The sequence below is a fragment of the Hyperolius riggenbachi genome, chromosome 1, assembly GCF_040937935.1.
Source record: "Hyperolius riggenbachi isolate aHypRig1 chromosome 1, aHypRig1.pri, whole genome shotgun sequence".
NCBI classification, from domain to species: domain Eukaryota; kingdom Metazoa; phylum Chordata; class Amphibia; order Anura; family Hyperoliidae; genus Hyperolius; species Hyperolius riggenbachi.
In genome coordinates, this window is record NC_090646.1 from 594,675,758 (window position 1) to 594,800,454 (window position 124,697).

At 45.8% G+C, this 124,697-nt stretch overlaps 1 protein-coding gene across 1 annotated transcript; it reads right to left on the reverse strand.

Annotated features, from left to right (window-relative positions):
• Nucleotides 1-28,148: 28,148 nt before the first annotated feature.
• Nucleotides 28,149-85,094, reverse strand: LOC137558578 (granzyme A-like). Its single transcript, XM_068271752.1, has 5 exons — nucleotides 85,017-85,094; nucleotides 79,671-79,824; nucleotides 50,753-50,891; nucleotides 41,266-41,532; nucleotides 28,149-28,527 (listed from the first exon to the last, which is right to left on the reverse strand). The coding sequence occupies exons 1-5, from the start codon at nucleotides 85,069-85,071 to the stop codon at nucleotides 28,372-28,374; spliced, it is 771 nt and encodes a 256-aa protein (XP_068127853.1). The 5' UTR covers nucleotides 85,072-85,094; the 3' UTR covers nucleotides 28,149-28,371.
• Nucleotides 85,095-124,697: the final 39,603 nt, after the last annotated feature.

Consider the following 124,697-nt stretch of genomic DNA (forward strand, 5'->3'; position numbering starts at 1 on the left):
AAAGTTCGCCTGCCCATTGAAGTCTATTGTGGTTCACATGGTTCGTGCGAATGCGAACTTTTGCGGAAGTTCGCGTTCGAGATTTGCGAACCTAAAATCGGAGGTTTAAGCCATCTTTAAACACATGTGCCCACTTATAGTGTTATTGAATTGTGTGCTACATAAAAGCACATTTTTTCCACTACTGCTTTAGGGCCTCTGTCATCCTACTAATATAATAAATGGGAAAGTTCGGATGTTTGGATGTTTGGATGTTTGGATGTTTGTTACTCGATCACGCAAAAACGGCTGAACGGATTTGAATGAAATTTGGCACACACATAGTAGATTACCTGGAATAAAGTATAGGGTACTTTTTATTCCCATAACCAAAAAGAGACAAATACAAATTTCACTGGAAAATGTAAACTGCAGCCATTCTTACACTGTTACACTGGAGGTGTGTTTAGCTTCTAAGGGTAGAATGGTTAATTTGCATATATTTAGCAGTGATGCACTGGGAGACATCTCAAGCTCACTCCAACCGGAATTATCGCAAATTCTTTCTGTTTTAAGAAAGCAAACTTTTGTTTTTCTTAACATCTTAGTAAGGGGGCTTTTAGGACCATTGTAGTACCTTACACACTTCAATGAGTTCTGGGTCACCATGAGCTTGCTGGTTGGTCTGTACCTCTCGGTGTTACAAGCCCTACAGAATAGAGCCAAATTAATCCATGCCATGCACTGATGAGGATCAAACAATCCAAATCAGGCTGTGCATCCCCACTCGGCCTTTTGGCCAGGACCAAGTGAGTTGGTGCTTGCTTGTTTTTGGCCAGAGGGTTTAGTGTGGGGTCTTCTTTTGGGGGCCCCAGGAAGATCAGAGAGGCAAAGGCAGCCTGGTGTGCTGTGAAAATGGCAGATTTTAAAAAGCTGCTGAGAAATTCGCGGAGGATTCGGGTCCAAAAGAATCATCAGAAGGAGATCGGGATGAGAATGGTGGCTGTTGATGTCGTGACGGAGATTCTTGGTGTCCAGGTAATGGATATTTATATGATGCAAGATTTTGTAGATATGGGCCAATACGTTATTTCCTTTTTTTTTTGGAGGAACGCTGCCTGGCTGTTTTTGAAAATTGGAAGATGGTGAAGGCTGAGGGGCGATATCCTGTATTGGAGAAGATTGATGTGGATTTACTGTTTGATGCAAGGGTTAAATACCTAACTGTTCACCTGTTTAATCCTTTCTTGGAGACTCATGTTATTAGGTCTTTCTTGAAGCAATATTGCAGTGAGATAGGGAATACTGTGAAGGTGAAGAATTTGTATGCCATGTATCGCAGTAAATTGAAGTTTGAGGTGAAGTTGAAGCCAGATCTGGATGGTTATGGTGGTACTGTACACCCCCTGCAGCTTTTACAGTGGCGGGTGAAAGGTGCACCATAAGTTACCAGGGGCAGCCAAAGTACTGCCGTTATTGCTATATGTACGGGCACATGAGGGAGCATTGCCCTAACAAGGATACCTGCAGGTTCTGCAGGCAGAGGGGTCACCAGGCTTATCAATGTTCAGCCCCCCGTATGTGTAATCTTTGTGGGGCGGCTGAACATCTAGCCAAGGACTGCTCGCTGAATAGGGGGAGGAGTCTCTTCTCCTATGCTGAGGCTGCGGAGGAGGGGAGGAGTTGGTTTGGGAAGTGGGGTGAGCGTTCTGTATCTACCGATGTTACTACTGTAATTGCAGAGGATATGGAGGTGTCTGAGCAGGGGGCTGAGGAGGGTGTGGGTGTGGCTGAGCTGGCTGCAGAGCCTGTGGAGTTGCGTGACAGTGTTGTGGGGAGTGGAGTGACTGTTGGGGTGATTGGTGAGGGGACGAGTGATTTAGCTGCTGATTTCAGTGTGGCTGAAGTGAGTGAGGAAAGCAAGATGGCGCCTGAGGAGTCTGGAGATGGCTGGGGGCGTGGCCAAGGCCCGTATGTTCTGGTAATTGATTCTGTGGCTGTAGAGCGAGTGGAGGGTCCTGTGCATGGTGAGGATGTTGGGGTGAGAGGGGCGAGTGGTGGAGAGAAAGGTGTGGTGGATAAAACTGTGTCTGACAGTGTGGAAGTCTCTGTGAAGCCGAGTGGAGATGGCGGGGGGCGTGGCCTGGAGCGAGAGGCATTTCCTGATATGCAAAGTGGTGGGCATAGTGATGTGACGGTCTCAGATGCTGGTGTGAGCAGTGTGGAGGCATCTGGTGAGGGGATGGCTGCCCAGAAAGCCGGTGAAGATGACATGGTGGTAGGTGCTGAGGAGTCTGTAGAGAAAGCCAAGATTGAAGTGCAGCAGGTGAGTTGGAGTGCTGGGACTCATAGTTCCACGGAGGAAAAGGGGTTGGAGCTAGGTGTCAGTCAGAGTAGGCAGGAGAAAGGGGAAGTGAGTGATAGTGATCAGCAGGGGGCAGGAGAGGGCTGCTCTGGTGTAATGAAGGAATCTGTGCAGATGGAGGAGGTGATTCCGTTCTCTAGCAGTCTGGGAGGTCCATCAAATTGGGGAGAGATTGTAGAGTTGGTAGAAGCTCAGTGTGTTGAGGCGGAGGTGGGTTTTATGGAGTCGCAGAGAGATTTGGAGGTGAGTGATTCTAGTGAGCAGGAGGGGTGACAAAAAGTGGGAGGGAGTCAGCTGACTCCGGGACAGATAGGGAAAGTGAGAGAGCAGGATCAGAAGGTGGAGACTAAAGTAAAGAAAATGAAGGTGGGGGAGGGGAGTGAGGTTTTCTCCTAATCCCTTTGAGGTGCTGTCTTCACCAGAAAGTAAATTGGAAATACAGCAATCACCTGTGTCTGAAAGTCCAGCAGCAAGCCCGGCTAGTTATCACAATTGTGTTTGAAGTGTAGAGGCATATTCTCATTGTCTGTCTAACAGTGCACAGCCAGAGCACACTGACACCGAGCCACACATGTGCCACTTATAGTGATATCGTTGTGTGCCACATAAAAGCACAAGCACATTTTTTTCACTACTGTTTCAGGGCCTCTGTTATTATCACTAAATTGTGTTTGAAGTGTTGCTGCATATTCTCAGTGTCTGTCTGATAGTGCACAGAGCACACTGGCACTGACAGCCACACTTGTGTCCACTTATAGTAATATCTAATTAGTGGCGTAGCTAAGGAGCTATGGGCCCCAGTGCAAGTTTTACATGGGGCCCCCTTAACCCCCCTGACGGTCTATTAAAAACCGCCAGGGGGCAGGAGAGCCGTTTTCTTTTTTGTTTTTTTTAAAATCATGTAGAGAGCCCTGATAGCCGCTGTGCAGCGGCATCCCCTTGCCCTCTTTGATCGCCTCTGGTGATCTCCGATCAGGAAATCCCGTTCAAAGAACGGGATTTCCTGGAGGGCTTCCCCCGTCGCCATGGCGACGGGCGGCATGACGTCACCGACGTCATAGACGTCGTGACGTCATTGGGAGACCCGATCTACCCCTTATGGCTGCCTGGCATTGATTGGCCAGGCAGCGCACAGGGTCTGGGGGGGGGGGTGTCACGGCGCGGCGGGCAATCGGCGCAGAGCGGCGGCGATCAGAGGGCACACGCAGCTAGCAAAGTGCTAGCTGCGTGCTGCAAATTTTTTTTTATCAAAATCGGCCCAGCAGGGCTTGAGAAATCCCCCTGCGCGGCATAGCCCGTGCTCAGCATGGGCTTACCGCCAGGGAGGTTAAGCACTCTATACATGACAATTGATACGGCGCACCAAAATCTGCCAAGAACAATTACAGACAGGGGCGCCTCTAGCCATGTTGTCACTCCAGGCAGGAAAATCTGTGGCGCCCCCCCCCCACCCAAATGGCGCCCTTCCATGAAAATAATCATAATGCGGCAGCGCTTCATCAGAAAATTCGCAATGCGGGCAGTGTTTCACCAGAAAATACACGTTATGTAAGGCTGCAGAAGTGAGCTTACGGGCTGTGGGCCAGTGAACGGACGTGGCGTCTATTTGACGCCGCAAGCCTGTTCACCACCTGGGGACACAACATCTAGGGGGGGGGGGGTTGATTGCAGTCCTCCCTGCACAGCACTTATGCCCGCCTGGTCGGCCTGGCACCCTCTACAATAGGTCAGGAAGAGGCACAAAGGGGGACAGAAGGAGTCACAGGGGGACTAAAGGAGACACATGGGGACAGAAGGAGGCACATGGGGACAGAGGAAGGTGCAGGGGACAGAGGTGGCACATGGGGACTGAAGAGGCACATGGAGACAGAAGGAAGCACAAAGGGAAACAGAAGGAGGCACAGGAGGACAGAAGGAGGCAGAGTGGGACTAAAGGAGGAACAGGGGGGCAGAGGTAGCACAAGGGGACAAATAAAGACAAAGGGGAAATAAGGAGGCACATGGGGACAGAAGGAGGCACAAAGGGCACAGAAGGAGGCAGAGATGGCACAAAGGAGGAAAGAAGGATGCACAAGGCACAGACGTGTCAGCTGCATGCAACTTACGCTAAGTACAGCAGAAGCAAGTAATAGAACAGCCACAGGGGTGTGGCTTAATCTTGGGTGGGGTTTAATTTGGGGGTGGGGCTTAATTCTGCAACATGGCGCCCCCCAGGACCAATGGCACTCCAGGCAATGGCCTGTACTGCCTATGCCTAGAGGCGCCCCTGATTACAGTGTCAGAGGTGCAAAAAGGGGATGGGGAACAGTTTGTTAATGATTACTACTATTAAAAGCATCTATAGAAGTGATTATTATCAGCACAGGGCCAATAAAGAGCTAATACTGCAGTTGAGGGAGGGCCCCACAGGGCCCAGATGCGGTCGCAACCTCTGCACCCCCTATTGCTACGCCACTGTATCTAATTGTGTGCAACTTAAAAGTACAAGCACAGTTTTACCACTAGTGCTCCAGGGCCTCTGTTATTATCACTGTATTGTGTTTAAACTGTTGCGTATCTCGGTGTGTGACATTACATAGCCCATTGACAACCAGAGCCATTTACACTACTGCTATTGTTGCTGCCATATTCAGTGGCAGGCACCTCCAATGCATTACTTTCCACTTGGTGACGGCACAGTACCCCAATTTAAAAAAAATGCCAGGCAGAGGCAGAGGCAGGCCACCCCACAAGTGTCCTCAAGGTCATGCTGCTGTGATTTCTTGCGGCCCTGGAAGAATGCACAGTGTTCAGAAGGCACGTACCCTCAACCCCAAAAATTCTGAGGACGTGGTTTACTGGCTTACACAGCGCACCACATCTTCTACAGCTTCCGCACGGAACCTCATTGATGCACTGTCCTCCTCCTGCTCTGCTTCTGGCACTCTGCAACAACTTACCACCACTACCACTAGAACCAGAGCTGCTCCACTTGATATGTCAGAGGAGTTATTCACACATGATGCATTTAGTTATACATTTGGGGTCAGCCAGCCAACACACCCTTCAATGCCCGCTGTTGCCACCACCCGTATGCCGACATTCCAAAGCTCACCAGTGTGACATTTTTGTTTGTTTGTGTGCTTCTGATACCAGCAATGCCATCTGCAACCTCTGCCAAAAGAAACTTTGTGGGAAGCCCAACACCCAACTAGGGACAACTGTTTTGCAAAGGCACCTGATCGCAAAACACAAACACCAATGGTACGCACACATTAATAAAAGCAGAAGACAAATGTAATAACTTTAGAAATACAGTATTTTTTAAATAAATTTGAAAAATATGCTTTAAGAAAAACAAAAGAAAATAATAGGTTGTACAGGGAGACAGTCTGCTTGCTACCCTCATAAAGTTCTACAATTAACTTCCCATCCCATCCAGACCTCTGGTACACGTGACACGATGCGGCGCAACGCTAGTCCGTTTACCTGAGCATAACGCACGAACATAATAAAATTTTGTTGTAAATTACATTGACATTTTTTTTCCCCAAAAAACCCCCCAAAACTCTTTTATAAATAACAATGCCCAAGCTGGTCCGTTCAGTTGAGAGCACGTGCAGCACCGGCACACCTAAGGGCCTTACCGACCTGTTACCGCCCAATCTCGCATGGTTGCATAACTAGTTAGCATAGTGGAGCTCCAGGGCCTCTGTTATCATTGTATTGTGTTTGCACTATTGCACAGCTCTGTGTCTGTGTAATACTACACAGACAGGACCAGGGATGAGCAGAAACTACGCCAGTGCGAATTTACACGCCATATTTCGCATCTACGCACCGTATTTCGTAGGCGAAGTTTCAAAACTACACTTAGCGAAGTAACGATATGCGTAGTTTACACCCGCTACGCGTAGTTAACAAGTGTATTGCGAAGTAAACTACGAATGCGGTAACCGCGTATATTTTTCCGTGTACAATTTACGCTTATTATTGTTGTTCTATGCGTACAAAATAACAGCATTTAAAGGGGTATTAATGCGGAAATGGTTCCGTATAATGGCATAAGCGTCTGCATACACTACGCTTCGCACTACGTGTAATTGCGTATTTTAACCACTTCACCACTGAGGGGTTTTACCCCCTGAGCACCAGAGCAATTTTCACCTTTTAGCGCTCCTTCCATTCATTCGTCTATAACTTTATCATTACTTATCGCAATGAAATGAACTATATCTTGTTTTTTCCGCCACCAATTAGGCTTTCTTTAGGTGGGACATTATGCCAAGAATTATTTTTTTCTAAATGTGTTTTAATGGGAAAATAGGAAAAATGTGGGGAAAAAAATAATTATTTTTCAGTTTTCAGCCATTATAGTTTATAAATAATGCATGCTACTATAATTAAAACCCATGAAATGTATTTGCCCTTTTGTCCCGGTTATAAAACCATTTAAATTATGTCCCTATCACAATGTTTGGCGCCAATATTTTATTTGGAAATAAAGGTGCATTTTTTTCATTTTTGCGTCCATCCCTAATTACAAGCCCATAGTTTATAAAGTAACAGTGTTATACCCTCTTGACATAAATATTTAAAAAGTTCAGTCCCTAAGGTAACTATTTATGTATTTTTTTTAATTGTAAATTTTTTAATTTTTTTTAATTACAAAAAAAAAAAAAAAAATGGGGAGTGTGGGAGGTAATGAGTTAATTTTATGTGTAAAAGTCATTTATTTGTATGTGAAAAATGTGTAGGGTGTAGTTTACTATTTGGCCACAAGATGGCCACAGTAACTTTTTGTTTTAATGCGACCTCCAAGCTTCCTTCCGGAAGCTTGGAGGAAGTATAAGGAGGCTGGACACGTGAGTTTTTTCTCACAATGATCGCGCTGCCCATAGGAGAGCAGCGGATCATTGCGGGGCTTAGATCATCGAACGGGAATGGATTTTCCCGTTCATTGATCTCTGGGCGAGCGGGCGGCGGCGTGTTTACTAGCGGGGGGCGGCGTGTTTACGAGTGGGAGCGCGGACAGCGTCGGGAACGTGGAAAGTACGTATTTCTCCATCCCTGGTTGTTAAAGGATGGAAAAAGGGGCGGAGAAATACGTACACGCGGGGGTAAAGTGGTTAACACATAGTCTATAAAATGCATACGTAGCGAATATTTGATTTTGGAGTCGTAGTTTGGCAAAGCGTAATTGCGTAAAACTTCACGTAGTTCCAGCATATCGAAGTTGGCTGACTACGACCATTCCTGGACAGGACACTGTCGCTGACGCACAGGTGTGGCCCCTTCTAGTGTGATATAATTGTGTGCCACAGCCCACATTACACAAGCAACAGACTACTACCACTGCAGCAGGGCCTCTGTTACCACTGTGTTGTGTTTTGCACTATTGCATAGCTCTGTGTCTGTGTGATACTCTACAGATAGAACACTGTCACTGAGGGGCTGGGAGGAGGAGGAGAACTTTTGTGACCTCAGTGAGGAAAAGGTGCTGGCTATCTCGGCATTTATCCTTGTTCAAATGGGGTCTTTCAGGGTGCTGTCCTGCCTGTTGAGGGAGGGACCCCCGTATAAAAATGGTTAAAGAAGAACGCCCTGTACTGGGTGGCAATGCTACTGGACCCCCGCTATAAGCACAAAGTGGCAGAACTGTTACGGAGGTCTCACCACTTTAAAGAGGAACTCCAGTGAAAATAATGTAGTAAAAAAGTGCTTCATTTTTTACCATAATTATGTATAAATGATTTAGTCAGTGTTTGCTCATTGTAAAATCTTTCCTCTCCCAGATTCACATTCTGACATTTATTACATGGTGACATTGTTACTGTGGGCAGGTTATTTAGCTGTTTCTAGCTGCTCTGTCTGTTACAGACAGCTAATAACAGCTATTTCCTGTCTCTGAACATTGTTACATTGTGGCAGTTTGCCAGCAGTACCGCGGTATTCAGAGCCTCTTGTGGGAGGGGTTTCAGCACAAAATCAGTCACACAGCGCCCCCTGATGGTCTGTTTGTGAAAATCATTGTCTTTCTCATGTAAAATGGGGTATCAGCTACTGATTGGGAAAAAGTTCAATTCTTGGTTGGAGTTTCTCTTTAAAAACCCCTAGCTCCTCTTGATGTTTGTATGCACCTCTTAGTAAGCATACTGTGATGCCCAAGCCCGGTTGAGTGGGTTACTCCCACTCAACACATTAACTGTTGTTTGATTTATTTTGTTTTATTATACCACCTGCCAAAAAATAAATACATTCTAAAATAAAAGATTATTTAAAGAGTAACTGTTAGCCCCCAAAATGAAATTTAAATCTCTATTGCAATGTTTTATTTAGTACTAGCTGATTGCCCGGCGTTGCCCGGGTATGTATTTAGCTGGTGTCGACTCCACCCACTTTATCTAACCCTAACACACAATGACTCAATGACCTAGTTTGTGAGCTTTGCATTGTTTGGCATCAATAATTTGCATTGAAATGAAACAAATCTGATTGGCTGTGGCTCCACCCTCTTTTCTGAATTTGAACCCCAGTCACCCAATGACCAACTGTAACAGGTTTTAAGCTTGTGTCCTTAACAGTGCAAGAATGGTAGCAATTGAATATTCCCCTTGAAAAGCAATAAATGAATTTGGATTGGCCTTTGTAGGATCCACCCTCTTTTATGAATATTAATCACAGTCACCCAGTGACCAACTGTGCAAAGTTTGAGAACCCTGCCATTAACAGTGCAAGAATGGCTGCAGTTTACATTTTCCCAGTGAAATTTGTATTTGTCTCCGCCCACTGATGACCCAGCATTGTCGGGTATGTATTTGGCTGGTGTTGGCTATGCCCACTTTTTCTAACAGTAACAGACAATTACTTAATTACTCAATGACCAAATCTGATAGCTTTGCAGTCTTTGGCATCAATAATTTGCATTGAAATGAAACAAATCTGATGGGCTGTTTGTGTCTCCACCCCTTTTCTGAATTTGAATCCCAGTCACCCAATAAATAACTATACCCAGTTTGGTGCTCGTGCCATTAACAGTGCAAAAATGGCAGTAATGAAATATTTCCCTTGAAAATCAATAGGTGAATTTTTATTGGCTTTTGTAGGCTCAATCCCCTTTTATGAATAATAGCTGATGAATCGGCGTTGCCCGGGTATGTATTTGGCTGGTGTTAGCTACGGCCACTTTTTCTAACCCTAACACACAAATACTCAATGATCAAGTTTGTGAGCTTTGGGGTCTTTGTCATCAATAATTTGTATAGTCCCATAGAAATTAAACAAATCAGATTGGCTGTTTGTGGCTCTGCCCGTCTCCGGCATTTGAACCCCAGTCACCCAAAGACCAACTGTAGCGGGTGAATTTTTATTGGCTATTATAGGCTCCACACACTTCCCATAATATTAATCTCAGTCACCCAGTGACCATCTGGACAAAGTTTGAGAACCCTTGCCAGTAACAGTGTAAGAATGGCTGTAGTTTACATTTTCCAGGTAAAATTTGTATTTGGCTCCACCCACTTTTTGTAACCTTGACACACAGTCACTCAATGACCAAGTTTGTGAGCTTTGGTGTCCTTGGCATCAATTTGTAATTTACCAGTGAGATGAAACAAATCGGATTGGCTGTTTGGAGCGCCACCCCTTTTCTGAATTTGAACCCCAGTGACCCAATGACTGTACCAGGTTTGAGGCTCGTGCCATTAACAGTGCAAGAATGGCAGCAATTTAAATATTCTCCTTGAAAATCAACAGGTGAATTTTGATTTTCTTTTTAGGCTCCACCCACTTTTCTGAATAATAATCCCAGTCACCCAGTGACAAAGTTTTAAGCTTTCGGGTTTCTGCCATCAAAATTGTGTGAATGGAAGCAGATTATCCAGTAAAATAATCTGATTGGCTGTTTGTGGCTTCACCCCTTTAGTGGATTTGAACCCCAGCCACTTCATGACCGACTGTAGCCGGTTTGAGGCTTCTGCCATTATTAGTGTAAGAGTGGCAGCAGTTTCAATATTTCCCTTGAAAATCAATAGGTGAATTTTTGATTGGCTTTTGTAGTTTTCACCCACTTTCCTGAATATTAATACCATTCATCCATTGACCAACTGTGTCACGTTTGAGAGCCCTGCCAATAACAGAATGGCTGAAATCAATCTAACAAATTGGATTGGCTGTTTGTGGCTCCACTCCCTTTAGTATATTTGGACCCCAGTCACCTATCAGGCAAGAGGCCTCTGCCATTAGTGTAAGAATGGTAGCAATGTAAATATTCTCCTTGAAAATCAATAGGTGAAATTTGATTGGCTGTTGTTGGCTCCACCCACATTTCTGAATATTAATACCAGTCACCCAGTGGCCCTCTATGCCAAGTTTGGGAACCCCGCCATTAACAGTGTAAGAATGGCTGCAATATATATTCTCCCCTGGAAAAAATTTAGTTGTTGGCTCCGCCCACTTTTTTTAACCTTGACATACAGTCACTCAATGACCAAGTTTATGAGCTTTGGGCTTTTGGTATCAATAATTTGTATATTCCCATTGAAATAAAAAAAAAATCTGATTGGCTGTTTGTGGCTCCGCCCCCTTTCAGAATTTGAACCCCAGTCACCCAGTGACTAACAGTACCAGGTTTGAAGCATTTGCTATTAACTGTGTAATGCTGGGTACACACGTTGCGATTTCCCGCTCAACCCGCGGGATCGATTGGATCGATTCGATTATTTCCAACATGTTTAATCGGGTTTTGATGGATACAGCCGTCGATTTTGCATACTTAATATGCAAAATCGACGGCTGTATCCATCGAAACCCAATCGAACATGTTGGAAATAATTGAATCGATTCCGTGGATCGAGCGGGAAATAGCAACGTGTGTACCCAGCATAAGAATGGCAGCAATGTAAATATTCCTTTTGAAAATCAACAGGTGAATTTTAATTGGCTGTTGTAGGCGCCACCCATTCTCTTCAATATTCATCCCATTTACCCAGTGACCATCTGTGCACAGTTTGAGAACCCTGCCAGTAACAGTGTAAGAATGGCTGCAGTTTATATTTTCCTATTATTTTTGTCTCCGCCCACTTTTTGTAACCTTGACACACAGTCACTCAATGACCAAGTTTGTGAGCTTTCAGGTTCCTGGCATCAAAAATGTGTGAATGGAAGCAGTTTATCCACCAAGAAAGTCTGATTGGCTGTTTGTGGTCCTGCCCCTTTAGTGAATTTGGACCCCAGTCACCCAATGACCGACTGTAGCAAGTTTGAAGCCTCTGCCATTAACAGTGTAAGAATGACAGCAGTTTTAATATTCTACTTAAAAATCAATAGGTGACTTTTGATTGGCTGTTGTAGGCTCCACCCATTTTCCTGAATATTAATCTGATTCTCCCAGTGACCAAGTGTGCCAAGTTTAAAAAACCCTGTGAATAACAGTGTAAGAATGGCTGCAGTTTACATTTTTCCATTTAAAATGAATGTCTGAAATTTCATTGGCTGTTTTATGCTCCGCCCACTTTTCCTGGATTTGTAACCTCGGTCACCAAGTGACCAACTGTGCCAAGTGTGGGGACTCTGGCTTGATTACTGTGAGTATGGCAGCCTTTTACATTTTTTCCATTGACTTGAATGGGTGAAATCTGATTGTCTGTTTGCAGTTCAACCCAGGTGTGCAGGGGGGACGCAAGACCCCCAGAACATATCATCCCAGGTAGTAAGGGATCTGTATACTAAGTTTCATTCAAATCGGTCAAGCCGTTTTCACGTGATCGCGGCACATACACACACACATACACACACACACACACACACATACACACACACATACATCCGATTTTATATATATAGATTTAAGTGAGCCAAAAAGCCAATGCAGAACTTAAAAATCAATCTAATTTTTTTACTATGTAGCCTTTTCCCCAAGCTCCGGACGCAAAGCCGCATATCAGATACTGCTGAGCATGCAGAGCATGCCTATGTCTGCCCGACCCCCCTCTCCCCCCCAGGACCAGGTGCCGATATATTCTCACCCCAAACAGCTGACCGCTCTGACACGGAGAGAGAGCGGGAGCACTTCCAGCGCCGCCATCGCAGAGCAGCCGCCGCCGAGTCACATGTGAGAGAATCACATGTGAGAGAGATGCACGGTGGCGGCTGCTCTGCGGTGGCGGCGCTGGAAGTGCTCCCGCTCTCTCTCCGTGTCAGAGCGGTCAGCTGTTTGGGGTGAGAATATATCGGCACCTGGTCCTGGGGGGGAGAGGGGGGTCGGGCAGACATAGGCATGCTCTGCATGCTCAGCAGTATCTGATATACGGCTTTGCGTCCGGAGCTTGGGGAAAAGGCTACATAGTAAAAAAATTAGATTGATTTTTAAGTTCTGCATTGGCTTTTTGGCTCACTTAAATACTAAATAAAACATTGCAATAGAGATTTAAATTTCATTTTGGGGGCTAACAGTTACTCTTTAAATCTAAATCAGTTGTGTAACAGATCTAGTGTATGATCCCTGGGCTGAACAATAAAAACAAAAGGGAAGGCTATTCAAAGCAAGGTGGCAATTGTTCCCAATACTTAATGAAAGAAGAGCTTATCACACAGCTGAATGGAAGGCTCATGGTGAAGGAACTGCCCGGACAGGAAAGCCAGCATGTGGGCATATTTGCAGGGTGCTGGAACTCGGATGGTCCCAGGCCAGTTCCAGTACATGTGGCACAATTTGAAAGTCAACCTTTGTAGATGGTCAGGGCTGAGGTTTGCAGTGTTCATGAATGCCAAATCCTTGCCTGGCATGGTGGGAGAGCAGGAAGAAATCTAACTAGTCGAGGTTGGTGATAGTGTGGTCCACCGTGTTACTGGGAGCAGGAGTGACAAATGCTCTGGAACTGGAGCAGTACAGGTTGGTGCGGATCCTTTTCTGCACTACAATAACAATCATGCGAGGGGAATCATCTTACAAGTACCAAAGCAGGTCTGTAAATGTGGGATCTCATAATTCTGCACTGTGCTGAGCTGTCCATCTGACACTCCATCTTGGTACACCACAATCTTCTCTGTCAGCGCATGATTTACCTCGTAGTATTTCTGGAGAATGGCCACAACTTACAGCTTCAAGCAGGGCCGGGCCGAGGCATAGGCTGGAGAGGCTCCAGCCTCAGGGCGCAGTCTAGGAGGCTGCACAGAATTCATTCAGCTGTCATTCCTAATTGTGTTTGAAGCAGAAAGAAATAAGAAAAGGGGATACCTGGCAGTGACTGCAAGCCATATAACTAGATATTAAGGTGTTGGGGAGGTTTTGGGCCCTGTGGCACCTCAGTGTGTGACGGCTGGGGTGGCAGGGATGGAGGGGCGCACTTGGTGGTGTCTCAGCCTTGGGTGCTGGAGAACCTTGTCCCGGCTCTGGCTTCAAGCCATCCATAATCTCTTGATGTGGAAGCTGAAAGACTACATGGGAGTAGCAGCGGGTCAGGCAAGAATTTATGCTGGCCACAAAGTCTGTCAATGAACGGGAACTCTGGCCGGCATCATGGTAGATCCATTCCGATCAAAAACAGATTTTTCAGTGGAATATCCACTCCCCACAGCTCTCCTCCAAGCTTGCAATTTATCTGCAGCAAAATTTTCTGTGCGAAGCTTCTCAGTTTTGTTGGAATAGAAGATTGTTTTTACATTTACATCTTGAGAAAGCGCAGGTTTTTGTACAGAGCACAACTACTTTATGGCACTGTACAGGTCGTCTCTGGTTCCTGATATTATGATTAGGAGCAGCTGCACCCTTGCCTCCCCTTATACTAGTGACTTTTGCGGTCTGCTGCCAGCCTGCCACCCACTGAACACACCAATGGCAACTGGCAGCAAGCCTGCATGGCTCTGAAGTGGAGCTGGTGCCACCACCACCACGAATAGCCATCAGACCTGCTGCCAGCCTGACACCAGTGCTTACTTACCATTTCAGAAAAAAAAGTAGAATTTTATAAAAAAAAAATTTAATTTTCATTTTGTCAAAAACAAAAATTGGATTTTTTAATTTATCATAAATAACTTTGTTAAACAAGGTAAACTAAGAAAAAAAAAGAGGGTGCCGGGTAATGCATAGATGCCACCAGTGGCGTACCTAGGGCATTTGACACCCGGTGCTGGGTATTATAAGACCCCCCTACCCCCCCCCCCCCCCAAAAAAAATGGAAAGGAAAGGGGCGAGTGCGGCGAACTATGCATGCCAGGGCAGGTAATGCCAGGTATAGGTGTAATTAAGTTGCCTCCAGTATAGACAGCTAGTATAGTTGCCCGCAGTATAGCTGCCCCAGTATAGGTAGGTATTATAGTTGCCTCCAGTATAGGTAATATAGTTGGCCACAGTATAATGGCCCCAGTGTAGGTAGCTATTATAGGTGCCCATAGTACCGCTAATATAGTTGCCCCAGTATAGATAATATAGCTTCCCCCAGTGTAGCTGGCATAGTTGCCCCCAATATAGCTAGCATAGATGCCCCCAGTGTAGCTAGCATAGCTGCCCCCAGTGTAGATAGCAGAGCTTCCCCCAGTGTAGCTAGCATAGTTGCCCCCAGTGTAGCTAGCATAGTTGCCCCCAGTGTAGCTAGCATAGTTGCCCCCAGTGTAGCTAGCATAACTGCCCCCAGTGTAGCTAGCATAGATGCCCCCAGTGTAGCTAGCATAGCTGCCCCCAGTGTAGCTAGCATAGTTTCCCCCTGTGTAGCTAGCATAGTTGCCCCCAGTGTAGCTAGCATAGTTGCCCCCAGTGTAGCTAGCATAGTTGCCCCCAGTGTACTAGTTACCATAGTTGCCCCAGTGTAGCTAGCATAGTTGCCCCCAGTGTAGCTAATATAGCTGCCTCCAGTGTAGGTGTAGTATAGATGCCCCCAGTGTAGCTAGCAGCATAGTTGCCCCCAGTGTAGCTAGCAATGCTGTCCCCAGTGTAGCTAGCATAGGTGCCCCAGTGTAGCTAGCATAGGTACCCCCAGTGTAGCTAGCATAGATGTCCCCAGTGTAGCTAGCATAGATGCCCCCAGTGTAACTAGGATAGATGCCCCGGGTGTAGCTAGAATGGATGCCCCCATTGTAGCTAGCAGCATAGTTGCCCCCAGTGTAGCTAGCAGCATAGTTGCCGCCAGTGTAGCTAGCATAGTTGCCCCAGCGTAGCTAGCATAGTTTCCCCCAATGTAGCTAGCATAGATGCTCCCAGTGTAGCTAGCATAGATGCCCCCAGTGTAGCTAGCATAGTTGCCCCCAGTGTAGCTAGCATAGTTGCCCCCAGTGTAGCTAGCATAGTTGCCCCAGTGTAGCTAGCATAGCTGCCCCCAGTGTAGCTAGCATAGTTGCCCCCCGTGAAGCTAGCATAGATGCCCCCAGTGTAGCTAGCAGCATAGTTGCCCCCAGTGTAGCTAGTATAGCTGCCCCCAGTGTAGCAAGCATAGTTGCCCCCAGTGTAGCTAGCATAGTTGCCCCCATTGTGGCTAGCATAGCTGCCCCCAGTGTAGCTAGCATAGCTGCCCCCAGTGTAGCTAGCATAGTTGCCCCCAGTGTAGCTAGCATAGTTGCCCCCAGTGTAGCAAGCATAGTTGCCCCAGTGTAGCTAGCATAGTTGCCCCCATTGTGGCTAGCATAGCTGCCCCCAGTGTAGCTAGCATAGCTGCCCCCAGTGTAGCTAGCATAGCTGCCCCCAGTGTAGCTAGCATAGTTGCCCCCAGTGTAGCTAGTATAGCTGACCCCAGTGTAGGTGTAGTATAATAGATGGCCCCAGTGTAGCTAGCAGCATAGTTGCCCCCAGTGTAGCTAGTATAGCTTCCCCAGTGTAGCTAGCATAGTTGCCCCCAGTGTAGCTAGCATGGTTGCCCCCAGTGTAGCTAGCATAGTTGCCCCCAGTGTAGCTAGCATAGCTGCCCCCAGTGTAGCTAGCATAGTTGCCCCCAGTGTAGCTAGCATAGCTGCCCCCAGTGTAGCTAGCATAGTTGTCCCCAGTGTAGCTAGTAAAGCTGCCCCCACTGTAGGTGTAGTATAGATAATATAGCTTCCCCCAGTGTAGCTAACATAGTTGCCGCCAGTGTAACTAGCATAGTTGCCCCCAGTGTAGCTAGCATAGTTGCCCCCAGTGTAGCTAGCATAGCTGTCCCCAGTGTAGCTAGCATAGCTGTCCCCAGTGTAGCTAGCATAGCTGCCCCCAGTGTAGCTAGCATAGCTGCCCCCAGTGTAGCTAGCATAGTGTCCCCCTGTGTAGCTAGCATAGTTGCCCCCAGTGTAGCTAGCATAGTTGCCCCAGTGTAGCTAGCATAGTTGCCCCCAGTGTCGCTAGTATAGCTGCCCCCAGTGTGGGTGTAGTATAGATGCCCCTAGTGTAGCTAGCAGCATAGTTGCCCCCAGTGTAGCTAGCATAGCTGTCCCCAGTGTAGCTAGCATAGGTGCCCCAGTATAGCTAGCATAGGTACCCCCAGTGTAGCTAGCATAGATGTCCCCAGTGTAGCTAGCATAGATGTCCCCAGTGTAGCTAGCATAGATGCCCCCAGTGTAACTAGGATAGATGCCCCCAGTGTAGCTAGCATAGATGCCCCCAGTGTAGCTAGCAGCATAGTTGCCCCCAGTGTAGATAGCATAGCTTCCCCCAGTGTTGCTAGCATAGCTTCCCCCAGTGTAGCTAGCATAGTTGCCCCCAGTGTAGCTAGCATAGTTGCCCCCAGTGTAGCTAGCATAGTTGCCCCCAGTGTAGCTAGCATAGTTGCCCCCAGTGTAGCTAGCATAGTTGCCCCAGTGTAGCTAGCATAGCTGTCCCCAGTGTAGATAGCATAGATGCCCCCAGTGTAGCTAGCATAGATGTCCCCAGTGTAGCTAGCATAGATGCCCCCAGTGTAGCTAGCAGCATAGTTGCCCCCAGTGTAGCTAGTATAGCTGCCCCCAGTGTAGCTAGCATAGTTGCCCCCAGTGTAGCTAGCATAGTTGCCCCCAGTGTAGCAAGCATAGTTGTCCCCAGTGTATCAAGCATAGTTGCCCCCAGTGTAGCTAGCATAGTTGCCCCCAGTGTACTAGCTACCATAGTTGCCCCAGTGTAGCTAGCATAGTTGCCCCCAGTGTAGCTAGTATAGCTGCCTCCAGTGTAGGTGTAGTATAGATGCCCCCAGTGTAGCTAGCAGCATAGTTGCTCCCAGTGTAGCTAGCATAGCTGTCCCCAGTGTAGCTAGCATAAGTGCCCCAGTGTAGCTAGCATAGGTACCCCCAGTGTAGCTAGCATAGATGTCCCCAGTGTAGCTAGCATAGATGCCCCCAGTGTAACTAGGATAGATGCCCCCAGTGTAGCTAGAATAGATGCCCCCAGTGTAGCTAGCAGCATAGTTGCCCCCAGTGTAGCTAGCAGCATAGTTGCCGCCAGTGTAGCTAGCATAGTTGCCCCAGCGTAGCTAGAATAGTTTCCACCAATGTAGCTAGCATAGATGCTCCCAGAGTAGCTAGCATAGATGCCCCAGTGTAGCTAGCAGCATAGTTGCCCCCAGTGTAGCTAGCATAGCTTCCCCAGTGTAGCTAGCATAGCTGCCCCCAGTGTAGCTAGCATAGTTGCCCCCAGTGTAGCTAGCATAGTTGCCCCCAGTGTAGCTAGCATAGTTGCCCCAGTGTAGCTAGCATAGCTGCCCCCAGTGTAGCTAGCATAGATGCCCCCAGTGTAGCTAGCATAGTTGCCCCCAGTGAAGCTAGCATAGATGCCCCCAGTGTAGCTAGCAGCATAGTTGCCCCCAGTGTAGCTAGTATAGCTGCCCCCAGTGTAGCTAGCATAGTTGCCCCCAGTGTAGCTAGTATAGCTGACCCAAGTGTAGGTGTAGTATAGATGGCTCCAGTGTAGCTAGCAGCATAGTTGCCCCCAGTGTAGCTAGTATAGCTTCCCCAGTGTAGCTAGCATAGTTGCCCCCAGTGTAGCTAGCATAGTTGCCCCCAGTGTAGCTAGCATAGTTACCCCCAGTGTAGCTAGCATAGCTGCCCCCAGTGTAGCTAGCATAGTTGCCCCCAGTGTAGCTAGCATAGCTGCCCCCAGTGTAGCTAGCATAGTTGTCCCCAGTGTAGCTAGTAAAGCTGCCCCCACTGTAGATGTAGTATAGATAATATAGCTTCCCCCAGTGTAGCTAACATAGTTGCCCCCAGTGTAACTTGCATAGTTGCCCCCAGTGTAGCTAGCATAGTTGCCCCCAGTGTAGCTAGCATAGCTGTCCCCAGTGTAGCTAGCATAGCTGCCCCCAGTGTAGCTAGCATAGCTGCCCCCAGTGTAGCTAGCATAGTGTCCCCCTGTGTAGCTAGCATAGTTGCCCCCAGTGTAGCTAGCATAGTTGCCCCCCAGTGTAGCTAGCATAGTTGCCCCCAGTGTAGCTAGCATAGTTGCCCCAGTGTAGCTAGCATAGTTGCCCCCAGTGTAGCTAGTATAGCTGCCCCCAGTGTAGGTGTAGTATAGATGCCCCTAGTGTAGCTAGCAGCATAGTTGCCCCCAGTGTAGCTAGCATAGCTGTCCCCAGTGTAGCTAGCATAGGTGCCCCAGTATAGCTAGCATAGGTACCCCCAGTGTAGCTAGCATAGATGTCCCCAGTGTAGCTAGCATAGATGTCCCCAGTGTAGCTAGCATAGATGCCCCCAGTGTAACTAGGATAGATGCCCCCAGTGTAGCTAGCATAGATGCCCCCAGTGTAGCTAGCAGCATAGTTGCCCCCAGTGTAGCTAGCAGCATAGTAGCCGCCAGTGTAGCTAGCATAGTTGCCCCAGCGTAGCTAGCATAGTTTCCCCCAATGTAGCTAGCTTAGATGCTCCCAGTGTAGTTAGCATAGATGCCCCCAGTGTAGCTAGCAGCATAGTTGCCCCCAGTGTAGCTAGCATAGCTTCCCCCAGTGTAGCTAGCATAGTTGCCCCCAGTGTAGCTAGCATAGTTGCCCCCAGTGTAGCTAGCATAGTTGCCCCCAGTGTAGCTAGCATAGTTGCCCCCAGTGTAGCTAGCATAGTTGCCCCAGTGTAGCCAGTGTAGCTAGCAGCATAGTTGCCCACAGTGTAGCTAGTATAGCTGCCCCCAGTGTAGCTAGCATAGTTGCCCCCAGTGTAGCTAGCATAGTTGCCCCCAGTGTAGCAAGCATAGTTGTCCCCAGTGTATCTAGCATAGTTGCCCTCATTGTGGCTAGCATAGCTGCCCCCAGTGTAGCTAGCATAGCTGCCCCCAGTGTAGCTAGCATAGGTGCCCCCAGTGTAGCTAGCATAGTTGCCCCCAGTGTAGCAAGCATAGTTGCCCCCAGTGTAGCTAGCATAGTTGTCCCCATTGTGGCTAGCATAGCTGCCCCCAGTGTAGCTAGCATAGCTGCCACCAGTGTAGCTAGCATAGTTGCCCCCAGTGTAGCTAGCATAGTTGCCCCCAGTGTAGCTAGTATAGCTGCCCCCAGTGTAGGTGTAGTATAGATGCCCCCAGTGTAGCTAGCAGCATAGTTGCCCCCAGTGTAGCTAGCATAGCTGTCCCCAGTGTAGCTAGCATAGGTGCCCCAGTATAGCTAGCATAGGTACCCCCAGTGTAGCTAGCATAGATGTCCCCAGTGTAGCTAGCATAGATGTCCCCAGTGTAGCTAGCATAGATGCCCCCAGTGTAACTAGGATAGATGCCCCCAGTGTAGCTAGCATAGATGCCCCCAGTGTAGCTAGCAGCATAGTTGCCCCCAGTGTAGCTAGCAGCATAGTAGCCGCCAGTGTAGCTAGCATAGTTGCCCCAGCGTAGCTAGCATAGTTTCCCCCAATGTAGCTAGCTTAGATGCTCCCAGTGTAGTTAGCATAGATGCCCCCAGTGTAGCTAGCAGCATAGTTGCCCCCAGTGTAGCTAGCATAGCTTCCCCCAGTGTAGCTAGCATAGTTGCCCCCAGTGTAGCTAGTATAGCTGCCCCCAGTGTAGCTAGCATAGTTGCCCCCAGTGTACCTAGCATAGTTGCCCCCAGTGTAGCAAGCATAGTTGTCCCCAGTGTATCTAGCATAGTTGCCCTCATTGTGGCTAGCATAGCTGCCCCCAGTGTAGCTAGCATAGCTGCCCCCAGTGTAGCTAGCATAGGTGCCCCCAGTGTAGCTAGCATAGTTGCCCCCAGTGTAGCAAGCATAGTTGCCCCCAGTGTAGCTAGCATAGTTGTCCCCATTGTGGCTAGCATAGCTGCCCCCAGTGTAGCTAGCATAGCTGCCACCAGTGTAGCTAGCATAGTTGCCCCCAGTGTAGCTAGCATAGTTGCCCCCAGTGTAGCTAGTATAGCTGCCCCCAGTGTAGGTGTAGTATAGATGCCCCCAGTGTAGCTAGCAGCATAGTTGCCCCCAATGTAGCTAGTATAGCTTCCCCAGTGTAGCTAGCATAGTTGCCCCCAGTGTAGCTAGCATAGTTGCCCCCAGTGTAGCTAGCATAGCTGTCCCCAGTGTAGCTAGCATAGTTGCCCCCAGTGTAGCTAGTATAGCTGCCCCCACTGTAGGTGTAGTATTGATGCCCCCAGTGTAGCTAGCAGCATAGTTGCCCCCAGTGTAGCTAGTATAGCTTCCACAGTGTAGCTAGCATAGTTGAGAAACAGGAGAAACAATTTAGACATTGGCATTGTATATATTTTTTTATTTTAATTTATTTACTTCAAGCCCTGTTCACTTCATTAAGTGTAGCTAGCATAGTTGCCCCCAGTGTAGCTAGCATATTTGCCCCCAGTGTAGCTAGCATAGTTGCCCCAGTGTAGCTAGCATAGTTGCCCCAGTGTAGCTAGCATAGATGCCCCCAGTGTAGCTAGCATAGTTGCCCCCAGTATAGTTAGCATAGTTGCCCCCAGTGTAGTTAGCATAGTTACCCCCAGTGTAGCTAGCATAGGTGCCCCCAGTGTAGCTAGCATAGATGCCCCCAGTGTAGCTAGCAACATAGTTGCCACCCAGTGTAGCTAATATAGCTGCTGCTGCCCCCAGTGTAGGCAGTATAGCTGCATCAGGAAGGAGGGGAAGCAGCGCTAGAAGGAGGGGCAGCATGGACAGCGGTGGGGAGGGGGGCCAGAACCCCCCCTCCCTCACCTTGGTCCCCTCCTTCTGCTCTGTCCACCTCCAGAATACCGGCAGCAAGAAGGCTCAGCAGCACGGCGGGCGGGGGCGGAGGATTACAACTCACCTTCTGACTTCCGCGTTCCAAGCGCTGGACCTATGCGTCCTCGTCGTCACAGGTCTCCGCCTTCAGTGCCGCCCACTGTGCTTCCGCCAATCAGGAATCACAGTGGGCGGCATTGAAGGCGGAGACCTGTGACGACGAGGACGCAGTGTTCAGCGTTAAAGTAGCCTGCATTTCATTGCTTGCAATCCTCCACTGCATGGCTCTGCATTGGAGTTGGTGGTAGCACCACCACCACCATGAATATCAGGCAGGCCTGCTGCCAGCCTGCCACCCCACTGAACACCAATGGCAACTGGCAGCAAGCCTTCACTGCGTGACTCCGCAGTGGAGTTGGTGATACCACCACCCCACCACAAATGGCTGGCAGGCCTGCTGCCAGCCTGCCACCTGCTGATTCAAACATTTTATGAAAATTATTATTGAAATTATATGAATATTACCTGAAAACTTTGTAATTTTTATAAATACATTTAATTTTTTGTTTTTTAATTTGTTATAAATAATGTTTCTATACATAAACAAAAACTTTCAAAATATTTTTTTTTTCTCAATAACTTTCACAAATAAGCTCAAGAAAAAATAGAATAGAAATTCAGCTGTACACTGAGCCAGTCTGCCTCAGTTGAGCGCGCAAGCAGCACCACACACACACCTAAAGGCCTTACAGACCTGTTAGCGTTTAATCTCGGTAAACACTGCGTTTAGTCTGTCAATGTGAAGCAGGCATAACCCTCACATTACCCTGGACATTTAACCTCTTGAGGAGCGCAGTGCTAAACCCCCCTAGTGACCAGGCCATTTTTAGTAAAATAGGCCACTGCAGCTTTAAGGCTAAACTGCAGGGCCGCACAACACAGCACACAAGTGATCCCACCCCCCTTTTCTCCCCACCAACAGAGCTCTCTGTTGGTGGGGTCTGATCGGCGATCGCTCCCCCCATGTTTATTTTTTTTTAAATAAATATTATTGTTACTTTAAAAAAAAAAAAAGCTGTTTCTTTAAAAATCTTCAACAAACACAATTGCTAACTTCCAGCCAGAGCAATATCCTGCATCTATCTGGCCAGCAGACGCCAGTCAGCCAATCAGGTGCACTGTCATACACCCTTTGCCTGCTGTACCATACCTAGCAGGAATTACATAGATTAGCATTCAGGTGGGAGGCTTCGGTTGGACGCAATCGTGTCGCATGGTGGTTTGGGGGCCCCAGTGAGTGTGAGAGACCTGGGGCCCCTGGGCTGTCATGTGGACCAGTGTTTGTGATTTTAAATTTATTTTTTGCAGCTTCTAGGATGCGGTTGACAGGTGAGTGGTTAGGGAGGGGACCGTGTGGGAGATGTGCCTACACGGGGCGTCCCTGTAAACGACGCAATTCATGATTGCGTCCAACCGAAGCCTCCCACCTGAATGCTAATCTATGTAATTCCTGCTAGGTATGGTACAGCAGGCAAAGGCAGACGCGTATCTGGAGCCGTGCAGATGGGGCTCCTGCTATAGGCGCCCTTGTGACTCACCTCCCAGGGGGCGCATCAATCAGTAAATCACCCCTCCCTCCCAACCAAACCTGTTGCCTTATAGTACATTCCTAAGAGGGAGAGGACTCTGTCCCGTCCACCTCCCTCCTGCCAGCTACTGTCGTAGCCCCAGCAACGCTGCTCACAACCCTCTCCTGAGTCCTGATTGGTCTCATGCCTGTGCCGCAGGGGCTTATGGGGCTGGAAGAGGAGAGGAATGTGTGTGTAGCAGCCAGCCACGAGGTGACACAAGACACAGAGCAGAATGGACGGAGTGAGTGGACACACTGCAGAGGACGGCAGGCAGGGAGAGAGATCATCACGCTGGTTAGTGGTCTTAGGATGATCTCCTGCAGCAGCGTTTATAAAAGCAAAGGACCTGTGAATTGTCTCACCTCACCAGCATCTGTGTACTGTGAGCCTCAGGAGAGCTGCTATATCAGCATTGTCAGATTTACAGCCTGAGCCTACACTGCCCACATTGCTCTCAGCAGGCTCACTGTACACAGCAGCAGGTCAGAAGATTCACAGGTCCTTTGCTTTTATCAGCCCTGCTGCAGGAGATCATTCTGATAAGAGCAATGACTAGATAAGGAAATAGATGCTGGGGTAGGGGGAGGGCACTGAACATTCTAATGCTGGGTACACACTTGTGATTTCCTGATCGATCGACTATTTCCGACATGTTCAATCGATACAGCCGTCGATTTTGTATGCTTAACATGCAAAATCGACTGCTGTATTGATTGAAACCAGATCGAACATGTCGGAAATAATCGATCAATCCCACGGATCGAGTGGGAAATCACAACGTGTGTACCCAGCATTAGGTCAACTCACTGTCTGCACTCACTGCTCTTCAGTCCAAGTCACAGCCTGAATACTCACCAGCACAACATAGGAAGATGTATCCAGTGAAGTCCCCCGATGACAAGCGTTCCCCAATCCACCTTCCTGCGGGCAATGTTACACAAGCAACGTTACAAAGTCAAGCGCTTGCGGTACTTTCGCAGAGTCGTCAGGGATCTTAAAGAGACACTATAACTTGAAAAAATCCCTCTGGGATACTTACCCAGAAGGGGAAGCCTCTGGATCCTAATGAGGATTCCCCGTCCTCCTGTGTTCCAGCGCTGGCTCTCCTGAAACCACTACCGACAGCCTGTGGCGGTTGTGGCGCAAGCGTAGTAGCGCCTGCAATATGTACCTTTCCCTGCTTCAGTGCAGATGCAGTAGTGGCTTTCTAGATGAAAAAAGCCAAGCCCAATCAGGGCTAATCTACTGCGCAGGCAACGGGGGGGGGGGGGGGGGGGGGGGCGCAACTTCAGTGTTTGCCATAGGCGCTATTTTACTCAGATACGCCCCTGGGCAAAGGGTGTATGACAGTGCACCTGATTGGCTGACTGGTGTCTGCTGGCCAGATAGATGCAGGATATTGCTCTGGCTGGAAGTTAGCAATTGTGTTTGTTGCAGTTGGCATTCAGTTTAGAGGTGGTGGGGTGAGTTCCCTGGAGGTGAGAGGTCCAGGACTTCCCTCTAGGTGTCGCATGGTGGTTTGGGGGCCCCAGTGAGTGTGAGAGACCTGGGGCCCCTGGGCTGTCATGTGGACCAGTGTTTGTGATTTTAAATTTATTTTTTGCAGCTTCTAGGATGCGGTTGACAGGTGAGTGGTTAGGGAGGGGACCGTGTGGGAGATGTGCCTACACGGGGCGTCCCTGTAAACGACGCAATTCACGATTGCGTCCAACCGAAGCCTCCCACCTGAATGCTAATCTATGTAATTCCTGCTAGGTATGGTACAGCAGGCAAAGGGTGTATGACAGTGCACCTGATTGGCTGACTGGCGTCTGCTAGCCAGATAGATGCAGGATATTGCTCTGGCTGGAAGTTAGCAATTGTGTTTGTTGCAGTTGGCATTCAGTTTAGAGGTGGTGGGGTGAGTTCCCTGGAGGTAAGAGGTCCAGGGCTTGCCCGCACTTCCCTCTAGGTGTCGCATGGTGGTTTGGGGGCCCCAGTGAGTATGAGAGACCTGGGGCCCCTGGGCTGTCATGTGGACCAGTGTTTGTGTCTTTAAAAATCTTCCCTCCCTCCCCCCCTCCCTCCCCACAGGCAGCCAGCCAATTATGGCGATAGGCTGTCATAGACTTCTGCCTATGAGAGCTGATAATCTCTTGTCCCCCAGGGGGACAGCGTCCCCAGTACAGCACTGCTGCCGATCGCAGCGCTGTACATGGAAATAGACCGCGATCACGCCGTCTAACAGTCTCCCGAGCGGAGCTCCGCCCCCCCCAAGCAGGAGATGCGCACTCAGCCTGCGCGCGATCTCCTGCAAAAGAGAGCCCCAGGACTTTACGCCAATCGGCGTTAGGCGGTCCTGGGGCTGCCGCCGTGTCCACACCCTTCGGCGTGACGCGGTCGGCAATAGGTTGAAAGCAGCCCTTTATTCCTCAAATGTTGGAACGTACTATGATTTCTGCCCTTTAAGGATTAAAACCTGACTCTGCATCAACTACATAATTTTTGGTGGGCCATTTGGCATGGATCCCCCTCCAGCATGCCTCTGTCCAGGTGTTAGACCCTTTGAAACAAGTTTTTCCTCAGTTTTGTAGTTTGTGAAATTTGCCTGCCCATTGAAGTCTATGGAGGTTCACACAACCTCAAGCTTTCTCAGAAGTTCGCGCTCGCCGTTCGTGAACGAGAAATTTGATGTTCGTGAGATCGTGACATCTCTAGCACTGAGATATATAGCTATAACCAGGGGCATAGCTACCAGAGAGCAGCCCCTTCAGGGGGCCCAAAGGTGTGGGAGGGCCCTTACTACTGGCCTTCCATTCCTCTTATACTATACTTCAGATCAGGTGGTCTTTGGGGTACACATGTTGTGGGTGTGCAGATCCGGATGGCTACACTTGTTTTATGACCCTTGTATGATGGACCCCACTGTTGTGAGGATCACAGAGGGAAGGCAAGAGAAGGATTGTGAACATTAAAGAGGCCTATCAATGTTTTCTGGGGGCCCTATGATTTGTAGTTATGCTCCTGGGTAATGCAGCCTCTATGTGATGACATTTTAACCCTTATTTTATGAGAAATTCATATACAAAGGTTTTATATGAATTAGGTTGAAGAGAACTTGAGAGGGAAAGAGAGAGGATAGAGAGAGAAAGAAAAGAGAGAGATCAGGGTGAGGGAGGAGGATGAAAGAGAGATAGGGGAGAGAGAGTATGAGATAAGAGGAGATGGGGCAAGGGCGTAACTACAAATCATGGGGCCCCAGCAAAACATTGATGGGGGATCCCAAATATTCACACCATTACCCAGTCCTAAATATGTTGGCCCTAACAGCCTGGGGGCCCATCTTGCAAGGGTCATAAAACGTGTGGACATCGTAATCTTCACACATTAAACAAGTATGGCCATAAAAACACCTAATGTGAAGGATGGACCCCTTTATCGGAGGGAGTGAAGTAGTATTCGCCCCCCCCTTTACAGCTCTGGGCCCCCCTGTGGTCGCAGGGGCTGCTCCCCTGTAGTTACGCCTCTGGATGGGGGAAAGGGAGTAAGAGAGAAGGAGAGAAGGAGGAAACCGACGGACTGGGGGAGAGTGAGGCAAACATTTATATGTGCTGCGCGTTTATTTAGCCTCAAGATACTGACCATAGTAGAATATGTTATGTTATGTTACGGATATTCATTGCTGATATTCTACTATTGACCTACATTATCGTATCCTCACACTAACCTCCCCTATCTATGCCTAACACTGACCCATACCATACCTACACCTAACACTAATCTACCCCCTACCTTTTCTTAACCTTTAACACCATTAATAAATATAGATAACCACAGTCAATCCCAATACCCAGAGTTCGGCTACACAGTAGTCAAACTCCACCCTTGCTATGGATGTCCCCACCGCTACTTGGAGTAGCCAAACTCCATCTTTGCTGTTCCCGCTGCTGGCCAGAGTTTGGCTACACAGTACCTGAACTGAACTCTTGCTACTGAACTCTGGCACCTCTGGTAATTTTAAAAAAATAACATTGGTGCCTATGGTGGTGCCCAATTTCTGGGCCACAAATAGTGCCAGAATGATCTGCTTTGGATACAGACAGAGTGAGGGAGGGGGAAGGAGGAAAAAGACCTAGGCAAACGCAAACGCCGGGGGGGGGGGGGGGGATTACAGCTGCCCAGAATCCCCCCTCAGACCAGGGCCGGTGCAATGTCTGGGGACAGGCACAAGTTGAGACACCAGAATATCTGCATGTATCTGCCAGCTCACAGCATTTCCCTACTTTCTTTCCCTGCTACAGTTGACTTTGTATGTAGCAGTAGCAGCAGTGTGTGTACAGAGCATGGGGCAGCTCTGGGGAACTTAACAGAGTCAGGTATGAGCACAACCCTGTGCCCTGTTGTGTGAATGCTTCACTTTCCTCTTCACTACCAATGTTCGCTGTCCTCATTTTTATCTTTATCCAAACTGCTCCTGATCCCGTTGTCGATTGGGAGCAGATCGGACATTTAGGAAATAATTGTCAGATCCTGTCAGTCGGACGGGAAATGACATTATGTGTACTCAGCATGATGTCCTACCATAGTATTTATACTGTATTGTGCATGGCTGAGGGACTCCTTTCAGTAACACCCCCCCCCCCCCCCCCTTGAAAAACCTTGGTTTGCCCCTGAAAGAGGTAAGAAGAGAGAGAGAAAGTGAGGGGAATAAGAGAAGAGATACAGTATACACATCTGCAAGTGCCACTATTATGTTCCTGATATAACAAATTCCACCATTATATTTCCATGTATAAATGCCACCATGGCACCCCCTTTTATGTGTCACAAGTGCAGGCATCCTGCTATACATCATCCCCACTGTAAACATTCCAATCTTGCAGTATGTGGGCCCACATCCCCGGTGCTTTGCTAGTATCTGGACCTACTTGGGGGAGTTCTTTTGCTAGGTATGACCACCTAAATAGTAAATTAGAATGAGGCAGAAGCCTGGCATGAACTGCAATGCCCTTGTTATCTTCTGTGCCCATGTCTAGTTATGCTGTAGCCAGGTGAGGGGGAGATGGATGCCCATTGCTTGCTGTGGATTACTGGCCTCGTAAATCTTTCACTTACTGAATGGTTACTTTATTTTCCTATAAAAATAATAAAAAAACCAAGCACAGGCACAAGGTGACTTACATGAATAAAACACTTTATTCCTTTGCACATAATGCTAGAAAAAGCAAAGCACACAATTGCATTTAAATTGCATTTATGTATTTATTTCTTTATTCAATTGTTGCTGCGATCTGTTTTTCCTCCTCCTCTTCCTAGAAAGCTGATTACATTGTATTTGTGGTAGCAAATAAGCGCACAAGCAAGCAATGAAAGCAAACAATTGGCAAAAGCTGCTCATTTTCATTTCTTTTTCATTTGTCTTTTAATCCAGTTGACATTATCTTCATTGAGGTAAGCATATACTGCCGGTAATATAGGATGTGCACACGTTTCTGGGCCAAAAGAAACAACTCCTCGGAGCTCCCCGTCGCAAATCAAAGGTCCTCCAGAGTCACCCTTAAAATTGGGAAAAAGAAAGAAAAATCAAATCTACTGTATATTGATGATTGTACTGATTGATGGCCATATGTTTGCAGCCAGTAATATGTTTTCTGTTTAAATTGTAATAATACAGTATAAAGTAAAAGGCTCCCATAACAAAAAGACAACATACATACATGATTTATAAATTAAACCAACATAAAGAGGTCTTAAAGCACACCTGAACTGAGAGGTAGTGCTGCTCGGATACCCCTTTTCAAAATCCGAATTGAATTCGGATCCGATACCCAGATATCCGGATCCGAATCGGATATCCGAATCTGAACTTTTTGATATCCGAGTAGAATCGAATATCCAAACCCAATATCCGGATAGAAAACCAGAAGTTGCCTTTAAAATGCTTCCAAAACTTTTTTTTAAGGTAAAAAAAAATCTCTCTCTCTCTCTCTCTCTCTCTCTCTCTCTCTCTCTCTCTCCTGAATTTTGTCATTTAAGGCCTTTATTCGGCTATCAGAATTAACTATGCGACCGGATTTCATATAGAAATCTGAGTTTGCTCGGATAGTGCTATTCGGATTTACACAGATATCCGGAATCCAATCCAAAGTTTGGATAGTAAAAAAAAGTTTGGATTATCTGGGTGGTTCGGATACCCGAATATTGGATGAGCACCACTGCTGAGAGTGTTATGGAGGCTGACATATTTTTTTCCTTTTAAACAATGCAGATTAAGTGGTGATCGTAATTGCCAATAATTTCCAAAAAATTAAAGACTGGTTTTAGTTGTTACGGCTACAATCTATGTGCATACATACATTTAAACAAGTTAAAAAAAATGTATGTTTGTATGTATATATGTACAGTATATATATGATCAGATGTGTGCATGTATGTACTGTATGTGCCGCGATCACTCAAAAACGTCTTGACCGATTTCAACGAAAATTGGTATACAGATCCCTTACTACCTGGGATGATATGTTCAGGGGGTCTTGCGTCCCCCCTGCACACCTGGGTTGAGCTGCAAACAGCCAATCAGATTTCACCCATTCAAGTCAATGGAAAAATGTAAAAGGCTGCCATACTCACAGTAATCAAGCCAGAGTCCCCATACTTGGCACAGTTGGTCACTTGGTGACCGAGGTTACAAATCCAGGAAAAGTGGGTGGAGCATAAAGCAGCCAATCAAATTGCAGTCATTCATTTTTAATGAGAAAATAAAAACTTCAGCCATTCTTAGACTGTTAATTGCAGGGTTTTCAAACTTGGCACACTTGGTCGCTGGGTGACTGGGATTAATATTCAGTAAAGTAGGTGGAGCCTACAACAGCCAATCAAAATTCACCTATTGGTTTTCAAGCAGAATATTTAAACTGCTGCCATTCTTACACTGTTAATGGCAGAGGCTTCAAACTTGCTACAGTCGGACATTAAGTGATAGGGTTCAAATTTGCTAAAGGGGGCAAAGCCACAAACAGCCAATCAGATTTCTTTGGTGGATAAACTGCTTCCATTCTCACTTTAAATGCTGCAAGGATCCCGTAAGCTCACAAACTTGGTCATTGAATGACTGTGTGTCAAGGTTACAAAAAGTGAGCGGTGCCAAAAACAAATTTCACTGAGGAAATGTAAACTGCAGCCATTCTTACACTGTTAGGATCCATTCACACTATAAATCGCAATTGTTTTGCGTGGGTGATTTTACCTTGCGACTAGCACGGTAAAATCACTGCTCACACTTCCGAGATTCAGAGGGATCGTGGTCAGTGCTTTATAAGCACTGTACCGCAATCGATTCTGAATCGTGGCAAAATGCTGCATATAACATGCTTTGCGATTGGCGCTAATCGCAAAACGCCTGTGATCGGGGGCCAATTTGCGATCACTGCCATAGAGTAAAATAGCACTAGTGCTTTAAAAAGTGCTTGCACTTTGGCAATTAGTGGGAATCGCCCGCTAATTGCCGTAGTATGAACATGGCAGGGTTCTCAAACTTTGCCAGTTGGTCACTGAGTGACTGGGATTAATATTCAGGGAAGTGGGTGGAGCCTAAAATAGCCAATCAAAAGTCACCTGTTGATTTTCAAGGAGAGTATTTACATTGCTGCCATTTTTACATGGTTAATAGCAGATGCTTCAAACCTGGTACAGTAGGTTACTGGGTGACTGGGGTTTAAATTATAAAAGGGGATAGAGCCACAAAAAGCCAATCAGATTTGTTTAATATCTATGGGAATATACAAATGAATTATACCAAGGACCCAAAAGCTCATAAACTTGGTCATTGAGTGGCTGCATGTCAAGATCAGAAAAAGTAAAAGAAGCCAACAACTATTTTTTTTACACGGGAAAATGTAAACTGCAGCCATTCTTACACTGTTAATGGCAGGGTTCTCAAACTTGACACAGTTGGTCACTGGGTGACTGGGATAAGTATTCAGAAAAGCAGGTGGAGCCTACAACAGCCAATCAAAATTCACTGATTGATGTTGAAGGGGAATATTTAAATTGCTGCCACTTTCATTGGGTGACTGGGGTTTAAATTCAGGGAAAGGGGTGGAGGCACAAACAGCCAATCAGATTTGTTTCATTTCAATGGGAAAATACAAATGATTGATGTCAAGGACCCCAAAGCTCACAAACTTAGTCATTGAGTGTTTGTGTGCTAAGATTAGAAAAAGTGGGCAGAGCCAACAGCCACCAAGCACATACCCGGGCAACGCCAGGTCATCAGCTATTATATCTATCTATCTATCTATCTATCTATCTATCTATCTATCTATCTATCTATCTATCTATCTACCTATCTGTCATTACATATAATATGTAGATAGCTAGATAGATCTATATAAGACTTATTTTTATTATGTGTAATTAAACATATACCATATACAGTATATCTGACTGTGCATGCTGTATGTGGGCAGCTAATTTTGTATATTTGTATATACATGTCCATAACCATAATCTATGTTTACATATGTTATACTGTATATAGATAGATATATTTATGTTTAAGTGTGGGAATTGCTTTGGTCATAAATAAAGAATTATCTAATTGGTTTAGTGGTCAATTTTAGTGTATATGTCAATTTTATCAGGGAGCTCATAAGTTGAAAGTGTCTCATCACACCCTCACACATATCCAATCAATCCAAAACGACTTAAACCAAACTCAACCTTTTCATGGATGATTCCAGAATTTATTGTTGCATTCACAACAGCTGTTACATAACAGCAAAAAACACTGCTTTTTTGCTGCTATGTATCTACGGTTGAGAATGCAACAATAAATTCTGGAATCATCCATGAAAAGGTGGAGTTTGGTTGGAGTCATTTTGGATTGATTGGTCCTAAATCAATACACACATGAGAGATCTCACACTGGTGAGAAGCCCTATTCACGTGCTGAGTATGGGAAATGTTTTGGGATTAAATCAAACCTTGGCATGCATAAGAAATCTCACACTGGTGAGAAGCTCTATTCATGTTCTGAGTGTGGGAAATGTTTTTCCCAGAAATCAGGCCTTGTAAAACCAGGGCCGGATTTGTACTTTCCAGCGCCCTAGGCCGGCTGTCACCAACCGCCCCCCCCATTCTGTCCAACTCTGACTAGTTTGAACGGGTCCCCTCTGTTTTGCTGCTTTGCCCCGTTCAACAAAGAAGCAGTGCATGCTCTGTCCACTCCATGTAATTTTGCGCTCCTGTCTGCATGTACAGCAGCCGATAGTGTTCTGGGCTTGCATACTTCAGAAATGATGCTGATGTTTGAGCACTCAGCAGCACTTGTCAAGTACACATACCCATAACACTCCCTCGGCTCCTGTGCACATGCATACAGGAGTGCAAAATCACAAGGAGCCCCAGTGGACAGCACTGCTTCTTTGTCCTCTGTGCTACTTGCTGCCGTCAGAGGCACAAATAGGGAACAGTGCAGCACAATGCAGAGAAGCCTATCCAAACCAGAGAACAGGTAAGTAGAAGGATCCGACACTACACACACTGGCATAGATTTAGTGTAATGCTAGGTACACACGATGCAATGTTCTGACAGATTTACTGTCAGGTCGATTATTTCCATCATGTCTGATCTACTTTCAATTTTTCGATCTATTTGCTGTTCACTTCTATGAAAAATCATTCAGAAAATTGATTGGAAAGCAGATCGGACATGTTGGAAATAGTCGATCTGACAGTAAATCTGTGAGAAAATTGCATCATGTGTACCCAGCATAAGCTCAGGTGTACTTCACACAGTGACAATTTAGCACTTAAGACAGATTTTAAAATCAGTCAGCAGGAAGTTTTGTAAAAAAATAACACTTTTTGGCTAACCAAAAGAAAAACAGTGAGCCTTTGGTTAATGAGCAGTCTTCAGACTTTGTTACTGTATACAAGATGTGCACACAGCTATACATAGAGAAGCATTGATTGTTTTGTAAATATAAATAAATGTAACACAGTTGTCATTTTGTTTCAAAACATCCTGCTTTCACTGATGGTCAACACAGTACTTTGCTGGCAAAAAAAAAAGCCAGGAAAGAGTTAAACTGTACAAAGACTGTTGTTGTCATCTCTAGGAGGAAAAAAAAAAGCCATAAATTTTACAGATCTGAGGTCTTTAACAGCACTGACCTACTAGTAATAAATTAACATCAGTCAGGGAGGGGGAGAGCTGGTAATTGCTGCCTGTGAATGCGTGCTGAATGAGAAAAACTAATCGGAACTTAAGAGTTCTGCTACTTGAGCCCATATATTTTTCTTCTCACAGCAGATTGTTTGTCCCCTCTCATCATACAGGTGACAGCAGATGCTGACTGCCATAACACACACTTTGCACAAGTAAGAGAGATACAGGGATCTCTGGAATTCAGGCAGACCAGAGCAAAGCAGGAGTGGTGATTTACTTTGGCATGTGACCTCTTATCTCTCCAAGTCCTGCGCCCTGCTAATTTTTATCGCCCTAGGCCATGGCCTCTGTGACCTTTCCAGAAATCCGGGCCTGTGTAAAACATGAGAGATCACACACTAGTGAGAAGCCCTATCCATTTGGTGAGTGTGGGAAATGTTTTGTTTGAAAGTCACATCTTGTCAAACCAAAGAGATCTCAAATTAGTGAGAAACTTTACTCATGTGCTGAAATGATTTGCAGAGAAAACAGAGTTTGTTTCATATAAGGAGATCCTAGAGCTTGTTTCACATAAGGAGGAGCCATATTCATGTGCTGAGTGTGGGATATGTTTTGTTTCTGAAATCAGACTTTGTCAAACATAAGAGATGATGTCACACTGGTGAGAAACTCTATTCATTTGCTGAGTGTGGGAAATGTTTTACACAGAAAACAGAGCTTGCTTTTATTATTTATTTGCATGCATTTATTTCTTCCTGTGATACAATGAGTGCAGCCATGTTTTGCTTGTCATCATCAACACAGGCAAATCTCCACCCCTCAGCCTGTGATAACTCCACTCCCATGTCCGCCCCCTTGCCTCTGAAATCACTGTATATGCTATATGGGGGTGGAGTGGGATATATATATATATATATATATATATATATATATATATATATATATATATATATATATATATATATATATATATATATATATATATACAGTATATACGTATATATACTGTATATATATCTATATATATGAAAACGGATGTATATGTGTATGTGTGTGTGTATGTGTGCATTTGTGTAAAATGGCTTGACCGATTTGAACGAAACTTGGTATACAGATCCCTTACTACCTGGGATGATCTGGGGGTCTCGCGGCCCCCCTGCACACCTGGGCGGAGCTACAAACTCCCAATCAGATTTCACCCATTGATGTCAATGGAAAAAATGTAAAAGGCTGCCATTCTCACAGTAATCAAGCCAGAGTCCCCACATTTGGCACAGTTGATCACTTGGTGACTGAAGTTACAAATCCAGGAAAAGTGTGCGGAGCATAAAACAGCCAATCAAATTTCAGCCATTCATTTTTAATGGGAAAATGTAAACTGCAGCCATTCAGACTGTTAATCGCAGGATTCTCAAACTTGGCACACTTGGACACTAGGTGAATGAAATTAAGATTCAGGAAAGTGGGTGGAGCCTACAATAGCCAATTAAAATTCACCTATTGTTTTTTAGGGGGAATATTTAAACTGCTGCCATTCTTACGCTGTTAATGGCAGAGGTTTCAAACTTGCTACAGTCGGTCATTGGGTGACTGGGGTCCAAATTCACTAAAGGGGCGGGGCCACAAACTAGTGTTGGGCGAACACCTGGATGTTCGGGTTCGGGCCGAACAGGCCGAACATGGGCCAGATGTTCGGCATGTTCGGCCCGAACCCCGAACTCAATGGAAGTCAATGGGACCCCCGAACATGCCCATTTTGGGGGCCCTATGGGGTCGCAGGCATAAGGGGGGAGCATGCCCCGATCGCGGGGGGGGGGGGGGTCGGAAATTCCCCCCACCCCCTCCGCTAGCGCTCCCCCTCTGCCCGCTTCCCCATAAAAAAAAGTTTAATGCAAGTTAAATAGTACCGGTGGCTGGCAGTGGAGTGAGGAGGAGGAGTCCGAGTAGGAGAGTGACGCGTTGAGGCCGGGCAGCGGGCGGTTCAGCGGTAGTACCCTTGTGGTACTTCCGCCCTTTCTCTGACCTCACGTCCTCTGCATACGAGGGTACGCGTCACGCGTACCCTCGTATGCGTCATCACGTAGAGGACGTGAGGTCAGAGAAAAGGCGGAAGTACCACAAGGGTACTACCGCTGAACCACCCGCTGCCCGGCCTCAACGCGTCACTCTCCTACTCGGACTCCTCCTCCTCACTCCACTGCCAGCCACCGGTACTATTTAACTTGCATTAAACTTTTTTTATGGGGAAGCGGGCAGAGGGGGGAGCGCTAGCGGAGGGGGTGGGGGGAATTTCCGACCCCCCCCCCCCCCCGCGATTGGGGCATGCTCCCCCCTTATGCCTGCGACCCCATAGGGGGGCCGTATTCGGCCGAACAGGGGCCGTATTCGGCTGAACAGGGGCCCTGTTCGGCCGGCCATTGAGCAGTACGGGCGAACCCGAACAGTTTGGCCGAACACCATTAAGTGTTCGGCCGAACTCGAACATCACCCGAACAGGGTGATGTTCTGCAGAACCCGAATAGTGGCGAACACTGTTCGCCCAACACTACCACAAACAGCCAATCAGATTTCCTTTGTGGATAAACTGCTTCTATTCACACATTTTTAATGCCAGTAACCTGAAAGCTCACACACTTGGTCATTGAGTGTGTGTCAAAGTTTAAAAAAGTGGACGGAGCCAAAAACAAATTTCAATAGGAAAATATAAACTGCAGCCATTCTTACACTGTTAATGGCAGGGTTGTCAAACTTTGCACAGTTGGTCACTGGGAAACTTTGCACAGTTGGTCACAGGAAAATGGGTGGAGCCTACAAAATTCACCTGTTGATTTTCAAGAGGAATATTTAAATTGCTGCCATTCTTACACTGTTAACAGCAGATGCCTCAAACCTGGTACTGTCGGTCACTGGGTAACTGGGGGTTCAAATACAGAAAGGGGGCAGAACCACAAACAGCCAATCAGATTTGTTTAATTTCAATGGGAATATACAAATTGATACCAAGGACCCCAAAGCTCATAAACTTGGTAATTGACTGATTGTATGTCAAGGTTAGAAAGGTGGGCGGTGCCAAAAACTACATTTTTTACATGGGACATTATAAACTGCAGCCATTCTTACACTGTTAAAGGCAGGGTTCTCAAACTTGACACATTTGGCCACTGGGTGACTGGAATTGATTGATTTTCAAGGGAAATATTTACATTGCTGCCCTTCATACACTATTAAAGGCCTCAATTCTGGTACAGTCAGTCACTGGGAGACTGGGGTTTAAATTCAGAAAAGGGGGCGGGCCACAAACAGCCAATCAGATTTGTTTAATTTCAGTGGGAAATTGCAACTTATTGATGCCAGGGACCCCAGAGCTCATAACATTTGTCATTGAGTGACTGTATGTCAAGGTTAGAAATAGTGGGTGGAGCCAAAAACAACAAACTTTTTACATGGGAAAATATAAACTGCAGCCATTCTTACACTGTTAATGGCAGGGTTCTCAAACTTGACACAGTTGGTCACTGGGTGACTGGGATTGATATTCATAAATGTGGGTGGAGCCTACAACAGCCAATCAAAATTCAACTATTGATTTTCAAGGTGAATATTTACATTGCTACCATTCTTACACTGTTAATGTCAGAGGCCTCAAACCTAAAACAGTCATTGGGTGACTGGGGTCCAAATTCACTAAAGGGGTTGGAGCCATAAACAGCCAATCAGATTTGTTAGATTGATTTCAGCCATTCTGTTATTGGCAGGGTTCTCAAACTTGACACAGTTGGTCACTGGATAACTGACATTAATACTCATGGAAGTGGGTGGAGCCTACAACAGCCAATCAAAACTCACCTATTGATTTTCAAGGGGAATATTGAAACTACTGCCATTCTTACACTGTTAATGGCAGAGGCCTCAAACCTGTTACAGTCGGTCATTGAGTGACTGGGGTTCAAATTCACTAAAGGGGCGAAACCACAAACAGACAATCAGATTTCTTTGCTGGATTCCATTCACACCATTTTGATGCCAGGAACCCGAAAGCTCAAAACTTGGTCATTGTGTGTCAAGATTACAAAAAGTGGGTGGAGTCAAAAACTAATTTCCCTGGGAAAATGTAAACTGCCGCCCTTCTTCACTGTTAATGGCAGGGTTCTCAAACTTTGCACAGTTGGTTACTGGGTGACTGGGATTAATATTCAGAAAAGTGGGTTGAGCCTAAAAAAACTAATCAAAATTCACCAGTTGTTTTTCAAGGGGAATATTGAAATTGCTGCCATTCTGGCACAAGCCTCAAACCTGGTACAGTTGGTCATTGGGTCACTGGGGTTCAAATTCAGAAAAGGGGGCGGAGTCACAGCCAATCAGATTTGTTTCATTTCACTGGGAAAATACAAATTATTGATGTCAAGGACCCCAAAGCTCATAAAATTGGTCATTGAGTGACTGTGTGTCCAGGTTACAAAAAAGTGGGCGGGGCCAAAAATGAATTTTACTGGGAAAATATAAACTGTAGCAATTTTTACACCAGGGGAGAGTGGGATCTGGAGGCCATGTGACCATGTAAGTGAATAACGCTTAAGAGGAGAAAGGGAGGAGAGGATTAATCCTTCACACAATATTGTGATACCACCTTCATAGGGACCTTTAAAGTTTAGCATTGTTAGAATGTGTTTTGGCAGTTGGGATGGAGAATGCCTATGTGTTTGGATTTATTTTTATTATGGATTCTATGGTAGGTGAAGAGTTGTGATTGTGGGATGTTGGATTGTCTCTGGAGTTCTGCAAAGGATTTGAGTCTCGTTTTATGAAAAAATCTTGTTAAGAGTAATTAAATCTATATTTTGCCAAGGCCCTTATACCACCTGTCCATGTATTACTTAATACTGGCATGATATTTAGTTTTATTATTCAAACTATATTAGGACCAGGTTCTGTCCTTTCTCCACACTTGGCTTTGTTACACACAGGATTTAATTTCATTCCTTATCCATGTAGGTATCAGATTACGCAAATTCTGTGTGTTGCAATATAGCAGATTGTCTCAAATTGGGGGACATCTGACATCCCAACTTTTAAAAAGTCAATTAATGCTATACATATTAAACTTAATTTTGAATGGACTATGCATACTACGATGCCACATAATAATTGAGATATACAGTATGTTCCTGCTATCCAAGATAATAAATACACATAAAGCTAAGACATCACTGATGTTATGACTGGGCTGAAGAGAGGTGCATTGGGAATTTTTGAGCTTTACTTCAATAATATTTGGGAGGAAGTTTACACTAGAAATAGGCCCTCCCCCTACGATATTCTGTTCAAAAACCTTACTAGTAATCAGTGATTTGAATGGGGTCCTTTCCATTGTGCTGCTCAACCCTCTATTCAACAAAAAAGCAGCGCATGCTCTGTAATTCCGCGCTTTTGCCAGAATGTGCACAGCAGCCAATACTGTTCTGAGCATGCATCCTTCAGAAATTACCCTCGTGTATGAGTGTACTTGTCAAGTACACATACCCATAACACTTGCCTTCTGTGCACATCCAGACAGGAGTGCCAAAATATAAGGAGCGCGAGTGGACAGAGCATGTACTGCTTCTTTGTCAGTCAGAGCCACAGTCAGGTGACAATGCAGCGCCATAGAGAGAAGCCCACCCAAAACAGAGAACAGGTAAGTAACAAATAACATCTTGTTAGTATACAGGAAGAAGGCGGCTGAGTAGCAGAAAGCTTTTTCTTTTAAGTTACCCATAATAGCCAATAAATGATAAAATTCTGATTGAAAACTTTCTGCCTTCACTAAGGGCTAACACGGTGCAATACTCTACTGCTACAGGTAATTAGAAGAATCCTAAAATACATACAATGGCATAGATGTAGGTGTCCTTTAAACAGTGACAATGTAGTGCTTAAAACAGAAAGACAGATCCTAAAATGAGTCAGGAAAGAGTTAACTGAAGCGGAGATCACTGCTGCAATAAACATCCCTGTCCATAAACATCCTTAAACAGTCATAAATTTAGGATAGATAAGAGAAAGTCTTTAACAGGAGTCATTCTGAAAGCTGTAGACGAAAGGGAGAAGTAACTAGCAGAGCTGGAATTCCTCTGTAGCAGTAGAGTATTGTATCGTGTAAACTTCTTGAAATTTCTCTGAAAGTGTGCATTAAAACTGAATGCAGTTCTGTCTGCTTTACTGTAAACTGGCACTTTTCACACAGCAGCATGTATGTCGCCCTTCTTATCTTATCTGATTTTATCACCCTAGGCCATGGCCTTTGTGGCCTTCCCAGAAATCCGGCCCTGACAAGAGTGGTGCTGCAGAAAGTCTATAATCAGCACCACAGTGTGGTCAGAGTTTCTGACAGTGGTCACTTTGTAGTTAGTCAGGTGTGGTTACACCCGGTCAGTGGGCACTGCAGGCTCAGGAAACAAGGAAATGACACTCGTTTGGGGTTAGAAAGTCATGTCAAGTAAGAGCAAAGATAATTTGAGGTTTCATGTTGGGTTCTGTTTATCTAAAGGCTAAGAAAAGATCTGGGTTAGAACTTAGCAGCAGCTAAGACTCAGTGAGCAATCTAGACTGTATCCAGGGCTGATCATTCCTGATCTGTCACGATTATGGATGGTGATTTTGAATGTACCCATGATTGCATTTGAAAACAGCCAGTAATTCCGTGTTATGAGCTGTAATTTCAAGCTGTAACTGTGACCAGGGAAATGAAATTTTTAGGCCAATCACAGAACCCGCAGCTGAGGTCCTAGCAACCAATCAGAAGAGGGGAGCTTCTGCCGTCCCCTCCCCTATATAAAGCGGCGGCCATCTTAGATCTCCCTCCTTGCTTGGCATCTTTCACACTGAGAGCATCTCCAGTGTTATTTGTCTTAAAGCAAGTTTGTTTACTGTGTCACTGTTCCTAACCCCTGCTGTTGGTGAAAGGAGGTCCTGAAGTGGCTAGGATCCCTGCCTCAACCTCACTCAAGTCTACCTTGCCAATCCATTACCAGAAGTTTTATATATGTGTAGGAAATCCTACTAGGTTCACTTCCATGTAAAATATAAAACACAAAAAGTAAAAAAAGGCTCAGATTTCAGATGTAAAAAAATTGGTGTTGCTTACAAATAATATTTGGAGGTGTCTGTGATGAAAACTGTGCAGTTGGAATTGTGAGGAGGCCCCAACTGCGGCTGCATGACTGCTTCCTATTCATGCTGTGGTACCACCGCTAGGTTCCATGGCCTACACTGTTTCTTCCCCACACTACTGCTGTTGCTCTCGTGTCCAAAATAGCTCTGCTGGTTGTTGTTTTTTGTAACTATTATTTGGAGGTGTCTGTGATGAAAACTGTGCAGTCCGAGTTGTGGGGAGACCCCAACTACGCGTGCAAGACCGCTTCCCAGAACCTCATGGTGTTATTGTTGAAAGTAATTACAGCTGTGTTCCCACCGCCACATGCTAATACTAATGCTAATGTGTTCCAGTCACATGCTAATACTCTTCCTGCTGCATTTCACCCCCGCTATCTGTGCTCCCACCGCCAGGGTGTACAGCCTATGCTACTGCTGCCACACATTAATGCTGTTGCTATTGGGTCTAAAATAGCTCTGCTCTTGTAAAATAAAAACAAAAAGACAATGGAGCTGTCTGTGATGAAAACTGTGCAGTCCATGTTGTGGGGAGACCCCAACTGCGGCTGCATGACCACTTCCTAGAACCTCATGGTGTTATAGTTGTGTATTTTACAGCTATGTTCCCACCACAAGGGTAGACAGCCTACACTGCTGCTGCCACACACTATTCTTCCTGCTGCTGCTGCTGTATTTCCCTCCTGCTGTCTGTGTTCCTACCACCAGGGTACACTGCAGCCTACACTGCTGCTGCCACACGCTACTGCTGCTGTTACTACTTTGTACAAAATAGCTCTCTTGTTGAAAAAAAAAATATGAGTTGTTTGGGATATTTTATCAGCTATCAAAATTAAAAGTGAGCTATTATTCTGCTTTAAAGAAAGATATTTGCCTGAATATGCAGCTAAACAAAATAAAAACAGACTATGATAATATTGTGCAAATCTTGTTTTAGCAATATTCCCAAATGAACCAAAGTATTATATACTTACAAAGCAAGTATCTTTTCTTCCATAGACATCCAGCGTGCACATCATATTTTCTGTGATGACACGAGGACTCCATATTTCACCACATCGCTCTCTACTTATAACAGGCAGACTGACTTCCATTAGCTTCTCTGAAGTGCCGTCTTCTTCGTTATTACTGGTCGCGCCCCATCCTGCTGATTCACAAATGGTCCCATCTTTAACATCACTGAATGTTGTTGGCAGATCCAGAGGCTCCACGGCTTTGCTTAACGTTGCTTTGCCAGATAGCTGAAAGAAGAAGTATTAAAGACCTGGTTTAGGCAACAAGTCAAATCACTCCGATAACTCTCAATCTATCCATTTAAACATCACAGTTATGGAAAAGTTAGAACTTGCTTAGGTCCCAAAGTATACATTCTATTTTGGAGTTATAGTAGTTCATGTGCTGCACTAGCCTGGAACTAGTTTTAATGAAAATATATTAGTTATATTCAAACATTGCTGTCATTTTGGAGGTCAATTCAATAAAATGTATTAGTGTGCTAAAGCTCATCTCCATGTTTGAGCAAGTTTGCCTTTTCCTCCTACCCTCCAACAAACTCAAAGCTTATCCCTAGGCTCCCTCTTTTATTCAGAAGGTGGGTTGCAGTGCAACTGCAGTGGTCCAGCTTCATACAAGAGTCACCATAGAGGCAAAAGGGAGGCATTGCTTGAGGGCCCCAGAGCCTATAGGGGCCCCCAGGTGCCCTCCCCCTCAACTTAACTGAGCTCCCTGGGGCCCCTGCTGAGTCTTTGGCAGAATAGTCCCTCACCTGTGCCTGCAGGCACACTCCTCTGTCAGTGTGTGGCTCATCACCCTCCCATCATCATCCACCACTGGCTGCATATTCTCTGTGACCTGCGGGCTGCAGCGTGTTATTACATATTAACATAGAGGAGAGGTGGCACTGCAGGGATGAAGATAGGAGGGCATGGAGCCACAGACTGACAAGGAGTGTGACCGCCAGCAGACACTACTCTGCCAAAGACTCAGTTGTGGCCCTGGGGAGCACGGTTAAATTAGGAGGTGAATGGGGTAAAGGGGTCAGCAGCCAGCTCAGGGGCCCCGGGGGTAATTTTGACTGCAACAATGGGTCCCTAATGCCATTTTTTGGTCAAGGGAGAGGTGTCTGTTGGGGGGGGCTCCTTGGTTAATTTATCCCAGGGGCCCCATTGCTACTAGAATTGGCCCTGATTTAAAGGGAGACATGGCTGGGACAACTACACTACCAGTATAGTGAAATATGGGGTAAGGGGAGTGTGACGAGCTGCATTAGAGTTATGGTGATGTGACAGTGAAATGGAGATTCTTGGGAAAAAATGCAGAGGGTCCTCGTACCAGATATACTCCCCTTCGTTCTTCTTCTTCTCTCTCTCTCTCTCTCTCTCTTCTCATTCTTTTCTTTTATCTCTTCCTTTCTCAACTTTTTTATTTATTTATTTTTCTTCATATCTCTTATATCTTTCCTTTTCTTTCCTTGCTGTGCTTTCACTATAGCTCCCTTGTACTTTGCAGTGGTGATGACATTGTTGGTGATGGTTTCAGTTTTTGAATTGCATACCTGATTTCTTTGTGGTCAGATACAGAGATATGTTTACACTAGAGACTTATAGTTCTCTGTCTCACTCTACCAGTTTAGTGTAATTCTACTTTCTGCTGTGTACTTATGGTGACTTTTGTACTATATCATTCTGTTTATTCTAGCTGGCAACACTTCTTTATTACCCCTGTATGCAGATTATATATGCTTTGTTTTACTTGTTTGACAAAGCTTGAAATGCTAAAAAAAATGCCAAGGGTCTTGGGGTACAGGGGGTGTAAAGTGTGGCAGCACTAATTGATGCCAAAGGGGCTTGGTTGGACATGATTTTGCCCCAAGGATTGTCTGGATAAATGGTAAGGTCATGTGACTTGAAAGACATTTGGAGGAGAAATTCAGGGTGCAAATTTAGTGACAGTCCAGGGTGAAGGCAGGTGGAGAGGAGACAGAAGTAAGCCTCCACAAATGCAGAGCATGCAATGGAGTAAAAGGTGTTAACTCAACTATTCAATGGTGTGCTCTGTCACCATGGCTACCCACAGCGTCCGTGTTCCTGTGATTTCCTGTGACCAGCCCTGGGAATGTTTACCCTGAAATTTGTGTTAAGGTGCCCATACATTAGCCGATGTATGGGTAGAGATGGCCCGAACTGTTCTGCCGGCGAATAGTTCGCGGCAAACAAGGGATGTTCGTGTTCGCCCCATCAGGCGAATACATAGGGGGGTTTCATTTGCCCCCTATACATTGTATTGGAGCCAAACTTTGACTCCTCACCCCAGAGTCAGCAGACACATGGCAGCTAGAGATGCTCAAATCCGATATTGGATGAAATCCGTATAGTTGTTATCCGGATTTAATCCTGTTAAATCAAATCACCTGTGCAGGGTGGGCAGGGGGGTTAATCTTACCTATCTGACATCTTCTTAGGTCCGTCTCTCAGCGCCTCCCACGATGTGTTCTAATCCAGCGTCACGTGACTATAGACTTCCTCCTTCAACCCGGAAGGAGGAAGTGTTTGTAATCACGTGATGCTGGATTGGAATGCATCGCGGCAGGCGCCGAGGGACTGTCCTAAGAAGACATCAGATAGGTAAGATTACCCCCTCGCCCACCCCGCACAGGTGATTTGATTTAACAGGATGAAATCCGGATAACAACTATCTGGATTTCATCCAATATCGGATTTGAGCATCTCTACTGGCAGCCAATGAGCTATCCCTCCCACCTGGACCCCCTCGCCCCCCCTCCTTCCCCCATATCGCAAAGCTAGCACAGAACCATTTTGCAGTCATTGTCTGGCTTCTGTGCTAGGCAGATCAGGGAGAGTGTGCTGCTGACAGGGAGAGCATTAGATAGGCCTGTGTGCTGTGTCCTCAGTGCAGATTCTTGCTGCTACCACATTGTCCTGAACAGTTAAGCTCTTTTTAGGGTTGGTAAATTGTTTTTCTTGATATTGTATTGCTGCTCGGTGTCCAGTGCTCAAGTTAACTGTTGGAGACAGGTCTGCTGGTCCTGGTAGTGCACCAACCATAACACAATTATCCTTCCCCACCACTACTGCATCTAGTCAGTGTTTAAGCAACAATGGGGCCATAGGGCAAAATAAACCTGGGGGGGCCCCCAACAGATACCCCGGAACAAAAATCGGCATTAAGGGACCTTTTTTGCAGCTGGTATAGTCAGGGTGTGAAGCCCCAATCGGTCGGAGCTCCACATTCTGGCTATCGCAGCCAACATGGGGGACAAGGGGTTAAAAAGTTTCAGGAGGGGGGACCCCACATAATTAAAAAAAAAAAAATTCCCACACTCTAAACATACAAAAAAAATTGGGAAAATCGGAAAAAATGCCATGGATCTTCATACAGCCATATTGCGGCTGTATAGCGATCCCTGGCCAAAGCTCTGCGGCTGCGTATGGACCCCCTGGAAACCCCGTCAGGAAATTTATTGCGCTTTCGTTTGATACATATAAAATTACACTATCGTTAGGTTTGCTACTAAAAGTGACATTTACCGCATTTAAAAGTATACTTTTTTCCTTCGAAACTTTAAAATCGATTTTCTCAAAAACTATAAGGTCTTTTTGAAAAATAGTTTTTCCTCTTATTCCCAATAATCTCCTTAACATATCCTGCACATTTAGGGTTTCTAGAATTTAAGGTGGATTTGCTATTAACCGTTAAAGTCGTCGGGTTTTAAAATGTGTATTTTGTTTACTTTGAAACTTTAAAATCGATTTTCTCAAAAACTATAAGGTCTTTTTTAAAAAATGTTTTCCTCTTGTAGCCACTGGGGGCCCCTACAGGCTGTGGGGCCCTGGGGCAACTGCCTCCTTTGATTCTATGGTAGCGCCGGCCCTGCATCTAGTATTTACTACTGCCCCCTGTATAAGGCCTCAGTGCAGAATCAGTGTTATTTTGGTCACTTATCTGTCAATGAACTACCTCAGCCTGACAATAGAGGCTGGAAAATAATGATTGCCTGCACTCCCATGAATGTGCACACAAGCACAACGGCCACTACACACTACTACACAAAGACTGCCACCAAGAGGTGTCAACAAGCAAAAACAATTATTTGCTCACCTGTCATTATCACTAAAGCTTTGTGGTTGTTTGCAGTGCGTTTAAGGTGGCATTTCGTCTGTCAGTGTGAACCTTACCTAAACCATACACTACCTTATCGTCGTGTGCACACGCCAGACATTTTAAAGCACTTAATTCCACAAATGTAGGAATGTACTGGGATTTCTGCCCTTTAGAGTTTAAAACGTGACTCTGCGTCAACTACATAATTTTGGTGAGACTTTTGCCATGGATCCCCCTCTGACATGCCACGGTCCAGGTGTTAAGCCCCTTGAAACAACTTTTCCATAACTTTTGTGGCCAGAAACAGTCCCTTTAGGTTTTAAAATTCTCCTGCCCATTGAAGTCTATGGTGGTTTGCCAGATTCGCCTGTTCGCAAACTGGGTGCGAGCTATGGGGAAAGGGTTGGATGTTGGGAGAAGTAGAGGTCAGTGTGGGTGCTGCAGGAAGGGAAAGTCATTGGGGGTGCTGGAGGAGGGAGAGGTCAGTTTAGGTGCTGGAGGAGGTCACTATGGGTGCTGCTGGGGACAGGAAGAGTGCTGCTGGGGGAGGGAGAAGTCAGTGTAAGTGCTGGAGGAGGGAGGGTTAGTGTGGTGCTGGGGGAGGCAGGATCACGGCAGTGCTAATGCTGGGGAGGGAGTGGTCAGTATGGTTCCTAGGTGGAGGGAGAGGTCCCTGTGAGTGCAAGGTTGAGGGAGAGGTCACTATGGATGCTGGGGAGGAACAGGTCAATGCCGTCAGAGAGACATTATCTTACCTGCTCCCACAGAGCTGTGGGGATGTATTCCTGTACTACTAGTACTAGTATATTACTCCAAAGGGTCCCAGATGGGGAGGAGCTTCCTGCGGGTTTGGGCGGGGCTTCCAGTCAGAAGGGGTGTCGATTAGCATGGCCAGAGGCAGAGCTTCTTTTTTACAGCCAAGGGGCCCTTTTTATGCAAATTTAAAGAGGGGGGGGGGGGTGTTGGGCACCCAGAGCCCCCCCCCCCCCCTCATGTGCCTGTGCTCTAGTGCACCTTGTGTACTGTGAAGCATGGCAGGGGGTCAATCATGCTTTGGGGCTGTTTTGCTTCTGCATGTACAGGGAAGCTTCAGCGTGTGCAAGGTACCATGAACTCTCTTCAGTACCAGGAGATATTGGATGAAAAAAAAAACGCAGCTATCCCGCGGCTAAACGGGGGTCCCTTCACCCCCAACCCCCCCCCCGCAAAATCAATGGTCAAATTGGTTGTAGATTTTGCTGCTGCTGGAGGCAGGGCTAACGGCTGCAGCCCTGCCTCACAACGCATCTATCAGCGGCGCATCGCCGCCTCTCCCTCGCCCCTCTCAGTGAAGGAAGACTGAGAGGGGCGGGGGAGAGGTGGAGATACGCGCTGACAGACGTGCGTGGGGCAGGGCTGCGGCGGTTAGCCGTGCCCCAATGCGGAAGCGCTCCCCCGCTGCACGTAGGGGATTTGGGGGTGAAGGGACCCCCGTTAAGCTGCGGGATAGCGGCGTTTTAGCAGGGGCACACATGCCCCTGCTATCTATGAGGTCTGAAGCGAGATTTATTCTCGCTTCAGACTCTCTTTAAATCCGATTGAGAACCTCTGGTGGGACTTAAAGAAAGCAGTTGCAGCGCGCAAGCCTAAGAATGTGACTGAACTGGAGGCTTTTGCCCATGAAGATACCCGTAGATCGCTGCAAGACACTTGTGTCAAGCTATGCTTCACTTTTAAAAGCTGTTATAACTGGAAAAGGATGTTGTACTAAGTACTAAGAATGAATGTCACTTGGGTGTTGAATAAAACTGATAATGATGTAAGCACAGAAAAGACATTTGTGGTTATTTCATTATCAAGGTTATGTTATATTTGATTGACTTACAAGTGCCTCTTCGATTTTATTGTAAACAAGATGACTGAAATTATCAAAATCAATGTCAAACTGGCCAAAACACTCAATTTCAATAGGGGTTGAATAATTTTGAACACAACTGTATAACTACAAAATAATAGCACTGACTGACTAGAGTACATATATATTGTGAAGCGCACAATGTATAAATGTAGCTCTCAGAATCTCACTAGCTAGGCAAAGAACCAACGAACTGATTAGTATCAAGGCCAGTGAGTGACTGAGTGCTCTAGCCTTAAATACACATTGATACCTCCAGAGAACCACTCCCAAAATTGACAGCACTTCCCACATGGTGATGTCACCTAGTGACATCACCGCTGACCTCACCTAAATCTGCTACTAAGCCTATAAGGCTTGTCTGAACTCGCGCTCGTCCAATTGGCCATACTGCGCACGTGTGCACCAGAATTCACCGCCGCAGGGGAGCCGGGGATACCGCGGGAGGATGCCAGCGCAGAAGTCTCGCCGCTCGCCTGGACAACGCCAGAGACGCCGCTGGACCTGCTGCTGGAAGGTAAGGATGTTACAGGGGTAGTGAAATAAACAGCCATGCATACTTTTAAAGACCTTGGGCTCGATTCACAAAGCGGTGATAACCCAGTTAAAGACTTTAGGCGTGATTACCATTTTATCATGCCTAAACTCAGTTTAGGCATGATAAGTTTAGACATGATAAGTTTAGATAAGTTTAGATCGCAAAGTCCCGTGCGCAAAGCAGCGCCATTAAACTCTATGCGACGTTTCGCGCACCAGACTTTGCTAGAGTAAAACTTTTGATCAGCTGTGCACTGCGGTGCTAACCCAGTTGGTGCTATAGTTATCATGCCTAAACTAGTAGTGCTCGGATACCTCTTTTTGATATCTGGGTTGTTCCAGATCCAGATAGTAAAAAATCTGGATAAATCCAGATATCTGGATACCTCTTTTTGATATCTGGGTTGTTCCAGATCCAGATAGTAAAAAATCTGGATAAATCCAGATATCTGGATTTGAACCGAAATGGCTGTAAATTAACATCAAGATGTTCCAGACAGCGGTCGTGCAGCCCACATTGTGTCCAATGCACAACTGGGACATCACAGTTTTCAGCCCAGACATCTCAAAACAATTAAAGTTTTTTTTTTAAACAAAATACAGCTATTGTATTGGCATAATAGCTGTCGGAAGTGGCAGACTGGCAGCAGAAGATTTGTTCTGTGTGCTGGGTAGAGATCTCTGTTGTAGAGCTGGTGGTAGCCTGCTCATCCACCATCAGCTCCATCACAGGCTCGGCGTCTTTCTCCTCCAATGTGTGCCCCCTAACAGTTGGGCGTCCAGTGCGTCCACGGCCAGTGGCTAGCAGCAGAATGGACACTGACACTGACGGTGGCGGCAATGCTTCTCCTCTTGCCCTTGCTTTTCATGATGCCCCTCCCCCGGCTGCCAGTGCCAGCAGACATAGTACAACTTTATATATGTAAATGAAGTGGGGTACTTGTATTTTATTCAAATCAGTAGTACTAGTAGATAGTAGCAGTAGTAGAACTTCAACTAATGAAGTGACAGCAGAGTAGCACACACTGACACACTAACTGTCTGTCTATCTGTCACACTGTAACAGCACTGCAATTAAAGTAAGCTAACGCAACACAAATGAACTATATATAACTGGTAGTAGTAGACTAGCTGTAGTAGTACTAGTAGAACTTCAACTGACGGAGTGACAGAAGCACACACTAACTGTCTATCTGTCACACACTGATTGACTCGAACAGCAGCACTGCATCTAAATGAAGCTTTCATCTAAATGAAGCTAACACAGTAGTAGTACTCTCTCTAACAACTAACTACACACAATATGAGACTAGTAGTAGTACAGTAATCTAATCCCTAATAACCTACAAGCTATACTGTAGCTAAGGCTGGCAGCAGGCCAAGCCTGTGCACACAGCAGGCCCTAACCTAGCCTAGCAGCTGCAGCACCGAGTCTGACTGTCAGACTGACTAAAATCAAAATACAAGCTAGCTAACTAAAAAACAATAAAATACTGGTGTAGCACAGGTGTTTAGGAGAAAAACGCTAGGTTTAACTCAGTAATACAGCATTTGCTTAGCCAACAGCACCGGAGATGTCTCTCAGTGAGCAGTCACAAGCAAGGACAAGATTCTCATCAAGTCGCCTGCCTTATATACTGGAGGGGCTGGCCAGAGTTCCCCTCTATGATTGGTTGCTAGGCCTTCGGCTGGGAGCCCTCTGATTGGCTCAATGACGTCATGGACGTCATCTTCGTGGTTACACTATCCAGATCCAGGTACCCGAACTAAGTATCTGGACTGATTTCCGGATACCTAATAGGTATCTGAGTTAGCTCGGATAGTGCATTCCAGATTTATCCAGGTATCTGGAATCTGTATCCAAGTTCGGATACCAGAAAAAAGTTCGGATATCTGGATAGTTCGGGTATCTGGAATCTGGATGAGCATCACTGCCTAAACTTATCATGCCTAAACTGAGTTTAGGCGTGATAAGGGGCATTTCACCAGCGTGCTAACAGTTTGCATCGCTTTGTGAATCAGGCCCCTTGAGATCAAAAAATTGTTTGCAGGGTTCCTTCAGGGTAAAAAGGTTGTGAGAGGCTAATCTAGTGGTTGATGACTAAAAGGTGATGCTGACTGCCACTTGCATCCACTATTTAGGAAAATGAGAGGGAAATTATTTGTATAAAAATTTGGAACATAGTGTGATCGAAGTGGATGGTCGATCGGCGGCCATGTCGCTAGATATATGGATACCTTTAATTTCATGCCAACTTCAAGATTTCTAATCAGATAAGGATACCTTTGCTCACTGTAAACACAGAGATCCCAGGGCAGTGGCAGTTTTAGTAGAGGTATTGAGAACTTGTGCGGTAAGTGTCTGGACTAGTAGCAGGAAAAAAAGGGTGCCGTTAGCTAATGGATGATTTGTGCACCGCCATAGACTCTAATGCATTTCTTGCTAATATGGCGAAAAGGGCGTGAGATAAATATCTTTTTCAACATTACAACATTAACGTTTTTGACATCTGTTATCGTTTTAGAAACTTGCAAGGTTATAGTTTTTGTCATGTTATTTAGTTTGTATGTACAGATTTTGCGTTTCTACAGTATGTGTGCTGGGGTGTTTGTGCAGGGGGAGTGGTTAGGGTAAGGCTTAAGGTAAGGCTTAGGGTAAGGTGAGGGTTCTGTGTGAGAGAATGGTTAGGGTTAAGCTGTATTCTTGAATTATGTAACAGTAAAAGTACATATATTTTCATTTTGATTTCCCTTCTGTTTTAAAACGGTATTTATGGTTGTTACGATATGTATCGTTACTGAGATTTCGTTATTCACCTGCACCAATTTGCTATCCAGCTGTGCCCTTTTTTCTGCACGCTCTTTTTTTCATGCACACGTCTGGGCTCATTTGAGCATATTGTACATACCTTTACAAGCTGGATATCGTTATCATGTGTTCCTTCTCTATAGTGATATGTACGCCACTTTAACACCTTTAACTGCTGTGCATATTCATCTTCTTCTGCCCAGGAGTGGAGCCCCAATTCAATTATTGTGGAAGAATTACTAAATAAATAAATAAATAAATAAAGCAATGTAAATTAATGTCTTTAACCAGTTGTCAGAGCGGCAACAGTATATTTATGCCCCTTGAGGGTTCATCTTAGCACACATGTGTCTTTTGACGGAGCTAAAATTAGTGACTGAGCGCCGCTATAACGGTACTGCACATTAACCTCCTGAGCGATAATCCCGAGCTGAGCTCGGGGTATATCACGCAGGAGGATTTCTCAGGCCCTGGTGGGCCGATTTGCATAATTTTTTTTTGTTACACGCAGCTAGCACTTTGCTAGCTGCGTGTAACTTCCGATCGCCGCTGCTCGCCGCCGATCCGCCGCCGCTCGCCGTGCAGCTCCCCCCCCCCTCCCCGACCCCTTGCGCAGCCTGGCCAATCAGTGCCAGGCAGCGCTGAGGGGTGGATCGGGACTCCCTCCGACGTCACGACATCCATGACGTCGGTGACGTCATCCCGCCCCGTCGCCATGGCGACCGGGGAAGCCCAGCAGGAAATCCCGTTCTGAACGGGATTTCCTGCTTACTCTGATCGCCGAAGGCGATCGGAGTGGGTGGGGGGATGCCGCTGCGCTGCGGCTATGATTTAAAAAATAAAAAATTTAAAAAAATAGTGCTGCGCCACCTCCTGGCCCTGGGCGATATAATTGTATCGCCCAGAGGGTTAAGCCTTGTGCACCCCCATTTCCTGCATCGTTCAACCATGTCTCAGACAAAAGACCCTGTCCTTTTTGAGAAAATCAATTTTAAAATTTCAAAAGAAAAGTGTTTTTTGGGTTTTTTTTTTTTTTTTTGCTATAATAAATCTTATTTTACAGAGTTTAGAAAAAATTCCTTTGCATTTTTTTAAATAAATTTTATTTTTTTTATTTTTTTTTATAACAAATTTTTTCCACTATTAACATATATTAGGTCCAAGGTAATTAAAAAACAAGCATCTACTTATCTGCTCATCATCACCATCAGCCCCTGGCAGCCATCCTGTACCCTCGCTGCAGCTCCGCTCCCAGCCGGTGGCCTGGGCAGTGACAGAGGGGCCTGACAAGCAGTGACAGCAGGAAGTGATGTGTAATGACAGCAGGTGGTGATGAGCAGTGACAGAGGGGCTTGACAAGCAGTGACAGCCGGTGGTGATGAGCAGTGACAGCAGGTGGGGATGAGCAGTGACTGCAGGTGGTGCTGAGCAGCGACAGTGGGGCCTGACAAGCAGTGACAACAAGAGGTGATGAGCAGTGACAGCAGGAGGTGATGAGCAGTGACAGGAGGTGGGGATGAGCAGTGACAGCAGGTGGGGATGAGCAGTGACAGCAGGAGGTGATGAGCAGTGACAGCAGGTGGGGGTTAGCAGTGACAGCAGGTGGTGATGAGCAGTGACAGCAGGTGGTGATGAGCAGTGACAGCAGGTGGTGATGAGCAGTGACAGCAGGAGGTGATGAGCAGTGACAGCAGGTGGGGATGAGCAGTGACAGCAGGTAGTGATGAGCAGTGACAGCAGGTGGTGATGAGCAGTGACAGCAGGTGGTGATGAGCAGCGACAGTGGGGCCTGACAAGCAGTGACAACAAGAGGTGATGAGCAGTGACAGCAGGTGGTGATGAGCAGTGACAGCAGGTGAGGATGAGCAGTGACAGCAGGAGGTGATGAGCAGTGACAGCAGGTGGTAATGAGCAGTGACAGAGGGGCTTGACAAGCAGTGACAGCCGGTGGTGATGTGTAGTGACAGCAGGTGGGGATGAGCAGTGACAGCAGGTGGTGATGAGCAGTGACAGAGGGGCCTGACAAGCAGTGACAGCAGGTGGTGATGAGCAGTGACAGCAGGTGGTGATGAGCAGTGACAGGTGGTGATGAGCAGTGACAGCAGGTGGCGATGAGCAGTGACAGCAAGTGGTGATGTGTAGTGGCAGCAGGTGGCGATGAGCAGCGACAGCGGGGCCTGACAAGCAGTGACAGTAGGAGGTGATGAGTAGTGACAGAAGGTGGGGATAAGCAGTGACAGCAGGTGGTGATGAGCAGTGACAGAAGGAGGTGATGTGTAGTGACAGCAGGTGGGGATGAGCAGTGACAGCAGGTGGTTATGTGTAGTGATAACAGGTGGTGATGAGCAGTGACAGCGGCTGGTGATGAGCAGTGACAGCAGGTGGTTATGTGTAGTGATAACAGGTGGTGATGAGCAGTGACAGCGGCTGGTGATGAGCAGTGACAGCAGGTGGTGATGAGTAGTGACAGCAGGTGGGGATGAGCAGTGACAGCAGGTGGTTATGTGTAGTGATAACAGGTGGTGATGAGCAGAGACAGCGGGGCCTGACAAGCAGTGACAGCAGGTGGTGATGTGTAGTGACAGCAGGTGGGGATAAGCAGTGACAGCAGGTGGTGATGAGCAGCGACATCAGGTGGTGATGAGCAGTGACAGCAGGTGGTGATGAGCAGTGACAGCAGGTGCTGATGAGCAGCGACAGCAGGAAATGATGAGCAGTGACAGCAGGTGGTGATGAGCAGTGACGGCAGGAGGTGATGTGTAGTGACAGCAGGTGGTGATGAGCAGTGACAGCGGGGCCTGACAAGCAGTGACAGCAGGTGGTTATGTGTAGTGATAACAGGTGGTGATGAGCAGTGACAGCGGGTGGTGATGAGCAGGGACAGCAGGTGGTGATGAGCAGCGATAGCGGGGCCTGACAAGCAGTGACAGCCGGTGGTGATATGTAGTGACAGCAGGAGGTGATGAGCAGTGACAGCAGGTGGGGATGAGCAGTGACAGAGGGGCCTGAAAAGCAGTGACAGCAGGAGGTGATGAGCAGTGACAGCAGGAGGTGATGTGTAGTGACAGCAGGTGGTGATGAGCAGTGACAGCAGGAAGTGATGAGCAGTGACAGCAGGAGGTGATGAGCAGTGACATCAGGTGGTGATGAGCAGCGACAGTGGAGCCTGACAAGCAGTGACAGCAGGTGGTGATGAGCAGTGACAGCGGGTGGTGATGAGCAGTGACATCAGGTGGTGATGAGCAGCGACAGTGGGGCCTGACAAGCAGTGACAGCAGGTGGTGATGAGTAGTGACAGCAGGTGGTGATGAGCAGTGACAGCAGGTGGGGATGAGCAGTGACAGTAGGTGGTGATGAGCAGTGACAGCAGGTGGGGATGAGCAGTGACAGAGGGACCTGACAAGCAGTGACAGCAGGGGGGGATGAGCAGTGACAGAGGGACCTGACAAGCAGTGACAGCAGGTGGGGATGAGCAGTGACAGCAGGTGGGGATGAGCAGTGACAGAGGGACCTGACAAACAGTGACAGCAGGTGGGGATGCGCAGTGACAGCGGGTGGCAATGAGCAGTGACAGCAGCTGGGGATGTGTAGTGACAGCAGGTGGGGATGAGCAGTGACAGTAGGTGGTGATGAGCAGTGACAGCAGGTGGGGATGAGCAGTGACAGAGGGGCCTGACAAGCAGTGACAGCAGGTGGGGATGAGCAGTGACAGCCGGTGGGGATGTGTAGTGACAGCAGGAGGTGATGAGCAGTGACAGCAGGTGGGGATGAGCAGTGACAGCAGGAGGTGATGAGCAGTGACATCAGGTGGTGATGAGCAGTGACAGAGGGGCCTGAAAAGCAGTGACAGCAGGAGGTGATGAGCAGTGATAGCTGGAGGTGATGAGCAGTGACAGCAGGTGGTGATGTGTAGTCACAGCAGATTGTGATGAACAATGACAGCAGGAGGTGATGAGCAGTGACAGCAGGAGGTGATGAGCAGTGACATCAGGTGGTGACAGTGGTGCTCAGCAGAGCCCGAATATTCGAGTAGCTCGAATATTCGAGCTCTTTTTCAGCTATTCGAGCTCGGTATTCGAGCTCCGAATAGCTGGAGCTATTCGAATGAGCTATTCGAGTGAACTCGAATAGCCCATTCACTATTCGAGCTATTCGAGCTAACAGCGCTATTCGAGCTCGAATACCGAGCTCGAATAGCGTCATAGCCCAGATTGATGTCCTTAGAGCCAATCAGAGGGCTCCCAGGCCCTCTGACGGCAGCCAATCACAGAGGGGGACCCTGGCCAGCCCCTACCCTATAAATAGCGGCCGCCATGTTAGGTGTTTCCGTCCTTGCCTGACTTTGTACAGAGAGAGATCTGCTCCTTTGTGCGTTGGCTTAGCAAGTGCTCTATAGTGGTCAACTACCTAGCGTTTTTGCTCACATACACCTGCTCTATACACCTATATTGTTGTTAGCTAGATAGACTATGGCCTCAATTAACTAAACTTATCTCCTGTCTTTAATAACTCTTCTAGAGTTGTTACCATGGTGATAAGGCATGTAGTATTCAGGAAACATTTTACCTCAGGCAAGCCTAAAATTAACTCTTCTGTCTTTAAATTAACTCTCCAATCCTTAAAATAACTCCAGAGTTAAAGACAGGCTGTTAATTAGCTGCATGTGAAAATAACTACAGAGGAGGTAAATTAACTACAGAGGAGGTAAATTAACTACAGAGGAGGTAAATTAACTACAGGAGAGGTAACTTAAGGAATGAAGAGGTAAGATAACTCTCTCACGTGTGGAGGTAAGTTTTCTCTTGCCTTATTATCTCTAGCATGATCTTAGTGAATTGAGGCCATTGTATTTTAGTTAGTAGCTTTTGTGTTACATAGAGACAGCTGCTGCAGGCTTACAGCTTTAGGCCTCAGGGCCTGCCTGTGTGGGCAGCTGTTCTCTCCTGTCCTCTGTTAGTTTATTTCTCATCTATACCAGTATTTCTGCTGTCCTTTAGTACTGAGTGATTGTATTTTGTATTGTAGTTATATACTGTAACTGTACTAGGACACTCACTGTCACTGTTTGTTCATAGCTCCTGCGTGTGCGTGCACTCACTGTCTGTAGTGTACACACACTCTATTTCCTTGTGATTACTACTGATTATTGTAACTGCTAGTTGTACTTCCTGACTGTTACTACTTACTTACTGTACTACACTCACTCAGTCACTGTTCATAGGCTAGCTCCTGCGCGTGTTTGCGCGTGCGTGCAGTCACTGTCTGTAGTGTACACACACTCTATTTCCTTGTGATTACTACTGATTATTGTAACTGCTAGTTGTACTTCCTGACTGTTACTACTTACTTACTGTAGTAGGGACACTCACTCAGTCACTGTTCATAGGCTAGCTCCTGCACGTGTGTGCGCGTGCGTGCACTCACTGTCTGTAGTGTACACACACTCTATTTCCTTGTGATTACTACTGATTATTGTAACTGCTAGGTGTACTTCGTGACTGTTACTACTTACTTACTGTACTAGACACTCACTCAGTCACTGTTCATAGGCTAGCTCCTGCGCGTGTTTGCGCGTGCGTGCACTCACTGTCTGTAGTGTACACACACTCTATTTCCTTGTGATTACTACTGATTATTGTAACTGCTAGTTGTACTTCCTGACTGTTACTACTTACTTACTGTACTATACACTCACACAGTCACTGTTCATAGGCTAGCTCCTGCGCGTGTTTGCGCGTGCGTGCACTCACTGTCTGTAGTGTACACACACTCTATTTCCTTGTGATTACTACTGATTATTGTAACTGCTAGTTGTACTTCGTGACTGTTACTACTTACTTACTGTACTAGACACTCACTCAGTCACTGTTCATAGGCTAGCTCCTGCGCGTGTTTGCGCGTGCGTGCACTCACTGTCTGTAGTGTACACACACTCTATTTCCTTGTGATTACTACTGATTAGTGTATTTTCTAGTTAGTGTACTAGGGGACACACTCACTGTTCACTGTTCACACTTACTGATTACCGATTTTTGTATTTTGTATTTGTACTGTAATAATCACTTAGCGATCTAATCACTTAGTGATTAGTGTCACCTCACCCAACAACCCACTCCATTAAAGTACCCCACTTTTCACCCGCAGTTTTAAAAAACTTTTGTGTTTGCGCCGAAAACATCTAAGATGTCTGGAAGTGGCAGCCAGCGCGGTTTGGGCAAGGGGAAGGGCAGCAAGGGAATCAGGAGGAGATGGAGCAGCATTGTGGCAAGCCGCGGCCGCGCCACCATGCACAGTTCCGCAGCAGCAGCAGCAGCGTCAGTGGCTAACATTCCTCCTATAGCCACTGGCCGTGGACGCCTTGGGCGCCGCCCAGCAGGAGCATCTGCAACTCACGCTGCAGAGACACACAGCAGCAGCATGTAGCACCTGCTCCTATTTTCCTCCATCCGGGTCGGAAACGTCCCATTGAGGAAAAGGATGCAGACACTGTGGTGCAACTGATGACGGAGGATGAGCAGCCCGCCATCAGCTCTGCATCCGAGGCCTCCACCCTCACCACCACCACCACCACCCCTGTTCGCAGCAGCCGCCCAGCAGGGCCTGGGGAGGAGGCCAGTTCACCGTCAGTCGCCGACCTGTCACTCAGCACTCTTTTGACCCCAGGCATGATGCGTCAATTGTCTGCTGTTGTTGGCGATTTGGAGGAGGAGATGCTGATGGGCACTTTGGGGGATGAGGGATTGGACAGCAAGACTGTGGCGACAGTCAAGCAGCCCATCCATGCATCAGGAGAGGAGTTTGGGGGGTCATCATCCCAGCAGGACATGTTTTAGGAAGGGGAGGATGATGATGACACGGTGACAGACAGAGACTGGGTGCCACCAGCTCCAGGGGATGTCGTCATCAGCAGCTCTGAGGAGGAGGAGGAGGATGCGCTTGTGGGCCTTGCAAGGAGGCGCATCATTGCAAGCATTGGCAGCAGTAGGCAGGTCCCACAGCCTGCTGGTGTCTCAGGCTCAGCAGCAGCAGCATCTGCCAGTACCACCACCAGCCGCACCCAAGCCCCCGCCCCCCCCCCCCCCCCCAACCACCACAGGGAGACAGGCAGCAGCGGTTCCATGCCGTAGGGGGTTGTTTTTGTCACCAATCTGGCGCTTTTTCACCATGCCCACTGTGGACAGCAAGTACGCCACTTGCAACCACTGTCAGCGGAAGTTGAGCAGAGGTGCAGACCCCTTAAAGTTCAGCACCAGCTCGCTCATCAACCACCTTGCTGCGAAACATTTCCACCAGCATGAGGAGTTCCAGAGGCTGAAGGCATCTGGTGCTGGCAGTGGCACCACACCCATCACTGCACAGCCTTCAGCAGCAGCAGCAGCAGCAACAGCAGCCACCCGCCCTCCTGCTCCTCCAGCAGCACCAGCAGGAGTGCGGAAACGCACTGCTCCTCCCACCTCTGCAACTCCTGCCGCCGACACTGAGGCCTGTTCTGGCAGCCAGTCCTCAGTAGCCTCCTCTGCTGTGTCTGCTGATTCCCGTGCCAGCAAAAGGCCACGCCAGAGCCTTTTGAGCGAGTCCTTCCAGGGGGTGGTTAGGGCTTTGCCTCCCAGCAGCCGTCGCGTGCGGCAGCTAAACGGCTTGCTGGCACAGGCCATGTGCTTCCAACTCCTGCCGTACACGCTCGTGCAGGAGGGGAGCGACATGCGTGCGCTGCTTGCTTGTGCAGCCCCAGACTGGCAGCTCCCCAGCAGACACTTCTTCGCCCGCAAGGCCATTCCTGCACTGCACCGCTTTGTGATGGCCAATGTGGAGCGAGGGCTGGAGCACGCGGTTGGTGAAAGGGTCCACGTCACCATAGACTCCTGGAGCAGCCGCTTCGGGACAGGCCGCTACCTGTCCTTCACTGTCCACTGGGTCAGCTTGGTGGAAGGGGGTGAGGATGGGAGAGCAGCAGCGGGCACAGCAGCAGCAGCAACACAGTTGGTGGTGCCACCCCGCAGGGTCAGGGGAACTGCAGCAGGTTCCTCCGATCCTCTGCCATCCTCCGGCACACCTGGCCAAGCCCCCCGCCTCAGCAGCATCGTGAAGGCACGCCACTGCCAAGCGCTGCTGCACTTGGTCAGCCTTGGGAAGACCAAGCTGACGGCAACCCATGTGTTTGCCAAACTCCAGGAGCAGGAGAGGATTTGGCTGACCCCCAGAGGCCTCAGAGTCGGAGAGGTGGTGGCCGACAATGGGGCCAATCTGGTTGCCGCAATAGACAGGGGAAACCTGACCCACATGCCCTGTCTTGCCCACGTGCTGAACCTGGTGGTGCAGAAGTTCTTGCGCACCTACCAGGGGATGGGCGAACTGCTGGAAACGGCAAGGAACGTTGTGCGTCACTTCCGGCGCTCGGCTGCAGCCTGTGCGAGCCTGGAAGACGTGCAAAAGGAGCTGGAGCTGCCACGCCATCGGCTGATCCTTGACGTTCCGACTCGCTGGAACTCCACCCTGGCGATGTTGGAGCGTCTGGTTGAACAGAAGCACGCTGTCAACCAGTACCTTGCCCTGGCCACTGTTTCCGCCGCTCAGAGAAGGGACAAGACCAGCAACATCCCGTCCATCGTCCCCGATGATGACTGGAGGCACATGCAGCAGGTGTGCTTAGTGCTGGCTCCCTTTCTGCAGGCCACTAACATGGTGAGCAGGGACCATGCTATGGTCTGCGAGTGGGTGCCCCTGGTTTGTCTGCTGAACAGGGCCCTCGATGCTTTGCTGGAACAGGGAGCGGCAGCCTTGGACCAGCAGGAGCGGCAAGCAGTTGCACAGTCCACCTCTGAGGGGGAGGAGGAGGAGGACTTGGTGGAGGTCCCTGACCTTGCTGCTGATGAGGGGGATCAGCACAGTGCAGCTGAGTTGGTGCGGGGGTGGAAAGAGGATGAGGCTGAGGAGGGAGAGGAGGAGGATGAGGACAGCACTGCCGCCGATGTGCCAGCACACGTGGCCTGCCTCTTCCCAATGGCAGCGCACATGCTGACGTGCCTGCGCAAGGACCCCAGGGTGATCCAGATGAAGCAGAGGGAGGACATCTGGATCAGCATGATGTTGGACCCACGCCTCAAGGAGAAGTTGAGCCAGTTCCTGCCGCCTGCAGGAGGAGACCCAGCGCAACAAATAAGGAGCTTGCAGCAGGCCCTTGTTGAGCGCTTGGAGGAAGCCTTCCCCCAGCCTTCCACCCCCACTGTCCAGCCAGCACAGAGGCAGCAGCAGGTGCCTGCATCCAGCAGCAAGCGCCCCACAGACCTGCTGTCTCTCAGCAACGAGCTCTACAGGACTGTAGAAGCTCCAGCAGCAGTGACTAGAGAGGAGGTGCATGCAGCAGCATCCTCCTCCGGTCACAGCCAGCGCCTGACCCGCATGGTGGCTGACTACATGGGGTCCTACAGCGGGCTTGAAAGCGATGCCCCTGTTGATCCCATGGAGTATTGGGTCAAGCGCCTGGAGATCTGGAGCGAGCTGGCGCAGTACGCCCTGGAAGTGCTGTCCTGTCCCCCTTCCAGCGTGCTGTCCGAGCGCTGCTTCAGTGCAGCTGGTGGCGTAGTCACCGAGAAACGCTCTATAGAAGAAGATATAGAAGAAGAAGATATAGAAGAAGAAGATATAGAAGAAGAAGAAGAAGATATAGAAGATAAAAAAAGAAGAAGAAGAAGAAGTATATACAGTACTGAACAAAATTCTGGACACAACTTCTCTTTCCACCTTTTTTTTTTAAAGGAACATCCCCACATAATCACTTGCTGTTGTTACTTGGAAATAAAGATGTTTCTTGCATTATTCACCCTCAAAACAAGTGTTGGAAGCTATTTAAGGCCAATTCGAATAGTCAGCTCGAATAATGAGCTCGAATACCAACTCGAATAGTGAGCTCGAAGTCCGAGGTCGAATTGAATAGTAAAAAATATTCGAGTCGAATATTCGACTGAATTCGAATAATTTACTATTCGAATTCGACCAAACTCGAATAATAAAAAGGGGTATCCGAGCATCACTAGGTGGTGATGAGCAGCGACAGCGGGGCCTGACAAGCAGTGACAGCAGGTGGTGATGAGTAGTGACAGCAGGTGGTGATGAGCAGTGACAGCAGGTGGGGATGAGCAGTGACAGAGGGGCCTGACAAAGCCGTGACCATACCTCCCAACATTTTAAAATTAGAAATCGGGACACAGGCCACACCCCTAACCACACCCCCAAACAACCCCCCTAACCACACCCCCAAGTCACGCCTACCATAGCGTTTTTTTTTTTTTTTTTTTTACTATTGATGCCCTTATATTTTTTAATAAATATATCCCTCATATACCCTGCCCGTGGGTAGGGTTAACTGTAATGTAGTTATACCAGCTAATGTAGTTACATAAAAAAAATATGAAGTAAAGGCACATAATGACAGACAGCGTTTCCCCAGTAAATGCACATACATAATGAGAGCCAGCTTTTCACCAGTAACTGCACATAATAAGAGACAGCTTTTCACCAGTAAATGCACATAATAAGAGACAGCTTTTCACCAGTAAATGCACATAATAAGAGACAGCTTTTCACCAGTAAATGCACATAATAAGAGACAGCTTTTCACCAGTAAATGCACATAATAAGAGACAGCTTTTCACCAGTTAATGCACATAATAAGAGACAGCTTTTCACCAGTAAATGCACATAATAAGAGACAGCTTTTCATAAGTAAATGCACATAATAAGAGACAGCTTTTCACCAGTTAATGCACACAAGAGACAGCTTTTCACCAGTAAATGCATATAATAAGAGACAGCTTTTCAGCACTAAATGCACATAAGAGACAGCTTTTAACCAGTAAATGCACCAAAGAGACAGCTTTTCACCAGTAAATGCACATAAGAGACAGCTTTTCACCAGTAAATGCACATAATACGAGACAGCTTTTCACCAGTAAATGCACATAATAAGAGACAGCTTTTCACCAGTAAATGCACATAATAAGAGACAGCTTTTCACCAGTAAATGCACATAATAAGAGACAGCTTTTCACCAGTTAATGCACATAATAAGAGACAGCTTTTCACCAGTAAATGCACATAATAAGAGACAGCTTTTCATAAGTAAATGCACATAATAAGAGACAGCTTTTCACCAGTTAATGCACACAAGAGACAGCTTTTCACCAGTAAATGCATATAATAAGAGACAGCTTTTCAGCACTAAATGCACATAAGAGACAGCTTTTAACCAGTAAATGCACCAAAGAGACAGCTTTTCACCAGTAAATGCACATAAGAGACAGCTTTTCACCAGTAAATGCACATAATACGAGACAGCTGTTCACCAGTAAATGCACATAAGAGACAGCTTTTCACCAGTAAATGCACATAATGACAAACAGCCAGTTGTCCCCAGTATATGTAGCCAGGGATATATGTGCCCAGTATATGTAGCCAGAGGTATATGTCCCCAGTATGTATAGGTGTGTATAGGGGCCCAGTATATGTAGCCAGGGGGTATAGGTGCCCAGTATATGTAGCCAGGGGATATAGATGCCCAGTATATGTAGCCAGGGTGTATAGGTGCCCAGTATATTTAGCCAGGGTGTATAGGTGCCCAGTTTATGTAGCCAGGGTGTATAGGTGCCCAGTATATGTAGCCAGGGGGTATAGGTGCCTAGTATATGTAGCCAGGGGGTATAGGTGCCCAGTATATGTAGCCAGGGTGTATAGGTGCCCAGTGTATGTAGCCAGGGTGTATAGGTGCCCAGTATATGTAGCCAGGGGGTATAGGTGCCCAGTATATGTAGCCAGGGTGTATAGGTGCCCAGTATATGTAGCCAGGGTGTATAGGTGCCCAGTATATGTAGCCAGGGTGTATAGGTGCCCAGTATATGTAGCCAGGGTGTATAGTCCCGCCCGCTGCCAAACGCCACCGCACAGTATCGGAGGAGAGAGCGAGGGAGGGAGAGCACCCTAAGGTGAGAGAAGGGGGGGAGATGGCCCCCTTCTCCACCGCTGCTCACCGCTCTCCCTCCACTGCACTGCTCTCCTCCTGCTACGGGCAGCTGTCAACATTGACAGCCGCCCGGGACCTGGGGGGCTCATAGCGGAATAGCGGGAGAGCCCCCCCAAATCGGGAGAATCCCGACGAAAACGGGACGGTTGGGGACTATGTGGGATGAGCAGTGACAGCAGGAGGTGATGAGCAGTGACAGCAGGTGGGGATGAGCAGTGACAGAGGGACCTGACAAGCAGTGACAGCAGGTGGGGATGAGAAGTGACAGCAGGTGGGGATGAGCAGTGACAGCAGGTGGGGATGAGCAGTAACAGAGAGACCTGACAAGCAGTGACAGCAGGTGGGAATGAGCAGTGACAGCGGGTGGCAATGAGCAGTGACAGCAGGTGGTGATGTGTAGTGACAGCAGGTGGGGATGAGCAGTGACAGAGGGGCCTGACAAGCAGTGACAGCAGGTGGGGATGAGCAGTGACAGCAGGTGGGGATGAGCAGTGACAGCGGGTGGCAATGAGCAGTGACAGCAGGTGGTGATGAGCAGTGACAGTAGGTGGTGATGAGCAGTGACAGCACGTGGGGATGAGCAGTGACAGCAGGTGGGGATGAGCAGTGACAGCAGGTGGGGATGAGCAGTGACAGCGGGTGGCAATGAGCAGTGACAGCAGGTGGTGATGAGCAGTGACAGCAGGTGGGGATGAGCAGTGACAGCGGGTGGCAATGAGCAGTGACAGCAGGTGGTGATGAGCAGTGACAGTAGGTGGTGATGAGCAGTGACAGCACGTGGGGATGAGCAGTGACAGCAGGTGGGGATGAGCAGTGACAGCGGGTGGAAATGAGCAGTGACAGCAGGTGGTGATGTGTAGTGACAGCAGGTGGGGATGAGCAGTGACAGCAGGTGGGATGAGCAATGATAGCTTGGCCTGACAAGCAGTGACAGCAGGATGTATTGAGTAGTGACAGCTGCTCATGGACAAGTAGGGACAAGAGATGGTGATGAGTAGTAACAGCTGACGTGGATCAACAGTAACAACAGGTTGTGATAATATGAAAATATGTGGAAATAATGTATAGAATGTTTAAGGTATAAAATGCATTTTCCCCCTAAAATGTATGTTGGATGCATTTATGGCAGCTCGGGCTCTGTCTACTGAGTGTTATGATCCCCAAAAATAATGATTAGTCAATTGGCTCTTTTTTAAATTAGCTTTATACCATGGGATGGCCATTAGGCTGGGAGTATAATAATAGGTATTAATCTAAATGATAAAAATAATTATCAATGAATAGGGCTCTGACAGTCATAAAGAATGACAGACCTACAGAACTGAGGCATAAATTGTGACTAAACTTTTAGAATATGATTTATTTAAGGTCCCTATCCAGTAGTGATATTCATTGACATTTGTGGCAGATCTAAATAGAGTAATCAAATCTAGCAACCATTTCAAGCCAATTTACTTGTGATTGATTTTATGAGGTACTAGCTGAAGAAGACCCGGCGTTGCCTAGGTATGTATTTGGTTGTTTTTGGTTCCGACTACTTTTTCGAACATAAACACACAGTAACTAGAGATGGCTCGAACCTCTGATTTTAGGTTTGCGAACCTCGAACAAGGACTTCTGAAAAAGTTCACGTTCGCGCAAACTTTGCGAACCGCAATAGACTTCAATGGGCAGGCGAACTTTCAAAACTTCAAACATTAATTCTGGCCAGAAAAGTGATGGGAAAGATGTTTCAAGGGGTCTAACACCTGGAGGGGGGCATGGCGGAGTGGGATACACGCCAAAATTCCCGAGAAAAATTACAAATGTGACGCACAGCAGCGTTTTAAGGGCAGAAATCACATTGCAATGCAAAAATTGGAGGCATAAAGTGCTTTAAAACATCTTGCATGTGTATACATCAAACAGGTAGTGTAATTAGTTTACTGCTTCACACTGACAGACCAAACTCACTGTGTAATGCACCGCAAACAGCTGTTTTGTAGTGACGGCCGTGCTGGATTGGTGCGCACCATGGCGAGAGTTCAGGCCATGGCGGTTTTCAAGCCCATATCGTCGCCGGGCTGAGGTAGCTCAATGACAGAACAGCAGTGATTGTCCAGCTGATCAAATTTGGTCTGTCCACAATGAAGCAACAACCTTATTATCTTGGGTATGCCCCCCAACACACTCATATAGCCGGCGCTCATTGCTTCATTGTGATACGCAAGCTCCTTCACCGCTGCAAGGTAACGATGACAAAGGGGAATTGACACATGTACATGCCTTTTGTTTTGTTGTTGCATCCACAGTGCAGCCAGAAAAATTAGGCAAGCACCAGAAAAAAGTATTATTGATTTATTTAGCAGCCGCTGCTAGCAGCAGCCTTAAAAATTCAGGAATCCACCTGGAGTCCTGGACCCTGTTGGTGGTGTCTGAGAAGGCAGTCAAGCGTTCTGCAGGCAGAGATGCTGTGTAGGGCCTGGGGACTGGCTTAATCTTGGGGCAGGCAGTCACACAGCGTGCAGGCAGAGATGCTGTGTGTGGGGACTGACTTAGTCTTTGGGCAGGCCTGACTGTGCTTTGCAGACCACGTGGTAAGATGGACCCTTGACGCAATGCTGTGTGCCAGAGATGACACCACTTGCCTTTTTACATCACGGTACAGTTTATGTATCGCCTTTTTTGAGAAATAATTGCGGCCTGGTATCTTTCACTGCGGTGTGTGGCTTTGCTTTTGTGTGCTGCTTTTCCTCAGGTAGTCATCCCATTGCAGTTTGTACTTTGTCATCATGTGCCTTCGTAAGGAAGTTGTCCCTACACGGGTCTTGGTCTTTCCACGGCTCAATTTATGGAGGCAGAGAGTACAGATGGCATTGCTCTCAAAAAAGTCTAGAACCAGCCCTGTATATATAGATATATATAGATAATGATTGAATCTATGTCAGAGCAATAGTTATAGATTGGGCAAGCTGAGGGCAGCTGAGGGATCAACCGCTACATAGTATTAAGCTGCAAAGTTTAGTACAATGGTAGCTGGGGCAGCAGTTTGACTTATATTTCATCAGATTTCTGTGCCAAGGTGTATTTGTAACGTTTGCGGAATCGTTTTCGTGGTCAGTGCACAAGATGCGCACTGACACAACGAAAACCCTCCACACATGTATAATTAGGTGAACCCAGGCAAGGTGCAATGCACCAGCAGAGGACAATTTCCACCGGCAGATGGCGCTGTGGAGTGCAGACGAGCACAGCCTCTGCACAGCCACAAATTCCAGATGGGAATTGTACAGATCTAAGACAAATGCGGGGCTGAACAGCCCTTAAAGAGAAAGAGCACAGATACAGGATGAATGCGTGTTCCCCAAACTAGTCGCCATCCAGCGACGGCAAACACACATCAGCAGAAACAAAAGCAAGAACGCAATCGCAGAGAATGGCGATTGCCAAGAGACACCAGACAGAAAAGGGCTTAGCATGAGAGGAGCAAAGGTACAGCAAACGACAATGAGAAAATAACGAAAACAACAAACGCTAACTAAACGCGAACACCGCACTCATTCGAAACAGCGAACGCGTTTACAGCGCGATCTCCGCACGTTAAGCGCAACAGAGACAAGCACGCCTAACTAACCACCGACATACAAACACGAAACAAAGAACGCGAGCGCTTGCTTAACGGTTACCTCACCGAGCCTACAGCAAGCGTTCGTATCAGACAAGACAGACAAACGGAAAACAGGAATAAGAGAGGAAAGATCCACTGCTCTTTCCGTCAGAGCGAGTGCGATCCGGGTTCAGGAACAGGCTAGGAAAGATCCACTGCTCTTTCCGTCAGAGCTAGTGCGATCTGGGTTCAGGAATAGGATAGGGAAGATACACTTCTCTTTCCGCCAGAGCGAGTGTGATCCGGGTACAGGAACACAGATCAGAAGGATCCACAGCCGCTACCGCCAGGGGCTAGTGCGATCCAAGCAAGACAGACAGATGAGATAGCAGGTAGCAACCGCTGCTCCAGCTATACTCCAAGAAAGCAGATCAGAAGGATCCACAGCCACTACCGCTAGGGGCTAGTGCGATCCAAGCAAGACAGACAGATGAGATAGCAGGTAGCAACCGCTGCTGCAGCTATACTCCAAGAACGCAGATCAGAAGGATCCACAGCCGCTACCGCTAGGGGCTAGTGCGATCCAAGCTAGACAGATGAACAGAAGGGGCTACCAGTAGCAACCGCTACTCTGGTTAGCACCCCCAGACAGACAGAACGATTTCCTGATGGCCACCATTGGCGACAGGACAATCGCAACAGAGAGGCAATACAGACAAACAGATAGCAACCTAACTGCACTAGGGAAACTGCCTAGTGCAGTCCCAAGAATTACTCTAAGATAACTTTGACAAGAAATAGCATGGCCAGGCTGACACTCTAGGAGTGTTTCGACAAACCCTGAAGGGATGACCAGCAAAGGACTCTGGGAAAACACAGATTTTTATACTGCCAGCCTACAAAGGAGGCAGCTAGGTGATTTGCAATGCATAACCAATGTATGCAAATTCCTCAGTAGTAGAGCAGATCAGAAACTTGCAAAGGAAAGACAGGTCTCTCTTCCAGAGACCTGCAGCCCACAGACTAGAGGAATGGTCAAACAGCTGTCTGCCTGTGCAGCCAGCTGAGTGGATCATTACAGTATTATACTCAACACTTGCTCCGGCACCCAAAGCCCCTCTCCCCCACCTCCACCCTGTCTGCACGCTCCTGCTCATGACACTCGATCCTGTCCCACTGCCTGGAGCTGTCTCTCTCTCTCTTCTCTCCTCCTTCCCTCCATGCAGTAGACACTGCACCTGTGGCTGCTTAGAGGAAGAGAGGCGCGGAGCAGAGCTTTCCCTGTCTATTGGCCGGCAGCCACCAGGGGGCAGAGGGGAGACTTAAGTGTGGTAGCACACTGCCGCATGTGTAGGAAGCTGGCTGACAGTAGTGTGGGACAGACAGAAATGAGTGAAGAATTAGTAGCAGCTGCATCTTTTGATTGGAACAGCGCTCGAGGCGACTGCCTGTACTGCCTATGGCAAGAGGCGCCCCTGTGTCTGTTAATAGACCAACAGGGAGCCTTGGAGCCAAATGCTTTGACTCTGGCTATACTTAGTGTAGCTAGAGCTCCATCCTCCAACCTGCACGGCTCCCACTCTCCTCCCTGCCCACTGCACCTATAGCAATCACCCACGCCATGACCCTGGAGCACCAATAGCGTCCTCCTGTGCGGATGCTATACCGCCAGCTCCCGCTGTCCCCCCTGCCTCCCACACCTGTCACCTACACCCATGCTGGCACCCAGTGCAACTATGGGTGCACTGGGTGCCAGCATGGGTGAGGGTGATAGGTGTGAGAGAGGCAGGGAGGACAGCAGGAGCCGGTGGCAAAGCGTCCACAGAGGATGCGCTGTCAGCTATACTCAGTATAGCTGAGAGCAAAGCATCTTTAAAGAGGACCCAAATTAAAAGACAAGATTTCAGAAATAAAATCTATTTTATAACTTATAATAATAAATAGCGGGGGGCGTGGCCGGAGGCTCATGGGGTGAGGACGTGCTAGAGATCAGCTCCCGCTCCTACATCCACACTATTCTATCCTGCCGCAGTAATCCGTGAGAATTAACACCCGGACCGGTTCGGCTCAGCTCCGTGAACCCTTGGGATCAGTTCAGATCCATTCACCATGACCAGAAGGGGCTCGGAAGCGGCGGCTAAGCTCCGCAAGTTTCGCCACGAGGAAGAACAAGATGGCGACGACCCCTCAGAAGATGAGACAGCACCTCCTACGCTCAAGCAGATTATGCAAGGGATATCTGCCTGTCAGCAAAGCCTTACCAGCATTACGACCAAACTTGAGGAGGTGAGATCGGATGTCTCCCTCCTCCGGGCAGACATGCAGTCTCTCCGGGGCAAAGTCACAGAAACAGAGGGCCGTTTAAGCCGGTTGGAGGATCAGATGGGGCCTTTGAAAAAAGATACTGTGCAGACCCAGCATGAGGTAAGATCACTTAAAGATCGGCACGAAGACTTGGAAAATCGTAACCGCCGGTCAAATATCCGTATAGTGGGCTTGCCAGAGAAGGCGGAGGGTTCTTCACCCGAGAACTTTGCGGAGAAACTATTAATACAGTTATTTGACAGAGCTACGTTCTCCACAGCCTTCATTGTAGAAAGGGCGCACAGGGTCTCTCCTAAAATCTCAATCCCTGGAGCTGCTCCGCGTACATTTATACTAAAGCTTCTGAACTACAGGGACAGAGACGCGGTATTGAGGGCTGCTAGAGCAATGGGAGATGTAAAATATGAAAATGCCAGATTGTCATTTTATCCGGATTTTTCCATAGATCTGCAGAAACAGCGTGCAACCTTCTTCAATGCTAAAAAGAAACTTAAAGATGCTGGTTTTACATATGCTATGCTCTACCCCTCTAAACTCCGGGTAATTGCAGATGACCAAACACATTTTTTCACTAAACCCGAAGCTGTGATGAGCTGGCTGGAAGCGCGCTCAAAAGCCCGTAAATCTCCATCTCGGCAAGAGGGTGACAAGGATGAGTGAGCACAGGGCGTTTATTGCTGCTTAGAACTGGACATTATCCATGCAAACGCAACCACAGGAGCCTCCAGCGTTATTGGATTTCTGAGGACAGCAGGAATGCAGCAGGCAAGGAATTAGCTTCGATTTACCCTCTCTTCCCTTGCACATGCCAAACAGTATACCTTGCAATCCACTTTAATTGTGCCTGTTGTGCCTGACTGATACTAACCAAGCGCATTATAAACTGCACCACTGGCTGCAGAACGCTATGTTTGCAGAGATTTAGTGGCGCTATAAGTGAGGACTCTGGCGCATAAAGACTATGGGTTAGATTTCAGGATCTACGCAGCTTTTATACTTACACTTTTTTCCTTTGCCCCCCTCTTTTCCTCCTCCATCCCTCTCACTCTGCCTCCTTATCCGCTTATTCCTGTTATATACCTGTCCAGGCGCGGAGCTAGGGGGGGTCGGGGTAGGACAAGTGCCCCGGGGCGCCTGGTCCCCAAGGGCGCCCTCCGCCTGGCTGAGCTGCGGGTTTTTTGTTTTTTTTTCCGGCGGGTGAGGGGAGCAGCGCAGAGAAGAGAGAGAGCTGTGCGGACGGTGGGGAAGGGGGGCCATATCCCCCCTCCTTCCCTCACCTTAGGTGCTCTCTCCCTCCCTCGCTGTCCCCTCCAATGTCCGGGTGGCTGGGCTGGCAGCGGCGGGCGGAACTCACCTCCGTCTCGCTCCAGCGCCGGGCGGAAGTTCGGGTGCGCAGCCGCTGCTCTGGTCTGGACCAGACCAGAGTAGTGGCAGATCCATCCGGCGCTGCGACGAGACGGAGGTAAGTTCCGCCCGCCGCTGCCAGCCACCCGGACATTGGAGGGGACAGCGAGGAAGGGAGAGCAGCTCTTCTCTGCGCTGCTCCCCTCCTGCTGGGGAGGGGGACACCTGACCTGGCTACCTACTCTGGGCACATATACCCCTGCCTACATATACTGGACATATATCCCTGGCTACCTACTCTGGGCACATATACCCCTGGCTACCTACTCTGGGCACATATACCCCTGGCTACCTACTCTGGGCACATATACCCCTGGCTACCTACTCTGGGCACATATACCCCTGGCTACCTACTCTGGGCACATATACCCCTGGCTACCTACTCTGGGCACATATACCCCTGGCTACCTACTCTGGGCACATATACCCCTGGCTACCTACTCTGGGCACATATACCCCTGGCTACCTACTCTGGGCATATATACCCCTGGCTACCTACTCTGGGCACATATACCCCTGGCTACCTACTCTGGGCACATTTACCCCTGCCTACATATACTGGGCATATACCCCTGGCTACCTACTCTGGGTACATATACCCCTGGCTACCTACTCTGGGCACATATACCCCTGGCTACCTACTCTGGGCACATATACCCCTGGTTACCTACTCTGGGCACATATACCCCTGGCTACCTACTCTGGGCACATATACCCCTGGCTACCTACTCTTGGCACATATACCCCTGCCTACATATACTGGGCATATACCCCTGGCTACCTACTCTGGGCACATATACCCCTGGCTACCTACTCTGGGCACATATACCCCTGGCTACCTACTCTGGGCACATATACCCCTGGCTACCTACTCTTGGCACATATACCCCTGCCTACATATACTGGGCATATACCCCTGGCTACCTACTCTGGGCACATATACCCCTGGCTACCTACTCTGGGCACATATACCCCTGGCTACCTACTCTGGGCACATATACCCCTGGCTACCTACTCTGGGCACATATACCCCTGGCTACCTACTCTGTGCACATATACCCCTGGCTACCTACTCTGGGCACATATACCCCTGGCTACCTACTCTGGGCACATATACCCCTGGCTACCTACTCTGGGCATATATACCCCTGGCTACCTACTCTGGGCACATATACCCCTGGCTACCTACTCTGGGCATATATACCCCTGGCTACCTACTCTGGGCACATATACCCCTGGCTACCTACTCTGGGCACATATACCCCTGCCTACATATACTGGGCATATACCCCTGGCTACCTACTCTGGGCACATATACCCCTGGCTTCCTACTCTGGGCACATATACCCCTGGCTACCTACTCAGGGCACATATACCCCTGCCTACATATACTGGGCATATACCCCTGGCTACCTACTCTGGGCACATATACCCCTGGCTACCTACTCAGGGCACATATACCCCTGGCTACCTACTCTGGGCACATATTCCCCTGGCTACCTACTCTGGGCACATACCCCTGGCTACCTACTCTGGGCACATATACCCCTGCCTACATATACTGGGCATATACTCCTGGCTACCTACTCTGAGCACATATACCCCTGCCTACATATACTGGGCACATATAACCCTAACTACATATACTGGGTACATATACCCCTGGCTACATATACTGGGCATATATACCCCTGGCTACATATACTGGGCATATATACCCCTGGCTACATATACTGGGCACATATACCTCTGGCTACATATACTGGGGACACATACCCCTGCCTACATATACTGGGCACATATACCCCTGGCTACCTGTTCTGTGGACATCTCTACCCGTGGCTACCTGTTCTGGGGACATCTATACTGCTGGCCACCTATTCTGGGGACACCTATAGACCTGGGGCTACCTATTTTTGGGGAAGCACTGCTGTCAGATTGAGTGTATTTTGGGGAACTGCTGCCAGGTGAGAGGTGTCTACCATATTAAGGGGACATTCTGCCTATTTATGTGAAATGCTGTCTATTTATGTGCCTCATGACTGCTGAATTTGTCTTGTTGGGGGCCTCATGGTTACTGAATTTGTCTTGTTGGGGGCCTCATGATTTGTTGGGGGCCTCAAGATCGCTGAATTTGTCTTGTTAGGGGCCTCATGATTGCTGAATTTGTCTTGTTAGGGGCCTCATAATTGCTGAATTTGTCTTGTTGGGGGCCTCATGATTGCTGAGTTGGTCATGTTGGGGGCCTCATGATTGCTGAGTTGGTCATGTTGGGGGCCTCATGATTGCTGAGTTGGTCATGTTGGGGGCCTCATGTTTACTCATGATTGCGGAATTTGTCTTGATGGGGGGGCTCATGATTGCTGAATTTGTCTTGGAACATGCTGGAAGGTACATACTGAGGGAGGGTGGGTAAGCGTGAGCCTGCTAACCTCCATGTACATTTGAAGGGGCGTGACCAAATGTGGAGCACCCATAATCACGCTCACATTTGGTCACGACCCTTCACCTTAGGGGGCGCATTAATAGTCTTTGTCCCCGGGCGCTGAAAACCCTAGCTACGCCTCTGTACCTGTCTCACATACAACTTTATAAAGTAAAATAAGAAATGTTCCCTGATTTTACTAAAATATAACGGAACTGGGATGCAATATAAAACTGTGTATACGTAACTCTCGTTAGGAGCGGGATGGCACGGAGATCGGAGCTGGCTGGAGGTTTTGCTATCTCCCTTCTCCCTGCCGTCTCAAAGCCAAAGCGTATAGATTGATCTAGGCTGCTCGCCGGTTGAGCGATCGGCCTGATCGTAACCACTTTGTTTTCGCCCCACTAAGGGCTTTTCTGGGTTACCCACAGCAGATAGCGGCAGTTTGTCGTCCTGCTGTGTATGAGTGTTCGTTGTTCGGGTACAAGGACTTGCCGAGTTAAATGGTAAGTCAGGGTGGGTTTCGGGTTCTTGGGGTATGTTACTTTTTACTGTTACACGTACATACTCATAGGATATTTATGATAACTCTCACCGTTCAAAACCGAGGTTTACAGTCAATAAACTTACATAGACAAGGGGATTTCAATGCAGACGTACAGGCACATAGTGAGTTCAGTCTAGATGTCACGTAGCACAACACAGGTACAATCGCTTAGGTTTATGAGCTGGAATGTTAGAGGCTTGAATGATTCCAGGAAGCGCCACATAGTTCTTAACTACATAGCCAGGCACAAACCAGATGTGATAGCATTGCAGGAGACTCATCTTTCAGGAGATAAAGTGATGGCTCTGCGCAGAGGCTGGATTGGATGGTCATATCATTCAACATACTCTCAGTACTCCAGAGGGGTGTCTCTTTTGTTTAAAAAGTCCTTACAATTTCAACTCCTTAATGCTAAAACAGACCATTATGGCAGGTATGTATTTGTTTGCTGCAGGATAAATGGTGAGCCTCTGTTAATAATGAATATTTATATTCCCCCACCCTACAGTGCTGTTGTAATTAAGGAGGGGTTGCAGTATGCATCTAAATTTTTCTGTAAATATACAGTATGGATGGGCGACTTCAACGCTGTATGTAACCCCTCACTAGATAAACACCCCTCCAAGTCAGGAAACACTACCTCTTTTGCAAACCTTATGGCTGAAGTCCACCTAACGGACGTTTGGCGCCATTTTAATCCCTCGCAGCAACTATTTACATGCTACTCTGCCTCTTTTAAAGCAGCCTCTCGCATAGACCTTTTTTTTACGTCGCCTGATCTCCTTAAATATGTCTCTGATATTGGGGCCCTGCCGCGCCTAGTGTCGGACCATTCCCCCATTACTATGGCGATTGCGTGGGGTAATAAACCACCATTTCAGTTCTGGAAACTTAATGCTTTTTGGCTAGATCTGGTCACTGACCAAGACCACATAGCTAATCATATTGAAAACTATAAATTTGACCACAGGGATGAAGACAATCAACTTCTAAAATGGGAAACCTTCAAGGCTTTCCTCAGGGGGGAACTTATTAGTGCAATCTCCAACTGTAAATCAGACTCTAAACACAAAGAAAGAGAGCTTATAGCATTGGCTGAAACAGCTAGAAAGCACTATATCACCAACCCCTCGACTGAATTGCTGGATGAATTTCGAGCAGCTGAGAGAAAACATAAACAGTTAATAGAGGAAATCACTCAAAGCAAATTGTTTTTTAACAAGCAAAACTTTTACGAACAGGGGGAGAAGGCGGGCACGCTCCTTGCCAAAATAAGCAAAGCATACACCTCCCCACCTGTAATTACTCACATAAAAGACCTGAACGGTACTCAAGTAACAGGTTGTGAAGATATAAACAAAACCTTTTATGAATACTATTCAGCCCTGTATGCCAGCCATACCACTACAAACCAGACAGACTCGGAGATCTTTCTATCGGAAATTACATTACCTAGGCTTACTCCTGACCAAGCTAATGCCCTAGACACCCCAATTTCACTAGATGAGATCTGTATGGCCATTGCTGGTTTCCCATCTAAAAAAGCATCTGGTCTGGATGGTCTCCCCATTGAAGTCTACAAAAAATATATGGATAACATTACACCCCTCCTTTTAGAAATGTACAACTCCGCATTTGAAACGGGCGAACTACCACCATCACTGATGGAGGCGTTAATTATTATACTCCCTAAATATGGCAAGGCCCCGCTGCTATGCGACTCGTACCGTCCGATCTCTCTTTTGACTGCGGATATTACAATATTAGCAAAAATACTCGCCAACAGACTCAACACAGTTATTCTTTCACTGATACACCCCGATCAAACGGGCTTCATGCCTGGGAAAAATACTGCTATGAATATTCGCCGCTTATTGATAAACATCCAAGCTAGACACATCAATATGGGGAAAAGAGTGGTAGCTTCACTCGATATGGCAAAAGCCTTCGACACTGTCGAGTGGCCATATCTCAATGCGGTCCTTGCCAGGTTTGGCTTTGGAGACACTTTTTGCAAGTGGGTTCAATTTCTCTACCATCACCCCAAGGCAAGGGTATGTACGAATGGATGGATCTCCGAGTCTTTTTCACTGGGCAGGGGTACTAGACAGGGCTGCCCGCTCTCCCCCTTACTATATGCTTTAGCAGTGAAACCCCTCGCCTGCCGCATAAGAGCACACCCTTCAATACATGGCTTCTGTACACCGCACACAGAAGAGAAAATTAGCCTCTATGCGGATGATACCATTCTTTATTTAGCAGACTCTGCTGAATCGTTGCACAACGCTCTAGACACCATTACAGAATCAGGGCATTATTCAGGTCTTCTACTGAATAAGGCCAAATCAGTACTCCTACACTTAGATTCCCCTCCAGCTACGTCCCAGTTGTCGGACCTCCCGCTGCTCGCCGTTCAGTCCTTCAAATACCTTGGTGTTCAGATCCATTCAGACCCTAGGTTATATCTACAAGCTGAGGTCTATCCACTTATACCCTTTGTACAGGCAAAGTGCAGGGCCTGGTCCAAATTATACTTAACGGTCGTCGGCCCTGTTAACTTGGTCAAAATGATACTTTTACCTAAGATGTTATATGTTCTACATCATTCGCCGGTATACATTCCCATGTCCTTTTTTAAACGGCTTAGAACCATAATAATTTCTTTTATTTGGAATTACAAACGGGCCAAAATTAAATACACTATACTTATAAACCCAAATGGTCAGGGAGGTCTGGCGCTGCCCTCTTTGCAGCATTATTACTTAGCATCCCAACTGCAACACATCTCATCCTGGTTCTCCACTGGGAACCTATATAACCCTGAAGCACTGGGATATAGCTCTGATCTGTTTAAAGATTGTGTTGCCCACGATCTCCTCAGAGAGGAGATACCTGCTAGTAAGATGCCTAATACAATTCTTACGCAGGCATTAATGATTTGGCGCCGTGCCGGAGGCCTATATAAATCCTTTAGCTTCGATGCTCACACGCCCCTTTGGCATAACCAACACCTGAAGGAATTTACCTCTGTACCGGACCCTCACCTATGGGCTAAAATGGGTATAATCTACTTAGGCCAAATAGTAGAACACGGGAAACTTATCCCCTTCGCTAAACTGGTGGACCAATGCCCTGCACTTTCACCTTACTATTTCCGTTTTCTGCAATTGAAGCACGCATTTTACAGTCAGTTTAAGAAGGACCCCGTACATATTGAGCCAGACTTAGTACTTAACACAATAGCAGATGGGCCTAAAAAACACTTAATAGGAACTTTATATAAAGAAATGATAGAGCGCTCTGCCTACGACAGAACCTTAGGCTCTAAAGAAAAATGGGGGGCCACAGGTAGGACTCTAGATACGAAGGACTGTGTAGACGCTCTGGAAGCAGTTAAGAGAGTATCTCTCAATGTTAAAGACCGGGCCACTCAACTCTATATACTCCATCAGGCCTACTTGACCCCTAGTAGAATGATAAAATACAACCCCTTAGCAACAAATGTCTGCCCAAAGTGCGGATATAGTGCTCCTACATTTTACCACCTTATTTGGGAATGCCCCCCGGTGGCAGATTTTTGGACCCAAACTGTAAATTTCCTACATGACCGTATGGGCTGCCCAACTACCCTCAACCCCCTTTTATGCATCTTGGGTATAATCGATGAGGAAGAAATAAGAGCATGTACCAAAATGTTAATGAGAGAGACGCTATTTGCCGCTCAGCAAGAAATTGCTTTGCACTGGCTGTCAACTAACACCCCCCCCCCCCCCGCTCTCTTGCTGGATTCAACGTCTAGATAAAGGCCTTCCCTTCAAAAAATTGGTTTATACACACAGAAACAGAATAAAGCAATTCCACCTAATCTGGGATGTCTGGAAAAATAGAAAATGAGCTCCAAATATGAAACCTTTATACAAGCCTAAAATTACACTATATAAGCTCGTATGTACCCTCTCTTTTTATTCTTAATTGTTGGTCTATACACGCACCTAGACAGTGGCGATGTGGTACAATATGAGCAATGGTTTGTTCCCCTTTGAATGTTCCATCTCTTACATTATTTAACCTATGTGATTGTTCTTTAAATAAGTGCTCCTCTGGAGCAATGTGTGCCTCCCTTTATAACACAATCTGTTATGCATGTAACTGCATAGACCCAACTTTACCACATTTGTACCCCCATACAAAGACTGCTTCTCAAATGTAACCTCTGGTTTCACTGTACGATATGTGTCCTTTTTGTTTTGTTTGAATAAACTTTTTTCTGGTTAAAAAAAAAATAATAATAATAAATAGCAGCCTTTTTTCAGCTGCATGATGACAAATATAAAATATTTTACATTTATTGGAGGAACCCCTCCCTTCCTTTCATATTGCCGGGACAGAATATGGCAGACTGGTGGAGGAGATAAAAAATAAAAACAAAACACAGGCTGCTACTGATGATGTCACAGGGGAGGTGATCTCAGCTTGTGTGAGATTTCACATAGATTATGCTCCTGTGAGGGAGGGTAGCTGATGACAAACACACCCATGATCTAACACACCCTCCAACTAAGCTCAGAAGTAATGGCTGCCACCTGTATAACCCTAGTTATGAAAAGAGAAGGGTGAAAAGCATGCACTGAAATGCTCATAGGCTTGAAGGAGTGTTTATTTATCTTTGTATGTGTCAGAGAGGTGCAACTAAATATTTTGAATTAAAAAAATGTTTGGTTTGGGTCAGCTTTAAATTGCCATCCAAGGCTCCCCATTGGTTCCCTATTGACCAATGGGGATCCTCCTGATCCCCACTGGTCTGTTAAGGAACCAATGGGGACCCTTGGAGGGAAATTTATTGTGCGGTGATCTTCAATCAAGGTAACAGAAGAGCGCAAGATAGAGGATACTGTCGTGGGACCTTTTCCCAAGGATATTGGCGCGGGAACTTTTTTTAAAGGTACTTGTAAGTATTTCTGGTTATTTAAGACCAAAAAAGGGCTTTTTTTTGTTCTTGTGTTTTTCTTTTATTTAACCCTTTGTGGAAATGGGTATGGGGTACTTGTACCTCTATACTAATTTCTCCTGGGAGGGGGGGCGGGCATCTGGGGTCCCCTTCTTAAAGGTGACTCCCAGATGCCACCATGAACCCCCCAAAAGGGAGTCGTCTTGGGGCACCGGAGGTGGGGAAGAACACCTTGTCCATAGATTGGACTCTAGGGCTCGGGGAGGGGGGGGGGGGTGGAAAGGAAGGCTTGGCTGCCCCTCTCCCCCGGGGCCCCCCCATACCAAGGACCATGCGGGCTGGTATAGCTCAGGGTGTGAAGCCCCAGTTGGCCAGGGCTCCCCATTCTGGCTATCCCAGCCTGCATGGGGGACAAGTAGTTAAATAAGCTGGGTAGGGGGGACCCCACCAATTTTTTTTTAAATTTCCCACACTCTGCACATAAAAAAATAAAATAATAGGAAAAGAATATTTTTTTCCCACTACCTTTTAAACATATGCTGCAAATTTGGTGTTTCTAGGATGTAAGGGAGCTTTGCTATTAACTGCTAAAGTCGGCAGGTTTTGTTTCATTAACGAACTATCATTTATCGTATTTACACGTATACTTTTTTCCTTTGAAATTTTAAAATGGATATCTGGCACATTTGGTGTTTATACCATGTAAGGGGCTTTGCTATTAACCGCTAAAGTTGGCAGATTTTCTGGTGATAATCACGGTGGAATAACGGCTGAATTCGTGATTGCGTGCCGTGATCGATTCCCAACCACGGATTCGGATCACGATGTCGGTAGTGATGATCGTAATCAACAAATTAGGATTTTGCGTAATTTTTCGCAATTATGCTTATACGTAATTACGATTTGAAAATTCAATTGATTTCATGAAGTCATTCGTCCTTTCGCATAAAATTTAGTGAAATTTTGTGTAATTTCTTGCCAAATTTATCAGTGAATAGCAAAGCCCCCATACATGCTATTGACACCAAAATTTCTACATATGTAAAGGAGAATCATGGGTGGGTACATATAAAAAAAAATTAAAATTGCAAGTCAAAAATGATTTTTAAACTTAGAAAAATGACAGTTTAAAAAGCATTTTTCTCGGCATATTCAAAATCGAGTTTCTCAAAAACTACAAGGTCTTTTTGAAAAATTATTTTTGTGACTCATACCCACTATTCTGCTTAACATATGTAGCAATTTTGGTGTCAATAGCATGTATGAGGGCTTTGCTATTAACCTCTATATTCTGAACAAAAATTATGCGAAATTTTGAAATACTACTATTACATATGAAGTTAATTACGATTTTCTCTGAAATTTTGCATTACGATTGCATAAATTAAACATTTTGCGTAATTGTGAATTTCTATGCAAAATTTTGCATGTGCGAAATATCGGCCCACCACTGGATGTTGGACAGTGAAAAAAATGCTTGTGAATCATGGCTATGCCGTGACCACAGATTGTATCCAAGCACCACTGGGGCAATGTAAAACTTGCACACAACTTCTTAGCACGCCACTGTGCCTTGGTGACTCCTTCCCACTAGTGGGAGTTACACTGGCCATACTAATTATTATCCAACCATATTCGTTCTAAACAGAACACCTGTGAACGGCATAGACTTAGCAGAAAAAGGCAGTTGCAACTTAAATAACACTGTGCACTTTTATAAATCAGCCCTCAAAGTGTAGTAAAAACCTCAGCAATCCAAATACTCACATAGTACAATGAGCGGCAGTCAGCACCCAGCTCAAATCAATCAAGGTGCCGCCACACAGTTCTCCTCCATAATCTCCTTCAGTATAAATAAAAGCCATGTATGGCCTTGAATGAGGTATGGCCTCCTTTCCTCCGACGATTTTCATGCACACATCTGAAAATAATTTACATAGAAGGAAATATAAAAAGCCTGTAATGTGGAACAATAGAAAGAAACATGTAATGTAAAGTATACCTGAAATGTTTGAGAGAAAAGGACCAATCAGAGAACGCAAGTTTTTTCTGTGAAAAGCAGATTACCATGGTAAATTTAGACCACAAGAGTCTTGCGATTGGCCTAAAATGTATGTGGTATTCCGATTACCATGGTAACATTCTGCATTCCATGGGCTCAATTCTCTAACCAGTGCTAACTCAGTTAGCACGTGGTAAAGCTTTGCACGTGCAAACTAGGGTGCTAAGTAGTTTGCACGGGCAAAACTGTTACTGTACGTAGGCTAGCACGTGTAAAGTTTAGCGCGCGTAAAGTTTTGTGCACTGCTTCGTGTGGAAAGTATACTTATTATGCTACTTAGCACGCGAAGTGGCTGATTTTGCACATGAAGCGGTGCGCACAAAACTTTGCGCAAACTCTTACGCGGGAATTAGCACGTGAAGAAGCAGTTTGCACGTGATAAGCGGCTTTTCACTGGCGTGCAACACTTAGCACGCTTTTGTGAATCAAGCCCCATGATTGGTCCAATACTTCCAAATCAGCTCAGAAGTAGCCAAATCAGAGAATTCAAAAAATGACCAAAAAGACACCTTGGAATTTGGCATTAGCAGAAATCAGAATTTCCTCAGAATTGGAAAACGGCATTTCCAACCATTCCTAGTCCCAGAGTAGTAAGGGGGACATTTATCAAGAGTGTCTGAGACAAAATATTGGTAGGTTTTTAGAAATCCATGCAGAACTGTCTCAGGCATCTTAAAAAATCATTAGATAGTCCTTCTAAAACTGTTGTAACATAGGAGGAGCTAGGAAGGTCTCTCAGACAGTGCAGTGTGTGAGGGAAATTGCTTTGCTGAGGTAACCAATACATCTGCTGTATTGATAGCAGCAGGCTCTGAGGAGGAATTAGCAGGGGGGAGGAGCACCTCACAAATCATGCCTAGCATGCACTGCTGCACTGTGTTCTGTAGAACTGCTATCAAGCACTTCCTAAACTGTGGCAGTTTTGGGATGGATATGCACTTTTCTTAACTGTAGTGCAGCTCTAGAAATTAATGCTAAACTGCCACTATTACCTAGGATTTAAGAAAGTTGCTATTATCATGCAGAACTGTTCTCCCTGCTGGTTAGAACAGATAAGGAAGAAAAAACTTTCGCTAATACATTGATAAATCTTCCCTAGACATCCTTACTGGGCATGTGCAAGTCTGATCCACGCATGTCCAGTAGTTACTCAGGGACATGAGTAGTTCTGATGAGCTGTTCATTGGAGGACAGAGCTGAAATGATGGGCCAGGTAAAGGAACAGGGAGGCTCTATACTATCCAGAACCTTTCCTTTAAAGAGAATCTGTATTGTTAAAATCGCACAAAAGTAAACATACCAGTGCGTTATGGGACATCTCCTATTACCCTCTGTCACAATTTTGCCGCTCCTCGCCGCATTAAAAGTGGTTAAAAACAGTTTTAAAAAGTTTGTTTATAAACAAACAAAATGGCCACCAAAACAGGAAGTAGGTTGATGTACAGTATGTCCACACATAGAAAATACATCCATACACAAGCAGGCTGTATACACCCTTCCTTTTGAATCTCAAGAGATCATTTGTGTGTTTCTTTCCCCCTGCATCTCTCATGCACTGAAGTTTCAGGCTGTTCGTTTCTTCCTGCAAACAGCTCTGCATGTGTTTGTAATTCCTCAGTATGTGAAAGCCCAGCCAGCTCAGAGGACGATTTATCCAGCTTGTAAAAGGTAAGAGAAAAGCTGCCCTAATCTAAATAATACACAGGCAGTGTGCATAGATGGGTCTGGAAGGGGGAGTTCATAGCAGAACCACAACACTGAAGAACTTGGCAGCCTTCCAGACACAGGCCGACAAGTCTGACAGGGGAAAGATACATTGATTTATTACAAAGACTGTGATAGTAGAAAGTGCTGCACTAAGCCAGAACACATTAGAATAGCTTTTGGAACTTGTAGGATGATAAAAAACAGGATGCAATTTTTGTTACGGAGTCTCTTTAATAAATAAAGTATCAAACATGAAGTGATTCTCTTTTAAATTCTCCATACTGGAATACTGCATAAAGTGATTTGCTGCAAGCCTACATACTACATGGCTGAGCCCTATAAGGGGAAACATGAAGCACTGTCCAGTGATAAACAGAAACAATAGATCCAGTTCAGTTTTTATCCAAGTTTTCTCCTAGTTGATTTCACATCTCATCAATAAAATGCCTTTTAAATGGAGTCTGTAGTGAAAATAAAAAATCAAAAACAGATACTCGACTAAGGCGAGGGAAGGCTCTGGGTCCTATAGAGCTTTCCCAGTCTCCTTATGGCCCTCGTGTCCCCCACAGGCTCCCCTGTTAGCAGACTGCTCTCTTCCGCATTGGGCTGGCTTCGAGCTTACGAAGACAGACTGCTCTGTACAGTAGTGATGATCGTAATCTGCTAATTACAATTATGCTAAACTACGCGTAAATGTTTGCAATTACGCATACACATAATTACAAATTCGTAGTTCAATTGACTTAATGTAAATATTCGTAATTACGCAGGAATTTACGTATAAATTTGTGCTGACTTTGGTGGTGAATAGCAAAGCTCCCATACATGCTACTGCTACCAAAATTGCTACATATTATAAGGAGAATATTGGATACAAGTCAAAAAAATTTTTCAAAAAGACCTTGGAGTTTTTGTGAAAAGGGATTTTGAAAATGAAAAGAAAAATGGTTTTTAAACCGAGAAAAATGACATTTTGTTTTGTATTTTTAAAATCGATTTTCTCAAAAACTACAGTCTTTTTGAACAATTCCTTTTTTGTAACTTGTACCCACGATTCTTCTTAACATATATAGCAATTTTGGCAGCAATGGTATGTATGGGTGCTTTGCTATTCACCGCCAAAGTCAGCACAAAATTACGCGTAAATTATGTGTAAATTCATGCGTAATTAGGATTGGTAACAATTAACTATGAAATTGCTTACACTATTCCCATATATGCATATTATAATGCGTAATTACGCATGTACGTATTTTCTGCTCATCACTACTGTACAGCACATGCACGAGCGCCCTCTCTCACGCACTCATGCATGCGCAGTACAGAGCTGATGGTCTTTGGGAGCCCACATGTTTCAGAAGACTTCCAAAGTCTCCTGGGGCAGGAGATTGAAACAGAGGAGCCTGCGGGGATACAAGGACACCATGAGGAGAATGGGAAGGACCCAGAGCCTTCCCTCTCCTTGGGTGATCATCTGTTTTTATATTTTTATTTTAAATTCAGACTTGCTTTAAGCCTCCAGTAGTGTTGGGCGAACAGTGTTCGCCACTGTTCGGGTTCTGCAGAACATCACCCTGTTCGGGTGATGTTCGAGTTCGGCCGAACACCTGATGGTGTTCGGCCTTTTAAGTTCGGGTTCGCCCCGAACTTCTGTATGCCCCCGAACAGGGCCGAACAGGCCGCAATACGGCCCCCCTATGGGGTCGCAGGCATAAGGGGGGAGCATGCCCCGATCGCGGGGGGGGGTCGGAAATTCCCCCCACCCCCTCCGCTAGCGCTCCCCCCTCTGCCCGCTTCCCCATAAAAAAAGTTTAAATCAAGTTCAATAGTAGTGTACCTGGGCTGGTGGCATTGGCTGGCAGTGGAGTGAGGAGGAGGAGGAGTCCGAGTAGCAGAGTGACGTTGAGGCCGGGCAGCGGGCGGTTCAGCGCTAGTACCCTTGTGGTACTTCCGCCCTTTCTCTGACCTCACGTCCTCTGCATACGAGGGTACGCATCACGCGTACCCTCGTATGCGTCATCACGCAGAGGACGTGAGGTCAGAGAAAGGGCGGAAGTACCACAAGGGTACTAGCGCTGAACCGCCCGCTGCCCGGCCTCAACGTCACTCTGCTATTCGGACTCCTCCTCCTCCTCACTCCACTGCCAGCCAATGCCACCAGCCCAGGTACTATTGAACTTGATTTAAACTTTTTGTATGGGGAAGCGGGCAGAGGGGGGAGCGCTAGCGGAGGGGGTGGGGGGAATTTCCGACCCCCCCCGCGACCGGGGCATGCTCCCCCCTTATGCCTGCGACCCCATAGGGCCCCCAAAATGGGCATGTTCGGGGGTCCCATTGACTCCCATTGAGTTCGGCGTTCGGGCCGAACATGCCGAACATCTGGCCCATGTTCGGCCTGTTCGGCCCGAACCCGAACATCCAGGTGTTCGCCCAACACTAGCCTCCAGCAAAGTGCAAAGTGCTGAAAACGTATTTTAAACAGGAGGTAAAAATTATCTACTAGGAAAAAAACTTTAGGAGAAACATTTAATTGAATAAGAGCCTTAAGTTGTCTGATGAATATTAGTTTCTGCTGAGGTACAAAGACTGTATGGTTAGAATATGGCATCAACTTGTTTGGTATACAGCATCAGCGACAGTTCATGGACCCGACCTACCTTTTAACATACAGGGCCATATGCAATTCACTTTTTCAGCAGTTCTGAGCCTGCGCAGTAAAGCCTGGAGGACGTACGATGACGTCAGCGCCGCCGTGAGGCGCATTTTGGAACGCGGAAGGAGCCCGACCTGGCCACCGGCCTGGCCAGGTCGGGTCGGCCACCGGAGACCATCGGCAGCCTGCGGAGCGGCGCCGAGGAAACCTCCTGCCTGCCACGGGCTGGAGGAAGCCCCAGGTAAGTGGATGCGGATTTTTATTTTTTTTAAATAGTCCCTGAACCTTCCCTTCAAGTTTTCTCCTAGGAGATAATTTTTTATCTTCATTTTTTTTTTGACATATAAAGTTTTTTCAGAACAGAACAATAATCTTAACAGAAAAGTCAAATAATAATTTTTCATCTTCAATTTCAAATAACTTTCCAGCACTTGTCTAACTACAAAAAAAGTAGGTGAAAAAGTACTATCAAAATTATTTTGAGTATTTTCTTGCTTTCTGGTGGCTTAAAAGGCATTTTATGAAAAGTTGTGATAATAACACCTAGGAGAAAACGTAGGGGAAAAAGTGAATTGCATGTGGGCCACAGGGTATAAATCAGCTTATCTGGATCTTGTCCCTCAGTTTGTAACTCACTTCCAAAGTAAGCCATATCATAGCCTTATTATAAAAAGTAGGCATATATACTTACATGGATGGATGAATAAGGTGAACGTTGCAGCAAATAGTGGCAAGAAAACCCTCATGGTGACTGCAGAGTGTTGTCTATTGTGTGGTCAATGCACAATACAGTGAGAAGTTAGAGCAGCTTTTATATTGTAAAGGCAGAATCATAGCTGAAAGCTGTAGAAGTCTGATTGGTGGAGTGTTGGTCTGGTCACTGTCTGTAATAGGAACACCCTAAGCTCTGCCCCCTAACTTCCATCACACACTTCTCAATCATCCTCTTGTGTAACACCTTCCTGGTCTTTCCAGTTTCTGGTTATGAAATAACGTCCACAACTGACAGAATGTTGGAAGACTACATACTATTTATTCGTTTTTATGTACTAAAGCGGACCTGAAGATGTTTTTTTTAAAAAGGGCTTCACTTACCTGGGGCTTCTGCCAGCCCGCTGAAGCCACCCTGTGCCTGCACCGGTCCTCAGCTATCCTCCATTCACCTGCCCCGCTGCAGTTTTGGTTTGTAAAGTCACCATCCACTGCGCCTTTGCCGCCCTGGCTGTGCACATCCTTGTTCACTCCCCTGTCACTGGGAGCATCCTGCACAGGCGCAGTCGAGATCTTCTTGTACTGCACCTGTAAGGACGCTCCCAGCAGCAGGAGCACGAACGAGGATACCCACGGGCAGGGCCGTTCAGGCGCAATGTAAACTTGTAAGTCGACGAAATCGAAACTGCGTTGCGGTGGGGGACCGGAGGATCGTTCGGGAACAGTGCGGGCATAGGGCAGCTGTAGGAGGCTGGCAGAAGCCCCAGGTAAGTTAAACTCTTTTTTTAACCACTTGAGGACCGAAAGCTTTCGCCCCCTAGTGACCAGGATATTTTTCACAATTTAGGCCACTAAAGCTTTAAGGCCTTGCTGCAGGGCTGTACAACTCAGCTCACAAATGATTCCCCCTTCCATTTTCTGCCCACCAACAGAGCTTTCTGTTGGTGGGGTTTGATCCCCGCCAGCATGTTTATTTTTTTCTTTATTTATTTGTAATTTTTTTAAAATAAATATCACTATTTTTTTTTATATCTGCCCCTCCCTCCCCCTGCCAGCAATTCAGCACGATCAGCTGTCATAGGCATCAGCCTATGAGAGCCGATCAATCTCTTGCCTCCCAGGGAGACAGCCACACAGCTGTCACATGGTTGTCCCCAGTACAGCGCTGCTGTAGATCGTAGCACTGTACAAGTTAAATAGACGGCAGTTTTGCCGTCTAACAGTCTCCTAGTAGCAATCACCACTGGGAGACTGATGACGCAGCGGCTGTGATCTCCTGCAAAACTCCACCCAAGGAATTCATGCCAATTGGCGCTGAGTGGCCCTGGGGCTGGTGTTGAGCGTTCATTAAATTGTTAAACATCTTTAGGTACGCTTTAAGTGGAAACCATAACTGCAAACCTAGTTCCTCCATAGTACAATTGTATATCTAGCAACACCAGTACCACAATGTATAGTTTATACATGGTGTAAAAATAGCCAGCAATACAGATACATATTATGCAGAAAAATAGGAACGCTGCAACCACCTGTGCACACCCCAAGGGAGCAGGGACCACAGAACTCAAAACATGCAGCCAAACAAAGACACCATGGATGGGTATAAAACCCATAGGGCTATGATTAAGAAGCCTTTCAGAGCTCCGATATGCGTCAGCCTTTTATGTACCCTCTGATGTGCTAATAAATTTGATGAAGGTTTTATACCCATCCATGGTGTAGCGGGACGTCTTTGTTTGGCTACAGATACATATTCATTTGATAAAATAAGTACTGCATAGATAAAAAACACTAGGGGAGATTCTGGCCCTGTCCTTGCATGCTAACAATCTAGAGGGAACTGGGATGGAGACACTGGGGCCTATATGCAATTCATGTTTTCTCTTAAGTTTTCTCCTAGGTGATATTATTTTCACAAATTGTCAATGAAATACCCTTTAAACAACCAGCAAGCAAGAAAATAAACTAATTTTGACAGTACTGTTTGCCTACTTTTTGGTTACTTTTTCAATTGTAAAGTGCTGAAAAATTATTTTAAATAAAAGAATGAAAAAATATCTCCTATGGGAAAACTCAGGCGAAAAAGTTAATTGCATATGGTCCCAGAAGACACAGGGAGCATTGCATGAGGAAGTGAGCTTCAATAGTTGATGCAGATATGAAAATACCTCTGAAGGGGGACTATGACAGATGTCTGAAGAGGTGTGTTTGAAGGCTTCAATGCTTGCAGCATGGCAGAGTCCCAAAGAAAGAGGGAGAAGACACTATGCAAAAGTGAGAGGAGGTAACCAAACTAGATGACAGGAGGGTTTCATGGAAAGAGTGAAGGTTGCGGGTGGGATAGTATATGGACATTTACTAGGAAATGTACGGAAGTGACACCTAATAGAGAGCTTTGTATGAGGAGTTTGAACTGGATCTTCTGGGTAATTAGCAGCCAAGAAAAAGATGGGCAGCATCAGAGAAGCAGGAGGGGAAGTGAATGAGGTGAACAACAGAGTTCAGTAGGGACTGGAGAGGTACTGGTCTGTTTCGTTAAGTGTAATAATGGCACCTATTAAAAAGGGGTGCCTCATTCACATCAATGCAAATATTTTCTCTATTGGCGCCAAGTGTATAAAAAGGGCACAGTGTTAATATAAAACAATAATATAATTTTTAAAATTGTTAATATAAATATAAAACAAATATATTGCTTGATAACTTTAACCGCTTGAGGACCATAAGCTTACAACCCCTGGTGACCAGGCTATTTTTTACAATTTAGCGCTCTGCAGCTTTACAAGCTCGCTGCAGAGCCATAACACTTAGCATGCAAATGATGCCCCCCCCCCACATACACACACACACACTTTTCTGCCTACCAAAAGAGCTTTCTGTTGGTGGGCTCTGATCACTGCTGCCAGGCTTTGTTTGGTTTTTTTATTATTAATTTACTAACTGAAGACCCGGTATTGCTCGGTATGTACTTGGTTGTTGTTGGCTCCTCCCACTTTTTCTAACCTTGACACACAGTCACTCCATGACTAAATTTATGAGCTTTGGGATCCTTAGCATCAATAATTTGTATTTTCCCATTGAAATGAAACAAATCTGATTGGCTGTTTGTGGCCCCACCCTCTTTTTTGAATTTGAACTCCAGTTACCCAAAGACCAACTGTACCAGTTTTGAGACCTCTGCCACTAACAGTGCAAGAATGGTAGCAATTTAAATATTCCCCTTGAAAATTAATAGGTGGATTTTGATTGGCTGTTGTAGGCTCCATCCTCTTTTCTGAATAGTTATCACAGTCACCCAAACTGCAAAATTTGAGAACCCTGCCATAAACAGAGTAATAATGGCTGCAGTTTACATTTTCCCAGTGAAATTTGTTTTTTGGCTCTGCTCACTTTTTGTAACCTCGACACACAGTCACTCAATTACCAAGTTTGTGAGCTTTCAGGTTCCTGGCATCAAAAATATATTAACCTATTTTAGTTCCTGAACGTAGAAACTACGTCCAGGTACCATGCGCGCTCCCGCGGCCGATCGCGCGCATGCACGCGCGCTCCCGGCCGCGGCTCGTTAGCCAGGCAATCAGTGAATCGGGCTATGGTGCCCGATCACTGATTCCTCTCCCCCGCTGAAAAAGCGACAGCTTCTCTCGGAAGCTGCGCTTTTTCTGGCTGTAGCATCCCCCTTGCGTCTCTCTAAGCGTATGTTACGCTTAGAGTGACGTTATGTAAACAAACTCATGGCCGCCATCTTGTGGCCAAAAAGTAAAACTACAACTAAAAGTGAAAAAAAATAAAACTCAAACACACATTTACATTATAAATCTATTGTTTACATCCCACCCTCCCAAAACTACCCAAATAAAATGTTTAATATAAAAAAACAAAAAATATTACAATAAAAAAAACATAAATATTTATCTAAGGGTCTAAACTTTTTAAATATTAATGTAAAGATGAAATATTTCTATTTTTTTTTTATTTTAAACTTGTATATAGTGATAATTGCAAAACGGAATAAATGCACCTTTATTTCCAAATAAAATATTGTCGCCATACATTGTGATAGGGACATAGTTTTAACGGTGTAATAACCGAGACATATGGGCAAATACAATACGTGAGTTTTAATTATGGAGGCATGTATTATTTTAAAACTATAATGGCTGAAACCTGAGAAATAATGATTTTTTTCTTATTCTTCCTGTTAAAATGAATTTACAGCAAAATGGCTCTTAGCAAAATGTACCCCCCAAAGAAAGCCTAATTGGTGGTGGAAAAAACAAGATATAGATCAGTTCATTGTGATAAGTAGTGATAAAGTTATAGGCTAATGAATGGGAGGTGAACATTTCTCAAGTGAAAACGACGGAACGCGAATGGGTTAATGGAAGCAGTTTATCCAGAAAATCAGCAGTTTGTGGCTCTTCCCCTTTAGTGAATTTGAAACTTAGTCATCCAATGGCCGACTGAAGCAGGTTTAAGACCTCTGTCATTAACTGTTTAAGAATGGCAGCAGTTTAAATATTTCCCTTAAAAGTCAATATGTGAATTTTTATTGGCCGTTGTATGCTCCACCCACTTTCCTGAATATTAATCCCAGTTATCCAGTGACCAAGTGTGTCAAGTTTGAGAACCCTGCTATTAACAGTGTAAGAATGGCTGCAGTTTATATTTTCCCATGTAAAAAGTTAGTTGTTTTTGGCTCCACCCTCTATTTCTAACCTTGACATACAGTCACTCAACCAAGTTTATGAGCTTTGGGGTCTTTGGCACCAATTATTTGCATTTTCCCATTGAAATTAAACAAAACTGGCTGTTTGGGGTTCAGCCCCTTTACAGAATTTGAACTCCAGTCCAGTCACCCAATGACAGAGTGTACCAGGTTTGAGGCCTCTGCCATTAACAGCATAAGAATGGCAGCAATGTAAATATTCCTCTTGAAAATCAATTGGTGAATTTTGATTGGCTGTTGTAGGCTCCACCCACTTTCTTGAATAGTAATCCCAGTCACCCAGTGACCAACTGTGTCAAGTTTGAGAACCCTGCCATTAACAATGTAAGAATGGCTGCAGTTTATATTTTAGTTGTTGGCTCCTCCCACTTTTTCTAAGCTTGACATACACTCACTCAATGACCAAGTTTATGAGCTTTGGGTTCCTCGGCATCAATAATTTGTATATTCCCATAGAAATCAAACAAATCAGATTGGCTGTTTGTGGCTGTGCCCCCCTTTCCAGAGTTTGAACCCCATTCACCCAGTGACCCGATTTAAGGCATCTGCTGTTGACAGTGTAAAAACAGCAGCAATTTAAATATTTAAAATCAACACGTGAATTTTTATTGGCTATTGAAGGCTCCACCCACTTCTCTGAATACTAATCTCAGTCACCCAGTGACCAATTGGACAAAGTTTAAGAACCCTGCCACTAACAGTGTAAGAATGACTGCAGTTTATATTTTCCCATTGAAATTTGGTTTTGGCTCTATCTACTTTTTGTAACATTGACACACAGTCACTCAGTGACCAAGTTTGTGAGCTTTCGGGTTCCTGGCATCAAAAATGTGTGAATGGAAGTTTGTGGCTCTGCCCCTTTAGTGAATTTGGACCCCAGTCACCCAATGACCAACTGTAGTGAGTTTGAAGCCTCTGCCATCAACAGTGTAAGAATGGTAGCAGTTTAAATATTCCCCTTGAAAATCAATAGGTGAATTGTATTGGCTGTTGTAGGCTCCACCCACTTTCCTGAATCTTAATCTGATTAACCCAGTAACCAAGTGGCAAGTTTGAAAACCCTGCAATTAACAATCTAAGAATGGCTGCAGTTTACATTTTCCCATTGAAAATGAATGACTGAATTTTGATTGGCTGTTTAACGCTCCACCCACTTTTCCTGCATTTGTAACCTTGGTCAGCAAGTGACCAACTGTGTCAACTGGCTTTATTATGTGCATGCATCGGCGTGCGCAATCCCCTGCAAAACTCCGCCCCAGGACTTGACCCCTTTTGGCGTTAGGCGGTCCTGGGGCTGCCACCTTCCCAACCCTATCAGGGTTAGGTGGTCGGGAAGGGGTTAACTTTAATTACATTGATTATAGTTAGAGATGGCTCAAACGGTTCGCCGTCGAATGGTTCCAGGCGAACTTTCGGTGGTTCGCGTTCGCCCCCATAGTGTGCCATTAGGGTCAACTTTGACCCTCTACATCACAGTCAGCAGGCACATTGTAGCCAATTAGGCTACACTCTCTCCTGGAGCCACTCCCCCCCTTATAAAAGGCAGGCAGCGCTGGCTTTTACACTCACTCGTGTGCCTGCATTAATTAGTGAAGGGACAGCTGCTGGCAGACTCTCATAGGGAAAGATTAGTTAGGCTTTTGTAGGCTTGTTAGCTTGCTCCTGGCTGATTGTTATTGCTAAAATAGCACCCCTTAACAGCTCTGTTGAGAGCTAATGTTCTCCTGATGTGTTTTTTTTGTGGTGCCCACTGACACTGCATTATACAGCCCTATCTGTTGCAGCTGGACCTTGGTAATTGCTATTACTGTACCAGCCAGGCCCTGCCTAACTATCTATACTGGGACACCTACCTATGCCTACCTAACTACTGGGGCACCTACTTACCTATACGGGGACACCTACCTATGCCTACCTACCTATACTGGGACTCCTACCTATGCCTAGCTAACTACTGGGGCACCTACCTATGCCTATCTACCTATACTGGGACACCTACCTATGCCTACCTACCTATATGGGGACACCTACCTATGCCTACCTACCTATACTGGGACTCCTACCTATGCCTAGCTAACTACTGGGGCACCTACCTATGCCTACCTACATACAAGAAGATAATAAGGGCGTTGCTTCATTGTGGACAAACCAAATTTGATCAGCTGGACAGTCACTGTTGTTCTATCATTGAGCTACCACAGCCCGGCGACCATATGGGCTTGAACACCGCCACGGCCTGCACTCTCTCCATGGTGCGCACCAGACTAGCACGGCCGTCACTACGCAAACAGCTGTTTGCAGTGCATTACACAGTGAGTTTGGTGTGTCAGTGTGAAGCAGTACTCTAATTACACTCCCTGATTGATGTATACACATGCAAGATGTTTGAAAGCACTTTAGTCCTGCAATTTAGCATTCAATGTGATTTCTGCCCTTAAAACGCTGCTTTGCGTCAAATCCAGATTTTTCCCCGGGACTTTTGTTGTCTAACCCACTCATCCATGCCCCACTCCAGGTGTTAGGCCCCTTGAAACATCTTTTCCATCACTTTTGTGGCCAGCATAACATTCTAGTTTTCAAAGTTCGCATCCCCATTGAAGTCTATTGCGGTTTGCGAACGTTCGCGCGAACCGAACCTTTTATGGAAGTTCATAAACCCAGTTCGCGAACCTAAGATCGGAGCTTTGGGCCATCTCTAATTATAGTAAGCCATTATTTAACGCATAATCATTTCTAAAACGAATTATTTTTAAAACTAAAACTTTTCCCTATTGTTTCTTAAGGAAAATGGGTGCATGAAAAAAGGGCGCCAGGAAAAAAGGGCCTGGCTGGATAACAAATTAGCACGCCTTGATAATGTAATCTCAATAATGATTAACATCGTTAACAAAATTTGTTACCAGAAAAAACGTTTTAAAACAGACGGGAGATGACAATTAAAAGATATTAATTTTCAAAATTGTTACATAATTCAACAATACAGCGTAACCTAACCCTGCTCTAACACAGAACCCTCCCCTGGTGGTGCATAACCCTACCCCCCCCCCCTCCCCTGGTGGTGCCTAACCCTAACCAGGCTAGGTGTTGCCTAACCCTAACCTCCCTGGGTGGTGCCTAACCCTAACTACCCTCCCGGTGGTGCCTAACCCTAACCACTCCCCCTGCAGAAGCATCCTTAAACACATAGAAACAATAATATATTTGATAATGTAAAATCTGTACATACAAACAAAATAATATGACAAAAACTATAATGTTGCAAGTCTCTAAAACGATAAGATACTTCAAAAACTTTAATGTTGTAATGCTGATAAAGATATTTATCCTGCACCCTTTCTTCTCCCTTGGGTGCTGTATTATCGAAACATGCATTGGAGTCTATGGCGGCACCCTTTTCATCCACCCTCAGCCGTCACCCTTTTTTCCTGCTTCCAAACAAATTGTTTACATTTCAGCTTTTGGCACCACAACGAGCAGCTTCCGCTATTCTCACCTATGTTACAAGATCATTTTTCAACAACCTTACTTAAACTTATAAACAAAAAATGTTTACGTTTTGATTTAACAATTATCATTTTTATTTTATTTTATGTTAAATAAAACCATAAACAATCCTATACTAATTTATATTGCACAAACAAAATGGGGAATTAAGGTTAGTCGCACCACCAGTGGGGTCTTAGGGTTAGGCACCCTTCAGGGAGGTCTTAGGGTTAGGCACCACCAGGGGAGTCTTAGGGTTTGGCACCACCAGGAGAGGGTTCTGTGTGAGAGTAGGGAGAAGTTAGATTATAGTATTATATCAGTAAATATTAAAGATATTTTACTATAAAAATGAAGTAGTACAATAATGGTAACTTAAAGGATACCTTAGCGCTCATTTAAATGTAAAAATGACACCCTGTGTATAGGGAGGTCTGCATAGGCTTTCCACACCTCCCGTTGGCCCAGCGCCCTCCTCAGTTTGCCTTCTATTCCTGCCGTTCTGTAGATCCTGGTTAGCATGGTCGGCGACTTTTGACCCGGACATACTGTGATGCGCATGCTCAGCATGTCCTATTGGGCTGCCTGTGACTGCACTTGTTGGGGACCAGTATGCTGTATGGGTGCATGCCCACGTGATGGTGTACCCGGCATGCATGCACTCCACTGGTGAGCAAGGCCACAGGCAGTCCAATAGGACATACTGTGCAGGCGCAGCAAACTATGACTCTGGGTCAAAGGATGCAGCCAGCCTGCGCCGATCAAGAAATGCAGAATAGTAGGAATAGTCGGCAAACTGAGAAAGACACCAGGCAAGGAAGGTGCAGTAACACTATGCACACCTCTCCCCCCCCCCCCCCCCCCACACACACACACAGGGCATCATTTTTAAATGTAAATGAGTGCGGTATCCTTTAAACAATATTTAATCACTTTTACTGGTCCTCATTTTAGTAAACGTAGACGTAGATATTACATTAGGATAGTAGAATACCAGGATCATAAATGATATTTTACATCATATCATGGCTCTATTTTACTAAATGATAACTTCAACCAGTTACTGCACAACGTTCAGTATATCTATGCCCTGTAGGACTTTGTCTCATTTACTGCCGCTACCACCGCTGTGCTCCCACGTGCTTTCTCATTGCCACCTGTTGGTGCACAGATCAGTGAATGGTAACACAGTTCCCATTCACCGATCTAAGTGCTTTTGATCAATCACCACCGGCATCAATGATGAGATGCCGTGGTCATTGATAAAATGAAAGTATCACATACATACATTACTTCCTGTTAGCATACTAACCGTATGCACAGGAAGATAAAGTGGGGGAACATCTAGTGGCCATATAGTAAAATTAAACCTACATAAATTAAATACAAATTACATACATTTCTTAATAAAATTAACCCCTCACCTCCCCCACTCACCCATAGTTACCAAAATAAAACATTTTCATATAAAAAATATTTCTATATTATTGTATAAAGACTTCTCACTGAAAAACTGAAAAAAATACATCTTTATTTCCAAATAAAATATTGTCACCATACATTGTGATAGGGACATAATTTTAATGGTGTAATAACCGGGATAAATGGGCAAACAAAATATGTGGGTTTTAAATACAGCATGCTTTAATTTAAAACTATAATGGGTGAAAACTGAGAAATAATGCATTTTTCAATTTTCTTTCTTATTATTCCTGTTAAAATGCATTTAGAATTAAATAATTTTTAGCATAATTAGTGTTTGCAAACTTGACATTTTTGTTTAGCAAACACGAGTTTGCAGCAAATGTTCCAAAACCCACGAAAAGCCATAGACTTCAAAGGGCAGGTGAATTCTAAAACCTACAGGGAGTGTTTCTGGCCACAAAAGTGATGGAAATGTTGTTTAAAGGGGCCTAATACCTGGACCATGGCATGCCGGAGGGTGATCCACGGCAAAAGTCACACGAAAAATTATGTAGTTGACGCAGAGTTGTGTTTTAATCTCTGCTGAGCCTTGTAATGATGGCATTCTGGTGGTAACAGCAGAAGTTGGCAGGCGTGTTGGCTGGATGACCCCAGGTGCCGATACATGCATTTCGCCATCAGCTCCTTGTGAGCTCTTCGTGCTTAGAAAGGATATTGGGTTTTGTAGGTGTAGATGGGGAATTGGTACTGTAGCAGCAAGAAACTGCACTGCAAACACAGAACACGGCAAGCTAACTAACACTATCCCTGTCAGCAGCACACTCTCCCTGATCTGCCTAGCAGAGAAGCCAAACACAGACAGTAAAATGGCTGCTGAGCTGGCGCTTTGATGGGGGGGCGCGGGGGAGGTCCAGGTGGGAGGGATGATGATTAGCTGCCATGTGTCTGCTGACTCTGATGTGTGGGGTCAATTTTTGGATCCATTATAATGTATAGGGGGTGGGTCGAACACGCTATATGTTCACGAAAAGGCATGAACAGCCGATATATTTGTCAGGAACTGTCTGCCGGCAAACATTTTGGGCCATATCCAAGCATGATGTACCACCCAAAGAAAGTCTAATTGGTGGCAAAAAAACAAGGTATAGATCATTTTGTTGTCATAAGCAGTAATAATCTGTTCTGGCTCACTGCAGCACTTTGTACTTTCACGGTCTCTGTAATAAATCAATGTATCTTTCCCCTGTCAGACTTGTCGGCCTGTGTCTGGAAGGCTGCCAACTCTGGTCTGTTCCTCTATGCACACTCCAGTGTGTGTTTTATTTACATAAGCCAGCAGCTTCTCTGCTATCTTATCAGTGATAGAAGAGAGCTGGATAAAAATCCTCCTCTGTTAGGCTGTGAAAGTAGCTGGCTGACACATACTGAGGAATTACAAACACAGGCAGAGCTGTCTGCAGGAAGCCTGTAATGTTCAGTGCATGAGAGAAGAAGGGGACAGAAGGTAAACACACAAATGATCTTTTGAGATTCAAAAGGAAAGCTGTATACAGCCTGCTTGTGTATGGATGTATTTTCTATGTGTGGACATATTGTACATCAATCTACTTCCTGTTTTGGTGGCCATTTTGTTTGTTTATAAACAAACTATTTAAAACTGTTTTTGACTACTTTTAATGCGGCGGGGAGCGGCAAAATTGTGACAGAGGGGAATAGGAGATGTCCCCTAACACACTGGTATGTTTACTTTTGTGCGATTTTAACAATACAGATTCTCTTTAAAGGAGTTATCAGGCATTCAGTAGCAAAATAAGCGCTACTTACCCGGGACTTACCTCGTCCAGCCCCAAGCTCCCAGCATGTCCCTCGCCGCAGCTCTCCCTGCAGCTGTTCGCCGCCTCTACCTCCCGGTCCGCGGTGATGACGTCAGGCCGACCTGGAGGTCGGCCTGTACTGCCTGCGCAAGCGGCGCTGTCAATCACCGCCAGGTGGACCAGAGTGTACGCTCCGATCCACGTGGCGGTGATTGGAGTTTGTCAACAGATGTCCCCTTGCTGGTTAAATACCCACTTCTCTCTTCCAATATTGTTATATGTACATTGCTGACCATAATTATTCATACCCCTGACAAATGTTGACTTAAAGTTACTTTTATTCAACCAGCAAGAAATTTTTTGATGGGAAATGACATAGGTGTCTGTGGGTAAATCCAAAGTTCAATCCATTCCAAATAGTCCAAGCTGTTCTAAAGCATCCCAATTACCTTGATTAATTGGAAACAGCTGTTTTAATCAACTCAACAGGTGAAAAACAGCAGCTCTCTGCAGTTGGTTTGTGGACTGTCATGGTTAAGACAAAGGGGCTCAGTGAGGACCTGTGGCTGTGCATTGTGGCTGCTCACAAGTCAAGAAAGGGCTAAAATGCCTTTTATAAATGTTTTTAAGTTCCAGTGGCTACAGTGGAAAGTATTATTAAAAAATACAAGATGTTACGCACTGTGGGAAATCTCAGAGGACGTAGTAGGAAGCCAAAAGTGACACCAGTGCTGGCAAGGAGGATTGTGAGAGAGGTGAAAAATAATCAAAGGTTATAGCAACTTAAAATTCTCCATTCTGGAACACTGCATAATGTTATCCTGTGATAGACTGCTTTAAGGCTACATGCAACACAGCTGAGTTCCATTATGGGTAACAAAGAGCACAAATGATGACGCATTTCATGGGCTTGATTCACAAAAGGGTGCTAAGTGTTAGCACGGCAGTGAAAAGCCACTTTGCATGTGCTAACATGCTTTGCACATGCTAACTAGGGTGCTAAGTAGTTAGCACAAGCAAACTACTTAGCACCATAGTTAGCACATGCAAACTACTTAGCACCGTAGTTAGCACATGCAAACTACTTAGCACCCTAGTTAGCACGTCCAAAGCTTTTAGGCGTGCTAACTATGTTAGCATCCTTTTGTGAATTAAGCCCCATGGGTCTTGCCCACTTCTTCGGGTCAATAAAACAATGTCTATTTGCAAGGAAAACTCAGGACTTGAAGATCTGTTTTAGCACTCCCAGTCATCAGTGTTCCTTGCAACAGACACTGTTTTATTGACCTGAACATGTTAGTAAGACCAGTGAAACGCGTTGTCATTTGTGTACCATGAAATACTTTTTATTACGCCACTCATTTGAGGTAAGACTATTTATTCTTAATAGCGTTTAATGGCTACTTACTCCATGGTGGTGGCTTCTCCTTCCATCCAGTCTAGTACTTATTCCCAGGCTAAGAGTATTCCTCTGTGATCGTTTTCAGTGTTTTGTTTTTTGTTTTTTTTATTTGCTTTTTAGAGCTACCAACTACATTTAGGAGGAGAACAAAGATTTACTCACTTGGGTCAGATTTCTTCACATGCCTCTCATTGTGGTTGCCCTTAGCGACCCACGTTTGTAAGTAACAAACTGCTTGCTTATTATCCCAGTGGTTTATAATACTACACTGTATTGGAACTCCTGTTTTTTTACGTTAGTTTTTTTTTTATCTTCCATAACTGGAGTTCATCAACTGCCCCTGCCAGTTATACCCACTACTATCTTCCAATATTGTTATATTTATACTTGTTTCTTCTTCATCGCTCTTCAATTCTTTCCTTCTGTAAGCTTGATTGCAGCTGCCCCATGCTGTCTGTTCTCACTACATCCTAGCACTACAGTATTCAGGAACCCCATTGTCAGCTCATTTTAATTTCCTGCCTGGGCTTCCAAGTGATTGATTTTGGAAAATAAGTCAATTTATTCACCAACAGAAATGCTCAGCAGTTTAATATTAAAAAAATAAAAAAAGTCTCAAAGACACATTAAGTCTGGTAAACTGGGATAGTAAATTACATGGCAATAGATATGGTAGAACAGTTCACCAGGAGAACAGATCCCGGCGACAGGGGCGTTGCTAGGATCCTCAGAGATCCGGGGCACTTTTAGGCACTCCAGAAAAAAAAGGGTGTGGTCACACACCAGAATGTGGGTGTGGTCATTGTTGGAGCCACATTTACATGAATTTAATAGCAAACTTAACAGTGTTCTAAGAAGGCCTGTCCAGCAAAATGTTGAATGAAGTCCCCTCCCACTCGCCATTACTAAAAAAAAATTCCCACAAAATGCAGCATATCACATAAATAGTGTCACTTAAACATCACTAAGCAGAGTTACCTGGCTTCTGTGCTGGCTAGTCTGGCTTTCTGTTGGGTGGGCAAGCCTGCTGCCAGGTTGTCTGGCAGTCCCCCCATGGCATTCTCTGACCTTCTTGTGGACCCCCTCCCATGACCCCCTCCCATGCTCCCATGGACCTCACATTGAGACAGCACAACTCTCAGCATACCCCCATAGAAGCACCACATCTTCCAGCATGCCCCCATACAGGCTTCAATGCTCTATGGGGTATGCTGGGAGCTGTGGTGCCTCTATGGTGATATCCTCAATTTGAATGATACGATCCTCACACCTTCAGATCCATGTAGTCACAAACGAGATGGAGGCCGGCATTTCCATAAATACAAAAAGCTATTTTATTGAAACATAAGTTAAAAGAAGAGGCTATGTGGCTATGTGTCTATGGTGATATCCTGGGAGCTTTGGTGCCTCAATGGGGGCATACTGGGAGCTGTGGTGCATTAGTGGGGGCATTATGGGTGCTGTGGTGCCTCTATGGGGCATGCTGGGTGCTGTGGTGCCATGCTGGATGCTCTGGTGCCTCTATGGGACATGCTGGGTGCTTTGTGGTTCCATGCTCGGTGGTTAGGGCCGGATTACCGACCAGGCAACAAAAGCAGTAGCTTGGGGTTCCCATTCAGAGTCAAAGGGGCCCCATCAGCACATAAATCAGCCCTCGCCATCCTGTCAGCGGTGGCTGGATGGTATAATGGTTAAAGGGACTCTGAGCAGTGCTGTAAGTATGGAAAGATGCAAATCATTTTAAAGCTCTCTTTCTCCTCTTTCCAATGATATATAAACCGCCGCCCTATGCCTTTTAGTTTTCACTATTTTCGCAATTTAAATCGCGGCCACGGCAATTTCGATCGTGAAAATAGCGAAAACTAAAAGGCGTAGGGTGGCAGTTTATCTATCATTGGAAAGAGGAGAAAGAGAGCTTCAAAATGATTTGCATCTTTCCATAGTTACATTGTATTACACAGGACGACTTTTCTCCAATCTCCAAAGTCGGCAGCTCGATTCAGCACAATGCAATAAAATATAAGGAACCCAGGGGGATATAATTACAAACATCATGCTGGTAGGTGTGAGGATGTAATTCATTAGTTGTGGGCATGCTTAAAGGCATACCCACAGGCACTGCTTGGAGTCCCTTTAAGGGCTCTGCCTCTGACACAGGAGACCAGGGTTCGAATCTCGGCTCTGCCTGTTCAGTAAGCCAGCACCTATTCAGTAGGAGACCTTAGGCAAGTCTCTCTAACACTGCTACTGCCTATAGGGCGCGTCCTAGTGGCTGCGGCTCTGGCGCTTTGAGTCCACCAGGAGAAAAGCGCAATATAAATGTTATTTGTCTTGTCTTGTCTTGTCAAATGATGCCGTGCGCTGCTGATTGTCTTCAGAGCCAGGCTCTCCTCCTAGGTCCCCCTCCTGCTACTGTGCGCTCTGCCGCTGCCCACTCCTCCCTCCCTTCCCACAGAGAACCACAGCTGCAGCAAGAATGATAGCAGCAGATGGCAAACGCTCACTCACCTATCCATAATTCAAGCGATAGAGATCCCGTCATCTGAAACCCATCTGTCTCTTCTACAGTGCAGCCGCTCGCTCTGAACTTCCTGATTCTCAGATCAGACAGGAAGTAGGAAGTAGTAATAGTAGTAGTAACAGAGTGGCAGCACTCTAGAGGAGACAGATGGGCTCCGAATGACGGGACCTCTATTGCTTGGATCGCAATAGGTGAATGTGAGTCATCTGGTGCTGTCATTCTCCCCCGCTGCGGCTACCTTCTCTGCTGTCCAGAGCTTTCTGCTATTGCCAGGCTGGAGATGCAGGGGGAAAAGTGCTGCTGCTGTGATATCTGGCGCTCTCTTCACAGGGGTGCCCCAGCCCCTGAGTGCAAATGTCCCAGCCATTCATCTCTCACTCTGCATTTTGCCGCTGCTTTTCCCTGCATTGTGTACCCACAGAGGAAAGCGGGCTTTTACCCATAGCAACCAGTAGCTCGGCTGCCCCGGTGTGGCTTCAGGTAGATCCTCCTGATACATTTAAAGCGACAGCACGTGCAGGAATCTTTGCATTATCAGATATTGCAAGGCCCAAAACCACGTGTCTCAGCATACATGACCTTGACAAAGAGCACCTGTCTTAGATCTTAGAAGTAGGGAACAGATGACATGGAAATTGCTGGAGTGGTGCCGGTCCTACTTGTGGATGCAGGTCTTAGAAAACTGTCCCTGACTATAATATCACCAATAGTAGAATTACAACAGCCCTTACACAACAGCCTAATCATGATCATCATGATTTTACAGAAATGAACGCAACCCGCCTAGTCGAGGGAAAGGTAAACTCCTTAACTCTTTTTTTGACTAAGCCACTAGGGCATAACTGAGAAAAGTAGTCAAATAAAATTAGCTACTGTGCTAAGATAGTACAACCACCTAGATCACTAAAATAAAATACGAAGAAAAAGAACAAAGAAATAGGGCCTAGAACAAGAGTCTCAGTTGTCCAAGTTAGTAATTGTTTTTTAAAGTATGGTTAGGCTCAAACATTTCACTGGAATTCTGCTTCTTTTCCCCACAACAGGTGGTGCAACACAAGCATGAACCAACTTTCTTCAACGGAAGAAAGAAATAACTGAACATAAACTTTCCAAACTATTTGAACCAGTATACTCACCCATATGTCTAGTGGGCAGAAATGGTTGTTTCAGAAATAAGCAAAGCGGCTGTACACATCCAACAACTAAGCAAACTTTATTCCAAAATATGATGCAAAATTACAGGCAGCAGTACTACATATGGATGGAGAGAGGTACAGGTTTGTAGGGGATTGACAGCTCTTTCATACCTAAGACACTGTCTGGCATAGCAATAGGGGGTGCAGAGGCTGCAACTGCAGCGGGGCCCTCTCTCAACCACAGTATTAGCTCTCTGTCCTGTGCTTGTAATAATCACTTCTATAGATACTTTAAATAGTTTTAATCATTAACAAACTATTCTCTATCCCCTTCTTGCACATCTAACACTGTGGTTGTCCTTGGCATGTTTTGGTGCGCTGTATCAATTGTTATGTATAGAGTGCTTGGGGGGCCCAATGTAAAATTGCACCAAGGCCCATAGCTCCTTAGCTTCGCCACTGGCCTAAGATTTGTGACGTTTCATCGGTCCTGATGAAACTAATAAACATGAGAAATAAACTGTTTTACTAGTATATCATAAATGGCTATGGGAAAGTTGGCCCTTTCTGTAACATGTTTTTAAGATGCAATTTTGTGCAGGTCAACAATGTAACTACCAGCTTCTTTAACATCATATGCAGAAGTTCTCCTCAGAACTTTTTTCTAGCCAGGTGGCAAGAAAAAGTAGCCGGATGGGGAAGTAAGGGCCCTTTTCAACTAGGAAGGAAGCGTGCTCACAAACTACAATTGCCCTGTGTTGCGATCGCGCAACCTACAATTTCCACTACCCATGACTGTGCCATATAGCTGCCGGTTCCCCTTTTCAGAGCACAAGCTCTTGATGATTGCGATTCGGGGAAAAAAAGGATGCATACTAGTGAGAAATAAGCACTCAAATTTACATGTTATCGCAGTGCTAATTGTGATCAGCAAAACAGCTGCAATTCGCTTCCTGAAACAGATCGCAGCTAGTGGAACAGGGCCCTAAGGTCATTCTGGTGGGAAGCGAGGGGTTAGACCGAAGTGGCAAATTTAGTTGTGGATTTTGGGATGAAAGCTGTGGTTAGCGGCTACAGCAAGACATTTGGACATGTTAGATGCGTGAGATTTAAAAAAAAAAATAGTGTCTACAAATAGTCACTATGAAAAACAGTGGCTGCACATAGTGGGTGCCAGGAAAAAAAAGGCAGAAATAAAGGCAGCAGAAAAAAATACTGTGAGCACATGGATGCAGATGTACCTGGTGAAGCAGTGGTCGCAGCTCGGTCAGCACACCGGTATAGGCCGGTCAGGTAAACAGCAGCTCCCTCAGGCTGTCTCCCTGGGACAGACACAGGGAGACAGATGCTGCAGGAAGTGACGCGGGGCCACATGCCGTGACCTATCCCAGACCTCTCAAAGTGCTCGCCGCTGAGAGAGGAGCCCAATGTGCAGGAGAGGAGGCTGGCTCCGCGTGCAGCTATTAATGTCTCTAATGTCTCTGCAGGGAGCTGCAAGGTCCTAATGCCGCCCAGGTCTGTTCTATAGGATGCATTAAGTGCCTGCAAAATCAATTCTGCTGCAGATGGGGGCTAATTACCAGGGGAGTAGCAATAGGGGGTGCAGAGGTAGCGACCGCATCGGGGCCCTTGGGCCAGAGGGGCCCCAAAGGGCCCTCTTTCAACCACAGTATTAGCTCTCTATTGGTCCTATGCTGGTAATAAACACTTCTATAGGTGCTTTTATTAGTAGTAATCATTAACAAACTGTTCCCCATCCCATTCTTGCACCTCTGACACTGTGGCTGTCCTTGGCAGGTTTTGGTGTGCCGTATCAATTGTTATGTATAGAGCGTTTGGGGGGCCCCATGTAAACCTTGCACCAGGGCCCATAGCTCCTTAGCTACGCCACTGCTAATTACGCCACCCAGGCTGCAACCAATTTTACAAAGGTGGCTGCCAATTTTACCCAGGCAGTGCGCCCAGATAAAAGGCTCTGACAAGAACACTGATATGACCGACTTGGTTCAATTTGAAGAGGAAATTTAGCACTTCTCTTTCCATAATCCAAACCCTCTTTCCATAATTGACAATCAGTTGTCTAATATGGAAACACGGCTCCGACCATGAGCATGCACAAGCAAAGCTGAACTGGGCATGTGTATCGTGCACGTCTAATAGGCAGAAGTGGTTGTGGATGGATTTTATTTTCCTTCATGCACTGAGTTGAATTTTTCATTCGAAAATCAAATGTAAACTTATTTTTGCCAAAAGTAATGGGAAAAGAGTATTGGTATTGTCGCACTTCACTGCAAACAACAATTATATAGAATGTTATCAAAAAAACTTTCAGCAGTGTGCACACTCAACATAATAAGCAGTGTTTCTTTCAAAACACAATAAACTATCAATTTTATTTTTTAAAACAGTTAAAAATGTATAGGCATTTTATGACTTAAAGGGACCCCGAGCAGTAATTAAAATCAAAACTTTCACTTACCTGGGGCTTCCTCCAACCCACCGTAGGCCGCGAGGTCCCCCGCTGTCCTCCTGGCTCTTCTGTAGGTCCCACTGGTGGCTCTGTTGCCGGCGGCGGCTGATACTTCCTGATTTTAAATCCTTAGAACCCGATTTGCGTCATCAGGACGGCCGCTCAGCGTCATCACGGCGGCTGGCATGACAGTACTGTGCTTGCGCGGTTCAGAGGTAGAAAAACGCGCATGCGCAGTACTGTCACGCCGGCCATTGTGATGACACTGAGCGGCTGGTGCGATGAGGTGAAACGGGCGCCAAGTATTCAAAATCAGGAAGTGTCAGCTCGACATCCGCCCCGGGTGTCACCGGCAACGGAGCCGCCAGTGGGACCCGCAGAAGAGCCAGGAGTACAGCGGGGGACCTCGCGGCCTACGGTGGGCTGGAGGAAGCTCCCGGTAAGTGAAAGTTTTGATATTAATTACTGCTCAGGGTCCCTTTAAATGTCTATGTAGTTATTTTTGTATAAACCCTAATGTGTCTCTCAAAGTCACAGAGTCTAAAGCCTGGTAAACACTATGCAATTTTCAATTCATATCATACTTATGATGGATAAATTGATCAGATCAATTAATTAAATATACAGAAAAAGAATGTAAGGTAGTATCTCTGGTATATCCTAATTAATAATTTCCCTGTCCCTGGGTCGTATTGTGTTGCTGTGCCTGTGTGTCTGTTGTGCCTGGTGCTCATGTGGGTCGCAGCATGTGGGTTTGCAGCCGTGCATGTGGGTCGTGGCCATGCTCATGTTGCGAGGGGCATTGCGGTCATGCGTGTGTCATACAGCCATTGGCCAAGCCCCCATTATTTAAAGAGACACTGAAGCGAAAAAAAATATATGATATAATGAATTGGTTGTGTACTATGAATAATTTCTAGAAGATTAGCATATAGTACTTTATTAGTTAGTATATAGTACTTTATCCAAGTACTATATACCAAGTACTATATTCAGCACGCTTCTTACGTTTTCTTGAACTTTGATGATTTATACAGTCTACGATTGCCAAAGACCAATCCCAAGCTCAAAATCAATCTCTTTCTTGATTGGAAGTAGATTGGACAGGCTGTAAATCTATACCTATCATGGTTATGTGTGTATGTCTGAATCTGCTATCAAATTTATATGTCCAATCTTAAAAATTATCTAAAATAAAATAATAATAATAATTTGCATGCATGTGTACACTTTCTTCTAAACATGGTCGATGTCAGATCTGAATATTGATCTTGCTTTAGCAGAAACTGTGGCGAAAATGGCATGATGTGTACCAGGCCTAAGGGAGGTGCGGGCAGGGGCATAGCTCAACCTCCTACCCCAATGAGAATAGAAAAGTCAGATGAAAAAACAAGTACAGTATTTGAAAATCTTTGTTCTAACTATTCATTAACAATAAAGTGGCAGACCTAGAAAACAGTAAGAATGGGAAAAAAATATTGTAAAATTATTGTATGTAAAGTGTGGTTAGGCTGGCTCAAACATTTCACTGGAATTCTGCTTCTCTACATCACAACAGGTGGTGCAACACAAGCATGAACTGACTTTCTTCAAGGAAGAAAGAAATAACAACATTAACTTTCCACACTGTTTTACCCATTATACCCACTCTAAATAAGGTACACAGAGGAGCAAAGCATTGGGTTAAGCAATAGGTTAAGATAATTTATTCCTAGGTTAGTACATGAAGATTTCACATCCTACTAATATAATAAATGGGAAAGTTCGGATGTTTGGATGTTTGGATGTTTGGATATTTGGATGTTTGGATGTTTGTTACTCGATCGGGCAAAAAATGGCTCAACTGATTTGAATGAAATTTGGCACACACATAGTACATTACCCGGAATAAAGTATAGGATACTTTTTATTCCCATAACCAAAAAAGGGGGCGGAAACAAATATGAATTTCACTGGAAAATGTAAACTGCAGCCATTCTTACACTGTTAATGGCAGGGTTCTCAAACTTTGCACAGTTGGTCGTCGGGTGACTGGGATTAATATTCAGAAAGGTGGGTGGAGTCTATAAAAGCCAATCAAAATTAACCTATTGATTTTCAAGGGGAATATTTACATTGCTGGCCATTCTTGCACTGTTAATGGCACAAGCCTCAAAACCTGGTACAGTTGATCATTGGGTGACTAGGGTTCAATTTCAGAAAGGGGGTGGAGCCACAAACAGCCAATTAGATTTGTTTCATTTCAATGCAAATTATTGATGCCAAACACCACAAAGATCACAAACTTGGTAATTGATTAATTGTGTATTAGGGTTAGAAAAGTAGGCACAGCCAACACCAGCCAAATACATAAGCAGGCAACGCCGGGTCATAAGTGGGTGGAGACAAATACAAATTTTACTGGGAAAATGTAAACAGTAGCCATTCTTACACTGTTAATGGTAGGGTTCTCAAACTTTGCACAGTTGGTTACTGGGTGACTTGGGTTAATATTCAGAAAAGTGGGTGGAGCCTACAAAAGGCAATCAAAAATTACCTATTGATTTTTCAGGGGAATATTTCATTGCTGCCATTCTTGCACTGTTAATGGCACAAGCCTCAAACCTGGTACAGTTGATCATTGGGTGACTGGGGTTTAAATGTATAAAAGGGGTGGAGCCACAAACAGCCAATATGATTTGTTTCATTTTAATGCAGGTTATTGATGCCAAAGACAGCAAAGCTCACAAACTTGATCATTGAGTAATTGATTAATCGGGCAATGCCGGGCCATCAGTAGGCAGAGACGAATGCAAATTTCACTGATAAAATGTAAACTGCAGCAATTCTTACACTTTTAATGGTAGGGTTCTCAAACTTTGCACAATTGGTCACTGGGTGACTAGGATTAATATTCAGAGAAGTGGGTGGAGCCTACAAAAGCCAATCAAAATTCACGTATTGATTTTCAAGGGGAATATGTAATTGCTACCATTCTTGCACGGTTAATAGCACAAGCCTTAAACCTGGTACAGTTGGTCATTGGGTGACTGGGGTTCAAATTCAGACAAAGGGGTGGAGCCACAAACAGCCAATCAGATTTGTTTAATCTCAATGCAAATTATTGATGCCAAAAACTGCAAAGCGCACAAACTTGGTCATTGAGTAACTGTGTGTTAGGGTTAGAAAAAATAGACGGAGCCAACACCAGCCAATTAGCAAAATACATACCCGAACAATGTCAGGAAATCAGTGAGTGGAGAAAAATACAAATTTCATTGGGAAAATGTAAACTGCAGCCATTCTTACACTGTTAATGGTAGGGCTCTCAAACTTTGCACAGTTGGCCACTCAGTGACTGTGATTAATATTCAGAAAGGTGGGTGGAGCGTACAAAAGCCAATCAAAATTCACCTATTGATTTTTAAGGGGAATATTTAATTGCTGCCATTCTTGCACTGTTAATGGCACAAGCCTCTTGCACTGTTAATCACCTGTACCTGGTACACTTGACCATTGGGTGATTTGGGTTCAAACTCAGAAAAGGGGTGGAGCCACAGCCAATCAGATTAATTTTATTTCAATGTAAATTATTGATGCCAAAGGCTGCAAAGCTCACAAACTTGGGCATTAAGTAATTAAGTAATTGTGTGTTAGGGTTAGGAAAAGGGGGCAGGGCCAACACCAGCCAAACACATACCCAGGCAACGCCGGGCGTCCAGCTAGTATATAATAAAAGAACCAGTATTGGTAGTACCAAATACACACTCACATCACACTTCGTACAAACAAATAGAGCTACCTGGTTACCCACAAAAGTAATTGTCTCCTTGAGATGAAAATTAACATAAAATTGCATCTACCTCTAAAATCCCTATATATATATATATATATATATATATATATATATATATATATATATATATATATATATATCTGTGTTCAAAATTATTCAACCCCCACTGAAATTGAGTGTTTTGGCCAGTTTGACATTGATTTTGATCATTTCAGTCATCTTGTTTACAATTAAATCAAAGAGTCACTTGTAAGTCAGACAAATATAACATAACATTTATAATGAAGTAACCACAAATGTTGTTTCTGTGCTCACATCATTATCAGTTTTATTCAACCCCCAAGTGACATTCATTCTTAGTACTTAGTACAACATCCTTTTCCAGTTATAACAGCTTTTAAATGGGAAGCATAGCTTGACACAAGTGTCTTGCAGCGATCTACGGGTATCTTAGCCCATTCTTCATGGGCAAAAGCCTCCAGTTCAGTCACATTCTTAGGCTTGTGCGCTGCAACTGCTTTCTTTAAGTCCCACCAGAGGTTCTCAATCGGAGTCTGGTGACTGCTATGACCACTCCAAAATGTTCCAGCCTTTAATCTGCAACCATGCTCTAGTGGACTTGGAGGTATGCTTGGGATCATTGTCTTGTTGAAAGGTCCAATGTCTCCCAAGCCTCAGGTTTGTGATGGACTGCATCACATTTTCATTCAATATCTCCTGGTACTGAAGAGAATTCATGGTACCTTGCACATGCTGAAGCTTCCCTGTACCTGCAGAAGCAAAACAGCCCCAAAGCATGATTGACTCCCTGCCATGCTTCACAGTAGGCAAGGTGTTCTTTTCTTCATAGGCCTTGTTCTTCCTCCTCCAAACATAGCGTTGATCCATGGGCCTAAACAGTTCTAATTTTGTTTCATCAGTTCACAGAACACTATCCCAAAAACTTTTGGCATACTGCATTCGACTCTTCTTATTCTTTGGAGACAGCAAGGGGGTGTGAATGGGATTCTGGCATGGAGGCCTTCATTATGCAGTGTGTGCCTTATCGTCTGAGATGAAACTTCAGTTCCCACATCTGACAAATCTTTTTTCAGTTCCTCAGCAGTCACCTGGGGACTTTTCTCCACTTTGCGTTTCAGGGAGTGCACAGCAGTCGAAGTCAGCATCTTCTTTCTGCCACGACTAGGTAGCGTTTCAACAGTGCCCTTTGCCTTGAATTTGCGAATGATGCTTCCTATGGTGTCTCTTGGTATGTTTAACATCTTTGCTACCTTCTTATAGCCTGTAAAGGATAGTGGAGATACCGGCGCATGGGCAAGCGGCATGGCGGCTATATCCGCGTATCAGCCGGCGGCCTCTGCCGCGCAGCTACGTGCTGCTGCTTTGCCTGGTCCTTCTGGTGCACATAGATTGAGAGCTACGTGCGCGCGCGCGCCAGGCGACAGGACCTTTATGCAAGTAAAAGGGGAGTCAGCTGACTCCAGTTGTGCTCCGGATTGGCTGAGTGACTGGGGCGGCGCTGTGGAGAGCTTTGAGTATATATAGGACCTGCCTGTCAGTTGCTGGTTGTCTGCTGTTGCAAACGCTAATGTGCTAGCACTCAGACCCTAGTCAGATCCTACAGTGTGTTAGAACCAGCTGGAGCTGGGAATTCACACTTAGCCAGTTTCCGTTGATAGCTTAAAGTACTAATTGCATTGTGATATCTGTGTACTATACTTTAGTCTAGATCCCAGGTGTTGAAACCAAGGACTTCACACCTAGACTAGGATATTGCTATATTGCTACTCTTTATCTGTTATGATCTTCTGCTTCCCTGACTACTCTCCTGTTTGCTGATTCGGTACTTCTGCCTATCTGATTACTGTTGCCGACACTGCCTGAACCTTAACACTAAATCAGCCTTCCGTCTTTGTACCTTATCTGTCCGTACGTTGCTGACCCTGCTTGTCTGACCTTCCTGTCCTCACTAGTGGGTCTAGCCATTAGTGAGGAATTTCTAAGAGCTGTCACCTACTCTCTAGGTGATCAGTCTTTGCAGCACTGTCTGCAACACTTGCTCCTCAAGTGTCTGCTAGCTGCAGTATAGTCTTTATCACCCGCTCCTTGGGTGATCATCCTTGCAGCTCAGTCAGTGGTCCCTGCTCCTCAGGTGTCCACTGGCTGCAGTACAATCTGAATCCCTTGCTCCTCAGGGGATTCTTGGCTGCAGTATTGTCTGAATCTCCCGATCCTCGGGAGATCTCCTCTCCTCATTACTGTCGCACTAAAACACAATTCCACATTGGTTGTCCTGTGTCTAGCTATACTAGTATTATTGGTGATTCTGCAGATCACCACATAATCAGGTATAGCATCTGTATTATTGGTGATACTGCAGATCACCAATAATCAGAAAAATCTGTGTTGCTGACACCAATCGTTACAGAACAGCAGACCAAACATTATGGACGCACTGCGTAGTTAAGTTGAAGTCCTGACCACCGCGGTAAACGGTCTTTCCGGGGTGATTATTAACCAACAAACCCAGATTACACACCTGTCTGGGGCTGTTCAGGAACTTCAATCGACTATAAATACAGTGCGATCCCCTCCAGTCACGGACCTTCGCATGTCCGTACCTGAAAAGTTTTCTAGACATAGATCTGACTTTCAGAACTTTAGAAATCGGGTGCTATCTTATTTTGAGTTGAGGCCTACCTTGTCAGGAACTGAGCCTCAGAGGGTAACATTCATAAAGACCCTTTTGTCAGGAGATTCTCAAACATGGGCATATAGCCTTCATGCAGAGCATGAAGTGTTATCCCCAGTTCAGGAATTTTTTAAGGCCATGGCCATTATATATGATAATCCGGATATTGCTTCCACTGCTGAAAGGAAGCTAAAGACTCTCAGGCAGGGTAGTGATCTGGTGGAGGTTTATGCTGCGGAGTTCAGGAAGTCGGCTGTGTCAGTTAGATGGGGAACATACGCACTGTTAGGCTGTTTTCTGTCAGGTTTATCTGATGCAGTTTCTGATTTGATGTTAGGACATCCTGAGCCTAAATCCATAGACGAAGCTATTTCTTTGGCCGTGCGGGTAGATCGCCGCCTGCGCTACCAGAAACAGACTCGTGGGAGGAATGCTATAAGATCTGTCTCATACGCCTCCTCTCCACCCTCATCACCTCCAGACGAGCCGATGCAAATCGGACACTCTAGGTTGACGCAAGTGGAAAAGAATCGCAGAAGGTCAGAAAGACTCTGTCTACATTGTGCTGAGGAGGGTCACGTTATCCAGAATTGTCCTAAAAAGTCGGGAAAACGCAGTTTTTACCTCTAAACAATAATCGTCTGCTCCTTCCATGTTCCATTACATGGGAAGGTCAGACTATATCCACAGAAGCCTTCGTGGACTCTGGCTCTGCAGCCAATTTTATAGATTATGATTTTGTAAAAAAATTGGGGATTCCCTTACTCCCTCTAGACCGGCAGATTCTGGTCACAGCGGTGGATGACTCTCCATTACAGAGAAGACAGCCTCTTTCCCAAATCCCCTTATTAGTGTGCAATATAGGGGTATTACATAAAGAGAAATTACAGTTCTTTGTCCTGCAAATGGCAACCTCAACCATTATCCTTGGTATGCCCTGGTTGCAACTCCACTCCCCTCAGATTGACTGGGCTTCAGGTCAGCTACAGAGCTAGTCAACCCATTGTCATCATCATTGTTTGGAGAGAGTTGCTGTTTGCGCTACCAAGATACAGGTTAAAGGAGTGCCAGTACAGTATGCAGAATTCGCTGACGTGTTCTGTCCTAAGTCTGCAGATAAACTCCCGCCTCACCGGAGTTTCGATTGTCCCATAGAATTAAGATCCGGTTGTATGCCTCCTAGAGGTCATCTTTATAATCTGTCAGGACCTGAGAAAGTGGCAATGCAGGAGTACATTAAAGAAAACCTGGCCAAAGGCTTCATCCATCCTTCCCGGTCACCAGCTGGGGCTGGCTTCTTTTTCGTACAGAAAAAGGACGGTGGGCTTAGACCCTGCATTGACTATCGTGGTTTAAATAAGATCACAGTAAAAAATCATTACCCGTTGCCTCTGATTGACGATTGGTTCGCTCAGGTGACCAATGCCAGTATCTTCTCCAAATTGGACCTACGAGGTGCATACAACCTAGTACGCATTAGGGACAGTGACGAATGGAAGACGGCGTTCAACACGCCCGACGGGCACTACGAGTATCTGGTTATGCCCTTCGGGTTGTGTAATGCCCCTGCCGTCTTCCAGGAGTTAATCAATGAGGTTTTTAGGGAGGTACTGGGGAGTTTTGTGCTAGTGTTTCTAGACAACATACTGATTTTCTTTCCTAATCTGACAGAGCATCGTAAGCACGTCAAGTTTGTGTTAAGAAAGCTAAGACAGAATTCACTGTACGCAAAGCTAGAAAAGTGCCTCTTCGAGGTCCCTACAGTTCCTTTTTTGGGATATATCATCTCCACTTCTGGTCTCTCCATGGATCCAGAGAAAGTCTCTGCTATTTTGGAGTGGCCTCAACCTGTAGGATTGAAGGCACTCCAAAGATTTCTTGGTTTCGCCAATTACTACAGAAAATTCATCAAGGGGTTCTCCTCGGTAGTGTCATCTCTCACCAACCTTACCAGAAAGGGGGCTGACACTTAACACTGGTCGGCAGAGGCACAGTCCGCCTTTGCCACACTGAAAAAAATTGTTCTGCTCTGCACCCATCCTGAGACATGTGGATGTCACGTTCCCCTTCATAGTTAAGGTCGATGCGTCAGAGATTGGGGTTGGGGCTGTACTGTCTCAGCGCTCCGGTTTGCAAGGCAAACTACACCCATGTGCCTTTTCTCGTAGGTTCTCTCCTGCCGAGAGGAACTGCGATATTGGCAACCGAGAGCTCCTGGCCATTAAGTTAGCCTTTGAAGAATGGCGCCATTGGCTAGAAGGGGCAGAACATACCATCACAGTCTATACGGATCATAAAAACTTGGAGTACATAGAGGGGGCCAAAAGACTTAGCCCTCGACAGGCCCGTTGGTCCTTATTCTTTTCAAGATTCAGATTTGTCATAACGTATACACCAGGTAGTAGGAACGTCAAAGCAGACGCTCTATCTAGGTGTTTTGAGCCAGAGACAGTTCAGCCTTTAACCCCTGAGACCATCCTACCTCAAAAGGTGGTGTTGGCAGCTGCCGAAACCTGGGAGGACTGGACGGCTACTCTAGAGCCTTATCAACAGGACATTCCAGAGGGGAAGCTTGAGGGGGTTATGTTTGTACCACTTCCTTTTCGCCTATAACTTTTACAATGATTCCATTCTCATAAGAATGCTGGGCATCCCGGGGCAGCTCGTACTCAGGATTTATTGGCCAGATGTGTATAGTGGCCTACACTGGCACTTGATTGTAAAGAGTTTGTGAGAGAGTGCTCAGTTTCTGCTAGAAGTAAGCCCTCTCGTCAGGCACCAGTGGGTACATTACAACCCCTACCAGTGCCAAATGAACCCTGGACTCATTTGTCAATGGACTTTGTAGGAGAACTCCCCAAGTCTGAGGGCAAGACGGTCATTTGGGTGGTAGTTGATAGGTTCAGTAAGATGGCTCATTTCGTCCCTCTGAAAGGACTCCCCTCGGCCCAAGAGTTAGCTGATCTCTTCATTCAGCACGTTTTCCGGCTGCATGGCATTCCGGAGAATGTGGTGTCAGATAGGGGAGTCCAGTTTGTGTCAAAATTCTGGAAAGCCTTTTGCCATCAGTTAGGTATGGACCTCTCGTTTTCATCAGGCTACCACCCACAGACCAATGGTCAGACTGAAAGAGTTAACCAGTCCCTTGAACAATTCTTTAGATGTTATGTGGCAGATGCACAGTCAGATTGGGTAAAGTTCTTACCGTTCACGGAATTTGCACACAATAATTTGAAGAGTGTCTCTTCAGGATTTTCCCCTTTTCAGGTAGTTTCGGGAAAATCTCCCAAGTTTTCTCCATTACCTGTGGCATCTACCCCGTTTCTGGCCCTGGAGGATTGGCAAAGGGCATTAAAGGAGATCTGGGTCTTGGTTAAGAGGAATTTGGGAAGAGCTTTCCAGACTCAGAAGAAACAGGCAGATAAGAGACGGTCTGTAGAGTGGAAGTTTTCTCCAGGGGACATGGTGTGGGTATCTATGCGGCATTTAGCATTAAAAGAACCGTCACCTAAGTTAGGACCCAGATTTGTAGGCCCATACCCGGTGTCCAGAAAGATTAATGAGGTCACTTATGCGATTGATCTCCCAGCCAGTATGAGAGGTGTGAGATCATTCCATGTTTCCCTGTTGAAGCCTGCGGTGCATGTGGATTCCTCCCCCCCCCCCCCCTGTGATGGTTGACGACCAACCTGAGTATGAGATCGAGGAGATATTGGATTCTCGATTAGTGCAAAATTCTGTACAGTATCTGGTCCATTGGAAAGGGTATGGTCTGGAAGAGAGAACTTGGGTGCCAGATTGTCGCATGCACACTGAGGAATTAAAGAAAGAGTTTCATGACTTACACCCTGAGAAGCTGGGTAGGAAGTGTCTGGGGTCCACTCCTCAGGGGGGGTACTGTAAAGGATAGCGGAAATACCGCGGCATGGGCAAGCGGCATGGCAGCTATCTCCACGTATCAGCCGGTGGCCTCTGCCGCGCAGCTACGTGCTGCTGCTTTGCCTGGTCCTTCTGGTGCGCGCGCCAGGTGACAGGACCTTTATGCAAGTAAAAGGGGAGTCAGCTGATCAGCCGGTCAGCTGACTCCAGTTGTGCTCCGGATTGGCTTAGTGACTGGGGCGGCGCTGTGGAGTGCTTTGAGTCTGATCATCCTTGCAGCTCAGTCAGTGGTCCCTGCTCTTCAGGTGTCCACTGGCTGCAGTACAGTCTGAATCCTCTGCTCCTCAGTGGATCCCTGGCTGTAGTATAGTCTTAATCATCTGCTCCTCAGGTGATCATCCTTGCAGCACAGTCAGTGGTCCCTGCTACTCAGGTGTCCACTGGCTGCAGTACAGTCTGAATCCCCTGCTCCTCAGGGGATTATTGGCTGCAGTATTGTCTGAATCTCCCGCTCCTCGGGAGATCTCCTCTCCTCATTACTGTCGCACCAAAACACAATTCCACATTGGTTGTCCTGTGTCTAGCTATACTAGTATTATTGGTGATTCTGCAGATCACCACATAATCAGGTATAGCATCTGTATTATTGGTGATACTGCAGATCACCAATAATCAGAAAAATCTGTGTTGCTGACACCAATCATTACATAGCCATTGCCCTTCCTGTGAAGAGAAATCACCTCTTCTCTTGTCTTCCTTGACCATTCTCTTGAGTTCACCATGTTTGTAAACACACCAGTAAATGTCTAGAAGGAGCTGGGTATCACAGTCATTTTAAATCTGCCTAATTGGTGCTTATTATGCTTGATTGCTGCTCGTTAACATCCACAGGTGTTTTCAATACCTGATCGAAAACACTTGAATGAAACTCTGTTCTTAAGAGTGGTAGTCTTTAAGGGGTTGAATAATTGTGTCAACGAAGAAATCATTTAAAAACCACTTCACAACTGAGGGGTTTTACCCCTGAAACACCAGCGCGATGTTTACCTTTCAGCGCTGCTTCCATTTCCTTATTACTGTAATGTGATTGGTTATTGAGGACTGGGGTCCCCATAACCAATCATTGAACTGCAGAGCCCGGGTTTGTGTGCGATCGCGCGCTGCACGTTTGTTTACGTTACTTTGTTATGAATGAAGACGGCTTCAAACAGAAGCCGTCTTCATTCTATTCGCAATCGGCGAGGCTAACTGGATTTAGGAACGCTTGTTCCTAACGTCCAATTAGTCACCTGCTGTGCGGGCTGGCTGGAGTGTGCGCGCGAGGTCCCCGCCCACTCCCAGCCAGTAAACAAACAAGTGCGCCTTTCTCCGTCCCTGGGGGTGAAGCGGTGCGCAGAGGGACGGAGAAAGTAGCACTGGGGGGGGGGGGGGGGGGGGTTAAGTGGTTAATACTGTATTACAAAAACAATTAAAATCATTTTAGTTGCATTTGGTTCTTTAAAGTGAATGGGAACCGCATTTAAAAAAAAAATGAAGCAAATACTTACCTAAGGAGAGGGAAGGCTCTGGGTCGTACAGAGCCTTCCGTCTCCTCTCTCGGTGTCCTCTATCCTGTGTTGGCTCCCCCCATTTCAATCCCCCACCGAAAGGGTATTTGGAAGTCTTCGGGAGCCGTGTCCTCCCGAAGATGTGCGGCTCCATACTGCACAGGCGTGAGCGTGCAAGAGAGCGTGCTTGCGCAGGTGCAGTACAGGGCCACTCTTCTTCAGGAGCACTCGGGCTCCTGAAGTCAAATTAGTCAAATACTGCTACCGGGCGAACCAGCACTGAAACGAGGGGACCAGGAGAGAAGCAGGTAGGCTCTATAGCAGGGATGTCAAACCGGTCCTTCGAGGGCCGAGGTCCTCACACATTTCTGAGACAGCTCAAATTCATTGATGGGTCTGAATCAGGAAAGGTGTGGACAATCAGGTTGAACACATTCCTCTCTTTCTCAGTCCATCCTAAACACTGGCATGGATCTGGCCCTCCAGGCCTGGAGTTCGACACCTGTGCTCTATAGGACCCAGAGCCTTCCCTCTCCTTGGGTAAGTATCTGTCTCATTTTTTTAAATGCGGTTCCCATTCACTTTAACAAGTCCTTGTAAGATTTCATTCTGAACACAATTACAAATGTACACTAAATTCCCTAAAACCCTTTACAGCATTGGGGGTTGAATAATTTTTAACACAACTGTATATAATCGGTTGTGTGTGTGCTGCGATCATTCGAAAACGATTCGACCAATTGCAACAAAACTTGCGATACTGATCTCTTACTACCTAGGAAGATATACACTCCAAAGCTCACAAACTTTGTAATTGAGTGACTGTGTCAACGTTATAAAAAGTGAGTGGAGCCAACAAAAAACAATTTTTTCCATGGCAAAATTTAAATTGCAACCATTCTTACACGTTATGGCAGGATTCTCAAACTTAGCACAGTTGGTCACTGGATGACTGGGATTAATATTCAGGAAAGTGGGTGGAGCCTAAAATCACCTATTGATTTTCAAGAGGAATATTTAAACTGCTGCCATTCTTACACTGTTAATGGCAGAGGCCTCAAACCTGCTGCAGTCAATCATTGGGTGACTGGGGTTCAAATTCAGAAAAGGTGGAGGAGCCACAAACAGCCAATCAGATTTTTTGATTGACTTTAATGGGAAAATCTCAACTGCTTCCATCCTCACATTATTGATGCCAAGGACACCAAAGCTCACAAACTTGGTCATTGAGTGACTGTGTGTCAAGGCTTACAAACTACCAAAGTATTTACAGGTAGTCCCCGACTTAAGAACACCCGACTTACGAACGACCCACGGATATGAACGGCATGGATTCTGTGTTTCCTTGGGAACAAGTCAAATTTTTTTTTAAATTGGACTTGTAGTTTTTGAGAAAATCAATTTAAAAAAACTCAAAGAAAAAAATGTTTTTTAAACTTGTATAAACAGGTACAGAGGGCAGATGTGACACAGAGGGAGACACTGGAGGCACAGGGTATATAGTACTTGGATAAAGTACTAGGGTACCTTTATTTATTTTAAAATTGTATGTATTAAAAAATATACTGTATAAAAATGTAATTCACCATTAAAATTGGTAGAGACCAGTAATACTAGACTATGCTAGATTCACACACAGACACACACACACACACACACACACACACACACACACACACACACACACACATACAAAAGGGGAAAAGGACCCGCAGCATCCACACACATTTAAACCAGAGGGAGCAAGGAACCAGAAAGCTCGAATGTCCAGTAGACAAGAAAGTTCCGCTACACCGGTGGCTGGGTGCAAAAAGGTTTCTCCGTTTATTGATACATCAATCAGTGAGTACAAAAGTTAAAAAAGCTCACGCGTATCGGAGCTCATGGCTCCTTAATCAAGCTATGTTTAAGGAGCCATGAGCTCCGATACGCGTGAGCTTTTTTAACTTTTGTACTCACTGATTGATGATTCATACAGTCTACGATTGCTGATATCCAATCCCAAGTTCAAAATTTATCGCTTTCTTGATTGGAAGTAGATTGGACAGACTGTAAATATATACCTACCGTGGTTATGTGTGTAGGTCTGAATCTAGTATCAATTTTCTATGTTCAATCTTAAAAATTATCAAAAATAAAATAAAATAATAATAATTTGCATGCATATGTACACTTTCTTCTAAACATGATCGTGTCAGACCTGAATATTGATCTGAACTCTTGCTTTAGCAGGAACAGTGGTGAAAATGGTATGGTGCGTACCAGGCCTAAAGGAGGTGCAGGGCAAGCAGGGGCATAGCTAGAAATGACTTCTTTGACCTCCCACCCCAAAAAACCCACACCCCCTCCAAGCCTCCACCTCCCACCCCAAAACTCCTACACCACCTCCAGACCTCCAACACCAACACCCCCATACCACTTCCAGACCTCCCACCCAAACACCCTTATACCCAACCTCAACCTTCCACCCCAATGAGAATAGAAAAGTCCGATGAAAAAACAAGTACAGTATATGGAAATATTTGTTCTAACTATTCATTAAACAACAAAGCGGCAGACCTAGAAAACAGTAAGAATGGAACAAAAAAATATTGTAAAATTGTTGTATGTTAAAGTGTGGTTAGGCTGAAACATTTCACTGGAATTCTGCTTCTTTTCCCCACAACAGGTGGTGCAACTCAAGCATGAACTGATTTTCTTCAACGGAAGAAAGAAATAACTGAACATAAACTTGCCAAACTGTTTAAACCATTATACTCACTCCAAATAATGTACATAGAGTAGCAAAGCAATAGGTTAAAGGAATGTATTCCTAGGATAGCACGTAAAGATTTCACATATATAATAAAAGAACCAGTATTGGTACCAAATACGCACTCACGTCCCACTTCGTACAAGCATATAGAGCTACCTAATAATAATCACGATTGCGGCAGTGTGGACATTAAATGGTGGGGCATGCACTCTCAAGTTTTACAGAAAGAGAAACAATGTTTAGTTCAAATCTTATCAAAATGTATTATTTCATAAAGGACCAAACTTTATTTAAAAAATATATATATAAAAATACATAGGATGGCCACCCCGTCACAATACAACCGCATCAGTCACCACACTACACCACAGTCACACGCCGGCATCTATGAGTATCAATGTGTCTGTCTATTTAATATAAAGTCACAGTAACAACTGAAAAAGTTCATTAGTATGGTAGTGACAAGATCAATCATTAATAGATGGGGAAAGCAGGGGCCTAAACTGCATGCGAAAAGGCAAGCAAGTTGTTCCTCAGTCCAAGTCAGACATCAGCTTGCAGGAAAGGTTTTTGTTAGCAAAGCAATGTTAGTATCGTAGTGTTCAAACATAGAACACAGTCCTTGTAATAGTTTGACACTGCAGAGTAATGTTGATTAAAATAGAATGCATAGCTTGCCTCACCAAATACTGTAGAGCGTCTTTCCCCTATCAATAGCAAGTATCTGTGTTGAATCCCATCTGTAGATGTTGTGTAACAGGGATACCTGTAGGACAGTCCAGGTCAGATAAAGAGCTACCTGGTTACCCTTAAAAATAATTGTCTCCTTGAGATGAAAATTGACATAAAATTGCATCTACCTCTAAAATCCCCACCCCCCAAGAAAGAAATATATTAGAGTAAGTGCCTCAACCTTCAAGCAAGAAGAAGAAGTAGCATCCTGCCCCCAGGGGCGGTCCTAGACTTGTCGCCGAGCTGGAGGGGGTAGCGGGCAGGAAGGGGGTATTGGGCACAGCGGCAGGGAGGGAGGTCAGACCCCCCCTCCCTCACCTGGGTCCCCCATCTGCGCTCCCCCTCTAGCTTAAGTTCATTAGCAGCCACCACTATTAGTAAGAGGCAGTGGGCGGGGATGACTTACCTCTTCCACGTTCCAGCGTGCGTTCCACTGTCGTCACTTCCTGCAATGCCGTCCACTTACAATACAGTGGGCGGCATTGCAGGAAGTGATGACAATGGAACGCACGCTAGAACGCGGAAGAGGTGAGTCATCCCCGCCCGCTGCCTCTTACCAATAGCGGTGGCTGCTGCTGAGTTTAAGCTGGAGGGGGAGCGCACATGGGGTACCCAGGTGACTGGGGGGGTCCTGCTGAGCTTAAGCTGGAGGGGGAGTGCACATGGGGAGGAGGCCACAAACAGCCAATCAGATTGTTTTGATTGCCTTTAATGGGAAAATCTCAACTGCTTCCATTCTCACATTATTGATGCCAAGGACAACAAAGCTCACAAACTTGGTCATTGCGTGACTGCGTGTCAAGGCTTAGAAGCTACCAAAGTATTTACTATGTATCTCATAAGCTCTAGAGAGTGTACCCACTGATTAAACTGTCACTCTCCTAAAGTGTAATAGGCAACAATCCGTATAACTGTCAGTTATATGACATGTATATTTTGTTTTATTACCTCTGGAGATTTTCAATCACAAACATTGTAACAAAAAAGAGGCCAGACCCCAAAACAACAACAACAGCAACCTTACTAGCACATACATGGCTTGATTCACAAAACCGTATACCCATATCACGGTCGCTTTACGTTTTTGCACACAATCGCAGGCGCAAATTTGCGTTTGCACACGAAAATTTGAGATTGCGCGCAAAACGCGAAATCGCACACTAAAACGCTAGCGCCAGCCGTGATATGAGTTATCACGGTTTAGTGAATCAAGCCCACAGAGTGCTACCTCATTGGTGCTGTACATTGATGTTAACAGCAGTACAGTGTGACCGGATCGACTTATGCATAAATCATTATTCTTAAAGGGGTTCTTCCGTGAATGAGGAAAAAAAATCTAAATGGTTTATGCATGTTCTATTAAAAATCCTTCTAAAATAGTGTAAAAATGTTTTTAAAAAAAATGAATGGTTTCACCAATACAACATGTAATGTATACAGTGACGGCTGACGGGACTGTGAGGCTAATCCATTTGTTAGGGGTGTTTTTTTTGTTACTGTCATTTCACAAGCTGCTCCCTACCTAGTTTTCATTGCTGTAATGCAGGGCTATGATGAAGTGCTGTGGAATGGCACTTACAGCTGTTAAAATAACGGCTGTGCTGCTCTGTAGTTTCTGCTTGTACTTCCTCACAGAGCTGACCCCCCTCCCCCCGCCTCTCCCTGTAGGCAGAGGTCGGGCAGCTCTTCGGAGCAAATCACGTGTTTACCTCGTTGCCCGGCAACCAGACTTCAGCGTCTGTGCAGAGGACTTCCTATCCATTGCACGGCAAGTTAGCTGCCTGAGCTACAGTTCATTGTTACACAGTGTGCTTCTCCTTGCAGCTAAATTAACAGATGGCATGAGTGCTGACTCACTGTGTAACAATGAACTGTAGCTCAGGCAGCTAACTTGCCGTGCAGAGGATAGGAAGTCCTCTGCACAGACGCTGAAGTCTATTTGCCGGGCAACGAGGTAAACACATGATTTGCTCCGAAGAGCTGCCCGACCTCTGCCTACAGGGAGAGGCGGGGGAGGGGGGTCAGCTCTGTAAGGAAGTACAAGCAGAAACTATAGAGCAGCACAGCCGTTATTTTAACAGCTGTAAGTGCCATTCCACAGCACTTCATCATAGCCCTGCATTACAGCAATGAAAACTAGGTAGGGAGCAGCTTGTGAAATGACAGTAACAAAAAAAACACCCCTAACAAATGGATTAGCCTCACAGTCACCTCAGCCGTCACTGTATACATTACATGTTGTATTGGTGAAACCATTCATTTTTTTAAAAAACTTTTCACACTATTTTAGAAGGATTTTTAATAGATTATGCATAAACCATTTTGATTTTTTTTCCTCATTCGCAGAAGAACCCCTTTAAGCACTGGGCAGTAGCAAGATCAATGTAGTGTGCTGAAAACCAAAACAAGCTCTTTTACTTACCTTTAATGCATTTTATGTACAATGTATAACTATACTGAGGAAATATGCAGTGGTGTGAGATGGAAAAATAAGAGATGCAATTGTGTGAGTTTTTTTCGTTGTTTATTTTTAATAAAATTTTTTTAGGGTTTTATTTATATATCACAGTTTTAAATTTTAGAGGTGGATACAATTTTATGTGACTCCATGAAACTGACAGAGAGGGATTGTGGTGATAGTCTGTGGGTATTAGCTGAGGTGGCAGAACTGACCATGGTACTGAGAGGGGGAAGGTCATGGTACCACTGGCAGATTTTGAAAATCAATGTCCCCAGGCTGGGCACGGCTCAGCTTGCCTGCCTCCCTCCCTCCGATGCACAGTGTACAGTGTACAGAGTGTTGCAGGAAGCATCACTCACCCTCCATGCTTGAACAACATCTGTGATTGGCTATCCTGACCATGATCTCATCATAGATGACTGTGCTGTGACAGCCAGGAGTGACCTGGTTTACTTGCTGAGATGTCTGGGCTGTGACAGGAGAAGCCCGGATTGCGTAGCTGTGGCATGACAGTAAAGGAGCCTGGAGCTTCATTATGACTTGTGCCCCCATGCTTTTAAAGTAAATAAAGCTAGGCTAATTCATTTGGTACTTCTGTCCGGGTTCTAATCCATTGCATTCTGGCTATCCCAGCCTGCTGCATGGGGGACAAGGGGTTAAAGATGCTCTAAACATATATAAAAAAATAAAAATACATTTATATACCGGTACATGTTAATACATTATCTGTCATTTTACCGTACAGTAACTTTCTCTACTTTTTTCCTCTAACTTTAAAATCAATTTTCTAAAAAGCTATAAGGTCTTTTTGAAAAACAAAAATCTCTTGTCCGCAGTGTCCTCCTTAACTTGCAAATTTGGTGTTTCTCGCATGTTCAGGGGCTTTGCTATTAACCTCTAAAGTCATCGGCCATTGAATCATTTCCTATACTCAGACCAAGAACTTTAAAATCAATTTTCTCCAAAACTAGAAGGTCTTTTTGAATTTTTTTTTTCTCTTGTTCCCACTCTCCTCCTTAAAGGCCAGCGACTTCAATGTAAAAAATGCGAAGGCAAATTTTTGCAAAAAACAATTTGCGTTAAATGCGAACGGCAAACCACCCATGTTAGCCAGGAACTGTCCGCTGGCGATCTATGTGGGCCATCTCTAGTCACGGATTACTCTGTTGTTTTCACATTGCACTTTTTTACTATCAGGAATTGGCTTCATCAGGAAACGTATCACAAGGCTTACTGTGGTTTTTAGCTTAATACACCACTCATGTTGCTATTAGCATTGTAGACATTATTATTCCAAGTTCCTCACATGAAGTTTTTAAATGTTTTTAGCACATTTCCTTTCCTGTACCAATAAAGTTCATATTTATTCATTATTACTGTGTGGTGCAGTAGTGTATAGCAGGGATGGTCGTAGTCAGCCAACTTCGCTACGCTGGAACTACACGTATTTTTACGCAAATACGCTTCGCAATCTACGGCTATGTAATCAGAAACTTCACTACGTTTGCATTCCGTAGACTACGTGTTCAAATATGCAAGCTTCGCGTAGTGCGAAGCGTAGTTGATGCGACCGCTTATGCCCTTATGCGGAAAAACTTCCGCAATAATCTTCAACCTATTTGCAAATATAAACTAATAAAAGCGTACATTTCACCTTCCAATGCGGAATTGTACGCGTATGAAAGGGCAATAATATTTCTGCGCATGCGCAATGATCCATATAGATGCAGTTACCACACGCGTAGTTGACTTCGCAATACATACGTCAACTACGCGTAGCGGGACTACGACTACGCGGAAATGCGTACGTGTAGTTCTTAAACTTCGCCTACGAACTACGATGCGTAGTTGCGTACTACGACGCGTAGATTCGCGCTGGCGTAGTTTACGAGCAACCCTGGTATATAGTATCCTTCTTTTTTTGATATGCAATTATTATAAAGCAGACTTATGGAAATGCACTTGCATGTCTGCATAGGGATGGTCGTAAATTCAGATTTCGGAATACACAGAAATTCCAGTTTCTGCTTATGCCGATTCTCTGAGGTGTCTTTTTGTCATTTTTTACATTCTCTGACTGTCTGAATAATTCTAAGTTTATTCAGAAGTATTAGACCAATCAGAGAATGCAGAATTTTAGCGCAGGATACCAGAGAAATTTTAGGCCAATCACAAGACTCAGGAATACTCGGTTGTGATTGGTCTAAATTACCACGGTAATCTGATTTTTGTGTAAAAATTCTACATTCTCTGATCATCGCTGAGCATCCAATGCTTCCAGGTTCTGTGATTGGGATAACATTACTGCGTTGCTATTAATCAGATTTCTGCAGAAATCCATTTTCTGATTGGAAATGCTGATTTCCGAGCAAAAATGCGGAAATTTCAATCCTGCAGAATCCAAATGATCATCTCAAATTAAATATGCATATTGTTGAGCTGCGCTCTCCACAATACCTGAAAGACAGAAAGTTTTTTTCCACATAGCGTAATTCCGTAACGTATTTCCACAGTTCCATATTTCCACAGCACCCTAGTGACAGTGACAAATGTGACACACTCGTGAATCCTCTCCCCAATCCAGATTGCGCTCACCGGATTGTAGCCACCTCAAACAACAGGTGGATCTAGCGCATAATTTACAAGAGACCCTCTTCGAATCTTCAATACTCTTTAATATTCCATATACTCCAAGTAAAACTCCATAGCATAAAAGACATAAAACATAAAACCATCATAGCGTAATATGTTTAAAAGTTGATAACATGCCTGCGCACTAAATGTGCACTTACGTCTATATTCTTGTATAGTATGCACATCAGTTAATTCTCTTAGCAGCG

What these genes read in the sequence shown, in the direction of transcription:
- LOC137558578 (XM_068271752.1), bottom strand. Translation starts at nt 85,071, where the DNA reads ATGAGGGTTTTCTTGCCACTATTTGCTGCAACGTTCACCTTATTCATC. An exon ending in CACCTTATTCATCCATCCAT is followed by an intron (nt 79,825 to 85,016) that starts GTAAGTATATAT and finishes AATTATTTTCAG; the next exon opens with ATGTGTGCATGAAAATCGTC. An exon ending in ACTGCCGCTCATTGTACTAT is followed by an intron (nt 50,892 to 79,670) that starts GTGAGTATTTGG and finishes TTATTTATTTAG; the next exon opens with TAATTCTTCCACAATAATTG.